Here is a 144,179-nt window from a genome sequence, read left to right as displayed (position 1 = left end):
AGTCCAAAATCTTGGCAGGCCTTGCTAAAACGATCCATGAGCTGCTGGAGATCTTTGGCAGAGTGGGTAGTGACAGCTGCATTGTCGGCAAAGAAGAAGTCACACAGACATTTCAGCTGGACTTTGGACTTTGCTCTCAGTCTGAAGAGGTTGAAAAGCTTTCCGTCTGATCTGGTCCGGAGATAGATGCCTTCTGTTGCAGTTCCAAAGGCATGCTTCAGCAGAACAGCGAAGAAAATCCCAAACAAGGTTGGCGCAAGAACGCAGCCCTGCTTCACTCCGCTTCAGATGTCAAAGGGGTCTGATGTGGAGCCATCGAAGACAACAGTGCCTTTCATGTCCTTGTGGAAAGATCTGATGATGTTGAGGAGCCTGGGTGGACATCCGATCTTGGGGAGAATCTTGAAGAGGCCGTCTCTGCTGACCAGGTCGAAAGCCTTTGTGAGATCTATGAAGGCTATAAAGAGTGGCTGTCGTTGTTCCCTGCATTTCTCCTGCAGTTGTCTAAGGGAGAATACCATATCAGTGGTGGACCTGTTGGCTCGGAATCCACACTGCGATTCTGGATAGACGCTCTCTGCGAGTACCTGGAGCCTATTCAGTGCAACTCAGGCAAACAGCTTTCCTACAACGCTAAGGAGAGAGATGCCGCGGTAGTTGTTGCACTCACCCCTGTCACCTTTGTTCTTGTACAGCGTGATGATGTTTGCATCCCTCATGTCTTGAGGTACTCCACCTTCTCTCCAGCAGAGACAGAGGATTTCATGCAGCTCAGTGGCAATGATCTCTTTGCAGCACTTTAGGACTTCAGCAGGGATGCTGTCTTTTCCAGGTGCCTTGCCAAAGGCAAGGGAGTCTAGGGCCATGTGAAGTTCTTCTAGGGTTGATTCACTGTTAAGCTCTTCCAGCACAGGCAGGCACTCAATGTTGTTCAGTGCTTCTTCGGTGACTACATTTTCTCTGGAATATAGCTCAGAGTAGTGCTGCACCCAGCGTTCCATCTGCTGCGCCCGATCCAGCTGACACGGGCAACATCAAGGGGATGTATGACGGTATCAAGCAGGCCCTAGGTCCAACACAGAAGAAAATTGCCCCTCTGAAGTCTGCCGCAGGCGAGGTCATCCAGGATCGGGCGCAGCAGATGGAACGCTGGGTGCAGCACTACTCTGAGCTAACTTGGTATTAACTTGGTATTTATATACCGCCTTTCTGGTCATCGGATTACTCCTCTGACTTTATTCAAGGCGTTTTACATAGGCAGGTGTTTCTAACTCCCTCAAGGGGATTTTTACAATCATAGAAGTTCTCTTTTTCAAGAACCAACAACATTTCAGAATGGATCTTCCTGGCTTGGTCTCACTTCTGGCCTCCAGTTCTCCCAAGCAGGCTGACAAGCAGCTCCATCTCTCACATGGAGGGCAGCCAAGACGCTTCTTGCTCATACCAAGAGCAGATGGAATCACTCAGCTCGGCTTGTCAAGCTGCTTCAAGGTCTTGCCATTCTCAGCCGTTCAGGGAGCTGCCGGTGTCCTCGAACTGGCGACCTTCTGATGTTATCTTCGGGCTATGGTCTTCTCTATGATCTTTGCCTCTTGTGACATCATTTCCAGCTTCCAGGAGACTCTGGTTCTGTGGCTCGGTTTCTAAGGCAGCTGTCTGGTAGTAACAAATTATTTGTCCCTTTTCTCCCACTGGCTCTACTTTGTTACTGCAGTCGGTTTTGATGCTGCAGACAGTTACCCTAGAAACAGAGCCACAGATCCCAGAAGAGTTTTTCAGTGATTTTCAACCATGGTGCATCAAACTCCTATGCAGACCTTTCATGGCATACCAATGTACCATGGCAGACTGATTGAAAATCACTATCTGAGAGAGAGGCTCTGTGCCATAGGCAGTACTGTGTTAAAATTGAGTGTTGGGAGAGTTAGAACAGACAAGAGAAAATATTTCTTTACTCAGCTTGTGGTTGGTCTGTGGAACTCCTTGCCACAGGATGTGGTGACGGCATCTAGCCTGGACGCCTTTAAAAGGGGATTGGAAAAGTTTCTGGAGGAAAGATCCATTACAGGGTACAAGCCATGATGTGTATGCGCAACCTCCTGATTTTAGAAATGGGTTATGTCAGAATGCCAGATGCAAGGGAGGGCACCAGGATGAGGTCTCTTGTTATCTGGTGTGCTCCTTGGGGCATTTGGTGGGCCGCTGCGAGATACAGGAAGCTGGACTAGATGGGCCTATGGCCTGATCCAGTGGGGCTGTTCTTATGTTCTTATGTTCCTAATACTAGCCCAAATGTCTGAACAAAAAACAAGGAATCCTCTTTCCCAGTATATGGAGCTGAGTGGTATTACTGGCAGTGCTTCCTAAAACACATACAATAGGAAGCTGGACTAGATGGGCCTATGGCCTGATCCAGCAGGGCTTATGTTCTTATACTCAGCGTGTGATTGGTCTGTGGAACTCCTTGCCACAGCATGTGGTGATGGCATCTGGCCTAGATGCCTTTCAAAGGGGATTGGAAAAGTTTCTGGAGGAAAAATTCATTATGGGTATGCCATGATGGGTATGTGCAACCTCCTGATTTTAGAAATGGGCTATGTCAGAATGCCAGATGCAAGGGACGGCACCAGGATGCAGGTCTCTTGTTATCTGGTGTGCTCCCTGGGGCATTTGGTGGGCCGCTGTGAGATACAGGAAGCTGGACTAGATGGGCCTATGGCCTGATCCAGTGGGGCTGTTCTTATGTTCTTATGTTCCTTCAATGCCAGTCCACTGTGGTTTGCTCCACCTATGGGGTCCCTGGATGTGGCTGACTTTCCACCTTTGGACCCACCCCTTCCTCTAGCTCAGGCTCACTGACCCCAGTTCCTCCCAGGATTCCATCTACAGTGAGGCTCAAAAGTCTTCAGGGCCAAGTTGGTGGGGAGGGATTGGTCCTGATTTGGAGGGTGTGCCATGATTTTAACCCTATGGCAGGCTAGGTCTTGTTTCCAAGTCAAAACCTCCTTGCATTTGACCGATGTAACAGGCACAGGTTTCCCAACTCAGTGAGAATGAGACCTACCTTATAGGCCCGTTGTGAAGTTTTCTTCAATAACATTTTTGAAAGGGCTTGAACCCTTGGAATGTATTATGCAGACATGTTAAGCTACATACAGCAGGTTTTCTGCTGATTATTTTTAAGACTTCATGAATCCGAAAGCCCTTCCCACCAATATTCAGCAGTTTGCTTCTGAATTCTGCATTCCATTTGTCCCAGAACTCGCCTCACATTTGCATCTATCTATATAAGTGCAGCTTGGGAAGGAAAACAATGGATCAAGTTTCATTTCCAGAGGTTAGGACGCCAATGCAGAGCTAGGGGGCTGGGACAGCAGCATTGCCGTGATCTGAGCATCTCTTGTTAAGCATAATGCTAAGAGAAGCAGACCCAGCTGTTTGCCACCCACTGTCTGGGGTCACTGGAACGCAGGGACAGCAGCTCCTGCTGCGCTCGCCGAAAAACAAGCATGGAATGCAACTCCTCAGCCCATCTGTCAGGGGTGACCTTTATCGGCCTTCCCTCCAAACTAGTGCTCACCCCCCCCCCAACTGCAAGGATTGGAGGCAATTGCTTTTCCGCAGCTTGAGACACAGCTAATCATGCAGGGCAGGTGATGAAAGTAAAAGAAAGAGCCTGTCATAAATTGAGGCTTGAGGATGTCAGCTGGTCAGGCTGTTTGATAAGGATGTCACCCATCTGCTTGCTGCATTTCCTAGAGTGTTTCCTAGAATTTCATCTCCAGAACTGACTTGCTGAGAGGAGGGGCACCAACTCCCTGCAAGGCCAACCAAGGGAAGGTCTCTTCAGAGGTCAGGTTGATTCACCCAACCATGTACAATCCTGGAGGGCATGTACACAATACAGTGGAGGTTCTGTGATGTTCAGTGCATGTGCAGGGATGTGTGGTGGGTGGGGAGGCAGAGCTGCCCCACCGGAATCCTTCAAAAAGCGTCACCTCTGTGTGAGGTGCGCAAGCACTCACAACCCATAAAAAAAAGCATGTGGATTGTGAGTGCTTGTGTGCCTCACACAGCAGCAGTACTTTTCAAAGGATTCCGGTGGACAGGCTGTGCCTCCCCACCCACCACACATCCCTGGTACCATGGAGGGGACAGCCTCTGCTTTGCATAAAGGGTGCCAGGTTCACTCCCTGGCATCTCAAGTTGAGCAAAGAAAAATTCTTGTCTATATGAGCTGCTGCCAGTCTGTGGGCGCAATCCTAACTCCTTATGCCAGTGCTTTCCAGCACTGACATAAGGGCAATGCAGCTCCAAGGGAAGGGAACAAACATTCCCTTACTTTGAGGAGGCCTCTGTGACTGACACCCAACTGCAGGATGCAGCACACGTCCCATTGGCACTGCTATGCCAGTGCTGGAAAGCACTGACATCAGGGATTAGGATTGCGCCCTGTGTTGGCGATACCAGTGGTGTAGCTAGCGGGGGGCGGAGGCGGTATGCCCCAGGTACCACCCTGGGGGGGTGTAACACTGCAAATGCCCCAACATTGCTAACATCGCGAAGGTTAGGAGTAACCCCATCATGTTATATACATCATGTTGGATGTGGAATTTCCAGCTGAATGCAATGCAATAAGCTGGATTGAAGCATCTCCTTTCCATCAAAAGGTATGGCCAAAAAACCGGAAACCAAAAAATGCATGGAACCCTGTGGAAAATGAAACGGAGCCATATTGCGTGTTTATCTGTGAGTAGGCGAATGTGCCATAGTTCGTGGGAAAGGGCAGGCTGAGAGTAATGCAATGACACCAGAATTGTTCCTATCCAATGAAAGCAGCCCCCCAAAAACACCCAAGAAGGAATTCTCTTCCTCCAAGCAGACAAATGTATTGAGCCCTATGGAAAGCAAAAGTAAGCCACACGGTCACATTTACTCTCAAGTAAGCAAATGTGTCTTGGCTCCTGGTCAAGTCAGGCAAAGAAGAATGCAAGGCTAGCTGCATGATCCCCATCTAATGAAAGTGGAGCTCAACAAATGCTCCAGCAGGCAGCCCCCCCCCCCAAGAATAAATCAGAGGCTTGAGCTGAAAATGTCACTGATTTATCTGGGGGGGGGGGTGTTAGTGCAGGCAGCAACCCCCCCCCCCACACACACACACAAAGAATAAACCAGAGGCTTGAGCTGGTAAGGCGGGCACTGGCGAGGGCTGAAAATCTCACTGCTTTATCTGTGTGTGTGTGTGTGGGGGTTTACTGCAGGCAGGCTACAGGACTGGCATCCCCTTGTTTAATTATTTGTTTTTCTTTGTTTTAATTATTTATTTTATTTTGCTTGATGATAACATTTCCAGCCATGGCATCACTTATGGGGTCCCAGACAGAATGTCATTCTAAAAAGTGGGTCCCAGTGTTAAAAGTTTGAGAACCACTGCATGAACTCAGAACAGGCCAATTAGACATTCTTGGGGGGGGGGGGGTGTGACACTCTAGTGACCAAAATTCTGGAAATCTTGGCTTTTAGGAATAATACCATCATGTTATAAGCCGCTTGATGCAGAATTTCATCCATTGCTTGTGGGGAAACATTCACTGCATTTATTTTTCTGGCCATTCCATGCCATGACTATTACTATCTCTGTCTCACAGGGTTGTTGTGAGGACAAAATAAGGGGAGAAACCATGTACACCACCCTGAGCTGCTTAGAGGAAGGGTGGTATAAAAAGTGAATTTATTAATTAAGAACATAAGAACAGCCCCACTGGATCAGGCCATAGGCTCATCTAGTCCAGCTTCCTGTATCTCACAGCGGCCCACCAAATGCCCCAGGGAGCACACCAGATAACAAGAGACCTCATCCTGGTGCCCTCCCTTGCATCTGGCCTTCTGACATAGCCCACTTCTAAAATCAGGAGGTTGCGCATCCACATCATGGCTTGTACCCCGTAATGGATTTTTCCTCCAGAAACTTGTCCAATCCCCTTTAAAAGGTGTCTAGGCTAGACGCCAGCACCACATCCTGTGGCAAGGAGTTCCACAGACCGACCACACGCTGAGTAAAGAAATATTTTCTTTTGTCTGTCCTAACCCGCCCAACACTCAATTTTAGTGGATGTTCCCTGGTTCTGGTATTATGTGAGAGTGTAAAGAGCATCTCCCTATCCACTCTGTCCATCCCCTACATAATTTTGTATGTCTCAATCATGTCCCCCCTCAGGCGTCTCTTTTCTAGGCTGAAGAGGCCCAAACGCCATAGCCTTTCCTCATAAGGAAGGTGCCCCAGCCCCGTAATCATCTTAGTCGCTCTCTTTTGCACCTTTTCCATTTCCACCATGTCTTTTTTGAGATGTGGCGACCAGAACTGGACACAATACTCCAGGTGTGGCCTTACCATCGATTTGTACAACAGCATTATAATATTAGCCGTTTTGTTCTCAATACCCTTCCTAATGATCCCAAGCATAGAATTGGCCTTCTTCACTGCCGCCGCATATTGGGTCGACACTTTCATCGACCTGTCCACCACCATCCCAAGATCTCTCTCCTGATCTGTCACAGACAGCTCAGAACCCATCAGCCTATATCTAAAGTTTTGATTTTTTGCCCCAATGTGCATGACTTTACACTTACTGACATTGAAGCGCATCTGCCATTTTGCTGCCCATTCTGCCAGTCTGGAGAGATCCTTCTGGAGCTCCTCACAATCACTTCTGGTCTTCACCACTCGGAAAAGTTTGGTGTCGTCTGCAAACTTAGCCACTTCACTGCTCAACCCTGTCTCCAGGTCATTTATGAAGAGGTTGAAAAGCACCGGTCCCAGGACAGATCCTTGGGGCACACCGCTTTTCACTTCTCTCCATTGTGAAAATTGCCCATTGACACCCACTCTCTGCTTCCTGGCCTCCAACCAGTTCTCAATCCATGAGAGGACCTGTCCTCTAATTCCCTGACTGTGGAGTTTTTTCAGTAGCCTTTGGTGAGGGACCGTGTCAAACGCCTTCTGAAAGTCCAGATATATAATGTCCACGGGTTCTCCCGCATCCACATGCCTGTTGACCTTTTCAAAGAATTCTAAAAGATTCGTGAGGCAAGACTTACCCTTACAGAAGCCATTAATTAATTAATTAATTAATTAATTAATTAATTAATTAAGTAAGTAAGTAAGTAAGTAAGTAAGTAAGTAAGTAAGTCATATTGGGTGACAAAAAATTTATGGACCCTGGGTGTCAAATGACCTAGCTACACCTCTGGGCGATACTGACCCCCATGGACCAGTGGTCTGACAGTATAGGGCAGTCTCCTAGGAGGCTATATTTTTTAAGGGATCCAGGCCCCAGGTTTTGTTTGAAACTGAAAACAGGTATATTTACCGATACAATATACAGCATTGTGCAAATAGCCCTGAAGGGCTGGTTTATGAATTCATGTTCCAAGCACATGACTTGAAATCTGAATGGGCCATCACAGATACTATACCACAAGGAAAACTTCTATTTTGCCTTGTATCATCTTTGTGCCTTCTAATGGAGTCTGTTCACATGTTTGGCTGCCGGCCATGAAGTACACAGAAATCCAATCAGACAAATGTGCAAGTCAACTCCATAAGAAGCCACTGGGCAATTTCTGCAACCATGATCAACTACATCCCCCAAATTCTCTTCTGCTGTATTAAAGGCAGGGAAGCCCTGACCTCTTAGTTCTTTGCTTATTGTACTTTGAGGACATTACAAATCAGACCGTTTTCCCTGTATTCAGTCTGGTCTCTTTTTTCCTAAGAAGAGAGTGGTGCTTTCACACATTAATCAAGTAGACATTTCTAACTGCTACGAACAACGCCAGCCATCTGGCAGTTGGTAGGAACTATGGCACAGGTCCTGCTCCTAAAGACTTCAGCCACATAAGCAATGTCCTATCTTTTCCCTTTTCCCTATTGTCTAGATCAGTAGTTCTCCAACTTTTAGCACCAGGACACACTTTTAAGAATGAGAATCTGTCAGGACCCACCGAAAGTGATGTCATGACCAGAAGTGACATCATCAAGCAGGAAAATTTTTAACAATCCTAGGCTGCAATCCTACCTACACTTTCCCAGGAATGAGTTCCATTTACTGTCATTGTTAAAAATATATACATAATAGCCTGTTAAAAGTATAGATCTGTAACATTTCCCCAAATTTAGTCACATACCATGATAGAATCACCGTGTTGGCAACCCTTCAGTCCCGAAAGACTCTGGTATCGCACTCTGAATGGTGGTTCTGGCACAGCATCTAGTGTGGCTGAAAAGGCTGATTCGGGAGTGACAATCCCTTCCACACTGGGAGCAAGTGCAGTCTGTCCCTGGTCTGACTCCCTGGCTATGGGCCTTCCTTCTTTGCCTCTTTGCCATCAAGTAGCAAAGTCTACTTTGCATCAAGTCTACAATATTAAAAACAAAATACTGAAATGAATGGGGACCCACCTGAAATTGGCTCATGACCCACCTAATGGGTCCTGATCCACAGTTTAAAAAACATTGGTCTAGCTATCTAATCTCAAAGGAAATAGCAGCGCCCCAAAATTTGCTTCCCTGATTTTGATGAATATTTAGTCTCAAAAGTAGAATTTCAGGTCTTTATTAGAGTTTGAAGATTTTCTTTGTGTCAGCACTTATTCAGTCTTAAATAAAAATATAGGCAAAAATTTGCATGAAGTGGGGTTTCATTAATGTTAGGTTAATAATTAATTCACAACAGTTTCACCGCAGTATGTAACAGAACTCTGAGGATAGGATCTACAATAGTCCAGGCCAGAAAGTCAATCACTTATCAAATGTTCTAATCAATGTGAGCATGCTGAGATCATCGGCAAGGTCACAACTATTGCAGTTTTCATTTGTCCTCAGCTACTCCCTCAGTGTACACTCGAAATACATTAATTAACATCAGCCATTCTTTCTTGCAAATTCAACACTTATCTATATGGGCTGACAAAATGAGGGGAGGGAATGAATGACCTCATATCTGGTTTATACCGAATGCAGAGGCCGTTTCTAAAATCTTTGGATTTCCTTTTCTTCCTGGAAAAGGAAACTGATTCATGTTTTTACTGCTGTTTCAGATACGTCCAGTTATTTTTATTATGCAAAAACAAATGTCTTTAATCTAAAAAGAGATTGAATCATTGCCATACCCTCACGGTTCCTTCCATAAGAATGGGGCAGTTTCACGTTTGCTCCCCACAATCTCCTTTCTCAAATAAAACCTGCAAGGTAATTAATTCCCATCTGGAATTCACTGCCAGAAGATGTGGTGATAGTCACTGGGTTAGGGACATTGTAAGAAGAGTTAAACACTCACAGGGCATAAGCTTATCAATTGCTTAGCTGATAGAACCTTCATGTTTCGGGACTTTGTGCATCTGAAAACCATAGGTAGGGTGGGGACACATGGGTGGTTAGGCCGTCATCTCCATGTCCTGCCTGTTACCTTCCCAGAGGAATCTGCCTGGTCCCTACTGAAAATAAAATACTAGGCTAGATGACTCTTTGGTCAGATCCAATAAAAAGCTATTCTTGTTTTGTTGTGTTCATATGTTATCATGGAGCATATATCTGTGTTACTTTCAGGCTTGGGCAGGTGCAAGTTACTGTCATGTCTGCAAAACCCCAAAAGACAGATATGCAGCTTGGTCCTCCGTGGAATTAACACAAATCGGCAACTTTATGACAAACTCTGCAAGCAAACTCAGGCTCATCCATGGCTTTCGCCTCAGTTATGCCTTGCACAGACGAGTGGCTGCCCTTCCAGATCACACAGATCACTCCCTGAAGCCTCCTAAGTCACACAGATCTATCCCAAATGCCTCCAAGTCCATTTTGTAGTCCTCTTGCCTCAGGTTTATTGTTGAAAATATTTATAACAGACATAAAGAATCTTGACACAGTAGTGATCAGGGGAGGAGGTAAGTGATGAATGACACAGAAGTGATCAGGGGAGGCAAGGAATCCTTCACGATCTTGCATGAATAATTTTTATGCTCCATAAAAGGGTTCTCCTCCAAACACAAGGAGAAAGAATGGAGCACGACAGAGAAAAAGAGGGATTTGCTCCAGACTGCAGAATAAATTGGCCCGTAATCAACACAAAGGGAAAATGCAGTTTTCTGCAAATATTTTCCAGCAGTTTCCAAAAATGCCTTCTGTCTTCTGAGATCTATTTATTTGCAATGCTCTGTTGTTTAAATGCACTTAGTGATGTCATCATGTGGTCAAATCTGTTTGCCTATGTCGCATTTTGACATCATCAAAGCTTTTCCAGAAGACAGGAAAATCCCACCCTTTTTCCAAGGAGCTCATATACCGCAAGGAATCATGATCTGAGACAAGCCTTAACTCTTTTGAAACCATTTGTCTGTCTCCAGCTACTGCAGATTCTACTCCAGTCTCCCACAGCCACACTGGTTTTCCATGAGTTATCACATGAGATAGCGAATAAGTCTATGATGTGCCCAAGCCATTCATTCATCCAGGATCCCACAGAGTCACCAACAGGCAAGCCAACTGGCATTCATTCAAGCTTACCAAGCATTCCTGGATATGTCCCTTTGTTATTTTAATGGCTAATCTTTTATCTTCCTCTTTCCTTCTTTGTACCAGTGACACATTCCATCATGCTTTCCTGTCTTTGCATAAACAGAAACAAAAGCAGACCTTGAGGAGCTTCTTCTTGCCTTCATCAGCATCTTTCTTTCTTGAGCTGCAACGTAAGCATAGCCCTTGCTTCCATGCTAAATCCCCTTCTTGCTGTTTCTAACACCTGTCGCTTGCGGCTCTCCCCTGAGCAGAGATCATCATGATGTGTGTGATACAAAGTGTCAGAAAATGCAATTTTTTAACATTTTCAAATATTGTTCCCAAAGACAGCGTTTCTTAAATTCTGCTACAACAACCACTGAAAAATAATATATACGTTTACGCAACAATCCTGTCATGCTGACTCACAGTAGACTGGCCAAAGTAAACCCATTTTCCCCGCCTCACTTGCTTCCATTCCTGGGAAGGTGCATTACTCCTAGTGTGGTCTACGTGGTGTAGGAGGGGAAGAGGGGAAGGGATGGGCAAGCAGGCACAGCCAGCAGGTGGACAGGCAATTCACTCACAGAACAGTATTTTATTTTTAGTTCTTCAGAGCTTCCTAACCCCCTTCCAAGCTGCCCTCAACCCCTCTGGGGGTCATAACCCACACTTGGAGAACTCCTACTCTAATACATTAATGCATTTTATCACAACAGCAACCCTATTAAATGCTTCCTCTAACGAGAGATGCCTCTTTTGGCCATTAGCACGAAGATCACATATGTGCAAGGAAGAGGACTCGTCCCCGTCCACTTGCCCGTTTCCATGCTTTTGATTTATTGTGCTAATGGTTTAAGAGATGTTGGTCTCCTCTCCAGACAGAACGAATACTGACAGCTTCATTTATTACACAGGTGATTCTGATTCGGAGGGCACAATGCTTTAAGCCTGCTATTAAGCAAAGATCTGGCTGGTTTAACCACTGTAACAGATGACTAATAAACATTTCTTCTACTTCATTGCCTTTTAGCCCTTTTCCCCCTGTGATAAGAACAAGAAGCAAAGTAAAAAATACTCTTATTCATAGAACTGGGCTTAGGTTTATTTAAACATCCTCTTGCCTACGTAGGCATGATGGAAATGGAATCCGTTCTTCGTGACTGGCATCAACACCACATGGATACAGTAGCACTCAACAACCAAAGTAGGGAAGCTTGAGAGCCCAGCTAGGTCCCTTATTGGAATGGTCATTGTGTAGTTGACTGTATAAAGGGACCTTAGTTTAATGCATATAGCGTGTTACTGCCCTGCTAACTGGGCAAAGGCATTCCCCACCCCAGTGGTGGTCCTCTCATATTGAGCATGGGGAGAGTAATTGTCCCTCTTCACTCCAGCACAATGTCTAGCAGTGGTTGCTGGTGTTAGAATCCCATAGCGTTGTAAGGAACCCACAAGGTCATCTAGTCCAATCTCCTGCCTGTAGCAGGAAGTCCTCCTAGAGTATCTCCAGCCTCTGAACCTTTGAGTCTCTGCTCAAAGATCTCCAGTGAGAGAGAATCCACCTCTCTCAGCAATCTGTTCTACTGTCAAACCACCCTTATGGTCAATAATTTTTTTGTAAACCACTTGAACAATTCTGTTAAAAAGTGGTATATAATTATGGAAGATAACAGTCAGTACATTGGATTATAAGATCCAGTGCTCCTTTAAGATAGCATCATTGTAGTTCCAATGACTGTAAGAAAAAACTTTAGTAAGGTTAAATTAGATCTTGTTGACAGTCTAGAGCAGTGATTTTCAGCCAGTGTGCCATGGCCCATTAGTATGCCACAAGTGGTCTGCAGGTGTGCCTCAAGAGAATGGGGGCGGGTCATTTATTAGTAGGGCCATTGGGGTGGTTTGCAACCTTCAGTTTCGAAAGACTATGGTATAAGCCTACAGCACCTGGTATTCCCAGGCGGTCTCCCATCCAAGTACTAACCAGGCCTAACCCTGCTTAGCTTCCAAGATCAGACAAGATTGGGCATGTGCAGGGTAACTGTTGCTGGCCATTGGGGTATGTGAGTGCCCTACCAGTAGTGCAGTGTGACTTGGCAATTGTCAACAAACTGATGGTGTGCCTAGAAAAATCTAGCACCTTGTCAGCGTGCCATGACAAGAAAAGGGTTGAAAATTGCCAGTGTAGAGATTAGACCAGATCAAGAGGAAGCTCCTCTAAACAGTTGGTCTTATTCATTTTTCATCTCTTCTCCTTCTTCTGCAAGCCTCCAGTCCCAACTTCTCTGCTCTCAATAATGGTACTGGAGGCACCATTGCCAGATCGCATCTTTCAAAATTATAAAGAGCTTTTCTTTGTTTTGCAATGGTGTAAAACCATGAGTTTTAAACTATAAAAGCAACTGAATTCATTAACACAAACCTTTTGCACCACACACACACAAATTTGCTGAATAGTCCCCACACTATAGTCTTGGATTGAAATTCCAGCAAGGTATAGATCCTCCCCCCACCCTCTCCAGACCGCTAGTCAAAGATGGTGCCTTTTGAACTTTCCCAACTCAGGCCTCAAAATGCTTTGTGGATAGATTTTGGGCCACTGACATTCCACCACGGAGCATTTGCAGAAGTCTTTGAATGTTGAGGGACAGTTAGATAGTTGAGACTACCCTGTGTGGGGTTTGCAGGGGAGGGCTGGAAACAGAGCAACACTGTGTTTTATAGCAAGCTTGAAACATCTTGTGCAAGTGAACCATGCTCCTTCTCCAGGTGCTTATGTTGTAACGTGTAGAGGAGAAACATGAGCATCTTTTCCAGAACAAAGCTGCCCCTTGTGAGCAGTCCGTGCATCTTCCCATGGGGCTGATATGCAGGTTGTCTTCACATTTCTTGAGGAGCTCAAAAAGAGTCCACTCACTAGCACTCAAAGCTGCCCTGAGAATGACAGAAGGGTGCAGCCACAGCTCAGGAGCAGAGTACACACAGGCTTAGTCCCTAGCATCTTCATGATGGCAAAGTCCGGTATCCTGCTTTCCACAGTTGCCCACCAGATGCCTCTGGGAAGCTCAGAAGTAGAAGGCACCCCTCTGTTCCATTGTTGCTCCCCCACCAGATGACATTCTTCAAGCCTTCTATTCCCCAGAAGTACCAAAGCCAGAGCAGGTCAAATTGTTTTAATAAAGTTTAATTTATATGTTCCCAGATACAAGTATATTCACACAAGACTATAACCCTCCTCCTTTTTCCTCTAGGTGCTTTCCCAGTTGAAATTTTACACTAGAGGCAACCAGGTCATTAAGCCTGAGGTATTCAATCTGTGCGTCCTGGCTCCCTAGTGAGGTGTGGCTAGCCTCCAGGGGCGTTGCCAGGCAAGGGGGGGGAAGACAGGCTGGGCTGCTCTGCTCTCCTCAGCTGCACCTGCTGCCTGCTGACTTGCTGCTTTTCTGCAGCTGTGAATGAGGTGGGTGAGGCTGGGAGAGCATGTGAAACATGGTGGGGGGAGGTGGGAGAGACAGCTGGCTGGGCAGGCAGAGGTGCCACATCTCAGCATGGAGCTCTCTCCATGTGCAACCTTGCCCCAAGGACTACATTTCCCAGTGTGCCCCTCACCATTCTGGGCTTGGTCAAGGCTGGAGGAGAGGAGAAGAGGCTTCAAACTGGGAGGGTAGAGTTTGTAGCTCAGTGAAGGAGGGAGCCAGCCTGCTCTTAGGGTGGGGAGGGGGTGTCCAAATGCCCCAGCGTGCACCCCTCCGTCTTGCCTGGGGGGAACAGGGGTGGCATCTGCATGCTGGGTGTATGCATGTGAGCAGCCCCGTCTGCTTTGGGGTGAGTTGTAATCTTGCTGTATGTAGCTGCAATCCTTTCCCCACTTTCCTGGGAGTAAGCCTCATTGACTCAAATGGGGCTTACTTCTGAGTAGACCTACATAGGTGTGGGGTCTGTCAGCTTAACCCAGGATCTTCACCTTTCTCTTTTTCCTCCCCTTTAAAAAAAAAAAAAAGCCTCTTGATGGCTTTGTCTCCAAAAATTGATTAAAAATAAAAATCCCCATTTCTTTTCAGCCATCCCTTTTCCTCCTGCCTCCTTATGGGGGGGGGGGGGCTACTCTGTTGGTTGCTATTGTAAGACAAGAGGCACAATCCTAGCTAGGTCTACTCAGAAGTAAGTCCTACTTACTTGAGTCCCTTCGGGGAGAAAGGCAGGGTAAAAATAAAATTATTATTATTATTATTATTATTATTATTATTACTCCCAGGAAAGTGGGGTTAGGATTCCAGCCAAACAGTCTCTAGGTCTCAGTTTGCAATTAGCAGTACACACAAAACAAAGTCTTCCCCTCCCCCAGCAAATTCATCTCTTCTTCCCCCCTCCCTTTCCAAAACCCTTCAGGTGTGCTGCTAACAAACTTAGGGCACAATCATAACCAGGTCTACTCAGAAGTAAGTCCTATTTTTTCAATGGGGCTTACTCTCAGGTAAGTGTGGTTAGGATTGCAGCCTCAGAGTGCTGGCAGTTGTTTGTTTCTAGTGTATAATTGTAACACCTTCATCCCCATTTTGGGGGTAACTGAGGTTAGGTGCTGTAATGGGGAGCTGTGGCCAATGGCTACAAGGATCAGGGGAGGTGCGAGCTGGAAAAGTTTGAGAACCACTGCATTAAGGGATAAAAGCACCTGATGAAGGGAGTTTGGTGGATAGTAGGAGGAGGAAAGAAGGAGACTGAAGGATTAATGGACTGAGGAACTAAGGGCTGATGGACTACTGGATCTGTTGACTGACAAATGGACTAACAGACGAATGGGGATTGCTGGAGACACTGCAGATTGGTGTGTGGCTGCCATGCCCAAGATCTACTGAGGACCAAATTGTTGCTATAATGACTGGAGGGGGGAGGCAGGAGGATCTCTGCAGGTTGAACAGGTGAGCTACCCTGGTGGTGGGGTCCAGCAGTGAAGAACTAGGGTCATTGTTGGGGAACAAAGGGGAGTTAAAGTGGGCATAAGTTCTCCAAGTGAATCTTGGACTGGAAATTTGACAAAACAATCAGTGGAAGATGATTGCAAAGGAGATGTTATGTCCCACCTTCGGAATGCTCTCCCCAAGGAAACTCACCTAGGATCCAGTACTACTCCTCTTTTTTTCTTGGCAGAAAAACACATTTTATTTTTTTAGATTGACTTTTCGTTTTATTCTGCAGCTGTGTTTCTAGGCTTGTCCGTTTTCCAGCTCTGCTGTTTTTATTGATGTATTTTATTTTTCTTAGTCCCACCTGGGACTTGTTCACCTACCTGGGAGTAGCAACCCAACCTACCTGGGTTGGGGCATCAGTTCTCCAGGACAATAAAGTCTGCCCCAGCCCCACAATGTTCACCATGGTCACACCTAGTTCAACTCATTCACTTTCCATGCCCTATGTAAAATGGCAACTCTATCCCAGAACACACTTGCATTTACCTTGCTCTTGCTCCCCTCTTAAACAATCTTTCCCCCAAACCCACATTTTTTCCTTGAAGATTTTGACTCAGCCCCACAATTTCCATTCTCAGCTGGAGCAAAGCCCAAGTATGGATTCCCTTACATCTGTACAGCAGGTGCAGAACTGTATATGCACAAATGCCAGTGAACACAGCACGCCTATGCTTGTACACATGTAGGGATTTTGCAGATATAAGAGGTGGCTGTTTGCATGTTTGCTAGTGGTGTGGTATGAGCCTGGACTTTTGAAAAAGGCTCAACTATCATCCCCCACCCCACCATCACTGTGCTGATTGTAGCAACCCTCCACATATATGCCTGTCCCTTAGTCCTTGTGAACCGAAGGGCACCTCTCCAAGCTGCTGTTTTGTCTGCTTTTCTCACAGGGTCATGGAAATTAAAGCAGTCAAGCATGACCGTATAATAATTTCTCCTCCTGTGTGCCCGTTTGATCTCTTTGGGGTATTATTGAGCATTTTACATAATAATCCTATTAATAGAAGTGATAGGCAGCTTAACACCGTGTGAGGTCACCAGCGCTAGAAGAGCAAGACAGGTATTAGTTAATCACCAGAAGAGAGAAAATGAAGACTTTGATCAAAGGAGGAGATTTACCACATTTTAAAGCTCCTACCTGATCAGGCCAGGAATATTTCATTTGAGGGAAGCCAACAGAAGCCAATTATAATCCATTTAAGAAACTTGAAGTGAGCTGCACTATAATTGATGATAAGACGCTGATTTAGATGGCTTTAAAGTGGGGAAGAAGAGATAATCATGACAGCCATATGGAGCCACCTGGACTAGAGGGAGCATGACACTGAATGCCAGTTGCTGGGAGCAACAAGAGAATTGCTCTGGCCTGCATGCACAGCTGAGGGCTTCCCATATGTGTCTCATTGGCCACTGTGGGAAACAGGATATTCACCTGGACATAGAAACAGATTTGTTCTGATCCAGCAAGGCTAACATTTTTCACACTTCCATATGGAACTTGGTATCATGCAGAACATAGTTTCTTGAGAAGGGGTCCTCAGCCACATGGCATTTAGTCCCAGGGAAGTAGCTGCCATGCGTGAAGGGGCATTCATGATCAACATACACAGAATCTTTAAACCTTTCTGTTCCATGATTTTTGAACATATCCAGTGTTTATCACATTAGAAACAGCTTAGACCGCTAAGGCCCAAATCCTAACCAACTTTCCAACACTGGCATAGTGGTGCCAATGGGGTGTGTGCTGCATCCTGCAGTTGGGTGGCACTCATGGAGGCCTCCTCAAAGTAAGAGAATGTTTTTTCCCTTATCTTGGAGCTGCGTTGCCCTTATGTTGGTGCTGGAAAGTTGGTCAGGATTGCGCCCTAAGTTTATTTCATTTGCTTTGCAACCTTGGAGTTATTTTGGAACTGCGTTGCCCTTATGTCGGTGCTGGAAAGTTGGTTAGGATTGCACCCTAAGTTTATTTCATTTGCTTTGCAACCTTATGCCTAAAGGTAAATTCTGTGCCATTTATATGCCCGCTTGCTTCCAGAATTTTGAACAGTTAGTTCAACAAAGAAAAGTATCATCTCACTTGGTCTCTGGGACTACTAAATGTGGACGAAAGAGGAGGGTGCTTTAACACACAACACAGCACTGTAAGTATTTACTGTACTCAACTCTCAGAAGATGCAGCCAATCTTAAGTGTTATTCAAAAACCATTTGACCAACAGCTTTGAAGGATGAAAAAGAATCAAGGAGGCAAGGGGTAATACTGGAATACCTTTTTAATTTTTTTCTCTCCTGTAAAATGGCTTGTACTTCCAAAACGTACAACAGTTAAATGGTGTTAATATATCCATTCACATTGGTGTATAAAAAGGCCAGCTTCCACAAACATCATTCAGAACATTTAACAGCTGGTAATACTCTGAAGTAAACAATGCCAATTCCCACCCACCCCAGTCCTTCCCCGTGTACTTGATGGAATGAGACACAGTTTTGACATTAAACCCAAATCTTCAAGACCGGTTTTTGATGATGCCTCATATTGTCTGCTCCTTCTAAATTAGTCTTACTAGATAAAAAGATGCCTTATATGCTCAGGTGGATGGAAGAATTCTGAGAACATAGTGGGTTAAAAATATGAATCTTTCTATAGCAAGAGTGTGCCACGGTACATTTATTACCCTGATGCAAACCTCGGAACAGCAAGCTATTCTTATCCCCATATTGCAACTGGGGAGATGCAGCTGAGAGGGAAGGGCTGGACTAGTTAGTAAAGTCAAGACAGAGGCACGATTCAATCTAGAAGTCCTAATTCTCAGCCCTGTCTGTGTTGGAGGTCTTAAACAGAAAATTTTGTCAAGGAAAAAAAATTGTTTTGGGGCCAGAAGTGTGCATATCATCATGTGTGAAAACTGAGCACATCCGATCATGTTCAAAAATGTTAGGAACTCACTGTCAGCTACTGTTTCCCATCAACAAAACAGATTCAAGTGCCACCTTCACATGAAAGTGTATACAGATTTCCTCCCCCTGCAACATTATGGTTGAAGTGGTCCAGAGTTTCCAAACCGTCTTTGGAAATTTTTCCTAGATACATGCCAAGTGTCTGAAGGTGTTTCAGCAGTACCCACATCACAGTGGGAAAGTTACTGGTTTGCAGCTGTATGGTCTCAGATTCAAGTCCTGGCACCTCCATTTGATGAATCTTGGGCCTTGTCAACTAATACAGGCTAAATGAGGGGCTAGAATAGCCTGAAAAATTTATTACCCTGATGCAAACCTTGCAACAGCAAACTATTCTTATCCCCATATTGCAACTGGGGATAACCTGCAGGTAAAGAATTTCAGGATGCAGGTACAGAATAACATATCTGAATGGTTCCCCCCATATGAGCACACTCCTGTAAATAAAGAAATAAGCACACAAGAGGGGTGGGAACTAGCCATATCTCCTCACTGTACTAGTTTTCTGCCTGCATGTAAATTTTGATGGGACCATCAAAAAATGCAGTCCTCCCATCCTCGTTCTATTGCTTGAGATCTTTATCACTTCATCCTGGACCAGATGCTGAATATCAGGGCAAGGAAAGACATCTTGCCTTGAACTCTGAAAAGCCACTGCTGTTTAAGACAGAAAGTATTGAGCAGATACCTGGAAACTTCTGTAAGAAGTCAGTCAACATGAACAGAAGCCTGGAAAAAGTTTGGAACAGTATTAATGTTCATGGAAAGAGGACAAGAGAAAAAAAATCTGCTTTCCTTCTAGAACAAATGTAGGCTGCTCCCTGCCACACTCTGCCTATTGCTCAGGGTGGGTTTCTTGATGATTTTTCATCCTCACACCAACCATGCAAGGTAGGTTTCTTTTTATAGACTGATCTTTCACTATCACACAGATCAAATGTTACACTGCCAAGTTGGGACTTGATCACACACCCTGTCCAATGGTTTCCTTTTTGAAACAGAAAAGGAATATGGATATTCCTGTCAAATGATATTACGTGTACTTTCTGTGCCACTAAGGTAAATCAGTTCTTCAAGAACTAGAACTTGCCCTTTCTCAAATGAGCACTAAAAAATGAGGTTTCAGCGAGGGTAAAAAAACCTTGTTTTTGAATGGAAATCAATTTATTGGTTGTTCAGGAGAAATTACTACCTTAGAGAAGTGTAGAAGAACTACCATTTATTGAGCTAGAATTGTTAAAAGGAACTGTTTGCTTCCCTGCCCAAATTTAGCAGTACTTTGTGTAATGGAAGATGTAAAAATGGGTGTGTTTTAACTATACCAACCTCCAGTTCATTTTGAATGCTTTTGGTAAAGTGCTGGAGCAGAGAGAAAAAGCCAACACAGCATTCTCAACCTAGTGCATCATGTCTGTAAAACCTGGAGGAGGAGATCATCTGCAGTTGAATGAAATAGTCAACATAAACCCCTCTCATGTAGCACAATAGTTAATACACCTTTCCTCCCCCCTCAATATAAATTTCTAGTGTGCTTTTTACCTAAAAAATTGAGAGATTCAAAGAATAAGCAGCAGCAGGACAATAGTTCAGAGCCCAAACACAGGAACTTGTTAACAAAAAATAAATGATGTTGCCTTGCTGGTCTCAGACAATGATGCACACAAAATTGGCACACCAGTACCATTTAATGAGTCAACCAACTTTTGCTGGCAAGACGACTGAAGATTCAAATGCCAGGTCAAAATTCTGACATCTTCCTAAATTAGGCTGCAGATAAGCACTGCCTTGCCAACACTGGGGGTAAACAGACTTTGCGCCCCATATCAATCAATACAATGGAGAACAAACCTCATTTCTGGAAAAAGCACAATTTTTGCAGGATTCCAGGTGGAGGCACAAATCACTCCAACACAAAACATTCTGAAGAACACCAGCAAATTAAATTTGCATTTTGAGCCACCTCTGGATCAGGTGAGATGGGAAAGGCCCAATGAATGGGAGCCAAAGGAGCAGTTGGGACAACTTCCCAGCCTTTCTCCTCCCAAATACTACAATAAGGGAGGGAAGACAGTAGAGTATCCTTTCTTCACCACACAGCTTGGCTGGTTGGGGCTCTAGGCCTAAATACATAAACTAGAGCTCATATTAACTGTTCCTCTATGAGAAAGCAGAGCCAATAAATGGAAGAGATATGTCTCCGATAAGGCAGTGGAGTGAGTCTTGCTCTGTCTCCAGAGCCTACTTGCTCTCCTGCCATTAGCAGAAGGTTGCTCTGTGGTGGCCAATGCAGAGATCCAATAATTTCAGCAGAGGAGGCTGAATGGAAGGAGGTGTTGTCCACCTTTCGTTATTTAATTCTTGTAGCAAAATACACATTTTCTGAAGTTGGCAGTGTGCCTCTGTAGAGTTTGGAAATGGCATTTTGGTGCAATACCACATTATCAGCAGAAACAGGGGAGGGGATTCAATGTGCCCCTCAAAGAAAGCCAACACTTTGGGAGGGCAAAAAGATTCCATTACCTGTCAAATATAGTGGCAGTAAACATGGGTAAAATTGCTGGAGACAGGTTCAACTATAAGATTTTTTGAAGTACTGGCCAGCTATGGTTAGTTCCATCTCTGTGCATTCTTATGTATGCACTTGTACACACAGACTCTGTGAAAGCTCTGAAAATAAGAAAAATATAATGGATTCGGAAGCTTCCTTCGCAAAAGAAATTCAGGAACAAAACAAATCCCTGTGTAAGTTAAGTGCCTTTTCCTCAAAAAGAAATACAACCAGAAAGAAAAAAAAAAGCCAAGACAGATAACGTTAGGAAGCCACAGAAAAGAGTGATGGCACTCAAATGCCTCAGACTAAAAATGACAATATGATTCAAAGCGGATGGCTCTTTTGGCAGCTTGGGGGAAGTTTCCAAAACGTAGTGAGACATATGTTGGAAACAAAATCAAATTTTAAGAAGATACAGAATGTTTTTGCATTATAATGGGCCTGCTACTACAAAACAAGATGGCTTTTTGCCAGTGCCTTACTCCTTTTCTCCAACCAAACCCTCAAAGTTGATTCCTTCAAGCCATTTAGAACAGGCTGTCCTGAGGAGCAGAGGTACATAATTTTATGATCAGTGATGGGGAGAATTAATATACATTAACAAGTTTAGATTTTTTGCTAACTACAGGGTGGCCACAAAGTCCCTGTGCAGGCTTAAATGGCTTCAATCCCAAATCCAGACCATCTTCTGCAGAGGGACTGTGTAGCCACCCTGTATAGCTCAAGGGCAGAACATGGACAGCTAATGAAAACTGTAGTCTTCTTTCTACAAGAAAAATCAAACACAATTTGCTTGGCATGAGGAATATTAAGAGCTGCATAGTACATGAGCCAACAAGCAGAGTTTTAAAAGAGGAGAGAAAACACACACACACACACACACACACACACACACACACACACACACACACACACACACACAGACAGAATTAGAATTTGTACTTCAGTAACCCAGAATTCTGTTTCAATGAAACCAACTCAGTGGCTGCTACTGGAGTTGTTCTTATAGAATACAATTATTGCTGACTGGTTTAGGAGGACAATATTAAAAGAACAAAAGACGATAACACAGATGACCAATTCTAGACCATTTGAAGAAGACACTGTCTCAAAATGTTCTTCCAACACGCAATTATGTCAGAAAGGGTTAAGGATAGATAACTTACACCCTCTGTGGCAGAAGAAGAAATATAGACACAATTCAGTAAATTAAAAACAAAACAAAAAACTATCTTCAGGTTGTTCCAAAATAAGCAAGTCAGGAGATAGCGGGACTTCCCCCAAGCAAGGAGACCCTTGCTACCTGCAGTATTTCTTTTGCTAATCCCTATCTGAAGCCTTGGTGACTCAGCCCAGAGTAACTGACGGAACCTTGCATTTCACGTCATGGGAGAAGAACAAAGTTACTAAACACTATTCAACTATTCAAGGTGAAGACAGGGAAGATCTAGGCTTGACCAGGAAATGCAGAGGACCAAAAAGTGACAACTAGTTCAACTTGAAAAACTCTTGGATACTTAGCTTGGATATAAAAACTCTTGGAAAGGCTTAGATCAGCCTGCCATAGAGGTTACCATTCCCCAGATGCACAGCATCATCTCCAGTGCCACTGAAGGTAGAAAATCCTTCAAATGCTACAGCCTGTTCAGACAAACTACAGTGAGAATACAACATAACCACTTCTGATGTGGGTTAAGTAAGACACTCATGAGACCTTAGTTGGCTTGCATCTTCAAGGAGTCCAACAGCAATATTTGAATTCCCCCGAAACATCCATTGCCCTGAAAGATTTGATCACAAGAAAGCATTCAGAATTGACTTTGGCTGAATCCTTCCCTCAAACACGTTAATCAACACTTCAGAAAAAGAAAGCTCCTGTGTATAGATTCACACAGAGAAGACTACCTCAGTTGTGAGAATATGTTACACCTGAGCAGGACCTGAGTTATCACTACCATGTTTTTTTTCCCCCCTTGGGGTTGACAAGGAAAGCAGTTTCAAAGCCTGCAATTTCACGGCATTTAGCTAGTCAATAGCAGACCTCTTGATAACAGAGTCTGACAAAACAGATGAGATACTGATCAAAGAATGCAGACAAAATCCTGAGGCATCTAAAGTAAGAATGATGGGGATGAGGCCAATAACAAAATAAGGGCTACTGGAACTTGAGCTACACATTGGCTTGTGGCTTTCAGGGCTAGGAGCAATCTCACTGACAAAGGCACAAGGAAGAAGTGTTGCAGAAACTAATAGCCCCACTTCCCAGCCTCCTGAGTGAGGCAGGCAAGCTACACTGCTTAGATTTGTACATGACATTGCAGAACAAGTGAACCTTTTCCAAACAAAAGAAATGGGAGTAAAGGTATTTCAACTTAAAATGCTGAACTTCTCTTTTATACAGCAAAATTGTATTAAACAGCAGCAGATAACAATATGCCCCTTAGCCCAATGGGCAGTGAACATTTTAAAAGGTTTAAAAGATCAACTATAAAACAATATTACATCCAAAATATGAACAAGCCAATTCAGTTATATACACAATATATTAAAATCATATAAATTATATATTTTATACAAAGGGCACAAATATAGCAGGGACTGTGGTGCATTTAACAGAAAGGAGATCTGAACTGCCAGGTTTCCTTCGAGATGTGTGACTATTTCTCCCCAAGAGGACTTTTTTGTTTTAACATGGAAAAACAAATACTTCCTATACCACAAGTAGTGAAAAAGTTTCAAAATGATCCTAACACAATTGAAAATGCTAAAGGTTAGTACAGTACACATGAAATTCCAATCAATACATTTTCAGAGTGAGCAGTAATTTGGCTCCTTCTCTTGCTCCAAGGAGGAGCCTCAAGTCATGTAGGGCCTACAATACTCTTGTGTATTTAACAATGACATTTGGTGTTTCTTTGAAAAGCAAAATTAAAAGCAAAAACACAGGACACTACTCAGATTTCAGAGAAAAAAAAAAGACAGATGGCAAAATCAGAAGTTAACAAACCAGCAGTGTTAAACATATAGAGCAGAGGTTCTCAAACTTGAGGGAGCTTTACTCCCTCAGTAAGTTCTTGTGGGGGAGGGGCGAGGGGGGCGCTTTGCACTCACATTATGTGGGCAGGGCTGCAGCAGGCTGCAGGAGGTGCAAGGAGCCCTGCGCAGCACTCCGCGAGGCTTGGAACATTCGCTAAAAGCAGGCGCAAAGCACCTCCTGCAAAACGGAAGTGCTTTCGACCCGCTTTCAGCGAACGTTCCAAGCCTTGGGGAGCACTGTGCAGGGCTCCCTGCATTCCTGCAGCCTTGCCTTCTTGAAGTAAGTGCAAAACACCCCCCTTCGCCCCCCTTAATGACGCGATCCTGGGGATCGCATCGCTGCCTCCCTCCCCTTCCCCTGCCCTTTAAAATGGACGGGGGAAGCATTAAACGAACTGGTGGGTCACAACCCACCAGTTTGAAAACCACTGATATAGAGGAATGTTTGCACATTAAGGGTAGTGTTGCAGAAGGAAGTTTAACAAAATAGCTTATTTTTTAATTACTGATTTCAAAACAAGTAGAAAGTACTTAAAACATGTGAGTCACTAGGAATCCTTCTGATGCTTGAGAGACAGTCTGGGACACTTGTGAGAATCATATAAAGGCCAGCATAAATTGGTTCTGCAGAAAGGACACCAAAATCGCCATTTGTGGCAGCACAGCCATTTAAACAGCAGGTGTCATAAGGAGTTGCCACAGTTCAGTTTGCCCACTGACTGGAGGCATGCAAGAACAAACTCTACCTAGTGAAAGGCATACCTAGATCGAAAACTATTAAAATGGTATAACTGGATATGTATTTTTAAAAATCAAAATGACACCAGATGCAGATTGCAAAAGGTTGATCTGATACCATGCCTTAACACTGCTGGATTTCTATTAAAGGTACTGTCACACAAAATGCTTGTTCTTATGCTACCACTTTGGCAAAGAAGTCCCTTTTCTGTGACTTCATCCTGTGATTTTTCAGCAACACCTGAAAGGATGGAAGCAGGGCCAGTAGAGTGGAAAGGACCTACACAACTGGCTTTTCCATGTGGCTCTGCAATTCTGATACACCACAATACTGGATGAAACTACAGAAGAAGAGACTCCTTCAACATAGGAAGGGGTTCAAATTAGTGATGAGTTGGCCCAAAGCTGGGCATTACAGGACGATTCAGTGAGGTGTGATGTTATTACACACAGAGCAGAATGGTAGTACAACAGCTGGCAGACAGTTGAGCTATCTTTCAGAAGAGTAAGAAGCTAACTGTCATTTTTGCACAGCAACAGACATGTTCTACACATCTGCTGGACCAAACAACATGTAGCCTCACCTTTCCTGTATTATGCTTCACAAGCATTTTTAAACACAGGAGCAATAAAAACGGGTAACTTCTGTGTCAAAATGACATCAACGGGTAAGTGGCCCTCAGATACGACAATTATCCCCAAATTTCAAGTAATTGTGTCATTTTTGGACAGCTGCATTACACCACACTGCAGAATACCATAATGTTTTTGTGCTATTGTTCATGAAGCCGGCCCTTTGTGTTTGCAGCTTCTTTAACATGCTTCGTATGAACATTCGCCCAGGTTTACCCACACATTCGAAACATCCTCCATGAGAACAAACTATTCAAGTTATTTATATTGCAAATTAAAAAGACAAATTACATTCTGTATGCTCCTTTTAGGTTTGAAAAAATATGTGTCTTAAAGGCTTGTCAAAGTTTAGAAGAAAAACATTTCTGTTAAAAAATTTAAGATTAAAAAATCATTAAGACATTGGTATTTTTTCCTTCAGATCAAGCGTGCTAAGAAAAAAATATTACAAATATACTACAACTCGACCAAGAAGATGTCACCATGAACATGGTGCTGTTGAGCATGCAATGTCACTGATATCTGTGTGGTTTCAGGTATCAGTGTACTTCCACAACTCAAGTACTCCCAGTCGCTACCCTTTCATTCCCCCACCCCCAGAAAGTCCTCATTAACAATCCTATAAAAAAGGTAAAATCTAAAGTTAGTGGCAAATTTTTAATCTTCACAGTAAATTGTTAACAAAGTGAGTTTTATTGTGGTCTTCTGTAAAATGGCATCATCAGTCAATTGGACCCTGAAAAATAAGTTTGATGCAGTTCTGATCTCCAGACAGCTGGATAGCACAGAAAGGACAAGCTGCATGAAAGGCGTGAGTACCATGCGGCAGTGGGATTTGGGACCAGTATTTGGCAGACTTCTCTGAGCACACGTGACCACAAGGAGTAAAAGCGTAAGTTGGAGGGCCAGCGTCAACATAAAAGCCTGCCTCACAACCAAGCCAGAGAGGCACATAGGGACCAACGGTTCTGCACATGGGACACTCACGCTCGTTGGCTTCTGTGTCACTGCGATGCCCCCAGTTGTGATAGCCATGGACATGGCCACAGGTGAGGTAAGCCCATGGCTGTTTCTCTTCTACCACCTCCTTGCGGTTGATGCTGGGAAACGCCAGTGTGTTTAGCCCCACAGGACACTGGGGCCTTGCAGCATTGATCTCTTGCCGTAGAGCCTCAATGTGTTTCTGAGTTGGGGTGTGAAACAAGCCATCTGCTGTTCTCCACAGGAGTGTGGCTCCACACAAATCAATTAGAGAACCATCCTGGAGGACGTTGGTTTCATTTTCTACCTAAAAGGCAAGTAGAGGAATAGGAAGTAATTCATCTTGAAGTGACCCACAAGAAGGTGACTGCAGTGGTGCTTACTGCCAAGAGAGAAGTAAACTGCTTCCCCTTCACTAACTTTTCTCCCTCTGCACCCAGAGCTTCCTGTAATGGTTGCAGAGGCACCCCCTTCACTGGGCATTGGAGGAAGAAGAGGCGGCATTGAAATTAACACCTGACCTCTGCTGCAGCATTCAGTGCCACCGCTGCTGCTTCCTATAATGGTGACAGACAGAATGCTGGGCTCTCTGCATTCCCTCCACTAGCCATCAGAGGAAGAGTGATAGTTAGAGGAAGAGGGCTAGTTCTGGCAGCAGCACTGGACACCAAAGGTTCCTCCTTAGCCTCCTCTCAAATGAATCTTAGATAATTCTATACAAACTAATTCTGAACAGCTACGTATGGCTTGTATACATGATTTTGATCCAATGAAACCAGTCAAGACTTCAGTTTTTAGTCTTATAGTTCCATTTGAAAATCTGCTCATTCATTTCATTTTCTTTGGCAAATTTTAAAAATAGTTACAACCTCAGTTTTCTGCCCTCATAGACACTCGGGAGTTTATGTATCAGAAACACACAATAAAAACCACAATAAACCTAAAAAACCAAGATGTAGAAATGAATTTAAGGGGCTAAGAGTGGCATTTCTTTAAGAAGCATCATGTGCCACTTTCAAGTTCAAACAAAGCTTTTTTTGAAACTTCAGACTCTGTGGCACAAAATTCCTCAGCAACAAATTAGGATTTAAATGAAGCAGAAAGGTCATGCTGTAGACACCATTAGTACCATCAATCGCAGAAGCCAAAGGCTGGAAAGAATGCAAAACAGCATTTTCCTGCCTAGAGTACAGGAAGGACATTCAACTCTTTGGTTGGTGCAAGATGGATTTTCCTCCCATTTTAAGCAGGCATGAAGGGGTGGGTTATCCAGGTACCATCCAGCTAGCCTGTCACATATAGCAAAGAGAAGCCATAAGCCTCAAGCACTACTACAGCACTTCCCATTAGTATAAAAGGACGGCTAATTACCATGAATTTCCCAACTTACTAGCTTGCCTCTTTGCTGAGCAGATCTTGTTTCACGCAGCGTATACACATCACCACAGACTGAAATTTCACGCCAGATGCCAGGTTTAGATTCTTCAGTGAACCCGCCTTTGGGATGCATGACTAGAACGCCATTGGTTGTTAATCCATCCATATGTCCATCGGGATTCTTCCACTTTGCTGCTTTTTCCTAGATGTGAGAGCACAGCAAGAAACATGAACAAAACACACTTAGTAATGTCATTCAAAATTTCAGTGTCACCAGTGAGCTTTCCAAAGACAAGGGGATATAGCTAAAACTAAAAAGATTTAAACATAGCATATCAGATGAAAAGATATGTATATAACTACTTCTGCTAGCTAGCCTGTCTCCCTATCAGATAGGAAGTAGAAGATGTTCTAGCAAGCTCAGACCACAACAGTTGATATGTAATATTCACAGTCACACAGATGCATGCATTTTATGTTAATTGTTTTTTTCTCTCTATGACCAATTGTGGGAAAGCAAAAGCCTTCTAAACACTCCAGTAAAGTCAAAGTGAGAAAGTCAGAAATCATTCAAAAGGTTAGTTCTAATGTTCTATTTTAGATGCACCAAATAATGCTGTGGCACACCTGCAAATCAGTGCAGACAACTTGTCTGGATGGTTACCACACCAGTCCCTCAAAAACTTCTGAACTAAAGAGCTGCTTGTGGAGTGTTGCTATTCTTGGGTCTGTCAGGAAATCTTATGTTCTTAAGGGTGCAATCCTAACCCCTTATGTCAGTGCTTTCCAGCACTGGTAAGGAAAGAAACATTCCCTTACTTTGAGGAGGCCTATGTGAGTGACACCCAACTGCAGGATTGGTACCGCTATGCCAGTGCTGGAAAGCACTGACATAAGGGGTTAGGATTGCGCCCAAAGTCTGCTATAAGTAGAACATCCTGACTCCTTTTTGAAAGAGGAACACACTGCCGCCTTATGCTGCTGGCAGCTTTAAAAAAAAAAAAGACGTGTTACACCTGTGACAGCGCATATTAAAGGTTTACCTTGCTAACTGGCAGAAATATAATCACCAGTTTATTTGTGAACCCTTGGAGCTGATGAACCCCTGAAAATTCACTTAAACAGAAACATGGATTTCTCTTAGGTATATTAAAATACCAGTGATTTAGACAGTGATTTAGCAGACTGCCTGGCAGACCCAAGAATTTGTATCAAATTATGGAATTAGAAAACATGCTGGTATCAGTTATTCATTTAGAAATTTATACCGTGCTTTATCTTCCCAAAGGATATGCAAAGCAGCTTACAAACATAAAATCACATTAAAAACAATATAAATATTAAAATCTCCTAAATAGTAGAACAACTGTAAAAATCCAATTAAAAGCCAGATAACAAGGAAAAAACAGAAAGCCAGCAGCAATCAACAAAAAGGGCAAGCTCAGAGATCTAATCAGCATAAAACCAGTGGCGTAGCTAAGGGGGTAGTAGTTGCACTGGGCATCAAGCTTTAGGGGGGCAACAAGCTGAACTTGACACTAGTGACCAAAATTGTGAAAATCTTGGTATGTAAGAATAATACCATCATGTTATATATCATTGGAAAGGTAATTTAATGCTGAATGCAATGAAGTAAACTGCACTGGAATATCTGCATTCTATCAAAGGTTATGGCCATTTAACCAGAGCAATGGCCTCATTGCTCTCTCCCTTCAGGTGAGCCTACAAAGGGCCTCTAAGACCCAGCTGACTCAGTTTTGCTGAGTCAGCTGCCAGCTGAGGGGTGTGGGGGTGGGGCCGGCACCTTGAAAACACCTGTGCTGGAAAGCAGCAGCAGCTCTGAAGGCCTCACTGCTCTCTCTCTTCAGGTGAGCCTACAAAGGGCCTCTGGCTTGTCAGAGGCGCGAGCCAAAGGGCTCTTTGCCTAGTGGATCGAGACCAAGCAACCGGATTGAAGAACCACGGTGGGCGCAGCTGGCAGTCCATTACCTGTGTCCAAATTTGCCCTGTTCTTGGCCTGGTCCGCACCCTTCGGGAGATGTTATGGGTTGGTGCCCCCTCCTCCCTTGTCTTATATTCAAGTCCTGATGCAGGAGTAAGAGAGGAGTAAGGCTGCCCCTGTGAGAGAGGGGAGCTGGAGGGTGGGTGAGTTTGCACCTCTGAGAGAGGGGTGGGGAATGATTTGGAGTACTGCTATCGGGACTGGATTGGACAAGGGAGGCGGTTTTGGGTTGGGGAGTGGGTTTTGGACCTTGCAGACTAGGGCCTTTCCTCACTCCCCCCTCCAAATCCCTGGCTTTTAACTGTGGGTGTGGACTTTTTTAGTAGCAAATTTTTAATCTGAACAGGTGCATGGTTATAGTGGCTTTTAGGGCGGGCCTCACCGGTAAGTTATGTGCTTATCTTTTGAGGGGAGCTATGGGGAGGGGAATAGTGCCACCATCAACAGAGTGACGGGCCATGGAAGATATGGTCGTGGGGCGAGGGCTTGGCCGTTCCAGGGTAAGGAGGGTCCATCGTAGACAGATCGTCCCTCTTTCCAAACTTCCCTCCAGCTCTCTGACGACTGGGGGCCTTGGCAGTAGTGCCCTGGGTCTGAAACTGCTGCTCTTAAATGCCAGATCAGTCTACAATAAGACCTGTCTCATCCAGGATTTAATCCTGGGTGAGGGTGCTGAACTGGCTTGTATTACGGAGACCTGGTTGGATGAAGCGGGAGGAGTGAACCTTTCCCAGCTTTGTCCTCCAGGTTTCCGGGTAGTGCAGCAGCCACAACTGCAGGGACAGGAGGGGGGGGGTCACGATAGTCTATCGGGAGTCCATCTTCCTTGCCAAGAGCCCTGTCCAGCAATTCACTGGGTTTGAGTGTCTATGTGTCTCGTTGGAAGGGCAGATTGGGTCTATATGTCTATATGTCTCATTGGAAGGACAGGATTGGGATTCTGTTGGTGTACCGTCCGCCTTGCTGCCCAACAGTCTCCCTGCCTGAGCTGACTGGGCTGATCTCGGACGTTGCATTGGAGGCCCCCCACCTATTGGTGTTGGGGGACTTCAATGTGCAAGCCGAGGCCCCAGAGGTAGGTGCAGCTCAGGATTTCATGGCCACCATGAGCCTGTCACAAAAGATCTCTACCCCAACCCATGAGGCTGGACACATGCTAGACCTGGTGTTTTTGTCTGGGCAAAGGGATGGTGATTTGGATGTGGAGATCAACATCACTCCGTTGTCATGGACAGATCACTTCCTGGTAAGGTTTAGACTTGTTGCGGCCTCCTGTCTCCGCAGAGGCGGAGGACCTTATTGTTTGGTTCGCCCCTGCAGACTGATGGATCTGAATGGTTTCCTGAGGGTTCTGGGGGATTTTCCTGCTGCTAAGGCCAGTGACTCATCTGAGGCTCTGGTTGATCTCTGGAACACAGAGATGGCCAGGGCTCTGGATGAGATGGCGCCTCCCAGACAGCAGAGTCAAAGTGGCTCCTTGGTTTACCGAGGAGCTTCGAATGATGAAGCGGCAGGGTAGGTGTCTTAAGCAACGGTGGAGGAAGACTCGTGACAGATCCGACTGGACACAGGCTAAGGCCCACTACAGAGCCTACTCTGTGGCGATAGTGGCAGCGAAGCGCTCCTTCTTCTCTGCCACTATCATGTCCGCACATAGCCGGCCAGCGGAATTGTTCCGTGTGATGCGGGGTCTCCTCCATCAGACCCCATCAGTGGATCAGGAGGACCACATGGAGGTCCGCTGTAACACCTTTGCCAGGCACTTTGTAGATAAAATCGCTTGGATTCGCCACGCCTTGGACTCCATGTTAACAATGTCTAGTGATGTCCCCGTGGCATCTGTCAATCCTAATTTTGTGGGATTCTTTTCAGCTTGTAGAACCTGAGGATGTGGACAGGATCCTTTGGAGTGTGAGGCCATCTGCCTGCCTGCTGGATCCGTGCCCAGCATGGCTGGTTAGATCTGCCCGGGAGGGACTGGTCGAGTGGACAGGGAGGGTAGCAAACTCATCTTTGAAGGATGGGGTGGTGCCTCTGGCATTAAAGCAAGCAGTGGTTTGCCCCCTCCTGAAAAAGCCCTCTCTGGACCCCTCTATATTGGATAATTTTTTTTTTTCACATTTTTATACTGCCCTTCCTCCAAAGAGCTCAGGGCGGTTTACACAGCTGCTCCTCCCCTCTTTCTTGTCCTCACAACAACCCTGTGAGGTAGGTGAGGCTGAGAGAAAGTGACTGGCCCAAGGTCACCCAGGAAGCTTTGTGGCTGAGGGAGGATTTCAACCTGGATCATCCAGGTCTAAGTCCACCTCCCAAACCACTACACCACCCGGCCAGTCTCGAACCTCCCGTTTCTGGGCAAAGTGATCGAGTGGGTGGTGGTGTCTCAGCTCCAGAGGATCCTGGATGAAGCGGATTATCTGGATCCCTTTCAATCTGGCTTCAGGCCTGGCTTCGGGATGGAGACGGCCTTGGTCGCCTTGGTGGATGACCTACGCTGAGGGCTGGACGGAGGGAGTGCATCCTTGCTAGTCCTTTTGGACCTCTCAGTGGCTTTCGACACCATTGACCATGGTGTCCTTCTGGGACGGTTGGCCGAGGTGGGGATCGGGGGCACTGTTTTGCAGTGGTTCCGGTCCTTCTTGGTCAACAGGTCCCAGATGGTATTATTGGGGGACTCCTGTTTGGCACCCTGGCCCTTGAGGTGTGGGGTGCCACAGGGTTCTATATTGTCCCCCATGTTGTTTAACATCTACATGAAACCGCTGGGAGAGGTCATCTGGGGATTTGGAGTTGGGTGCCATCAGTATGCTGATGACACTCAGCTCTATCTCTCCTTTCCACCTGACTCCAGGGTGGCTGTCTCTGTCCTGGAGCGTTGCCTGGAGGCAGTTGGGATCTGGATGAGGGCGAACAAACTGAGATTAAATCCGGACAAGACAGAGGTCCTCCTGGTGCAGAAATCCACGATGCCGGTGCTGGACTATCGCCCTGCTCTGAATGGGGTTGCACTCCCCCTGAAAGAGCAGGTTCACAGCTTGGGGGTTCTCCTGGACTCGCAGCTCCTCCTGGATGTCCAGGTGTCAGCTGTGGCCAGGGGTGCCTTTGCCCAGCTTCGGCTGGTGCGCCAGCTGCGGCCGTACCTGTCTCGGGCGGATCTGGCCACGGTGGTCCATGCCATAGTGACATCAAGATTAGATTATTGTAACACACTCTACGTGGAGCTGCCCCTGAAGACGGTCCGGAAGCTACAACTAGTGCAGAATGCGGTGGTTCGGGTAGTTGCTGGGGGTCGGCGGTTTGACTCTGTCACGCCGCTACTCTGGCGGCTGCACTAGCTGCCCATTCGTTTCCGGGCTGAATTCAAGGTGCTGGTTATGACCTTTAAAGCCCTAAAAGGCTTAGGACCAGCGTATTTGAGAGACCGCCTTCTTCCGTATAATCCGGTCCATTCTCTAAGGTCATCAGAAGGGGCCCTGTTGGTTGTGCCGTCATTGAGAGTGGTGAAGGGAATGGCGGCCAGAAACAGGGCCTTTTCGGTGGTGGCACCTACACTATGGAATTCCCTCCCCTTTGAATTGAGAGCAGCTTCCTCATTATTAACGTTCCAGCGGGGCCTGAAGACTTTTTTATTCAGGAAAGCCTTCGAGGCACCGTAAGGCTGTTTTTATACATTTATAACTTATGTCTTTTACTGCATGCTTTCAGTCTGCTGCTATGTATCTTATCTTTTTTAAATTGTTTTTAAGAGTTTTGTATTTTAATGTTTATCTGTATTTTTTAACTTGATTGTTAGCAGCCTTGGGTGCCCTTCGGGGAGAAAGGCAGAATACAAAGCCAATAAATAAATAAATAAATAAATAAATAAAATGAAAACACAACAAAAAGTGGATTTTCTTAACTCAAAACAGACCTATGAGACTGATTATTCTGAGATCCAATGACATTGTGTTATTGACATGTTATCATGATACAGCATAAAACCAATAAGGAGTGAATATGAGTCAGCTCTCATTTCCATGTATCATAAGACAGTTATCCCTGCTAACTAGGTAAAAAGGTACTTTTTCAAGTGGTGCCCCTCTTATATTTAGCAGAGGAAGAATAACCATCCATCTTCACTGAGGGGCACACTTTTTATTTATTTCATTTATTAAATTTCATTTAGTTGGGGGGGGCTACAAATGTTCTTTGACCCCAGGTAGCAGATAGTTAGCCTTAGCTATGCCACTGACTGGGGGGAGGCAGCAGAGCAAGTGGGTGGTGAGCTGCTGGGGGGAGGAGGTGGGTTCCTCCCAATTTTCACTTTTTAAAAAGCCCAGTTGTGACATCACTTCCGGGGCAACATTTTGACCTTGGCACCAGGCTACACAATAATTAGCTTCGCTACTGCAGCAAACCCCAAATATCCAAAATTAAAAGCCCAGGACTCAGAAGGCTAATCTAGACAAAAATTATTAGGACTGGTTTACTCGATTGACAAAAAAAACACATGATGATCAGATGCACCAAAGTTAACATATTCTGATAAAGAACCAGAGGCAAATACGAGTATTCAAACAAGTTCACTCTTAAGCATGTAGAAGGAGCATTTTGTGATTTCAACCAACAGAGAGTTAATATAGTCCCACTTCTCCTACCCAAGAGGGCACCCTGGTTAGGGTAACCAGAGGTCATAATGGCAAAAGAGGACAAGACACTCCAAAATGTAGGACGTAACAAAATAAAAGCTAAAACACTCGTATACTGATTTCATGTGGTTAAACACTACATTATTACTTATTAAATTTAAAACTACATAAAATTATTACATACAATTTATTAATTACAAGAAGGCTATGTGCTGCATGCAGGGGCCCACACGCAGTGAACAGGAGGACATTTTAGTTCTTTTCCAGGATATCAGGCTAAAAAAAGAGGACATGTTCTGGAAAAAGAGGGCATCTGGTCACCCTGATCCTTGTGCATTGTAGAAGGAAAAGACAAGAGTACTTAATGGCATTCCTCAGAGGAATCAAGCAGTCCTTGGACACCAACCATATTAATCTGAACAAGAGTCTCTAATGAAGCAAGGAGTACGGAACACTTCATCTACCTCTTATTTCTACCTCAGATTTACTTCTGGCTCACATAAAAAAAAATAAGGATGAAAATAAGCAGCCTTCCTCTTAGGATAAGTCATTCCATACTTATGTAATGATAGAGCAAGACCTCTATCATATACTGAGAGTGTTTCCTAGCTTGCATGGAAACTATGTGTACTTACCCCAAGAAAGATATTTTTTGAAGAGTCAAATCCTGCTGCAAAGATTCTGGCCGTATATGGTGTGTTCCTATCACAGACAATGCGGCATGCAAACCTGGAGATAGTGCTTTGGGTGATCTGAGTTTCATCGCTGTTCTGGCTGCCAGAAATGGTATCTGTTACGACAAAATCTATGGGGCTCTCAGTTGACCTGCCAACCTAAAAATATGGAACTATGCATTAGAGAAATCCCTTGTGAAGCCTTTTCAAGAAAGCATTAACCATTAAAAAGCATTAAGTAAATATACAATATGTAGTAAACTTGCATAGCTAGGTTCATGCAACCATAAGTCAAGTTTACAAAGTACCTAACCTTCACAAACGGTGAGATTATCTATCTATATGGCCCAGTTCAATGCCTGGAAGGTTAATAAAAATAAAAATCACCAATTGTCAAGAGAAGCACCATTTAACAACATTCACTAACATTTCTCTGATTTTGTCTAATTTAACTCTTAGCCCCAGACCTGTCTAATGAAGTGCTTCCAGAAAAGGTGTGGAGGCTTGAATGTTAGGAAGTCTACAGTGACAAACAATATTAATGCATCAAGCTAACAGAGGCAAGGAGAGGACCAAGTTTCATTATCTTGAAACCCCAGTTCTCAAAAAATGTGCTCCACCTGTTGCGTGCCCTAGTCCTTCCTCATTAAATCCCAGCAGGTCTTTCCAAATTATGCAGACTCGCCCATTTGCCACACAGTGTGCAAGGGACATATACTAAGCCCACGGATGCAAGTTCTGTAACCTGTACCGTTTATTTAAGTTTAGGGCCGCACATCCTACTACAAGCACACTTAACTCTACTGAACTCAGTGGCACTTGCTTCTGAGTAAACAAAGAACTGTCCACAAAGGTTCTCTAGCTCATGTTTTTTTTCTTTTACTTGCAACTGCCAGTTTGAAAGCATAAAAGCAACTGAATTTATTCACACATACTACAAAAAACTGCTGCTAGTAATCATCAACTGCCTGACCTGTCCTCCTCCAAGTGCAGACAGCTGATTTGCTACAGGCAGCACAGGGATTCACAGATCACTAAGGAATGTGTTAGGTCCCACTCTTCCCACCCCAGGCTTCTCAAATTCCTCTCCAAACCTGAATTCAACCAACCTGAATACACCATTTCCATTGCAAAAAACAAACAAAAAACAAAACAAAACCAAGGCACAGAGGTTTACAGGAGAGAGACCCTAGCCTTTCAGTACAATACAGAAATACAGTCCAGCATTTCAATACAATATTTCTTCATCTTTAATCATGCTGAGGATAGTGATGGCCCATGAAAGGAGAATTTTAATAAATTTTAAGTGACAAGCTATGGGACAATATGGTGGTGGGGGTCAGACAGGTGATTTCAGAGAAAGGAAGTGCCACCAAATACAAACTGACCCTCTCTCTGATCCTTCCCTCCAACCCTCTGATGACTGGTAGCCTTAGCAGCGACTCCTTGAGTCTGAAGCCGCTGCTCCCAAATGCCAGGTCAGTAAATAATAAAAATCTGCATTATTGGGAATTTAGTCTTACATGAGGGTGCTGACCTGATGAGCATTATAGAAACCTGACTGGATGAGGCCAGAGGAGCAAATCTCTCTCTGCTTTGACAACTAGAATTCCAAGGGCTACAGCAGTCATGATTACAGTGGCAGGAGGGAGAGTTGTGATGGTCTCTTAGAAGTCCATCTCATAAGAACATAAGAACAGCCCCACTGGATCAGGCCATAGGCCCATCTAGTACAGCTTTCTGTATCTCACAGCGGCCCCACCAAATGCCCCAGGGAGCACACCTGACAACAAGAGACCTGCATTCTGGTGCCCTCCCTCGTATCTTAGTCCATTTCTAAGATCAGGAGGTTGCACATACACATCATGGCTTGTAACCCGTAATGGATCTTTCCTACAGAAACTTGTCCAATCCCCTTTTAAAGGCATCCAGGTCAGATGCCATCACCACGTCCTGTGGCAAGGAGTTCCACAGACCAACCACAGGCTGAGTAAAGAAATATTTTCTTTTGTCTGTCCTAACCCTCCCAACACTCAATTTTAGTGGATGTCCCCTGGTTCTGGTGTTATGTGAGAGTGTAAAGAGCATCTCTCTATCCACTTTATCCTTCCCCTGCATAATTTTGTATGTCTCAATCATGTCCCCCCTCAGGCGTCTCTTTTCTAAGCTGAAGAGGCCCAAACGCCGTAGCCTTTCCTCATAAGGAAGGTGCCCCAGTCCAGCAATCATCTTAGTTGCTCTCTTTTGCACCTTCTCCCCTGCCACATACCCTGCTCAGCAGTCCACTAGGTTCAAGTTTTTGCCTATCATGCTGGGGAGGGGGAGAGAGAAAGGACTGGCAATCTGTTGGCATACCATCTGCCTCGCTGCCCAACAGTCTCCCTGCCTGAGTTGACCAAGTTGGTTTCAGGTATGGCACTGGAGTCCCTTGTTCCTTAGTGCTGGAAGACTTTAATATCCATGACTAATGTTCATGCTCAGTATTTCATAGCTGCCATGACAATCATGGACCTGTCCCAGAGGATTTTGGCCTCTACACACAAGGCAGGAAATGTGGGAGACTTGCTCAGTTTGCAAAGCTTGAGGTGCTAAACCTTACTGTGTGATGCTAGAACTTCTGAAATGTTTTCATAATCAACTTTAACACTTTGATGCTTGCTATTCATTAATGTTTAATAATGTTATTTATTATTCCATTTTACTATGTCATGCAACTTTGTATCATGTAAATTTTTCCTTGTGCATTTAGCACGATTTTGGGGTGAACTTGAAATGGCTTTTGGAACAGTTTAGAATTTTTCCAATTAATGTAATAATTGTACTACTACTACTACTACTACTACTACTACTAATAATAATAATCTCAGTATTTATATACTGCCTTTCTGGTCATCGGATTACTCCTCTGACTTTATTCAAGGCGGTTTACATAGGCAGGTATTTCTAACTCCCTCAAGGGGATTTTTACAATCATAGAGGTTCTCTTTTTCAAGAACCAACAACATTTCAGAATGGATCTTCCTGGTTTGGTCTCACTTCTGGCCTCCAGTTCTCCCAGGCAGACTGACAAGCAGCTCCATCTCTCACATGGAGGGCAGCCAAGATGCTTCTTGCTCACACCAAGAGCAGGTGGAATCACTCAGCTCAGCTTGTCAGCTGCTTCAAGATCTCGCCATTCTCAGCCGTTCAGGGAGCTGCCGGTGTCCTCGAACTGGTGACCTTCTGATGTTATCTTCGGGCTAACGGAGGCTCTACCCTCTAGACCAGACCTCCTGCCCAGATTTTCAGTATATGGTGGTTGTTTCCCCCCCCTCCAGGAATGGATTAGATATGTAAGAAGAAGGAAACGTGTATTATAACCTTCCTAGAGAAAAGCAAGACAGTCAACAGGCTTGAGGTTTTAGTTCTCTGCAGGTTTGTATCTATATTGCTAAACAATTTTAGTTTCCAAACTATTCCTATAGGATTTGTGTTCTAATCATTATTTCCAAGCAATGTGCACTACAGAAGACAAACTAAACAGGATAAGCCGTCCTCTCCTGACGTGCTATCTAACTGCATACCTCTACATACATTTGAAAAAGATTAAACATCCATACCTAATGATAAGAAGTCTAAGGCCCCAATCCTATCTCCCACTGACAACGAAAAAGGAGCATGTTGCATCCAAAGGTGGTGGCGGGGGGGGGGGCAACCTGAGTGCAGACTGGAAGCAAGTAAAAATTATTTTACTTACCTCTGGGCAAACCCAGGGCTGCCTGTGGGTCTCCTCAAACATATGCCACCAATTTTGATGGGGTACATGAGAGGAGAGAGGGGGGTTTAAAAACAGAGGGGATAAGATCCGGCATGTGCCATTGCTGCCAGATTCACCCCCTTGCGCCTCCTCCCCACTCCTGCCCTTCCCTCCCCACACAGTCAACTCTCCAGTAATTCCTCTCTCTTCCCCATCCCAGCCCTTCCGCTGACTTACTGGCACCAGGGGCTTCAGGCAGGCTGCCTCACAACTATTTCTAGCAACTATACAGTGTTGCGCAATATATACATCATATTTTGCCATATACTTCCAGCAGTCCTAGATCTGGCAGCACAGCCCGATCACAGGATTGGGCTGTAAGTAACATACAAGACTCGATTATGTCTCTGAACAGGGTGAATACCAGCTCACTGTCTAAACAGATGGTTACACAATCTGACATTGCAGCCTAAGGACTGTCAGCTGCTGTAATGCCAGTGCTCCTCTCCTTCTAAGATTTGCCCCAGGTGATGGTGAAAATCAGTAGACACTGCTGCCATGAAGACAATGTCAAGAGCCAGGTGTTTTGACCTATGTACGTTCCAACTTCCAGACATACCTCCAGAACAGACTAAGTAGGTATCTTGGGGAATTGGTATACTTCTCCTGTGGACTGTGAATAGCTTAGGAGCACCAAACTCTCCAACACTAGTTAAGCAAATGAAGCATGGACCTGGCTAATATCAGAATGAGAGACAACTGGGAGCCCATATAAGCAGTTCTGAGCTTTCAAAAAAACAGAGGAGGGAAAAAATTAGCAGTTGTCTGCAGGCCTCCATAAATGCTTGCCCTCTAGCAAGGATTGGGGACAGTGCTTTGACTGTGCTCTGTGGGGATGCCCCAGATGCCTCCAGTGAGCACTGCCAAAATTCACACTTTCTTCTGCTGCTCCAAGTTGTTGTGGCTGCATTCAGTTGAGGCACCCCTGAATGCTTTGGCCAAGCATGGTGCCCACATTTTCCTCTGCTGTTCCCCCTCCTTTCACTCTCACTTCCTACTCCTATCCTGAACCAAGAGGGGAAAGCACAGGGAGGGACCCTACTACAACGTGACAGCCCAACCCTGCACTGTCCTCTCCTGCTGCAGAGCGTGACAGGAAGGGGAAGTAAAGGGGCTGCCTTGGAGGCTACAATTGTTGGCTGGCTTTGCTCACCAACCCACAATTATGGCCTGCTGGTCACCTGTACCTAAGATGCATGAGAGCACTCATGCCCCTATGAAAGATATGGAAAACATTTACTGCAGTGGTTCTCAAATCTTTTAGCAGCGGGACCCACCTAAAAAAAGTTTCATTTTACCAGCCCTTCAAACCTCTGTGACCATAATGGTGATTGGGCAGCAGTGCTCCCCCCAAGTAGAAGGTTGTTTAACCCTTGATGCACATAGCCTAATCTACCCTGTCATTTTCACAAACTGCCAAAAACTGGGTCATGACCCACTTGTGGGCCCCAGACTCACAATTTGAGAACCACTGATCTACTGAATCTAGTGGATGAGAACAAAGAACTAAATATGAATGGAATTCACCTGCATGAATGGAAATCTAAATACATTTAACTGCTTGATTTTGTACTTCTGCAAAAAACTACAACCTTAAACTCGATCTACTTCTGTAACTCAATATATTTATGGCTGAATGAACACACATATTATCAGAAAGATCTAGACAGCATGCTAAATGAAAGTATAAATAATGCAGTCATCATTCATTCCCAATGGGAGTGCTTTCAAAAGAGCAAGAATGGGACATAGACAGAAGGCTATTAGAAGGCCCATGGAATGCTCCTGCATTTTGCTAACAATAAGATCTAGTAGTGATTTTCAAGAGGATGACACACTAAACAAAGGGTGTAATAGGTTATGAGGAAGGCTAGTGTTGGAAAGAGACACATTCATTATTGAGAATGCTCTTAACACAGAAACTGCTTCAAAATGGCACTATACATGTAGTCACATGATGACAGCACAAGCACCTACTTTGTGGCATGTACATGAGCTAGGAAGACATGCAGTTGATTACAGCTTTTTAACGTTTGTGTGTGCTTATGCAGCTAATAGGTCCATGAGGCAATTTGGATATAACTCACTTGCTTTTTCCTATATAAAAATTACAAACTTCAGCAAATTATCTGCTATTTCTCTGCAGCATATAGCAGAACTTTAATTATGTGAGCCTGCATTAAACTCACTTGGAAGAAATACAAATATATGGTGGGGGTGTGTGGAAGGGAATTATTTGGAGCCTCCTGGGCCTAGAAGGCTTGGGAATCCAGTACACAGCTTATTTCGTGCTAAACTAAACACTGCACCCAGGACACCATTCTTGTGTACTCAAATTCAATGTCGAAGAGTGGAGTAACAATCATGCCAATACTTTACCTGGCACAATGTCTTGAAAAAAAGCTGGACATTTTCACTTTAGCACATCCACACATAGCATGGAAAAACCTAGAAAATATATGTTCCAACAGCCCACAAGCAGCTGCATTCAGGTAATTTAAGTACACTTACCTGAAACATATCTGTATCTTTGTCATGTGTATATTCCACTACAACAGTCTGGTTTCTGGACAATGTGTAGGAGATACTGTGTTGCCCTTTACAGCTGATGGCCTGGAGAATAAAATAAACTGTTTATTTCAGCAACACCTTTGTCAGGAATAGCTCATTACCACCATTTATTTTGTAAGTGCTATTAAAAACATTACCAAGTTTTCCCAATAGATGCTTTAGTTTGATTATGCCCTTTCAGTGATTATCTAGAAGGAATGTAGTTACCATTCCAGCCGTGATTCTCCTGGGTTCTCCAGAACAAGCAGTTCTGTGGTCATAGGATAAGACCACTAAAAAATGAATAACCACCTCCTCCTATTTTTAATTATTAAGAATGTATTTTGTACTAAACTAATCTCTGCCAACAGGTAGGACAGAATCACTCATGAGTACAGTTTTTGCTTATTAGAATGGGAAGACATTGATGGAGAAGCACTAATACCTGTATTTTATTTTTAAAATATATGCAACAGGGACCAAATGTGTACCCCCCTATAGACTGGGCAGAAATGGGTAAAGCAGGGGCAGTCCATCCATTAGATGAGGTGATACAGGTTGCATCAGAAGCAGATTAAGGGGGACAGGAGGGTGGCCTGCCATCACCTCCCTCCAGGAAGCCACAGATGCAACCCACACTGATCCACTCTCCAACCACTAAAAGCAAGTGGATCATCCACCTCGATACCTTGCTCCAAGCACTGTTCCTTTAAACACAGAAGTTCAGGACTGGTTCAATTTACATGAACTGTGCAAACAAAGAAGCTCCTTCATTTGTGCAGTCCCTTTAAATCAAACCAGCAGTCTTGCATTTCTGCAAGAGGAGTGCAGTAAGTGGCTGCTTTTTTTGTACAGGTCCAGCCTCTTTATACGTGGATTTTTTATACACGGATTTGACTCAACACGAATGGCCACTGCAAATGAGAAGGAATGTGCTGATCCCTGGAGAACGGGAAAAATGCATTCCTTTAAAATCAGTTTAAAAAACTGAACAGTCCTTTAATAATAGCCTCCTTAATGAGAGAGAGAGAGAGGGCAGCTGGCTGACAATCCATCAATCCTTCTCTCTCCAGGCAACCCCTCCCTTCCCCCTGAGCAGTGAAAGAAAGGTGATCGCTTTGCACTGGTGAAGGGACGGGCTGAGTGAAGCCCCTTTCTAAGCCCTTGGAGGAGGACTGATTGATGGATTGTCTTCTTAATGACTCTTATCTCACATCACAAAGGTCAGCAAGGCTGTTTTTCAATCACAGGAGCAACGAAACTTTGTTTTTTAAATTGAATTGCTACAGTGCGTTTTTTTGCATTTTGAGTGCTTGGAACGGAACCCATGCGAATAATGAGGCTCAACCTGTAATTATGCAAGAGGCAGCAGACATGAAGTGGCATCAGGAAGAATTCCAGGTTGTGTTGCCACTGTTAAGTTTTATTTTCCAGCCTAGTTTCTAAATACAAAGATAAGAGAAACTGTCCCATTTCAATCTCCAGTTCACAATCAAATTTTTGCCTCTCATGCTGCAAATCTTTCTAAAAACCATTCACTCATCATTCACAAACATTCATCAACTTCCTCCTCAAAACCTATTCCTATAAACCCTTTCTTCAACTCTTCCTCTATCCAATGACTGCAGTAGAGCCAATTATTGTGTGCTCATCTAATTACTGGCCATCTGGATGAGTAGCCTTGGCTGCAATCCTATGTACACTTTCCTGGAAGTATGCCCCACTGAGCACAATAGGACTTGTTTATGAGCAGACATGCATAGGATTGCACTTTGTCACTTCCCTGCTACCCACTCTGTAAGATCCATCTCTTTTCATTCTGTTAAACAGTGAAGAAAGTTGATTGAATGATAAGAAAAAGGCAGAAAAGGATGGATCTGGAACAAAAAAGGACAAAAGAAAGAAAAGTGCAACACTACTCAATATGAAGTCCATTTAGCCCAGGATTATTGCCTCCGACTAGCAGAGGTCTTTTCCTTCTAAGTTAGCCAAATAACTGCAGATACCAAGTACAAAACAGCACGTTCCACTTAAAGAATATGAGCTCCAATATGGAGTTATGATCACTCCCTCAACAAAGGAACACACACGCTCATTTTTATCGCAGGTGAAGCGCCTTTTCTGCACATGTGCAAACTTTAGATTATGTAATAAATGCTTTTAAAAAGAGATGTTCTCATTAGAAAGTTAGGATTGGCTATGGAGTACAGCATATATTCTGTGGCAAACCCAGGTTTATTGCCAAATAAAGTGCAAAGTGGCCTTAACAGGTCATGCAAACTACAGGATTGTGGTTTTCAGTATTGCTCTGAAAACCCACACATGCTTGTATTCAGTGAATGTAGTCACTTAAACATCGCAATAAAAAGAGGAGCTACTGAAATGATTCTTAATTGTTACCTAAATAAATCTTAATGAGGCTACTGTCAGATCCTTGTGTGAACCCCACAATGAAGATATAAACATATGTGAAAGAATAACAGAAGCTGCAACATCAGTGTGCATCTCAAGCTACAAACTTTAATCTAAAGATGGTTATTTTCCTGAAGATTGTGCCCCTAATCTCTGCTGGAATAAGTTGTGATCAATGGAAGTTTGCTATCCAAGCAGGATCATACAAAGAGTGTTCTTTGGTGAGGGATTAAGAGATAGAGGGCCAAGGAGGAGTAGGGATTTGGGGAGGGAAAAGTTCATACATATGGACTACATATTTGGAGTAAGGAAGGGCAGATATAATTAGGGGTGCCTTGCAAAATAGTCTGGCAGAACAAATTGCCACTGCAAGCAATCTTCTTTTCATGATGAGGTCCAGTAGCTTTGCCTGACATAGGAAAAGGTTTATTTTGGACCCTATTCCTGAAGTCACTTTAGAACAAGGGAGATACTGAAAAATGACCATACAATGGCACAAGTAACTGTAAAACACAGAAAGCATGAAACAAGTACCTTTTGTTTATTAATTTATTTATTTTTACAATCAGACTTAACGGAAAATTTTGAGTTATTAATGTGAATGGCTATTGCTCAAGTACATTTGATTCCCCCCCTCCCAGAACTAGGATATTCCCAATGAGTTATTTTTAGTTTTGCTGCTTAAGGCAGAACCAATCCCTGTCCTTATTAGCTTAAGACAGTGGTACTCAAACTTTCCCAGCCAGTGGCTCCCTTGACCTCCATGGCTGTTGGCCATGACTCCCCAACATGTTCCTGAGGGCTGGAAATGACATCATTAAACAGGAAGTGGCCAGAAATATTAACTATATTAATATTAATCATATCATTAATTAAATGCAGATCTTAAAAATATATTATTAATACACAGCAATGAAACAACTTAGTAAAAGATTTTAGTTTATTAAGTACATAAGGTTACATAAGGCAGCAAATGCTAGAGGCATAAACATCTAGGAAACATATCAGCAATAAAATAATAAAGCTAGCTGGCTATCTCTATTAATCCCTATCTCTCACCTGGGTCAGTTACTCTTTTAGATCTTTTAGCCCCAAGGCTACCTATGAGGCCAGGTGCCCATGGTAGACAACGGAGCTCGCAGCGTGCAGGATATTGCACCCAAAAACTGTGTTCAAGAAAGATCACGCACACCCCTTGGTGCACTAATTATTATACTTCTTATGCTAATAGTGCTGAGGTGACTTCATACTTATTTAGACTGTCCAAACAGAAACTTTTGAGGACAGAACCTTCTTAAAGTTGGCCTGGTTGCTAGCCCCTCATAATTCTTTACTCCTCCCAACTGAAGATCCATAGCTGCATTCCATTCTGCTTGATCAGGCGCCTCTCAGTCTACTGAGGTGTTAAACATTCCAATGGATTGTAATTCTTGTTGTCTGTTCTTTCTGGCCAGCAAAGGAGAGACAACAATCTGTTTATTTACTCACATTTTTGCAGCTAGGAACTGCTAGCCACTTCTCCGTTACTGACTTAGTAAGGCCTATGCATGTCTACTCAGAAGCAAGTCCCATTAGAGTCAATGGGGCTTACTCCCAGGAAAGTATGGATAGGATTGGGCTGGCAATCACTTCATCAATGGCTGATAAGTATTCCCTTCAAATAACAAGATTCATCACTTTAAAAATACAGCCTTTCCTCTTCAGTCAAACAACAAGATTAATAAATTGCTTTTAAAACAGTACCCTTTTTCTGGTCCTGGCCAAATGAAGTGCGTGCTTGTCTCTCCCCTCCCCCTTTGCCAACTGCATGGAAACAACTTTAAGGGGAGGGGGAGGAAAGCAGGAAGGTTTGGAGATTGAAAGGGAGGAGGTTGAAAAGAGAGATTTCACTTTGATGAGAAGCGATCCCAGGCTGGGAACTAGGAACCAACCAGACAAGGATCAAGGAGAGCTTTGCAAACAACATGCAGTGAACACAGAAGGCGGCAGCCTCGGAGTGGAGGGAGAAGAGGGCGGGGCGGCGGCAGCCACTCTAGCAGCTGAGCAACTGTTTCTTCTGCTTTAAAAAAAAGCGCAGAGACGGGCAGAAGACGGGCTCATATTCTACCCAGGGGCATGACTGTATCGCTGCGAGAGGACATCCCGCATCTCCCCTTTGAGTTCCTGGCGCCTCCCTAATGAGCCGCGCCTCACAGTTTGAATAACACTGGCTAAAGAGGAGTCCATGACAACCTTTAACACAAGTCCACCTGACGTTCAAGTTAATATTCTATGGTCTGGCGCCCCATGACTTGTAGAAAGTGAAAATAGCGATTGCAACCCACTTCTGGTTTTGTGACTGCAACCGAGAAGTGGGACGCGATAGCTATTTTCACTTTCTACAAGCAGCGGGGATCCCTGAAGAGGACTCCACAGGGCTCCCCGCACCCCCTGGACTCCAGCAGCAGGTAAGGTAGGTTAAAGAAAAAGTCCTTCTGCCCCCGCAGTGGCAGGATCCTGGGGATTGCGTTGCTGCTTTTGCCCTTACCCTGCCCTTTAAAGGGGCAGAGGCTGCGATCCTCAGGTTAGTGTGTTGTGATGCCCCAGATTGAGAACCACTGCCCTGAACTGTTGGAGATTATAGACTTGGGACAAGCTTAGAATTACATTCAGCCACTCTGAATATCTTACTGGTGTTGAGCTACGACCAGCATCCCTTCCCTGCCCCTTCTCGACTATGCTTTCTATAGCTGTCACTTATGTTGTTAAGATCCAAGTTCTTTGGTTCCTTTAGTGGCATGAACATTCTAACAATTGCTTTTGTACCACTGGCATAAAGAAAGAAGCCCCAGATCACATGGAATGAACCCACACTCCCACCCCCACACCAGCATCAAACATGGGATGCACGATGGATTCCTGCCACATGGGTCTCCCTGATTCTCATATATTCTAGTGCAGTGGTTCTCACACATTTAGCACTGAGACCAACTTTTTAGAATGAGAATCTGTCAGGATCCACCAGAAGTGGTTATGACTGGAAGTGACATCAAGCAGGAAAATTCTTAACCATCCTAGGCTACAATCCTATTCACACTTACCCAGGAGTAAGTCCCATTGGCTGTCATTGTTAAAAGACTATACATTGCAGCTTGTTAAAAGTCCAGGTATGTAACATTTCCCCAGATGCAGTCACATACCAGGGTAGCATCAAGTCAAATATATTAAAAACAAAATATTGAAATGAATGGGGACCCACATGAAATGGGCTCGTGACCTACCTAGTGGGTCCTGACTTACAGCTGGAGAAACACTGCTCGGCACAGGAAGCAATGATGCTGTTACAGATACTACTATGCCATGGTAATTAAGCAAGAACCCAGCCTAAGTGGTCACTGACCCAATGCAGGCATACTCAAAGCACAGACTAAGAATAAACAGATATATTACTCTGACAAGTCCAGCTCACTTGTTCAATAAGGAAGTCGGAAATAAATAGCAATCACCGCAGATGCTCACTTATAAGTCGATCTCACAGATAAGCTGAGGGCAGGTTCTGAGTAAAAAAAAAAATAAATACCATGGAATTTTATATGACCCTCAGATAAGTCAGGGGTTAAACTTCGGGGGTGCCTGACTATAATTTTGTCTGATTTTACCCAAGGCCAGTTCCTGAAAAATAATATGCCAGTAATTGTTACCTAAGAACTGTACAGTCTCTAATTTATTAAAAATTTTGTCAAAGATTCTAAGATACATTTTATTCCTTAACTTTTTTAATGCTGATCTTCACAACCTTTTTGTAAACGCTATCAGAGTAAGTGTACTTACTGGTAAACAACATACCAGTAGCACCATTAATCAAATCCTTCTTTAAGATGCCTGTTGTGTTGAGCCAGAGGCTCTAAATATAACATGCAACAAAAAACACATAACTGGGGGTGTGCAATTCAATTCACAGTGGAGAGACAAACAACAAAGAATGACTGTGGACAAGTACAGCTGCACATAGTTGCAACCCTATTTACTCAGAAGTAGACCCACTGCTTTCAATGGCTGCCATTCTTAAGTCATGGTGCACTGAATTGTAGCCTGGGACTTGTTTCAGATGGAAATGAGGATTGCATCCTGGTGTTTAAAAAAAAAAAAAAAAAAAGGCCCTTAACCTGAAAATGACTTGCCAGGAACGTTCTGAAGCATCAGCAAGAAGAAAAACAAGGAGGCATTTTACCTTCTTCAAACTGGAAGGGAGTTGAAGGTGCTTGTGGGACCGCCACAGGCTTTGTGAGGAGTACAATGCTGCACTTCATAACTCTCATAATAGACTACAGTTCCCATAAGTGCCTTTACTTCCCTTCCTGTTTGCGGAAGAGGCTGTAATGGCTGCATCTGAATACCGTAATTACTAGTAAAAGTTCTCCTTTTTCCTCCAGGGCGTCCTTAGCCCATTTCCAACCCCCCTCCCCACCTTCACCAGACAACTGCTAAGCTTCCCATAACCTTCCCAGAGGCTGCTGCTTCATTTACTGTATTGATCTGGGTATAAGTCAACCCAGGTTTTCAGGCTCAATTTTTAGGCATAAATTTTTTACTTATATGAGAGTATATATGGTGTGAATGGTAGACTGTTCTAGATTGTAGTCTGTACACAAATGATGGCTATTCCGTTTAAACATACACAAGCCTAATATTAATTCATCAGAATTTTATGTTATAAGACTTTAGTAAGTCTGGGAAGTGAAATTGATCTGTACTGCTGATATAGCCATTAAACCTAATTTTCTTATAACCTTTAGCAAAAAGAACATCACCATGGAAACCTCATGGGCTTTGCAAGTATCAAGGAGAAAATCCATCTGAGTATTAGAAATAATGAGTGTCTTTTAAAGGTTTCCCATCTGCCTTTCGTTTTCAGCCAGATACCTGGCCAGTTGTTTTTTTCCTTGCCAATGGAAGTACTGTTGTGAGTGAGTGACATGATTTTTCAAAAATTCCCTCTGCAATATGCATGCTTTCTTGGCATCGGAGCCATTGGTCAACCCATAGCTAATTTAAAGAAGAAGAACAAGAAGAATGAAATATTATTTCAAAGGTTAGATTAGCTATTCACTTTCTGTGAACAATTTTGGCAGTGCCAAAGAATGCCCTGTTTAAACAGTTTTTCAGCACTATTTATGAACACATTCAGTTATTCACTTAAAATGCCTTCAGTGATACTATCATGCAGCTGAATCTGATTGTTACATGTTGTCATCTCATTCATTTTGCAAGCACTGATGGAAATTGGTCACTAATTCAGAAAAGTCAAAGCGGCAGGCAGGATATAAGTATTTTAAATAAGAAATCATTAGTTATACTCATGCTTATGGCTAAACATAAATATAAACATGTTATGTATGTTATGACTGGAGTATAGGAATCTCTGGTTTTGATAAAAGCCCACTTAAGATATACCAAGACACACAGGGGTCCCCTGTCTCTCCCTTCTATCATTTCTCCTTTCCTTGGGTTATACATTGATCACATGTGGGAAGCTCACTCAAAAGCATCTCCACCCCTCCTTCCTCACAGCAGCTTTTCTCCTTCCTGAGCAGTGGTTTCCAAGGATGAATCACTCTTTGAAATGGGGTGACATACAGGGAGCTGCAGGAGAAGGAGAGAATTCTTCAGAACCAGGTACAAGCACCTTTCATGAGCTTTAGAAATCCAGTACATCATCAGATGTTAGACCAGAACTAAGCTAGTGTCTCACATACTTTCTATAGGTGGATAATTTTTTTTAAATATATATATATATACAAGGGGGAGCTTTAAGAAAAGCATTCTTGTGCCTATCTGAACTGCACATCTTCCAAGAGAAAAATATCATGCAATTATTCTGAATCAACAAGCCAGCTGCCTCCTTGGGAGTAAGTACCTAGTACTAGGTTGAAACTTAGGCAAGATAAAAATTAACTGAGAGTTTAAATTCTGCAATACAACATCCATGTCAATCACATGAGACAGCAGTTCTCAATACAAGAAACACCAAGTTCCAGTGAAGGAATAGTACACATCAGCTCTGCGCATGGTATACTGTTGAGCTGAAACCTATCAGATAACTGTACAGTTTCCAGACACTATAAATTTAATCTGACACAAATCTATTTTGTATTGATGGCCAAAGACTCTCTAGTCTAGATGGCTACCCTGAGAGAGCTTTAAACAGCAGCCCAACCCCCTCCCTGTAAAAAAAAACAACTTCTGTTTAGAAATGAACACTGGCAGGAACTTAGCTGTTCTTGCCAAAAAAATGATGGCTTTGAGAACTGGCAACACTCCCCACTTTTAAACTACAAAACAAGTTTGTAAAACAAAACCAGCTCTTTGGAGCAGCTGGAGTGCTCCAGAGACGTGGAACGGTGGAGGGGGTAAGAAAATGGTGGGTCCCTGGATGCTGCGCCTTACCCTCACACTCAGCTTGTTGAGTTGCTGGTCATTCTTGTCAACCTTAGGGGCCTCTCTGCGCTCCTGAAAAAGCAAGAGACTTCCTGTACTACTGCTCCTTTTAAAATGCTGCAGCAGCTTCTTTTTTGAAAAAAAAAAAAATGTAACTCAGAATTGCTTTCTTGAGCAAGTTCATGACCCTGTTACCTGACCAAGAGGCAAGATCAGTCTGGGGATGGGGGAGCTCCTCCCCCTCAGGAAGACACTGATAATATGACCCTACTTGCCTAGGAGGGAGGAACTTCCCAGATGCCAAGACTGAGCCACCCAGGAACCACTGGAGAAAGTTGGGTGATGGGCTGCTTTTCTATGCAAGGAACTGTGATGAATGCCCTTTTCTTCCTCCCCTATTTTTGGATACATCTAACCACCCAGAACATTTCTGCTGATTCAGCAACGTAAAAGCTGCTGGGGCACGTTCCTGCAGCAGTCTTTGAAAATGACATTCCCAGACAGCTGGATGTAGATTTGAATCCTTCTTCAGGGCTGGAGCAGCAAAGCTTCCTTCTGAGATTGGCGTACACTTACTGATTGGGCAGCCAAAGGTAGGATGAAGTCTCCAGGTGAGTTCTATTCCTCCAATCACATAACTATGATATAAAACCTAAGTTACTCATGTTCAAGCACAGGGATGCTTTTGTGCATTTCTACCAGAACTGCCATGAATTCTAGAGCTTGGTTTGCAGAAAGTGCAGTCAGCAATAGAGATGGTATGTATGTATGTATTTAAAAGATTTCTAACCCGCCTTACCTCTGCTGAAAGCAGATGCCCAAGGCAACTTACAATTTACAGATAAAAATAAATACAATACACAATAGAATAAAAAATAGAAAATACTACAATAGAAAATAAATTGGAAATACAATGGGGGGACACAAATTGGAGGAGGGCAAAAATACTCAAGGAACTGCACAAGAGACAGACATCCCAAATGCAAAACGAAAGATGTTTTAAGTCCTCACCCAAATGCCATGAAGGAGGGGGTAGATCTTAATTCCCCAGGAGTTCCATAACTATGGAACCACTACTGAAAAGGCTTGCTCCTGTGTTGCCATTCCCCAAACTTGGGAGAAAGGTGGCTGTCACCTAGGCTCAGCCCAGGCGGCCAGGAATTCCCCAGGAGCAGGGGTCTCCTCAGGGTAGGGGCCTCCTCAGGAGTAAAACCTAAGCACTGTCAGGACTGGGGTCCCAGGCAAGACACCTCCCTGGGAGTAGGACCTAGTGCCTCCTGGGAGCAGCCAGCAGCCACATGGGCAGAAGGGGTGGGGCTGGCCCAGCCCAAGGCTGGCTTCATAAGGAGGCTGGACAGCCTAGAGAGAGGTCACTCCTCTCCAGTTTGGAGCAGGGTTGAAGGGAAGGCCAGAGGGGGTAGCCACCCCAGCCTTATTGGGACAACCCAGGCCCCAAAGGGAACTTTGCTTACCTCGGCCCTAGAGAGAGGGGCCGGGGGCTGGGAACTCCCCGATCCTAGGCCCGCCCGGGCCCCAGGGGTGAGAGTCGGAGAGGCGAGGTTGCAGAAACAAGGACCCGGTACCAACTACCTCCATTGGAGGCCAGCTGATCAAGGGGCAAGCCCGGAGGTACAGGGGGCCCTCCTAAGGACAGCTAAGCTGACCCCAAACAACAGCACTGCAGCCCTCGGGAACCCATACCCCTGGCCGACAGGCACCAGCCAGAGAGCTCTGCCTGAAACCTCAAGCGGGGAACGAGCCTACCGTGCGCCGACACCACGAGTCTGTGTAAGGTGACGGGGCCTGTGACATAACAGGCCCATGAATCTCAAGAGTTTGACGTGAGTAAACAGTCTGTGCAAAACAGTTGTGTCTGCTTCCCGTCCTTCTTTCCGCTGCTGACCAACTCTCATTGACAGCGTAAGCCCCCCACGCTCGGTCGCACACAAAGGGGCGGGGTCTCCGCCCGCCATATACATCACAGTGGCACTCGTGGAAAAGTCACCTCAGATAACCTAAGAGGGTGGGCCGGAATATATGGGAGAAGGTGGTCCTTCAGATAACCTAGCCCCAAACTATAAAGGGCTTTACAGATCAAAACCAGCACTTTGAATTGGGCCTGGAAATGAATGAGCAGCCAATGCAGTTCCTGAAACAGCAGTCTGACAGAATCAAACCCCCTAGCTCCAGTAACCACCCTGGCTGTCGCATTCTGCACTAGTTACAGCTTCCAATTGACACCTGTACCTGTTGCCACACCCTTTCAAGCTGGCATTCAGAGACAAAAATTGGTTTTCAGAGGTACCCTACAATCATCGTGGCTTGTAACCTATACTGGACTTCCATAAATCTGTCCAAGCTCCTTTTAAAGGCACATACGCTAGATCTGAACACAAACTTTCTGTGGCAAGGAGTTCCGCAGACTACTCACTGGGGAAGAAATTTCCATTTGTTTGGCCTGATTCTTCCACCAGTCAATTTTAGTGGATGTCTCCTGATTCTGGTGTTGTATGAGAGGTAAAAAGAACATACCTCTATCACTTTATCCATCTCATGCATAATTTTATACATCTCAATCAAATCCCCCCCTCAGGCACCTTCACCTCCAAATGCTGTAGTTTCTCTCATAAGGAAGGAGTGTCAGCCCAGTAATTTTTTTTGCTCTTTTCTGCACTTTTCCAGTTCCACCATTTCCTTTTTGCTATCTGGAGACCAGAACTGAACCCAATACTCAAGATGTGGTTTTATTATCAGTTTGTACAATGGCATACTAATATTGACCATCTTATTTTCAATCCCTTTTCTTTTAATCCACGGGGCTGACACTTTGATTAAGTTGTCTACCATCACTCCAAGACAACTTTCTTGAACGATCATAGACAGCTCAGAACACAGACAGCTGTGTTCCCCATAAAATATGCAAGAGACATTATTCATTTGGGCTTCTCCCCACTTCAGTCAGTCTGAGCAGTCAAGGGATTGAAGATTTGCATAGAACATGCTGACATGTCATATTAACATGATATAAATTGCACAGGTTTCCAAGATGTAAGTAAGGGACACACAATCAGCAAGCAGGTGAGTCTAAACAAGGAGGTTTAATTAACACTGTTTCAGCACTCTAGGCAAGTACATGACTGAGAGTGCACAGTCAGATACAACAGGTAAGTAATTTGCCCAGTGTTCATAAAAGAACCAGATAAAAGTGTTCATAAAAGAACCATCTGGACCAGATCAGATGGAAAGCTCTTCAACCTCTCCAGACTGAGAGCAAAGTCCAAAGTCCAGCTGAAATGTCTGCGTGACTTCCTCTTTGCCGACGAAGCAGCTATCACTACCCACTCTGCTAAAGATCTCCAGCAGCTCATGGATGGTTTTAGCAAGGCCTGCCAAGATTTTGGACTGACAATCAGCCTGAAAAAAACACAGGTCATGGTTCAGGATGTGGACTCACCTCCCTGCATTACAATCTTTGAGCATGAACTGGAGGTTGTCCATGACTTTGTGTACCTTGGCTCAACGATCTCCGACACTCTTTCTCTCGATACCGAGCTAAACAAACGTATCGGTAAAGCAGCTACCACGTTTTCCAGACTCACAAAGAGAGTCTGGTCCAACAAGAAGCTGACGGAACATAGAGCTTGTGTCTATGTCTACAGAGCTTGCGTCCTGAGTACACTTCTGTACTGCAGCGAGTCATGGACTCTTCACTCACAACAGGAGAGGAAACTGAATGCTTTCCACATGTGCTGCCTCCGACGTATTCTCGGCATCACTTGGCAGGACAAAGTTCCAAACAACACAGTCCTGGAACATGCTGGAATCCCTAGCATGTATGCTCTACTGAAACAGACGCCTGTGTTGGCTCGGTCATGTCGTGAGAATGGATGATGGCCGGATCCCAAAGGATCTCCTCTATGGAGAACTCGTGCAAGGAAAGCACCCTACAGGTAGACCACAGCTGAGATACAAGAACATCTGCAAGAAGGATCTGAAGGCCTTAGGAGTGGACCTCAACAGGTGGGAAACCCTGGGCTCTGAGCGGCCCGCTTGGAGGCAGGCTGTGCAGCATGGCCTTTCCCAGTTTGAAGAGACACTTGGACAACAGTCTGAGGCAAAGAGGCAAAGAAGGAAGGCCCATAGCCAGGGAGACAGACCAGGGACAGACTGCACTTGCTCCCAGTGTGGAAGGGATTGTCACTCCCGAATTGGCCTTTTCAGCCACACTAGACGCTGTTCCAGAACCACCTTTTAGAGCGCGATACCATAGTCTTTCGAGACTGAAGGTTGCCAACTATATATCATAAAAGAACCAGTAGCAGAGTTGTCTAGATTTTAGGATTGTTCCCCCCCCCCAAAAAAAAATACAGCATTCTAAACTTTTTTGTAAGAATTTGATCACTGTAAATTTCATATTTCTAAATGAAAAGGCTTTGGCTTGCATAACTGCTGCAGTGCTTACTGCTTGCTCATATTGATGTGCTATTTATGTCCTTGGTACAGGACATAACAGTCTTGAGAAGTCTTATGAATATCATTTGAAGTAACACTTACTTAGGCTTGCTTAGTACCTTTGAGTAACTCGTAATAAATATTTATATTGCAGATACACCTTTGTGAAACCAGGTGGAGTTGAAAACCATTTAACCATGTCCAACCCAAGAAAGTGAGATTAAGGATACATTTTAAAGTATGTAGAAACAGAGAGGTTCTAAAAAATATCAAATCTTGCTTCTTGAACTTGTATCTTCAACATTCCCACTAAGTGAATTGCTACAAAAGTTCTTCCACACAGATACTGGCTATCTTTACTTCATAATTACAGATAATGGGTACCCTGTGCTTCAAAATAACTGTTTAATTAGAACATTGTATATTGTACAAATTGTATTTCATCTTGCCCCATTGAAAATGTTTGTATAGCCCCAAAATTTTATCCAAGCAGTTTGTGCATTTAGCTCACTTTTCACAACCCCTCGTGCATACTCAACAAAATATTCATGCTAGAATAATGGGCAAAAGTTTATCCTAGACCTCTCTCTAGGGCAGCCATTTTTCAACCACTGTGCTATGGCACACTGGTGTGCAGGTGTGCCACAGGAGTTTGGGGGCGGGTCATTTATTAGTTGGGGCATTAGGGGTGTGAGCCCCCACCAACAGCATGATGTGCCTTGCAAATTGTCAAAAGACTGATGGTGTGCCTTGACAATTTTAGTACCTTCTCAGTGTGCCATGGATTAGGACCAATTTATATACGCTAGTGACAATCAATGGTTACTCCTGAGAGGTGTTTCCCCAAGCCGCCAATTCAAAAAGCATGAAGTACAGTTCTAAGCACTTACAAGGCATAGTCTACTCCAAATGACAAGTACCTTTTCTGCTTCTTAATCTGCAAGTTTGGAAGGGTCAACACAAGTTCTAAATGTTGGAAACTCATGGGGTTGTCCTATGCCAGCAGGTTTTCAGTCCTCAGAGGTGCTGCATCCTAGACTGCCTCTCAGGGGGAGCCCTTCTTTACCAGAGCTCATGCTCTCCTTGTTTTCTCAGGGCTTTAAACTCCCACCACTTTTATTAGGTAAGTGCTGCTGAGGTACATGCAGAGCGAAGATGACTGCCGAAAGATAGCCAACAGGATCTGAAATAGGATTATTTGTCATATATAAACCCCTGGATTGGTGAGAAAGTATGGTGGCAAATCCCACCTAGGTTGACACACATGGATGTCATTTTGCACAAATGTACTTACTGATTGGGACTGAAACTCAGTTAATGTGAGCCATCATCTGTTCAAAACAATGGTACATCAGGAACACCAGAATAGCTTCTTTGGCAGTAGGTGAGTTTATAACAAATATGAACTTGTCAAAAGCAATATCCTTCCCTTCAGAAGATATCAAGACTACTGTGAACAAGGAAGACAAAGCTGGATTGCTATCTTCCTTTACATAGATTAGAACAGCGTAAACAGCGGGTAATATACTCAAGGAAACCCAAGTATTTGTGTACTGAACAAGAGTGTCCTCCAGATGAAAAAAAATATGAGACACGTAGTTGCAAACAGATTTAGTAGCAGTATAATCACACTGCTGTCACATTATAAGAAGATCTGCTTTAATGCTGTGGGGAGATGGATTAAGGCTTGTAAATTTGAAGTCTTTCAGAAATAAGCCTCTCTGAAAGATTATATCCTGGCTTTTATGAAATGAGCAAGGGTTGAGCCATGTGCAAGGCTCTCAGCAGCAGTCAGTAAGAGATGATGGAGAGAACCAGAGGGGGCAGCTCACAAATGAATGTGCTTCATTATCCATTCATTGTAAGCAACATACTGACCTCCAAACAGCATATTCAACACAATAGTTACTTCACCTGCAGCAGATTTATCCTGAGAGTTTTGAGAAGACTAATCTTACATCACAAAATTCAAGACAGTTTTTCAAAAAGGGTTTCAGTTTGACTAACTCTGCTTGTTTTCCACCCTAGTTTTGCAGCAAACATTAACTAGTCAGCTAGTAGGGCTAAAGCAGGGATTTAAAGCTATGCCAGCTGCTAAGACCAATGTTTGTGACTGCAGTCAAACCACAAATCTACACACACACTTTTCCAAACCTTTCTTGCACAGCAGTTGTTCTGATCACAAAGGTCATGACAAGTTCTTGCATTTTTTTTGTATCCTGTTTCCAAGATCATAAGAACATAAGAACAGCCCCACTGGATCAGGCCATCTAGTCCAGCTTCCTGTATCTCACAGCAGCCCCACCAAATACCCCAGGCAGTACACAAGACACCTGCATCCTGGTGTCCTCCCTTGCATCTGACACAGTCCATTTCTAAAATCAGGAGGTTGCACATACACATCATGGCTTGTAACCCATAATGGATTTTTCCTCCAGAAACTTGTCCAATCCCCTTTTAAAGGCATCCAGGTCAGATGCCATCACCACATCCTGTGGCAAGGAGTTCCACAGACTGACCACATGCTGAGTAAAGAAATATTTTCTTTTGTCTGTCCTAACTCTCCCAACACTCAATTTTAGTGGATGCCACCTGCTTCTGGTGTTATGTGAGAGTGTAAAGAGCATCTCTCTATTCACTTTATCCTTCCCCTGCATAATTTTGTATGTCTCAATCATGTCCCCCCTCAGGCGTCTCTTTTCTAGGCTGAAGGGGCCCAAACGCCGTAGCCTTTCCTCATAAGGAAGGTGCCCCAGCCCAGCACTCATCTTAGTTGACCTCTTTTGCACCTTTTCCATTTCCACTATATCCTTTTTGAGATGCGGCGACCAGAACTGGACACAATACTCCAGGTGTGGCCTTACCATCAATTTGTACAACGTCATTATAATATTAGCCGTTTTGTTCTCAATACCTTTTCTAATGATCCCACACATAGAATTGGTCTACTTTACTGCCGCAGCACATTGGGTCGACACTTTCATTGACTTGTCCATCACCACCCCAAGATCTCTCTCCTGATCTGTCACAGACGGCTCAGAACCCATTAGCCTATATGTGAAGTTTTGAGTTTTTGCCCCAATGTGCACGACTTTACACTTACTCACATTGAAACGCATCTGCCATTTTGCTGCCCATTCCGCCAGACTAGAGAGATCCTTCTGGAGCTCCTCACAATCACTTCTGGTCTTCAACACTCGGAAAAGTTTGGTGTTGTCTGCAAACTTAGCCACCTCACTGCTCAACCCTGTCTCCAGGTCATTTATAGAGAGGTTAAGAGCACTGGTCCCAGGACAGATCTTTGGGGCACACCGCTTTCCACCTCTCTCCACTGTGAAAATTGCCCATTGATACCCACTCTCTGTTCGCTCGTCTTCAACCAGTTCTCAATCCATGAGAGGACCTGCCCTCTAATTCCCTGACTGTGGAGTTTTTTCAGTAGGCTTTGGTGAGGGACCATATCTAACGCCTTCTGAAAGTTCAGATATATGCCTGTTGACCTCTTCAAAGAATTCTAGAAGGTTCGTGAGAAAAGACTTACCCTTACAGAAGCTATGCTGATTCTCCCTTGTGAAAGCAAAGCAATAAGCACAACTTATGAAACAGGATCTCATATTTGTACAGAATTATTAAATATCTGCTTTTAAAAAGAAACAAGTCTGCAATCACGACAGTGACCTAAACATTTTCTACTCAAGAAATAGAAGTTATAAATATACCTAGCAAAGTCAACAGCTGCTAGGCTAGGCTAGAGTCTTACAGATTTGGCTGTAAGCCTCCCAGGCCCTATGCCTAACAAAAGACAAGTTCAGCCAGAATAGTACAACACAGCTGTGAAGAATCTGAGATTTGCAGTCTAGAAACTTCCAATTCCAGCATTCAGAGCTTGCCATTTCTCTAATTGTTTACTAGTTTAGACAGGCTTCTAGGGTTTACCATGAAAAAAGTAGGAGATGAAAGATAAAACACAGTTCAGCAAAAGACAGCTACAGTCTAGGTTATTTTATAGCACCAGTGAAACAGCAATGTAAATAATGGGCTGAAGTTGTTGTTTTTCTCTCCCCCCCCCCCCTTCCAAGAACAGATTTGGTTTATTTGTAGCACTGTGAATCAGTGCGGGGAAACATTCTGCCATTTATCAAACAGATGACTTATCTGCCTGGAAGCTAGTATTAGAAGGGGAAAAAAAATGACAGAGGAAATGATGGTTTGGAGCAATAGCAGCTATAAGACAGAGCATGCATCCTATACTTTTCTCTTTAAGTGAAGCAACATCAAAAATATAAACACTCTGAGCACAGACAGGTAATAGGAAAAATGTTCAAAAGTAATCTCCAACTTTTTATTTCAAAAAATACTCACCTTCAGCTTGATCCCAGGCACAGTCTCTCAGATAGCATTTACATGGATATTATGTTCCATAGTTGTATTTGCATATTTTAAATGTTGAAAGTGCCCTTGCCTTCTCAGAGGCAGAATGTTACAAAAAAACTCTTTACATGAATAAAAATAAAATGTGTGGATAAATGGAAGATTATTCATAATCTAATGCAAACAACATAAAGGAACACTAAAGCAGTTCTGAATCCCTCCACTAACCTGCAACATGGAAATGGAAAAGGTGCAAAAGAGAGGCTGGGGCACCTTCCTTACGAGGAAAGGCTACTGCGTTTGGGCCCCTTCAGCCTAGAAAAGAGACGCCTGAGGGGGGACATGGTTGAGACATACAAAATTATGCAGGGGATGGACAGAGTGGATAGGGAGATGCTCTTTACACTCTCACATAACACCAGAACCAGGGGACAGCCACTCAAATTGAGTGTTGGGAGAGTTAGGACAGACAAAAGAAAATATTTCTTTACTCAGCGTGTGGTTGGTCTGTGGAACTCCTTGCCACAGGATGTGGTGACGGCATCTGACCTGGATGCCTTTAAAAGGGGATTGGACAAGTTTCTGGAGGAAAGATCCATTACGGGTTACAAGCCATGATGTGTATGTGCAACCTCTTGATTTTAGAAATGGGTTATGTCAGAATGCCAGATGCAAGGGAGGGCACCAGGATGAGATACAGGAAGCTGGACTAGATTGGCCTATAGCCTGATCCAGTGGGGCTGTTCTTATGACATTAGCCATAGGATGAAAAATCAAGTGTTGAACTTGCTTGTTTCTAAACAGAAGCAAAAGAATGAATGAATGAACGATCAAAAACTTCCCAGAATGCTTCTAAGGGTACCAAGGGCATGAAGTGTATACAGAGCAGAGACTATAAAAATGTCACAGCAGAGACTATAAAATGTCAAATATTTACCAGACAGGCACCACTCAGATCTTCCAGCATATGATCCACATATATGATGCAATGGAAGAAACCAAGTACAGGGTGACCCTCGTTATCTGCAGGGGTTCTGTTCTGAAATCCCCAAATATCAAAATGCATGGATGTTTGGATCTGGGGATTTGGGTCACCTGGACACTCTGAACATGACCAGGTCACGTCTGGGAGGTCGTCAGTGGATCCATCCGCAGGTTCCAAATCTGCGGATATGGATGGCCCACTGCATAAGGCAGGGGTCGGCAACCTGCGGCTCTAGAGCCACATGTGGCTCTTTCAGCTGTCTGCTGCGGCTCCTCCCAGGGAAAGTGGCAAAGGGGGTAACAGGAAGCACCTGTGTTGGGAGGGCAAGCTGCTTCCCTCCGCCCCTGAGCTCACTGCCCTCCTCTCCCTTCACCCCCACCTGCCCCGCATTGGTTTCCCTTTTCAATTTTGCCCGCTCTGCAGGCTTAAGGTCCCTGTTTTTCCCTTCCCCAACTCTCCAGCAGGTTCAGCCAATCAGCATCCAGCAAACTCCTGGCTTTTTCTGTTGGAATGGCTCAGGGCCCTTCACTGGCTGACCACCAGCCAATCCTCAGCCGCCCTCTCCTCAGCCATTGCAAGCCCTTGCAGCCCGCCTATCCTTGAGCAGGTCCCCACTCAGCACTAGGAGAGGCTTTTCCTCCACAGCAGAGGAGACATCCTGTGTGTCTACTCAGTAGTAAGCCCCATTACAGCAGATGAAGCTTACTCCCAGGAAAGGGTGCCTGGGATGGTAGCCTTGGAGCCTGCTCAAGGCCAAGCGCAAGTACTGGTGAGTGGGAGCCTGTGCAGGTCTGTTCAAGAGTAAGCCCCAATGTAGTCCCTGGGCTACTCCCAGGAAGGTGTGGAGGGCTGTAGCCTCAGCCTCCTCCTGTACAGGTCTACTCACAAGTAAGCCCTGCTGTAGTCAGTGGGGCTTCCTCCCAGGAAGGTGTGGAGAGGACTGCAACCTGAGAGCTCCAACCAACTTGTCTGCTCAGAAGTCCCATTGTAGTCAATGGGGCTTACTCCCAGGATAGTGTGGAGAGGGTTGCAGCCTGAGTGAGGGAGGGCAGGCAGGCAGGCAGGCAGGGCAGAAGCTGGCCTGTGGCTGCCCCCCCACCTTCCCCCCCAGCTCTGGCTTCTTCCCCACCTCTGGAGTCTGTGTCCTTTTTTCCTTCCAGCAGGGTGCCTCTGGAAGGTGGGGGGAGTTCTTTAGTATCCATGTAAGATAAGCAGATGTCATAAGCACCATATGTATTGGAATCCTGGAAGATCTGGTGAGGAGGTAGATGTGGTGTCAGCAGTGGCCCCTTTAAGGGTAAGGCCTGGGCATCCAGCAGAGTGTGCTGCACAGCTGCAGCCACTTGAAGGCAATAGGGCCCTCAGGGATATAAGGAGCACCTGAGGAAGTGGGTGTGGGTTGTAGAAGGAGTGCAGGTAGGAGAGGAGACTGACTTGACTTTGACTTGGCTACTCTGACTGATTTACTTCGGAATCTGATCTTGGACTGTGACTTGGCTTATTGACTTTGGACTCTGCCCTGGATACTCTGACTGACTTTGTGACTAACTGCTAGAGACACTGGAGTTTGAAGTGTGGCTGCTGTGCCCAAGGCCTGCTGAGGGCCAAGGGGCTGCTGTAGTGGTGGGAGGCTGCTGGCAGGAGAGAGGACCTCTGCAGGTTGAACAGGCGAGCTACCCTGGAGGTGGGGTCCAGCAGGACTACAGGGCAGAACCAGGGTCATTTGTTGGGGGAAAGAAGGGGAGCTAATTTGCTTAAAGTGGGCATAATTCTCCAGGCAGAGACTGGCCTTGGAATCAGGCAAAACACCATAGAGGACCAGGCGTCTGAAAACACAGGACAAGAATGTATGACAAAACTAACTAAAAGCTACAAGAGGGGGCTACATTATAAAAATGGGACCTATAAGAGCATAAAGGTAAAAAAAAAAACTATATATGCAGTATTATCTTCATTTTAGATGTCAAAGGGGTTTTGTGGCTCCTGAGATTTTTTTCCTCTGGAAAATGGGTCCAAATGGCTCTTTGAGTGTTTAAGGGTGCCGACCCCTGGCATAAGGGAATGTGTATACACACATAAACAGTAGAAAACTGACTAGGGCAGAGGTTCCAAACTGGGGCATCACAACATCCCAACCAGGGAAGCCTTAAAGGGTGAGGCAGTGGCGAAAACTCCATGATTGCGCTGCTTCTGCAAAAGAGTACAAGCAAGAACTACAACCAAACAACAGACCTTAAGGCAAGAACCTGAAGTTGCTCTTCCTCTATACAGTATTTGCTGCATTTCTATTACTAAGGGAATCAGTGGTGTTCTTTTGGTTGGAAACCTGCTAAATTAATGTTCTTCACCATGTGGGTTGGGAAGCCTCATTTGGGCAGTCATGGCAGCCTTTCAAAGTCTGTGCAAGAGGGTTTGCATCCAATCCAATAATGATACTACTACTTGATATAATTCTGCACAGCCTCTTCTTGCTGTCTTGCCCCATAGCTCCTAAGGCCCTGCTTAGGCTGCAACTTTACAGGGTTGCTGAGAAGATGCAAGTGGTAGGGAGAAACAGGACCGGGGGGGAATCAGTGAATGGTCCTCAATCTTTTACTTTATTTTTTGGGATCAAGGCACAAAAAGGATTGAAGACCACTGTGATAAATAGTATGGTATCTCTTTAAAAGGTTACAAGAATAGAAGGTTTCTTTGATAACAACATGGGGTAGGAAATGTATAAGTCAACTTGAAACTGCGACACCAATTATAAAGTGGTGTTCTATATCCAGATAAAATGAGATGAGAACACAGCTAGACAAACTTAAGACTCTGTATACAATATGCCAGACATCTGTCCAGAACCAAAGTTCTCATTGATACCAAGAGAGTTTCTCATACTTCAAGAGCGCCACAAATCTGACCCTGTATTTGGCTGCTCCAAGATTACTCCTGTTTCATGGTTTTGCTGTTGCATAATTGAGTGATCAGCTCCCTTTCCAGGATACTTACAAAATCGAACCTGCAATTCTTTAGAACTCAGTGCTACGAATCTTCTACAGCGTGATAGATACATCACATTCAAACCAGTTAAGGAATTAAGTTCATGCCCACAAGAATATGCTAATCCTGTGATCTGCTGTGTAGAGAGAAAGCAGATAGGATTTCTTGTCAGGGTCACTGCTGCACAGCAGCAGTTTAACAGCAGTACTGAACTAGTGCCACAGAACATTATTATTATTATTATTATTATTATTATTAATAAATACTATTAATAATAATAATAACATCTAGGATACGGCATCAATGCAGGAAATTTATGATAGTGCAAGTACATGGGGAGTAACTGTACTATACACGGCTCTGCACAAGACAGACATCTGCAGAACAAGACAAGACAAGAAGTTATATTTGCTGCAATACTATTTGTGCCACTATGATCAAGTTCCCACCTTAGATCACTGTAGTGTTTCAGCCATAATACACAAATATTTTGATATAAGTTATCAAGAGATATGGACACATAAAAAATATTGCATAAATCCTCACTCCACCTTTGCCAATCAAAAAAACTGAGCAATGGGCATGAAGCCCAACCAAGAAGCCCATACAACAAAACCTCTCCCTCCTTTACCACTACAGATTGGTTTATAACCATCTGCTTCCTAGAGGCTGCCAACTGGTTTCATACTGCCCAGTGAACAACAGAGATCCCACAGGACTTACAGCTATTAGGAACCATTCTGTGTTTGCAGAATCATTCACTGTGGCAGATGAAATGGGTAATGCTGAAACACATTTAATAGTAAAACACTCTTGAAACAAAGGCATTTTAACATTATACGCAAACAGTATTACACCTAAAGTTCCTTAACACCATGCTTGCTTATCAGCCAAACTTCAGGGAGTCAGCAACTGTCAACACAGCATACATCAGGCCATCTTCCGGGTTGCTAAGTGCCTCACAAAAACAGAAGCACTGGGAATTAATCTGGATAGGTCTGAGGACCTGATTACACAGGCCAACACACATTTTGCTTCCTTAAACATTACACCAATTCTTGGGTATATTTGGGGTGCCGATTCCAAAAATGGCATCCGTTTTGCCCTACCATGTCTAGTTTTGGAGATATAGTATAGCCTCATTAGTGAATGGTTCAAGCAGCTTCTTCATGAGGAAGCCTACACCATGGCTTCCTCACAAGGAATATCTTTGAGGAAGTATATCTGAGTAAATATTTCTTTACTCAGCGTGTGGTTGGTCTGTAGAACTCCTTGCCACAGGATGTGGTGATGGCATCGGGCCTAGATGCCTTTAAAAGAGGACTGGACAAATTTCTGGAGATAAACTCCATCATGGGTTACAAGCCATGCTGTGTATGGACAACCTCCTGATTTTAAAAATGGGCTATGTCAGAATGCCAAGTGCAAGGGAGGGCACCAGAATGCAGGTATCATGTTGTCTTGTGTGCTGCCTGGGGCATTTGGTGGGCCACTGTGAGATACAGGAAGCTGGACTAGGTGGGCCTATGGCCTGATCCAGTGGGGCTGTTCTTATGTTCTTTTAATGAGTTTTTTTAACTGATATCCAAGATCTCCTGCTGGTCTTTACCACTATTAAAGTAACACCCCTTTCCTCTCCCCATCTCTCCTAATTTCACATTTTTTATCCAGGAGGTTTGGTCTAGAGGGTAGAGCCTCCGTTAGCCCGAAGATAACATCAGGAGGTTGCCAGTTCGAAGACACCGGCAGCTCCCTGAATGGCAAGACCCTGAAGCAGCTGACAAGCCCACCTGAGTGATTCCACCTGCTCTTGGTGTGAGCAAGAAGTGTCTTGGCTGCCCTCCATGTGAGAGATGGAGCTGCTTGTCAGCCTGCATGGGAAACCTGGAGGCCAGACGTGAGACCAAACCGGGACGAGCCATTCTGCAAATTTGTTGGTTCATGAAAGAGAGAACCTCAATGATTGTCAAAATCCCCTTGAGGGATTTAGAAATGCCCGTTGTCGTCTTGTCGTCGTTGCCGCCATTGATTATCATCATCCCAGAAGTGTTCAAATATGAAACTTATTTTTGTCTGTGCAATGAATAGCTAAGAATGTGAGCCAATAAAACTCCAGTTAAAATCTTAACCTGGCCTCAGGCAAGCTCTCTCAGCTTTCCACCCATCTTCTCACATGGCATGGGGTATTACTACTGACCTTTTTCAAAGACTTGAACAAAGTCAATTCTGAATCAAGCTAAGAAATGCTCTCTCATCACTAGTTACATGAATTTAAACTGGTTTCAATTTGGAATTAGCATTATGGGGTTAATCCAAAAATGGGGGGAACGGTGTTTGTCCGCCTGCACTATCTGCACTAGGCAATCTGCTACTTTAGAAATTGTAATTACAATAAGAAATTGGTTTTTGGTTACAAGCAATTTATCTAGCTGACAATATGTTGGCTCAAGCTAAATGTCAAGGCATGCACAACCTGTGATGGGCTTGCTGATTTGAAAGTAGCAACTTCTCAGATACTGTTCCAGTAAGCAGTAACAAATAAGGCCTTTAGTAAGTGCATAAATTGGCTTTGCATCCTTTCGGCTGCTGGACTTTCTAGGAAGGTGGACAGAAAAGTTCTGAAAAGCCTAATTTCAGGGTTCTTTCAGGTTGTCAGGTGGACTATTGACACCCATTCATCTGCCACCCTGGAAAAATCTGCCTCCTCTTTTGTGCGCAGAACTGTAAATGAAGATGGAGGCACAAGGTATTTTGCAAAAGTATCATGAACTGGGGAGAGGGAAGGACACAGTTGTGCAAGCAAGTTGCTGGTCTCCAAATAACTAATGTGTCTACATAAAAATTGAAAATTATAAAGCATGCAGAGGAAAAGTACCTATTATAGTTCTCCAAAAGCACCAGACATTTGGGTAAAGGCAATTTGACTAACAATGTATACAGCATTGTCAAAAAAGCTTTTGACAATGTCCTCCAGTAAAGGCATGTGTATTACTAGCAGTCATAGATAAGGAGACAAGTAAGATGTAAGGCCCCCCTCCCCGGATCTGTATAAGGGAAGCGCTTTTCAACTTGCTCCAAAACGTTCACAGCATCAACAGAGAGGTGGCCATATTTGCAGAAGACACCAAACAAAGGTGTGCTAATAAGACTACTGACTGCTAACCCAGTCACCCTGGGGAGGCCTTCTTGAGAACTTCCTCCCCTTCCGTGAAGGACCCAGGACCTAAACAACAACCGAGTAGGGAGAGAGCTGTGAAGAGATCAATCAAAACGCATTGAGCAGGGAGCTCAAAGACTGGCAACTGTTCTCTTTGCAAGGTAGGGCTGGTCTAGGAAGCAGGATCACCCTTGCATCAGGAGACCACATGACTTTGACGGGCCGTACCTCCTACAGCCACAAGGACAATCCCAACCAGTGAAGAATACCCCCTTCCTCTGACAGAAAATACACAAGTACATTGGATACTTAAAAGAAAGGACTGAAGTCTTATTGAATGTGAGGGAGCCCCTCCTTGCTCCCCTAAAAGCTTCCTCCCCTCAGCATACCCAGTTGTAGTGTCCTTGCCGCCATGGCAACTGGGACATGTTGGGCTCCCAAAAGTTGTGCAAGGAGAAGCCTTTGCTGGGTGCACCTACCAACTCTTTGCAGTTGGGCTCTGGGGCTAGGTGGTTTCTCCTCATAGGGTGAGCCCATGCCATGACACCAATCAATTTGAAGGCTAGCAATGTTACATAAGAACATAAGAACAGCCCCACTGGATCAGGCCATAGGCCCATCTAGTCCAGCTTCCTGTATCTCACATCGGCCCACCAAATGCCCCAGGAAGTACACCAGATAACAAGAGACCTCATCCTGGTGCCCTCCCTTGCATCTGGCATTCTGACATAACCCATTTCTAAAATCAGGAGGTTGCGCATACACATCATGGCTTGTACCCCATAATGGATTTTTCCTCCAGAAACTTGTCCAATCCCCTTTTAAAGGCATCTAGGCTAGACACCAGCACCACATCCTGTGGCAAGGAGTTCCACAGACCAACCACACGCTGAGTAAAGAAATATTTTCTTTTGTCTGTCCTAACCCGCCCAACACTCAATTTTAGTGGATGTCCCCTGGTTCTGGTATTATGTGAGAGTGTAAAGAGCATCTCCCTATCCACTCTGTCCATCCCCTGCATAATTTTGTATGTCTCAATCATGTCCCCCCTCAGGCGTCTCTTTTCTAGGCTGAAGAGGCCCAAACGCCGTAGCCATTCCTCGTAAGGAAGGTGCCCCGGCCCCGTAATCATCTTAGTCGCTCTCTTTTGCACCTTTTCCATTTCCACCATGTCTTTTTTGAGATGCGGCGACCAGAACTGGACACAATACTCCAGGTGTGGCCTTATCATAGATTTGTACAACAGCATTATAATACTAGCCGTTTTGTTCTCAATACCCTTCCTAATTATCCCAAGCATAGAATTGGCCTTCTTCACTGCCGCCGCACATTGGGTGGACACTTTCATCGACCTGTCCACCACCACCCCAAGATCTCTCTCCTGATCAGTCACAGACAGCTCAGAACCCATCAGCCTATATCTAAAGTTTTGATTTTTTGCCCCAATGTGCATGACTTTACACTTACTGACATTGAAGCGCATCTGCCATTTCTGCCAGTCTGGAGAGATCCTTCTGGAGCTCCTCACAATCACTTCTGGTCTTCAACACTCGGAAAAGTTTGGTGTCGTCTGCAAACTTAGCCACTTCACTGCTCAACCCTGTCTCCAGGTCATTTATGAAGAGGTTGAAAAGCACCGGTCCCAGGACAGATCCTTGGGGCACACCGCTTTTCACCTCTCTCCATTGTGAAAATTGCCCATTGACACCCACTCTCTGCTTCCTGGCCTCCAACCAGTTCTCAATCCATGAGAGGACCTGTCCTCTAATTCCCTGACTGTGGAGTTTTTTCAGTAGCCTTTGGTGAGGGACCATGTCAAACGCCTTCTGAAAGTCCAGATATATAATGTCCACGGGTTCTCCCGCATCCACATGCCTGTTGACCTTTTCAAAGAATTCTATAAGGTTGGTGAGGCAAGACTTACCCTTACAGAAGCCATGCTGACTCTCCCTCAGCAAGGCCTGTTCGTCTATGTGTTTTGAGATCCTATCTTTGATGAGGCATTCCACCATCTTACCCGGTATAGATGTTAGGCTGACCGGCCTATAGTTTCCTGGGTCCCCCCTCTTTCCCTTTTTAAAAATAGGCGTGACATTTGCTATCCTCCTATTTTCTGGCACCATGGCCGTTTTGAGGGACAAGTTGCATACCTTAGTCAAGAGATCTGCAACTTCATTCTTCAATTCCTTAATTACTCTTGGGTGGATGACATCAGGGCCCGGTGACTTATTGATCTTTAATTTATCAATGAGGTCTGAAACATCTTCTCTTTTAACCTCTATCTGACTTAACTCCTCGGTCAGGTGGGGCTGTTCGGGCAGCGGTATCTGCCCGAGGTCTTCTGCAGTGAAGACAGATGCAAAGAACTCATTTAATTTCTCTGCCATCTCTAAGTCTCCTTTTATCTCTCCTTTCCCTCCTTCACCATCCAGAGGGCCAACCGCTTCTCTGGCGGGTTTCCTGCTTCTAACATATTTGAAGAAGCTTTTATTATTCCCCTTAATGTTGCTGGCCATGTGTTCCTCATAGTCTTGCTTGGCCTCCAGTATCACCTTCTTACATTTCTTTTGCCACAGTTTATGTTCCTTTTTATTCTCCTCATTAGGGCAAGACTTCCATTTACGGAAGGAAGCTTCCTTGTCCTTCATAGCCTCTCTAACTTGGCTGGTTAGCCATGCGGGCACCCTCCTGGATTTAGTGGAACCCTTCTTTCTTTGCGGTATACACCTCTGCTGGGCCTCTATTACTGTTGTTTTAAGCAGCCTCCATGCACTCTGGAGAGATTGGACTCTTTTTACCCTCCCTTTCAACCTCCTTCTAACCAGCCTCCTCATTTGAGGGAAGTCCGCCCGTCGGAAGTCAAGGGTTTTTGTTAGAGATTTGCCTGGTATTCTTCCCCCAACGTGCACGTCAAAACGGATCGCAGCATGATCACTGTTCCCCAATGGCTCAGTAACGTTTACATCTCTAACCAGGTCCTGCGTACCACACAATATTAAATCCAGAGTCACCTGCCCTCTGGTGGGCTCCGTGACTAGCTGCTCTAAGCCACAGTCATTTAGCACGTCAAGAAATCCGGTTTCCTTATCATGACCAGAACACAAATTGACCCAGTCAATATGAGGATAATTGAAGTCCCCCATGATTACAACCCTGTCCCTCCTTGTCACCTCCCTGATCTGTTTCCTCATTTCAAGGTCCCCATCCAATTTCTGGTCTGGAGGACAATAGCACGCCCCCAGTATTACATCGCTGCACAAGCCTGGTAATTTAACCCACAGAGATTCTACGGTGGAGTCGGACCCACCTTCAATCTCTACTTTGCTGGATTCTATCCCTTCCTTAACATAAACGGCCACCTCACCTCCAACACGCCCCTGCCTGTCCCTCCTGTAGAGTTTATAGCCCGGGATTGCGGTATCCCACTGATTCTCCGCATTCCACCAGGTTTCTGTTATGTCCACTATGTCAATGTTTTCCCTTGTCACCAGACATTCCAGTTCTCCCACCTTTGCTCGTAGACTTCGGGTATTCGCATAAAAGCATTTGTACACATAATGCCCCAGGATGCGCTGCTTATTCGCTCCTTTGTCCCCGCATCCTCTCATTGTGCCAAACCGTCTATCACATCCCATCACACTACCTTTCCCAATTTCTTCTCCTACTCTGCCTTTGTCTTGTTGTTCTCTAACCTCCCCATCCTCATCCCATAGGGATGAGGAGTCCCGAACCGGATGCCCCTCGGCTCCTGTCGGCCTTCCCCCAGAGATCAGTTTAAAAGCTGCTCTGCCACCTTTTTAATGTTATGTGCCAGCAGTCTGGTTCCATTCTGGTTCAAGTGGAGCCCGTCCCTCTTGTACAGGTCCCGCTTGTCCCAAAAAGTTCCCCAGTGCCTAACGAATCTAAACCCCTCCTCCCTACACCACCGTCTCATCCACGCAATGAGACCCCTGATCTCCGCCTGCCTAGCTGGCCCTGCGCGTGGAACAGGTAGCACTTCAGAGAACGCTACCTTTGAGGTCCTGGCTTTCAGCTTCCTGAGGTCCTGGCTTTCAGCTTCCTGCCTAAAAGCCTAAATTTGGCCTCCAGGACCTCCCAGCTACACTTGCCCACGTCGTTGGTGCCGACATGCACCACAGCCGCTACCTCTCCCCCAGCACTGTCTACTAGCCTGTCTAGACAAGAAGTGATGTCCGCAACCTTTGCACCAGGCAGGCAAGTCACCATGTGGTCCTCACATCCGTCGCAAACCCCCCTCTCTATGTTTCTAATAATTGAATCCCCCACTACAAGAAGCCCCCGACCCCCCTCCCGCCGAGGAGTATCCCGAGTGCGTTCGGATACGGGCCCATCCCCTGGAGAAGGGGTCCCCCCTAGGGGATTGTTTCCCTCCTCTCCAGGATGACGTCCTCCAGTCCCAAGACTTCCCACCCGGGCAACCGAGGAGCTGCATGCCTGAGGTTGGGACGAAGCCTGATCGTCCCCAGAAGTCTCCCCACGGTCCTCCTCTGCCTGCCTGCGCTTCTCCAGGTCGGCCACCAAGGCTTCAAGGGAGCGGATGCGTTCCCTGAGACCCTGGAGCTCCTTGCACCGAAGACACACCCATGACTTATGGCCCAGAGGCATATAATCATACATGTGGCACTCAGTGCAGAACACTGGATAGCCCCCACCCTGCTGCTGGCTGTCTGACTGCATAGCTTTTGTTGTTGTTGTTTTATTTAGGGATCCTTTTAAAAACCCTACACTGTATAGCAGCCCTCTTCTCAAGGGAAGAGGAAGGGCAGTGTATGGAGCCCTGGCCTCCTCGCCCTGCTGCTGAACTCGCCCAGATGCTAAACTCTCGTGCCTTACCTGGCACTTAGTTCCCGAGGCACTGGGTTCCCAGAGGCCACACGCGTCTGGAGAGAGCCTCACGCGATGGCCAGCCTAGCTTTATACTCCTGGCTGGCTCCTCCTCCCTCCTTCCTTCCTGATTGAAAGGGGGCTGGCCTTCCTAGGTGAGTTTACAAAAGCTCAGGAAGGCAAACTCAGGAAGCTTAAACTCAGGTGAGTTTACAAAAGCTCAGGAAGGCTGCTGATGGGCGTAACCTACTCTGCAGGCTCCTGAATGGACTGCTTGGATTAGCCTAATGGGGCTCTTAATGGATTGGGAATTGCCCCTTACTAGGTTCTTTCCCTCCTAGTTCTGTTCTCTTAGGCTGGACTGTTTTTGTAACCTCAAACTAGTTTTTATTTGGGTTTGTTTATTTATTGCTCTCTAGATCCTGTGTCCTGTGTCCCAATTTACTGAACTGTTTAGGTTATGTTCTAACTTAGATTAGGTTTAACCTGGGTTAAGTATAGGTTTAATTTAAACAAGTAGAAAAACCTGCTTTCCACTTTATCCTCCTCCCTTCCTTCGATTAGGTGCTACCTTAGCCTTAATGTTGATTAAAATTTCCCTCCCCTACTGAAATACTAACTTTAATTTCAAATCCAGGGAAAATTGGTATCCCATTCTCCACCTCCAATAGCCTCCAACACTGAACAAAAGGCCACACATGCCTGCATTTTGACTGACCATGCAGAGACCAGAGATCATATACCGATATGACTACTTTGCATTGCCAAGTATTTGGCACTAAATTGGATAAGGATAGCAGAAGCCTCCTCAGTTAACATTATCAGGAGCTGTTCCAATGGCATACTAAGAAGAGAAAGAGCAGAGACCATTCAGGTAACTGGAAAGGATGAAGTTTTTCTTTCCTTTCAAAGGGGGAAACAGTGTAGCCAACGTTTCTCTCTACAATAGCTATAGAAACAAACTTGGAGCATCATAAAAGCATCATCATTCAATGCTTTGGAATGTGGAAGCTGCTTCTCTGTGAATGCATCATCTTTTTCCAGACTGAAGAGCCCCAAATGTTGTAACCTTGGAGCATCATAAAAGCCAAATCTAACCAAATGTTTGCCCTACAGCAGGCATCTGCATTCCAAGACCCTTATTAGGAAGAAAAAAAAAAATATTTGTTTCTGTTTCATCAGGGAGTAAAAGTCATTAAAGGCTCCTCAACGACACATATTTGCTCAAAGCTTTCATGTAACCTGTTATTAAAAAATGCCATCACTTATTCTAATCCTCCCTCAATATATTTTTTATAAGTATACTGGGATGATTTTTCATTTCAAATGCAGCAACAAGCAATGCACACCAAAAGCAACGAGACTTCTACACTAGGAAAACTGAAAGCGGGATACGAAAAGCTACCCATGATCAAGTGACCCCATCCAAATCCTATTTGAACGCTCCCCTATTCTTACACAAAATACAGCTACGTAGCAGGTAACTATCTCATAAATAAGTAATCACCTGGACATTTAGTTATTTAGAGCCATTTAGTTATTTGATTTTTCTCTGTAAACCGCTTTGTGAACTTTTAGTTGAAAAGTGGTGGTATAATAATAATAATAATAATAATAATAATAATAATAATAATAATAATAGTTCAAATTATTATTATTATTATTATTATTAAGATCCTTTACAGGCTCTCTTCCTTTTGGAAGCCATGAGCCTTCCTGGTCATGTGTCAGTCATTTATGGTATTAGATGGGGGCCCAAAGTCCATGGATCCTGTATCCACAGGTTCATTTGTCTGCAGATCAGGTCCAGCTCCTTCCCCAGCGCTCACACCCCCACTGGAGGTTTCACAGAGAAACTAGAAGTCAAATTTTTTTAGCTGCATGGCTCAGTCTGAGCTTGGCAGAGGCCAGGGACAGACATCTTCAGCCTCTGTTGAGCTCTGAAACCCCCTCTGGAACCATGGGGATGGGTGTACCCCCATATCCACAGTTTCAGCTATCCACAGGGGGTTCCAGAATGAAACCCCTGTGAATAAGGGGGCACACCTGTAATTACAGCCTGTGGAAAAACTACCACTGTTTCACATACTGCAGACATACCTTATGTCGGGGTGTCAAACGTAAGGCCTGGGGGCTGGATGTGGCCTGCGGAAGCTTTTTATCCGGCCCTCAGGCTCTCAGCTGCTGAGCCATGCTGAGGTGTTACTGCTGCAAGCGCAGCCCACTTGAAAATCCAAGCCTAAGAACATTTGCACTCCTTGTCAGGTTAGAATACATTTCACACAGCAAAAAATGTGATAGATAAAAAATGTGATAATTTATCAATCCACCACTGCTCCAACTTATCAGGCGGCCTGGAAAGGCCTTGTCATCTCCACTTAAGCCATTTCTACCCAACACTGCATATACGCAACTTTTTTGTTGTTGTTGGCAACCTTCAGTCTCGAAAGACTATGCTTTCGCGCTCTGAATGGTGGTTCTGGAACAGCGTCTAGTGTGGCTGAAAAGGCCGATTCGGGAGTGACAATCCCTTCCACAACGGGAGCAAGTGCAGTCTGTCCCTGGTCTGTCTTCCTGGCTATGGGCCTTCCTTCTTTGCCTCAGACTGTTGGCCAAGTGTCTCTTCAAACTGGGAAAGGCCATGCTGCACAGCCTGCCTCCAAGCGGGCCACTCAGAGGCCAGGGTTTTCCACTTGTTGAGGTCCACTCCTAAGGCCTTCAGATCCCTCTTGCAGATGTCCTTGTATCGCAGCTGTGGTCTACCTGTAGGGCACTTTCCTTGCATGAGTTCTCCATAGAGGAGATCCTTGGGGCTCCGGCCATCATCCATTCTCACAACATGACCGAGCCAATGCAGGTGTCTCTGTTTCAGCAGTGAATACATGCTAGGGATTCCAGCACGTTCCAGGACTGTGTTGTTTGGAACTTTGTCCTGCCAGGTGATGCCGAGGATGCGTCAGAGGCAGCGCATGTGGAAAGCGCTCAGTTTCCTCTCCTGTTGTGAGCAAAGAGTCCATGACTAGCTGCAGTACAGAAGTGTACTCAGGACGCAAGCTCTGTAGACCTGAATCTTGGTATGTTCCGTCAGCTTCTTGTTGGGCCAGACTCTCTTTGTGAGTCTGGAAAACGTAGTAGCTGCTTTACGCAACAGGGATCAAATATTTCTTTACTCAGCATGTAGTTAATCTGTGGAACTCCTTGCCACAGGATGTGTTGATGGCATCTGGCCTAGAAGCCTTTAAAAGGAGATTGAACAAATTTCTGGAGGAAAAGTCCATCACAGGTTACAAGTAAGGATGCATGTGCAGCCTCCTAATTTTAGAAGTGGGTTACCTCAGAATACCAGATGAAAGGACTCTTGTTGCCTTGTGCACTCCCTGAGGCATTTAGTGGGCCACTGTGAGATACAGTAAGCTGGACTAGATGGGCCTATGGCCTGATCCAGCAGTGCTGTTCTTATGTTCCTTTGTATTTGCTAATTCATATAATTCTGCAGGAGAAAACTTCAGATTTGGCAAACAACATAGATTCATCTTTGTTTCAAAGGTTTTGAGTTTTTTAAAAATAGCTTTGCTAAAAGTTGTGCTTCCGGACAAAATCAGTACACAATACAGGTACAGACATCTTGTTTCCCCAAAGAAAAAACCTGGACTTTCAGCAACATCAAGCCAATATTGTTCTAGAAGCAGATCTCAAATTACAAACAGATTGTGCATTACCAAAAGGTAACAATCTCCAGGAGAACAAGCATGGGGGCAGGGGCGTGGGAGCAGGAGGGAAATCTGTTCCTTGAACAGATGTATAGTTAATACAACTTTTTGTGTACCCAAAGCAGCAGGCATATAAACTGTACATTAAAACCAACCACTAAGTCCAGCCCATAGCCAGGGAGACAGACAGACCAGGGACAGACTGCACTTGCTCCCAGTGTGGAAGGGATTGTCACTCCCGGATTGGCCTTTTCAGCCACACTAGACGCTGTGCCAGAACCTTTCAGAGCGCGATACCATAGTCTTTCGAGACTGAAAGTTGCCAATACAAGTCCAGGTAGGTTAATATTCTATGCAGTTAAACATAAGAACAGCCCAACTCTAATGGATGATAAAGCTTAACACTGAAAGAGCTGAAACAGAACCCAGTGATTATTAACGTCAACTTGAAAGTTATTTCCACAAAGTAGTTTCTGGCTCCTTTGCATTTGAGTTTCAAAATAAAGTTACTATGAAACATGCAAAAATAATTCCTAACCCACTTGATTTCATTTCAGACTCCCAAACTCCCAGAAAAGTAACCCAAAGAGGGTTGGTTTTTTTTCTTTTAAACACACACATACACAACCACCCAATCTTCAAATCTGCTTTTGAGCTTTAGAAGGAACACTAGCTGTAACCCATGTCATCACTGTTCCCTGGGCAGGCATCCAGAAGTTCTGCCTTACACAGCAATTTAAAAAGCACAAAAGCTCTTTTATAACAGTTCAAAGAAAGTGCAAGAGGATTACACTGAACCTGGTATCTCTTTCCACTTCCAAATTCTGAAATGCAAAACAGTAAAGGATTTTAATTACCATCTCACACAGAACTGTTATTTTTGTAACAAAAGCCATTATACTAGATACTGAAACTCAAGGTGCACAAGAGGCAAGGAGGATGGTGCCATTTTTTTAAACTAACAAGATACCTCAGGCACCCTCAATAGGCTTTTGACAGGTTAAGTACTGTGAAATCCAAATGCTAGAAAAGAAGGAACTGGATGCATTTTCCCCCATCTCCATTTTTCTCTTCAGTCACCAAAGTCGACACAAGCAAGGGTCATGCACAGGAATGTTCATTTCAGCCCTGATTTCTAAGGTCTGATTTGTCATGTTAGAAATATCCAGGAGTTAAAATGCAGTAAATAATACCAGGTCAAGACACTGACCTTAAGTATCACTCATACATACACAAATAGCAGAATATTAAAAGTTTCACCCATATTTGATGACTCTTCAAATATCTCTTGGTATGCTATACACACACAAGTTTTGTCTTAACTGTTAGCAGAATTTGATCAAAACTCATCATTAACATGAGCCTGAATTTGTTTCAGGGTTCTCTGAATAACGCAATCTTATCTATTCAAATGGCCCAAGTGATCAAAAACCAGATCCTGTTCAATTGTTAGAAAACACAAACACTAATAAAAACTTCAAATTTAACTGAAAGCCAATATCATAATTTCACCACAAGTAGCATTTATTCGGGGGATTGTTTAACAAATCTAATACATTCATTTGGCAAAGTACAAAACATTCTTCCACCTGTAAAACCCCTGCTAACAGGACTAAACACACCTATTAAGTTCTGGTTCTCTTATATTCAGCAGGGGACTATCCCTCCTCACACCAGCTCAGCATCATTTCTAATGGCCATTTGTTGGTGTCTTTTAGATTGTGAATCCTCTGTAACAGAAACTACTCATTCTAAAATTTCTTTTACTATGTCAACCACTTTTAACTTTTTGTTTAAATCCAGTATATATAGATGATATATGAGAAGATGAAAGGAGACAATCACAAAATATCAAGACCTGCAAGTAGAACTTTGACATCTCTGCAAGACGAAGATCTATATTGTACCAATTGTCACTGGAGCCCTTGAACCAGGGCTTAGTCTGAAGAAACACCTCAGCATTCTTGGCCTTTACAGCAAATTACGCCAGCTTAATGCCAGAAAACAATGTTGCTTGAAATAGCAAGAATCCTACCAAGGTACCATTGTGATTCACAGAATCTTGGTTAGGTCCCAACCAGTCCAGCATAAGCCGCGATGAACAGTATAATACATGTAGTTTAAGGCTCTGCTAAAAAGGTTACTGCCTCTGGTAAAGAGTCAAAATGTAACTAGTTTATTAAAAATCCAAAAGAAAACAAATTTAACAAAATAGGTGGAGTTTAAAAAATAAAGAATATAGAAAGGCTAATGGAAATGCAAACTCAGCGGGATGGATACAGAGAAAAGGCTTGACCAAACAAAATGCACTAACTAATAATATCCAGCAAATGGTGCTGCCATACTACTTCAGAGTAAAGCATACAGCCCCAACACATGACACAAGCTAGTGACACTGCAGCTGGTTTGGAATGAAAGCAAACTACAATAAAGCAAAACAAATTCCCTGAATGTGTATAGCTACAAAATACAGTCCCTATCTATTTACATTGCTTCAGGAATTCTTGGTCCCTGCACTTACTGGAGAGTAAGTGCTTGTGCCTTCTGTGTACCAGCATTAGATTTGCATGGAAAACTGGGCAGAAAACACTCAGAACACCCATATGCTTAAGACTTAAGTAACTTGGGTTTGATAAGAACATAAGAACAGCCCCACTGGATCAGACCATAGGCCCATCTAGTCCAGCTTCCTGTATCTCACAGCGGCACACCAAATGCCCCAGGGAGCACACCAGATAACAAGAGACCTCATCCTGGTGCTCTCCCCTGCATCTGGCATTCTGACATAACCCATTTCTAAAATCAGAAGGCTGCGCATACACATCATGGCTTGTACCCCATAATGGATTTTTCCTCCAGAAACTTGTCCAATCCCCTTTTAAAGGCGACTAGGCTAGACGCCAGCACCACATCCTGTGACAAGGAGTTCCACAGACCAACCACACGCTGAGTAAAGAAATATTTTCTTTTGTCTGTCCTAACCCACCCAACACTCAATTTTAGTAGATATCCCCTGGTTCTGGTATTATGTGAGAGTGTAAAGAGCACCTCCCTATCCACTCTGTCCATTCCCTGCATAATTTTGTATGTCTCAATCATGTCCCCCCTCAAGCGTCTCTTTTCTAGGCTGAAGAGGCCCAAACGCCGTAGCCTTTCCTCATAAGGAAGGTGCCCCAGCCCCGTAATCATCTTAGTCGCTTTCTTTTGCACCTTTTCCATTTCCACCATGTCTTTTTTGAGATGCGGCGACCAGAACTGGACACAATACTCCAGGTGTGGCCTTATCATAGATTTGTACAACAGCATTATAATACTTGCCGTTTTGTTCTCAATACCCTTCCTAATGATCCCAAGCATAGAATTGGCCTTCGTCACTGCCGCCACACATTGGGTTGACACTTTCATCGACCTGTCCACCACCACCCCAAGATCTCTCCTGATCTGTCACAGACAGCTCAGAACCCATCAGCCTATATCTAAAGTTTTGATTTTTTGCCCCAATGTGCATGACTTTACACTTACTGACATTGAAGCGCATCTGCCATTTTGCTGCCCATTCTGCCAGTCTGGAGAGATCCTTCTGGAGCTCCTCACAATCACTTCTGGTCTTTACCACTCGGAAAAGTTTGGTGTCGTCTGCAAACTTAGCCACTTCACTGCTCAACCCTGTCTCCAGGTCATTTATGAAGAGGTTGAAAAGCACCGGTCCCAGGACAGATCCTTGGGGCACACCGCTTTTCACCTCTCTCCATTGTGAAAATTGCCCATTGACACCCACTCTCTGCTTCCTGGCCTCCAACCAGTTCTCAATCCATGAGAGGACCTGTCCTCTAATTCCCTGACTGTGGAGTTTTTTCAGTAGCCTTTGGTGAGGGACCGTGTCAAACGCCTTCTGAAAGTCCAGATATATAATGTCCACGGGTTCTCCCGCATCCACATGCCTGTTGACCTTTTCAAAGAATTCTATAAGGTTGGTGAGGCAAGACTTACCCTTACAGAAGCCATGCTGACTCTCCCTCAGCAAGGCCTGTTCGTCTATGTGTTTTGAGATCCTATCTTTGATGAGGCATTCCACCATCTTACCCAGTATGGATGTTAGGCTGACCGGCCTATAGTTTCCCGGGTCCCCCCTCTTTCCCTTTTGATGATGTCATCTAGTTACCCAACTGGTGCTCACCTGACCTCTCCTTCCACAGGTTTGGCTGCCCAATCAACAATCACATGCCAATTCTGTAGGAAGGGTAGCTAATTCAGTTAGGGAGCACTTACACCACGAACGCACATGGCTGGTGGATAATGAAATTTCAAACATAGGACCAAAACAGTTTGTAGAAGGATGCTCCAGCAGCTTTTTAGACTGCTGGACTTGCACAAGAGCTTCTAGAGAATTTTAAGGTGTATGAAAATAAGGAAAAACCAGGGGTGGGGGACAGACGGACAGGGCACTGACAGTACACCGCTGCTTCGAACACTAATCCCCAGCAGGAATTTGGTTCTTTTGCTTGTCTGACTCTCACCTGACTATAGTCAGACTCTCACCTGACTGTAGTCAGACTCTCAGGAGCAGGTAGTACCCATGAGTTAGATACTACTTTTCTGGCCAGCCCTGCCTTACACAATTACTATAGCTCAATTCCAAGAGGAAAATTGGGCATCATGCAATCCATTGAGCAAGGAGGAAAGGAGAACAAGCAGAAGAGGATTCAATTCCAAGTCAGACGGCAAAGTCAATCAGAATGTTGTATTCCAGTAGGAAAGAAGCCAAACGCTCTCTCCCCAGCCCAGTCCAATTCAGTCCTGTCTTCTAGTGGAAAAGCACTATCAAAGGTTTCAAGATACCAGTCCAGAGACATATTTACATAGCAGCAATTTTTTTCTTTTTTTGAGGGGGGTTCTCAGGTAATCTTCTACTCTTCCCCACAGATGCATTAGACAGACCTCAAATACGCCTCACATTTCCTCCTACCTCAGAAGAGTTCACTCTTTTCCTGCCTACTTTCCTGCCAACTAAACAAAAAAAAATGCAGATTTCTAGCATGTTTAGATCAAATATTGGAATTTCATTAACTTGAGAAAAACCATTCATGAGATACAGCTGGCCATTGTTTAGACTCCTAACAATCCAATAGCTATTCTTAAATTGCCATCACAATAAAGAAGTTTAATTTTAATCTGTTTCACATCCACATTGCTTCTCCATTCCATGACAGCTTGCAGCTGGAGCAAACATCCCTTACTTCCATGTATTTAAAATTATTGTCTAGACTCTGGGATTGAGAATACTCCAGATTCCTGGACACTAGGATCAAGATATGTGTGCCTGGGCAGCAAGATACACTATCCACCATCCAGACACAAATAGATATAATCAGCATTCTGGGCCCCAGTCTATTGGGATTTTGCCCCAGGTATAAATAAAGACTGCAATGCACATGACTTTTGAATGTATGTGGCCAACAAGTACACTAAAATAACCTGGCTTCTTGCAAAAGAACAAAGCTATTCCTTATGGGCATGTTACAAGATTTGTTAAAGACAAACACATCTACATTTATAAGAGAGTTCTATTCCTTGCCAAACCCTACAAAAAAGCCTATGCACAGAATTATTGCTACAGTGATGGGGAGTTCTGCTTTTTGTGACTAACAATGAGTACAGAACTCTGAACATACTGAACTGAAAAGTCAGGACACCTTCTCAACAAGCAAATATCATCCCAACTAGAAAGACAAGCAAATGTGGTAAGAAAATTTGCCACCAGTTACCACCCAACAAGATCAGCACTGAAACTTTAGGCATGGAAGTAGCCACATACCTTGGATGCTTGAGGTGTTGAAATCACATGAACTGTGCTGGGTTTGACACCATTTGCTTTGGGTCGCTTATAGAGAGCAAACCTGCTTTTCCTACGTCCTCTATCACCATTTGGAAGGGAACCATTGTACCTGGGAAGAAAGAAAAAAGTATTTCAGGTTGTTTGGCATACAGTGGAAGAAAGCTCCAAGCATGTTAGGCACTGAACATGAAATTTGTATAAGTTCCACATTCTGCAGCAATAAAAGCTCTTAATAGGTATTGCTGCGTCTGCAAAACACTTGAAGAACTGCTCAGATTAACAATCTTGTGTATAGTTTTTTTTTACCAAACACTGTTGATATTGTACCACAAGGTTTTAGTTAACTGAAAAATTGTGCCTAGTATCTGAAGATGGGCTTACATGCAACAATTGGAGGCAACCGGTTCTACACAATCCCAGGTTTAGGACCAGCCTGACAGGAAATAGGCAGTAGGGCAGCCCTCAACAGAACAAAGACACAATGACTCCCTGCAGGGAAACAGCCACGCAACAAACTGGATGGCAGGCTGAGTGGCAGTGTACTTAATGGGTTAGTGGATAGGCTAATGGGTTCTGAGCTGTCTTGTGACAGATCAGGAGAGAGATCTTGGGGTGCTGATGGACTGCTCAATGAAAGTGTCGACCCAATGGGCAGCGGCAGTGAAGAAGGTCGATTCTATGCTTGGGATCATCAGAAAAGGTATTGAGAACAAAACAGCTAATATTATAATGCCGTTGTACAAATCGATGGTAAGGCCACACCTGGAGTATTGTGTCCAGTTCTGGTCACCGCATCTCAAAAAGGACATAGTAGAAATGGAAAAGGTGCAAAAGAGAGCAACTAAGATTATTCCTGGGCTGGGGCAATGTTGGCCTGCTAAGGGCTCAGATGTCTCATTGGGATTGGGTCAGTATTCAGAGCCATGTGCTTAGATCCATCTAGATCCAAAGGAAGACAGGAATGACTGGCAGCTGATGGCCTTGCCTGAGGACATAGCTGAGGAGAGAAAAAGATCTAGGCAATGCAGAATACTCCTTTCCCCTCTACATCCAAGAAAAAAGACACAGGGAATCTCATACCTAGTTAAGTAGCAAGTGTGTACTGACCCTTAGCATTGAAGTATCCCTAGGTTGCTCAATCATATACACCCAAATGGTGTGTCATTTAAAAGATAATGACCCCACTGACTTATTGGAGGTGGTTTGTCTTATAACAGATTCCTCATGGCCTTCGGTACATAGATAGTAGTGTTTCCAGAGGCCCCCTTACGATCCCATCTGTTTGACTCCACGATAGCAAGCATCTCAGTGACATCAGAACAGCTATGCCAATGACAGTCAAAAGGATCCTCTTCCCAACACATCACAGCAATATCAGGGGAGACAGGATAAACAGATCAGAAGTTTCAAGGGAAGTAGGGTCAACACTAACAGTCCTTCAAACTAACAGGCTCTTCCCTAGAGTTTCTGCAAATTAGCAAAAAGATAGCCTATTTCTATAGGTTGAGACAGCACAAAATTCCTATCTACTTTTCCTCACCAAGCACTGCAAGAAGGATGACAACATTTTGATAAGATGCAAGGCTTTAAAGATATTTTAAGCTGAACGTTTCAGTAATGATGTATTAAGCATATCAGCAGTGTATCCATCTTCACCTTAACTACACATTTTGTTTTCACCACAGTAGCTACATCTGTTGACCTTGTGTTACATTCTGAAGCAAAACCAACCACTGCTAGGAATTCAGTGTGGTTACTATCCTAGTAAACTGTGCCAGATGTGCCTTGGGAGCAGACTGCACCATCCCCTTTAAAAATAAACTTGAATTGTTTGCATTGATGCTTTAAAAAATCAGATACTTCCTCAGCCACTGCAGGATCTACTGTACTTGTTAGGATTTTAACATCAGAGTTTAGTAACCAAAAATACTGCTTAGTAAGCGCACTTGCATTAAAATATTTGTAATAGTTCCAGAACCATGACATCCCAATATAAAGTTCTGAAACTCTTTGTTATGAAGGTATATTCCTTTTGCAGACTTGAACCAAACTGCCCACATCCCACTCATAGTGCAAAAAAAACTGCTCAGAGACGAAGAAAAGTTTCTGGAACACACTGTTGACTGGCCTGCACAATAGTCTAAAACTGACTGATAGCTCACCCCTGGGCATACTGTACTAACATAGTCATATCATTCTACACCACGGGAAGGATTTCAGTCAGTCACCTAGCTGCTGTCTCAACATTTATGGACATATGATGTTCCTTATACTGAGCCAGATCACTGGTCTACCAAGCTCAGTATTATCCATGCTGGCTGGCAACAGTTCAGGGTTGCAGGCATAGAAGAGTCCTTTTGCAAGTCTAGCTGGAGATGCCAGGGTCTGAAACTAGGACAATAAGCATGCAATGCATGGACTCTACCACTGAGCTACAATCTTTCCACATGCCTGATCTTATTTGCAACTGTCAAAACACTACCACATGCAAACATCTTATATGGATTAACTCAGAATACAGTATACTACAGCCCTTGATTTTATTTGGGAATCCAAAGTGACTGCTATTCTCCCACCCTTCTTCTGCTTCACTTAATAGTATCTATACACACATCCATGCTCAATTTTTCTCCTTTTCTTCTCTTCACGCTGTAGCAGTTTAAGGAAGAAGAGCTATAAGCAGGAGCCACAACAAGACCGTCAGTGTAATCCTATAAACATTTACTTGGAAGCAAGTCCTAGTACATTTCTAGGAGAGCATGCAGAGAATTGTAGCCTGTCTCTATTAAGTCATACAATGATGCCAAAACAGGTAACCTACATTTCGTGATAGTTTTGCATCAATTCACAATAACAGTTTTGAAACCGGGGGGGGGGGGCAAAAACATAAAAAACTATTTTAAAATTTCAAAAATGCACAATTGTGAATACCGGATACAATGTAAAGAAACAGCAGAGTCAATCAGAGATTAGAGCATTCCCCATCTACGCCAAGCAGAGGTGGTCAGAGATAGGAAAGAAACCCTCCATTCATTTATTTGTGTACTATCCTACAGCGACCATTTGTGAGTTTTACTTAAGCACTGTTTCTCAAACTGCGTTCCTTCAGGGGCTCCACAAGCACAGCCCTGCCCAGTTTGCTTTTCCATCTCTCCTGCCTCCCCCCCCCCCCCATTCTCCTCCTGTTCCAGTTGTTTACTGGTACAGGCTGAGACTAATTATCCACGTGGGTTCCATTCCAAGCACTCATGGATGTGTGCAGGATAATTTTTTGCAGGATGGCAAAAAAAAATGCCACTATAGCAAATCAATTTAAAAAACAAAGTTTCTTTGCTCCAGTGATTTAAAAACAGCCTTGCTGACCTTTTGACTCTAAGATAAACGTTATTAAGAAGACAATCCATCAATCAGTCCTTCTCCAACCACTTCATTCAGCCCCTCCCTTCACCAATGCAAATGTGCTGGGGGGAAGGGAGGGGCTGCTGGAGAGAGAAGGATTGATGGATTGTCAGCCAGCTGCCCTCTCTCTCTCTCTCTCTCTCTCATTAAGGAGGCTGTTGTTAAAGGCCTGTTCAGTTTTTTAAACTGATTTTAAAGGGATGCATTTTTCCCCTTCTCCAGGGATCAGCACATTCCTTCTCATTTGCAGGGGCCATTCGTGTTGAGTCAAATTCGTGTATAAAAAATCCATGTATAAATAGGCTGGACCTGTATATGCCAGGGAAAATCCAGAGGGCCTCAGAATCCCAGCCCTCAAAACGATATTTTGAGGCCTCAGAAGGCCTTAAAAGGTCACTTCCAAGTTTTTGGCAAACCCAAAAGAGGTGATCTTTTAAGGCCTTCTGAAGTCTCGAAATGTTGCTGCGCATGGCATCCCCAGCCCTCAGAATGTCCTCTTGGAGGCGGCTGGGAGAAGACAGCTTGGGGGTGACCAGGGGGCTTGGCTGGTGGGAGGGCAGGAGGTTGCTGTTGCTGATGGGAGATGGGAGAGCAGTGAGAGCAAGTGGGCAGAGGCTGCATTTGCCACCTCTGCTTGTAAAAAGTTTGTTGTTGTTTTTTTAAATAGAAAAAAGCCCCCAAACTTTCTGCAAGCAGTGGTGGCAAACGTAGCCTCTGCCTGCTCCTTTTGCTTGCTCCAGGGGTTGAGCAGGAGGGGGGGATGTTACTGGTGGGAGGCAGGGGAAGCAGCGGGAGTGAGTAAGCAGAGGCTGCATTCGCCACTCTGCTTGCAAAAAGTTTGGGGTTCCCCCCCAGGAGAAAAAAAGTGGGGTGGTGAATGGAGCCTCTGTCAGCTCGTTTCCCCTGCTCCAGGGACTGGGGGGGCTATTGGGTCTTGGCAGGGGTGGACAGGAGGGGGGGCTGGGAGGCAACAGAGCGAGGGGGACAGTGAGCAGCTGGAGGGGAATCAGGCTTTTCCATTTTTTAGAACACCAAAAGTGATGTCACTCGGTGTTCACATCACTTCTGGGGGACACATTTGGAGTTCAACCTTCAACAGGTGCCATAACTCCGATGTCGCCCCTGGGATGAAATGAGTTTGACATCCCTGGTATATGGCATTGAGTTTTTTTTGTTTTTGTTTTAAATAAACCTAGAACATAGAGGAGGATGTGCCAAAAGCCCCTGCTGAAGCACATTCAATGCTTTGGAATGTGGAAGCTGCTTCTCTGTGAATTCATCACACCAGTGGAGCATGCATGCACATTATTAGAGAGGAAGCAGGGACACACAAGGATTAGAGCCTCATAGTTTATTTCCATCAAATGTATTGCTCAGCTGGGAAGAAATTACTGCTGTGATCACTGAGATATGCAAGATACCAGAACAACAGGAGAAGCAGTAGCTCCTGCCCCACCTCCCCCCCCCGCCCAAAATTACAGGTAAGGAGACTAACAGTGCAATTCTCAGAAGCAAGTCCCATCTGTTCAATGGCACTTATTCCCAGATAAATGTGAAAAGGATAACTGTAAAAATCTCCTCTTTAGCCTGCTATTCCATACATTCTCTGCTGTCTTCTGACCTTAGATTCACTCCCTGAACCAACAGAACTCAGAATGACACATTACATCACTGAGAAAATGGAAAAATGTGGAACTACTATCTCTAAAGGTATCAAGTTTCAGCAGCTCAAGGATGTCAGTGAAGCACTATTTGACACCATTTGAAGAATTTCCCCATTAAAATAGTTAACAACAAGGCTACAAAACACAATAACTTCTAAGAAATATGCAGGCATGTGTCCGCTTGCCAAAAATCAATCTACTTTTCAGTTCCAACTTACTGGAAAACTCAGATTCAGGTTCAAAGTCTTGTAAGGGCTGATCTAAGATTAAATACATTTGCTATATTTTGCTACAGTCATCTACACCACCTGAAACTTTGTATTGGCAACCTTCAGTCTCGAAAGACTATGGTATCGCGCTCTGAAAGGTGGTTCTGGCACAGCGTCTAGTGTGGCTGAAAAGGCCAATCCGGGAGTGACAATCCCTTCCACACCGGGAGCAAGTGCAGTCTGTCCCTGGTCTGTCTCCCTGGCTATGGGCCTTCCTTCTTTGCCTCTTAGCCTCAGACTGTTGGCAAAGTGTCTCTTCAAACTGGGAAAGGCCATGCTGCACAGCCTGCCTCCAAGCGGGCCGCTCAGAGGCCAGGGTTTCCCACTTGTTGAGGTCCATCCCTAAGGCCTTCAGATCCCTCTTGCAGATGTCCTTGTATCGCAGCTGTGGTCTACCTGTAGGGCGCTTTCCTTGCACAAGTTCTCCATAGAGGAGATCCTTTGGGATCCGGCCATCATCCATTCTCACGACATGACCAAGCCAACGCAGGCGTCTCTGTTTCAGCAGTGAATACATGCTAGGGATTCCAGCACGTTCCAGGACTGTGTTGTTTGGAACTTTGTCCTGCCAGGTGATGCCGAGGATGCGTCGGAGGCAGCGCATGTGGAAAGCGCTCAGTTTCCTCTCCTGTTGTGAGCGAAGAGTCCATGACTCGCTGCAGTACAGAAGTGTACTCAGGACGCAAGCTCTGTAGACCTGGATCTTGGTATGTTCCGTCAGCTTCTTGTTGGACCAGACTCTCTTTGTGAGTCTGGAAAACGTGGTAGCTGCTTTACCGATGCGCTTGTTTAGCTCGGTATCGAGAGAATGAGTGTCGGAGATCGTTGAGCCAAGGTACACAAAGTCATGGACAACCTCCAGTTCATGCTCAGAGATTGTAATGCAGGGAGGTGAGTCCACATCCTGAACCATGACCTGTGTTTTCTTCAGGCTGATTGTCAGTCCAAAATCTTGGCAGGCCTTGCTAAAACGATCCATGAGCTGCTGGAGATCTTTGGCAGAGTGGGTAGTGACAGCTGCATCGTCGGCAAAGAGGAAGTCACGCAGACATTTCAGCTGGACTTTGGATTTTGCTCTCAGTCTGGAGAGGTTGAAGAGCTTTCCGTCTGATCTGGTCCGGAGATAGATGCCTTCTGTTGCAGTTCCAAAGGCCTGCTTCAGCAGGACAGCGAAGAAAATCCCAAACAAGGTTGGTGCAAGAACACAGCCCTGCTTCACTCCGCTTCGGATGTCAAAAGGGTCTGATGTGGAGCCATCGAAGACAACAGTGCCCTTCATGTCCTTGTGGAAAGATCTGATGACGCTGAGGAGCCTGGGTGGACATCCAATCTTGGGGAGAATCTGGAAGAGGCCGTCTCTGCTGACCAGGTCGAAAGCCTTTGTGAGATCTATGAAGGCTATAAAGAGTGGCTGTCGTTGTTCCCTGCATTTCTCCTGCAGTTGTCTAAGGGAGAATACCATATCAGTGGTGGACCTGTTGGCTCGGAATCCACACTGCGATTCTGAGGAGTTGACACCAGTCATTGAGGAAAAGAGGAGAGCTCAAGCAGCATACAAGGCCTGTCCCAGTGAGCGCAACCTGCAGGTCCTCCGAACTGCTCGCAGCAAAGTCCAACAGACTGCCAGGAGATGTGCTAACGACTACTGGCTCCAGCTCTGTTCCGAGATACAGATAGCAGCTGACACGGGCAACATCAAGGGGATGTATGATGGTATCAAGCAGGCCCTAGGTCCAACACAGAAGAAAATTGCCCCTCTGAAGTCTGCCACAGGCGAGGTCATCCAGGATCGGGCGCAGCAGATGGAACGCTGGGTGCAGCACTACTCTGAGCTATATTCCAGAGAAAATGTAGTCACCGAAGAAGCACTGAACAACATTGAGTGCCTGGCTGTGCTGGAAGAGCTTGACAGTGAACCAACCCTAGAAGAACTTCACGTGGCCCTGGACTCCCTTGCCTTTGGCAAGGCACCTGGAAAAGACAGCATCCCTGCTGAAGTCCTAAAATGCTGCAAAGAGATCATCGTCACTGAGCTGCATGAAATCCTCTGTCTCTGCTGGAGAGAAGGTGGAGTACCTCAAGACATGAGGGATGCAAACATCATCACGCTGTACAAGAACAAAGGTGACAGGGGTGACTGCAACAACTACCGCGGCATCTCTCTCCTTAGCGTTGTAGGAAAGCTGTTTGCCCGAGTTGTACTAAAGAGGCTCCAGGTACTTGCAGAGAGCGTCTATCCACCTGAAACACTCTGAAGCTTTAAACATGGTACTCTCTCTCTCTCTCTCTGTGTGTGTGTGTGTGTGTGTGTGTGTGTGTGTGTGTGTGTGTGTGTGTGTACACGTACATACCCTTTAGCACCCAAATATCTCTCGGATATCAGAAATATGCTGGGTATGAAATACCCAATATGAAACTCCTTCCAGTTGCTCACAGACTTGCCTATATAAACCTATCCTGGTGCAAAGGTCAACTGCTCAGACTCCCTGCTCTGGCCCACCACTTATACTGTTTCAACTGACAGTGTCTTTTCAGTGGTGGCACCGCACTTGCAGAATACCCAAAAAGATCCATCAACTCCCTACACAGATTACTTCAAAAATTCCCTCAACACATCTGCTTTTAAGCCATTGCATCAGCTTAATGTTGACTTTTAGTTGGTTTTAGCACAGTGTTTCTCAAACTGTGGGTTGGGACAGGGTTACCCTTCTGGATAAAGGGTTCAGATATGGATTTTACTTAGAAGGTGGGAATCCCATCTCTGTATGATATTAACATGAAGGAGATATTACATCATTCCACCAAGGTCCACTTGTTCTACATAGTAGGGTAGTAATTCAAAACCTTTGTGAACTCAGATCCAGGCTGAGCACATATACAGGAGGGGCCTCCATATTCATGGATTCTGTATCTGTGTATCAGGCTCAACGCAGGTCCCCTGGACCTGCAGTGAGCCAGACTTGGCCCAACCTGAGCACTCCAGAGGCGATCAGAGCACAGCTCTAGTCACCCCCGGAAGACATATAGGGGCCAAAACTACAGATTTCATTATCTGTGGTTTTCTGTATCCTCGAGGGGTCTGAGAACAGATCACCCACAGATACTAAGTCCCTACCTGTAATGCAGTGGTTCTGGAAAAAAGAGAAATGCATGAAAAGACTACATAAAGTCTAATGATACCTTATTGCTACAAAGTAAATGCTGTAGTACTATTTTAAAGCAGTAAATCAGAACACAAACTATGGTTCTCTGCAATCTTTTTTCAATGCAAATCTCACTCTCTGTTGTGCCCCAAATTCCAAATATTCTAGGGTCTAATTGAAGTTTTAATATTTGTTGCTTATATTTGTTCTTTTGAGACTAGATCATCCTACTACTGACTTTTATTTGTTATTAATACTTGGATGACCTTGTAATACCTTGTAATTCAAGGACTATTAAAAGTATTTCAGTTTAATTATGCAAGACTTTTAAAATTCTCAGTCATTTGAGGCAACACCCCACTATTTATCTTCATAGCAAGTCATGTTCCATTCACTGTTTAAGATTAAACACTAACAGGTTACATAGCAAATAAAAAAATGAGAACCATAACATTCTTTTTTGAATCCATCAGTTGCTCCCACATATAAAATCTGACAAAGACAGATTCTTGCAGATGAATCAAATGTTCTAAGTTAAAATATAGATCAATGCAGCTAACCTTAAAGCACTGTTATGCTGTTACTAAGCTAGCACCTGAGGCATGAACTGGTAATTCAGTAAAGGCCAAGAGTGAATTCTATTCTTATGGGTAGATAATAAGATAGTTAAATCTATCAGTTGCTTTGCTGCAGCTTGTGTAGGTAAAACCTATGTTTCAAATATTTTGCTTTGTATTTCAAATATTGTTTCAAATATTTTGCTTTTGATTTATGATAAAACATGCCTGCCTCATATTTCCCTTGCTAAAGCAAATGCCCAAGACAGCTTACAAAATTATAATACAACCAACCATAAAACTATTAACTCATAAAGGTGGGCCCTGATTCCACAGATCCACAGATCAGCAGTTTCAATTATCTGAAGATGCAGGCTCCCACCCATGCGCCCATTGTTATTTAAATGTTTAGCAGACCAAAACTCTTCTTGCTTTAAAGTTTGCTATAAGCATAGAATGCTCAGGCCGCCAACCTGAATGCTTGGATAAAAAAAAATAGATTGAGGTTATCAGGAAGCAGTTCACTTTCACTTCCTGTTAATCTCAATCTAGTCTAGTCTACCAGCAGAATGTATTATTAACAGTATTTATATACCACTTTTCAACAGAAAGTTCACAAAGCGGTTTACAGAGAAAAATCAAACAAACAATGGTTCCCTGTCCCCAAAGGGCTTACAATCTAAAAGGATGCAAAAGAACACCAGCAGACAGCCACAAGAAAAGACAGTGCTGGGGTGAGGAAGGCCAGTTTCTCTCCCCCCCCCCTAAATAAAAGAGCACCCACTTAAAAAATGCCTCTTACCCAGTTAGCAGGGGTAATGACCATGAAACTGATCAAAGCATTAGGGAGACCACTATTTAGGCATCTCATCCAGAACCAAATACACAAAGCAGAATGCTTTTCAGTTAGTGGTTTCCATCAATTACAATATCAAATGTAGACAGGAAGTGAAGGCAGCATGGAGGATTGAAGTCTTATTACCAGAAAAAGAAGATCAGGGAAGGGAGGATAGGTGGGGAATAGTTTTTCTAAGTATGTCACTTATCAGTTAGCAATGCATTCTTTGAACAAGCCAACCAATGATTGGTCTAAGAATTATAAGTAAATGCTATGCACGATAATAAGGAAGTAGTATCTCCATTATTCATATCACACTGAATGCCGTTTTGGATTTAATAACAATAACAATAACAGGTATTTATATACTGCCTTCCTTGGCCGTCAAATTTCTCCTCAGACTTTAATTCAAGGCTGTTTACATAGGCAGGCTGTTCTAAATCCCCATAGGGATTTTCACAATTGAAGAAAGGTTCTATCTTTCAAGAACCACACAACATTTCAGATGGATCTTTTTAAACAGCCAGCAGGATCAGATTTAAACAGCCAACAATCCACCAACTGATGCACACCCTCCAATTATACTAGCGAGGCTTGGATGAGAATAGAGTCTGAACCACAGCAGCAGCTAATGCCATCAAATACATAGAGAATGAGCAAGCTGTGGGGTGTAATAGGAAAGTTCAGGTACACTAAACACCTCATTTTTGCCCTTTCACAAACTTTAAGGCAAAGAGGGTAGGGAAGTGCACTCAGTGATGCTTTACTCACCATCTCCTTTTGTTACTTATATATTCAAAAGGAGACCTGTCAATTTTAGAACAAAACCAACCTCCCACTCTCCTTTCCATATCTCTCTAGAAATAAAAATGCATAGTATCAAGCAAGTACAATGCAAAATGCTGCCTTTGCATATCCTTGCTGCCTTCAATTTCAAGTTCAGTTAGATGGTTCAATTAGAAATCAAGCACACAGAGCCATGACACACAAAATGGCACATTCAGGGAGGATCACACAGTCACTGCACACAGCTTCACCCTGCAAGGCTGTAGTGCAGTGGACCAGCTGGATTCATGCATAAGCCCCTTCAGAACAGCTTACATAACAAAAGCATGATTATCTTTCCCTAAATGGATCACAGTTCAAAAAGGAAACTGGAGATACCTACAGCCACTGGGAAGGATGCCATTATGGGTTGAACAGGACCTCTGCTATCTTCAAAGCTACATATATACAAAGCTACATCTAATGCTGCAAAAGTTGCCTCAACCCAGTGTGACGTACCTACATAAGGCTGGGAACCCATAGTTAAACAAGTCCCTGATCCTTCCATTTCTAGCTAATAATCTCTCAGTTTTATAATATCCTGGAGAGCCATACTGCCAGAATAGACAATATGGAGCTGGATGAACTAATCGCCAGAACTGATATGTCAGATCTTGAAAGCCATGTTCTAACAGACATTCTTAAGTGATGCATTCAAACTGACACAGAACCCTTCTCTGAAGTCAGCTGGAGTCCAGGGGAAGAAAATTGCCATGTCTTCTGCACAGATCAGCTGTGACTATTAAGTTGAAAGTCAGATTCTATTTGGGGAGGGTGTGGAGGTGATGGGGTTGCTCCTTGCATATTCTGTGCATTTCTTAGACCAGTGGAAATGGCAAAGACTTGAAACTCCAAGAGAAAGTGATGTCAGTACAGTGACTCTGTAACATCTGTAAGATCTTCAACAGCTCATGAATCATTTTAGCAAGGCCTGCCAAGACTTTGGACTGACAATCAGCCTGAAGAAAACACAGGTAGACTCACCTCCCTGCATTACAATCTCTGCGCATGAACTGGAGGTTGTCCATGACTTTGTGTACCTTGGCTCAATGATCTCTTCTTTCTCTCGATACTGAGCTAAACAAACGCATCGGTAAAGCAGCTACCACATTTTCCAGACTCACAAAGAGAGTCTGATCCAACAAGAAGCTGACGGAATATACCAAGATCCAGGTCTACAGAGCTTGCGTCTTGAGTACACTTCTGTACTGCAGCGAGTCATGGACTCTTCACTCACAACAGGAGAGGAAACTGAACACTTTCCACATGCGCTGCCTCTGATGCATCCTCGGCATCACCTGGCAGGACAAAGTTCCAAACGCAGTCTTGGAACGAGCTGGAATCCCTAGCATGTATGCACTGCTGAAACAGAAACGCCTGCGTTGGCTTGGTCATGTCCTGAGAATGGGTGATGGTCGGATCCCCAAGGATCTCCTCTATGGAGAACTCGTGCAGGGAAAGCGTCCTACAGGTAGACCACAGCTGTGATACAAGGATATCTGCAAGAGGGATCTGAAGGCCTTAGGAATGGACCTCAACAGGTGGGAAACCTTGGCCTCTGAGCGCCTTGCTCGGAGGCAGCCTGTGCAGCATGGCCTCTCCCAGTTTGAAGAGACACTTGTCCAACAGACTGAGGCAAAGAGGCAAAGAAGGAAGGCCCGCAGCCAGGGAGACAGTCCAGGGACAGACTACATTTGCTTCCAGTATGAAAGGGATTGTCACTCCCGAATTGGCCTCTTCAGCTACAGTAGATGCTGGTCCAGAACCACCCTTCAGAGCGCAATACCATAGTCTTTCGAGTCTGAAGGTTGCCAATGCCAACATCTGGACACTGAAACATCTGGAAGAGGAATAGCAGGCATTGTGTCAGCATAAAGCTTGTGAGTGGGACTGAAAGCAGGATAGTGAGTGGATGGTTATGGAGGTGTGGTGAAAGTTTTGTTTGTGATAGTGGAGTGTTTATTCTTGGTCTTATTTAGGAGGAGAAGGTGGTGACCTCCATCTCAATGAGAGGGGGACAGGAGAAAAATGGTGGCCCCTGCCTCTGTGAGAGGAGGACAGGTGGTGCAGTAACTCAGGTTTCAGCAAGAGGGGAATAAGGGTTGATGCCCAAGGTAGACTGATTGTAGAAAGAGTTTTTGAGGAAGAGCCAATAGCAAAATGAGAGGGACTGAGTGCTGAGTAGAGTGTGTGTGGTTTGTGGGTCGACTCTGCCAACGGTAATGTGTGTAACATCTCCAGGGGGTCGAGGGGAGTGCAGCCACCATTAGTAGAGTGATGGGTTATGCAAGATACGGCAGTGGGAGTGGGGCAGGCTGTTTCAGGAGAACGAGGGTCAGTCATAGACAGACTGTCCCTCTTTCTGGCCTTTCTCCCATTCCTTTGACCCTTGGCATTCTAGGCAATGATCCCAAGACTGAAATTGCTTCGCTTGAATGCCAGGTCAGTGAATAACAAGATCTGCCTAGTCCAGGATCTAATCCAGGACAAGGGTGCTGACCTAGCATGTATCATGAGACCTGGCTGGATGAGTCAGGAGGTGTAAGCCTCTCCCAGATTTGCCCACCAGGTTTCTGGGTACTGCAGCAACCACAACTACAGGGGCGGGGAGGTGGGGTTGCAATGGTCTATTGCAAAGGTGCACAAACCCCAGCCCAGGGGCCACTTGCGGCCCTGAGGGATTCCCAATCTGGCCCTCAGGGAGTCCCCAGTCTTCAATGAGCCTCTGGCCCTCTGGAGACTTGCTGGAGCCTGCGCTGGACAGATGCAACTGTTCTCAGTATGAGGGTGACTGTTTAGCCTCTCATATGAGCTGTGGGACAAGGGCTGCTTGCTGTTTGACATCTGTGATGCAGCAGTGGCAGCAAAGGAAACACCAGGCTTACTTTATGCAAGACTTTTATAGGCCCTGAGCTATTGCAAGACCTTCATTCATTCTTAAGTTCCATCTCCAATATATTCATTTATGTAAATTTATTCAAATTTTATTTCTCCTCCCCCCCCCCGACACAGTGTCAGAGAGATGTGGCCCTCCTGCCATAAAGTTTGGACACCCCGGTCTATTGTAATACCATCCATCTTACCAGATACCCTGTCCGGCAGTCCACAGGATTTGAGTGCCTTCATGTCAGGTTAGAGGGGTGAGATAGAACAGAAATTCTGTTGGTGTACTGTCTACCATGCCGCCCAACAGTCTCCCTGCCTGAGCTGACAAGGGTGATCTCGAGCGTGGTGTTGGAGTAACCTCGACTAATAGTGCTAGGGGACTAGTCCATGCAGAGGTCCCAGGGATGGGTGTGGCTCAGGATTTTACAGCCACCATGACAACCATGGGTTTGACTCATAAGAACAGTCCCACTGGATCAGGCCATAGGCCCATCTAGTCCAGCTTCCTGTATCTCACAGCGGCCCACCAAATGCCCCAGGGAGCACACCAGATAACAAGAGACCTACATCCTGGTGCCCTCCCTTGCATTGACATTGGAGAACACCTGCCCCAACACATGATGCAGGACACACAATGGACCTGGCTTTTACTGCTGGGCATTTGATGGTAATCTGGGTGTGGAGAAGATTAAGATCACTCCTTTGTCATGGACAGATCATTGCCTGGGGGGATTTAGGCTTATCAAAGCCTCTTGCCTCCACAGCAGCCAGGAACTTCATTGTATGGTCCACCTCCAGAGGCTGATGGATCTGGAAGGATTCCTGAGGACTCTGGGGGATTTTCCTATTAACAGAGTTGGCAACTCACCCAGCACCCTGGTTGATCTCTGGTTTGGGGAGACGACATGGGCTCTGGATGAGATCACTCCTGAGCAGCCTCTGCCCAACCGCAGAATAAGAGCAGCTCCTTGGTTTTCTGGGGTGCTGTGGATGATGAAGCAGCAGGACAGATACCTAGAGCAACAGTGGCAGAAGACTTGTATCAAGTCTGACCACACACAAGCTAGATCAGTGGTGGCAGCCAAGAGGGCATACTTCTCTGCCACCAATGTGTCCCTAAAGAATTGTCCTGCTGAGCACTTTCATGTGGTCCCTGGCATGGCCATCAGCCTGCTCCATCTGGTCGCCCTACTGGTGGAGAGGTGTACACGGAGACTTGCTGTGATGGGTTTGATGAATGATACGAGTTTGCAAAGCACTTTGCAGATAAAATCAATCAGATTGGGCACAGCGCCACATTAGGAGTATCGAGTGGTGTCCTGGTCATCTGTCTATCCTACCTCCTGGGATACTTATCAGCTTGTAGAACATGAGAATGTGAAAAGGATTCTCTGGAGCAGGGGTGTCCAAACATTTTGGCAGGAAGGCCACACCATGTCTCTGACACAGTGTCGGGGGGGGGGGCCCAGAAAAAAATGAATTAATTTACATTTCAAACTTGAATAAATTTACATAAATGAATTTATTAAAGATGGAATTTATATGACTGAATGAAGGTCTTGCAGTAGTTCAAGGCCTATAAAAGGCCTTGAACAAAGCAAGGCTAGCCTTTCCTTCGCTGCCACTGCTGCATCACAGATGTGAAAAAGCAAGTGGTGGAGGGAGCCCTCATCCCACAGCTCAGGTGCGAGGTCAAACAGTCATCCTCACGCTGGAAGCAGTTGTATTGGGCCAGCACGGGCTTCAGCAAGTCTCCAGAGGGCCAGAGGCTCATTGGAGACTGGGAGCTCCCCGAGGGCCGCAAGAGGCCCCCGGGCTGGGGTTTGGGGACCCCTGCTCTGGAGTGTGAGGCCACATCTTCCCTGATAGACCCTTGTATGGGATGGCTAATTAGATCTGTCCAGGGAAGGCTGGACAAGTGGACAGAGGGTGGTTAATTCATGTCTGGGGGAGGGGGTATCGCTGCTGACCTTGAAGTAGGTGGTGGTTCACCCCTTCCTGAAGAAATCCTCCCTAGATCCCACTAAAGGGTTTTAAAAGTCAAAACTAGCACTCTCAGCACAGGAATAAACTGGCCGCCAGTGTAGTCATCACTCTCAAACATTCTATTTTTGGGCAAGATGATTGGGTGAGTGATGGCATCCCAGCTTCAGAGGGTCCTGGAGGAAGCTGATTATTTGGATACATTCCAGTCTGGCTTCAGGTCAGGGACAGAGATGGCCTTGGTGGATAACCTGTGCCATGGAATGGATGGGGAAGTGCATCAGTCCTACTGGACCTGTCAGTGGCCTTCGACATTAATGACCGTAATCCTTCTGGGTTGGTTGGCTTGGGGGCACCATTTTGCGGTAATTCCACTCATTCCTGGCTGCCAGATCCAAGAAGGCGGTGCTGTGACCATACCTGGGATGCTCAGACCTGACCACAGTGACCAATGCCCTAGCCACATCCAGATTAGATTACTGTGACACAGTCTATGTGGGCTGCCTCTGGAGATGGTCTGGAAACTGCAATTAGTGCAGAACACAGTCACCTGTGCGGTTACTGGGGCTGGTTGGTTCAACTCAGTTGGGCTGCTACTACAGTGACTACCCTGACCACCAGTTCATTTCTGGGCTCGAAGTGCTAGTTTTGACTTTTAAAGCCCTGTACAGCTCAGGACCAGGGTATTTAAGAGACAGCCTCCTTATATACGACTATACTGATTGACAGAGAAGAGAAGGACAAGACTGCGCACCCTCGTTTTTTCCTGCAGGCTCAATTTTTGGTGGTTAACAAAACTGACAGGGCAGATTAGGGTATAGGCATCAAGAGTTACACAAGCTGCTATGGGGGAGCCCTGCTACCCAATCATTATAGCCACACCCCTCAGCATATATAAATCAGGCAGCAGCCTCTAACAGAGTTTCTCAAACTGTGAGTTGTGACCTACTTGGTGGGTTGCAACCTGACTGATGGTGGGTTGCAAAGCTGAAACTGACAAGCAGACAGCTAAGAAGGAAAATACATGAAGCCCTATGGAGAGTGAAACTGAGCCACATTGCATGTTTACTCACAGGTGGGCAAGTACATTGCAAAGGGCAGGGCAAGAGGAATGCAACACCACCAAAAACAGTCTCCAAAAAACACTTGAGAAGGAAGTTCCTCCATCCAAGTTGATAAATGTATTGAGACCTATAGAAAGTGAAACTAAGCTACACAGTTGCATTTAGTGATAAGTAAACATGCCTTGGCTCCTGTTGAAGGTCAGGCAAAGGTAAATGCAAGGCCACCAGAGTAGTCCTAATCTGATGAAAGTGGGGCTCAGAAATGCTCCAGAAGGCAGTCCCCAGCTCCCCCCCCCCAAAGGATAAAAACAGAGGCTTGAGCTGGTAAGGTAAATTACTTTTTCTTTTTTAGATTTGTAAAACTAGGTGGATCCTAATAGTGATATGGTTTAAATATAAGAATTTAAATTGAACTGAGTAAGGCTGAAAATCTTACTGATTATTTTTTTTGGGGGGGGGGTACAGTGATTGCAGGTAGGTTACAGAGACAATTCACCTGGTGGACCAGGCTGGCTTTCCCATCTCATCTTCCCTAATTTATTCTACTTTATATTTTAATTTGCTCGATGATGTCACTTCTGGCAATACCATCACTCCTGGTGGGCCCCAGGCAGATTGCCATTCTAAAAAGTGGGTCCCAGTGCTAAAAAGTTTAAGAACCACTGTTCTATTAAAAACAGTATTATTAAATACAGCTTTCAGATCTGCTTAAGCAACAGTTATGTTTGACCCTTCATGATAGGTGTCGATATTCTTGTACAACCTTATTTTTGGTGGATTGACAAAGGGAGATGGAAAGATCAGATAACTAATTACCTCTAGGCTATTCAAAAATCAGATACTGTAGCTGATAATTACTTGCAAAGAGGTCAGCTTGCAAGCATGTGTAAATATAGGGAGATAAATATTTGAGGGTCTTTTACTATACATAAATAAATATTATTTCTTTCTAGATCTCCTTTTTTAAGAAGTCTGGTAACCTAGGTGGGTCCTGATAGAGTGTCATTTTAAAAAATGGGTCCCCAAGTGCTAAAAAGTTTGGGAACCACTGCCTTACGGTATCGAAAGAAACAAACTCTCATGAAGAAAAGCAAAGTCTTAAAAGCTGCTTGCAATTAGAACATGGTTTATCTAGACCAGAGGTTCTTAACCTTTTTGGACCACAGATCCATTTGAGCATCTGATTAAAACTATGGACCACCTCCCCCAGAAAATGCACATAAATATACAGTACACACAAAATTTTGTTGGCATTCTGTTCACACACTCCCTGAAGACCATTGACAGAGCCCAGGTTAAGAATCCCTGATCTAGATCTATTTCATCTAGTTTTTGGGACCAAGATGCTGTCATACACCTTGGTGGATTATCTACTTTGGGAACTGGACAGGAGGAATGCATACTGTTAGTTCTGCTGGATCTCTCAGGACTGCAGCTGTGGGGACAAGAAACAGGGCCACCTCTCAGCAGCAGTCCTCAGAATGTGCACTCTTTTTGGATAGTCTGCTCTTTTTTACTCTTAGGAAACTATTTGACCTGCCTTTTGTTTAATCATTTGTCTCCCTCTTAATATTTTAGTGTCTCTGTTACTGTTCAGTGTGGATTTTAAATTGGTTTATGTTTTACTGTATCCTTTTTTTTAAAAAAACGTATGCTATCTTGACTATTTGTGTAATGGAAAGGCTAGGTAAAAATCTCAGAACCAAACAATACTTTTTGTTTCAAGACAATCTTTTTGACTCTCATACAAATTCAACTAACCTCATATAACTCATCCATCCACCAGTTTCTTTAATCAGACAACAGCCCTGCACACAACTATATTCATACACTTTGAGCAAACAGTGTTAAACATAATACATTCTCATTTGGAAGTTCAGTTTTAACAAGCAACAGAACATTTTAACATCGCCAAAATGCTTGCTAAAAAAAAGAAGCTATTCTATTATTTAATCTTACTGTAACTGCCTTTTCTGCAGAGAGGCTGCTAGGCCAACTGCAAATTCCAATGAAGCATGAGCCTCCAGCCTCCATATCATCTAAATCCAGCCTCAGGGCTACAAAAGATGTATAAAATTGCTCTAGTCCAGTGTGTGTATGCAAACAATACCGCATTTTTCTGCCCAAAGGCAAAGATGTAAATTTAAATCCCTTACTTCTATCTTAGGTCTTTTCCAAACTCTAAGTCACAGTTTAAGAGAACTAGCAATTTAAAAGCCTCCATTTCATTTAATATTTATGTTCCCTAGTGTAGGGAGATACGGATAAAAGACTGGCTCTTTTACTTCAAAGAAAGAGGAAGCAAAGGTGAACAAGAGATTGAGGCCTAGACCAAATGTACAGAAACCCACACAGAAATCAGCATTTATCATGGAATAATTACATGCACCTTTGGATGCAAAACCCATATGAATGTCTTTATCCATGAGTTTTTCCTACAGAATAAGCCAGGTATCTTTTTGCTTTCTAATGTGAGAGTTCAAAATCTTCTACGTGAGTTTTGAACAGGGGTCTCCAAACCCCGACTTGCAGGCCACATCTAGCCCTCTGGATGATTTAATCCAGACTGCGTGATTCCCTAGCTCTCGGGGCAAAAAAATAGCTCCGAAATTGCACTTCTGGGTGTACAGAGATGGCCACTAGAGATGCTGAATGTAATGGAAAGCAATTATTCCATTGCATTAGCACCTGTAGTGGTTGAATGAGATATATACCAATACTAAGAAACCTAGAATATAATTATAAAGTTGAAGTCTATGTTATACAGAGCAGAAACTGAGACAAAAAAGTTTGTGATTGGCATTGTAGGTTGCTTGATGCTTTTTCAAAACCCATTCCCCCCATCCTGTGAAAATCTGTTTTGCCCTCTGCTCCCATCAATACTTTTATCAAAATCCATTCCTTCCTCTTGTGCAAATCAATTTTGCCATCTGCTCCCCTCCTCCTTCCACCCTCACCAACACTGTATTCAATAAAACTCTCAGCACATTGGTTCTCCATGAATTTACTATTTATTTATTGCCCCTCAACACCGTGTCAGATATATGATGCAGCCTTTGTGTTCAAAAGTTTGGAGACCCCTGGTTTTGAACATATAATTGCAAAGCTCACATGGTTGTTGATAACCGTGAGTTCTGAGTACTCAGACATGGCAAGATGGTTTCCTGGACTAGCTTCTGGTGGAGGCCTCCTTCATAAGAATATAAGAAGAGCCCTGCTGGATCAGACCAAAGGCCCATCTAATCCAGCTTCCTGTATCTCACAGTGGCCCATCAAATGCTTTAGGGAACACAAGACAACAGACACAACCTGTATCCTGGTGCCCTCCCCTGCATCTGGCAATTAGAGACAGCCTACTTCTACCTTGCACATACCTACCATGACCTGTTACCCATGATGAACTTTTCTTCATCACATCCTTACTTTCAGCTTTAAAGGTAGCCATCTCTAACCCATTTAAGGCACATAGGCAAAAAGAAGCTGAAGTGGACCTAGGTCAAATTTTTGCTGAATCTCAGAATCTTTGGATTACCTAATGATGCAGGAAGCTGTTATTCCAACTGTTTCCACTACTCCTAACAGCGGTGAGGGGCTTCCTCACCATCGGAGGAATCCTTCATGGAGAGATGAGGAACTGAGAGCTTTCATACACTTGACAGAAAAGAGCTGTCTCAGCAGCTCTTACCAAAAATTACTGAAAGGTGGAACAATTCCACTAAATTTTGCAGACACTCAAGGACATGGGGTACCCAAAGGATCTAACTTTGTGTGCAAAAACCAAGTTAATAAGCACAATCTGGCCATTCTGATCACTCTACTTTAGATTTCCGTTGTCCTGAAATTTGGAGCAATTTCTTTCTTTAATGGAACACATTGATATCAACAAATCTGAAGACTCAGAAAAGGGCCATGGCTTAGTAGTAGAGCTTCGTAGCAGAAGATCCTAGGTTCAATCCATAGCATTGCTAGGGAGGACAGAATAAAATCCCTGCCTGAAACTTTGGAGAGCTGCTGCCAGCCTGTGTTGATAATACTGACCTAGATGGACTATTGCACAGCCTAGGGTGCTTTCTTGAGAAGATGAGAATGTGATACAGCACCACATGCAAGGAGCAAAATTTAAACTTACTGCAGACACTTGGGTATAAGTTCATCTCACAGATAAGTTGAGAGCATGGTTTGAGCCAAAAATAATGGAATTTTCTATGACCTTCAGATAAGTTGGGGACGGAACGTAGGGGGGTGTCTGACTATAATTTTGTCTGATTTAACCCAAGGCCAGATTCTGAAAAATAACCTACCAGTAATTGTAACCTAAGAACTGTACAGTCTCTAATTTATTAAAAATATAGTAAAAGACAAGAAACATTTTTATTCATTAACTTTTAAAATTCTGATCTTCACAACCTTTTTGTAAACACAATCGGCATAAGTGTACTGTAAACAACCTACCAGTAGAACCATTAAGCCATTTCTGCCCAAAGTTGCATATACCCAACAGGGACCAAATGTGTACACCTGTGGGCTGGACAGAAATGAGTTAATCAAATTCTTCTTTAAGGTGCCAGGCATGTTAAGCCAGAGGCTCAACATATACAACAACAACAACAACAACAACAACAACAGTATATATATACCGCTTTTCAACAAAAAGTTCACAAAGCGGTTTACAGAGAAAATCAAATATCTAATGGCTCCCTGTCCCAAACACATAACCGAGTGTGTGCAATTCAATTCACAGCGGAGAGACAAGCAACAAGGAAGGAGTGTGAGCAAGTGCAGCTACACATAGTTACACCCGATTTACTCAGAAGTAGACCCACTGCTTTCCATGGGTGTTCTTAAGTAATGGTGCACTGAGTTGTACCCTCAGACTTTGTTTCAGATTGAAATGGGGATTACTTCCTGGTGTTTTTAAAACCAGGCCTCTGTCAAACATTTGCAAAATGAAACACGGGTGCAGATGGGTCTGGTGTGATTCTGCCAAAGAGAAGGAGATTTGCTTGATTTAAATGGAACTGCTGAGCCCTGGTTAACTTCTTCCTCAGCAGGAGCAAAACTTTGTGGCTTGCAGTATCGTTGCCCTGGAGACAAATTGCCCTTCAATTATCTCTGCATTGTCCTCTTGCTTTGCTCTGAGCTTTTTAGGGCTGCCACATGTGCCTGAACAACCCTGACCCTTGAGTGATCTGCAGATAAGGCAAGGAGATAACTTACACTTGATTTATTGGCAGAAATTTCTTGCCTTATAGGCAAGTATCTACAGCAAACCTAAACCACCAGTCTGAATAGGGCCAGCCATAGGAGCTGTGGGTCACAAATAGAAACATTTTTGTGGGGCTCTAGGTTCACGGACAAGGTCTGCAGAATCTTAGAGATATAAATTTATAGATGTTATAACACTATGGTAGAATGGAAAGCAATCAAAGCATGCACTTGAAAAGTGCATGCAAGTTAATGAACCATATTTACAGGAACCACAGAATCCTAAAAAACATGTTGCACATAAATTTACATGCCACATATACTCGCCTATAGGTCAAAAAATTATGCCTAAAAATGGAGCCTGAGATCCTGGGTCGACTTATACCTGGGTCAATGCAGTGAGTGAGGCAGGATCCTCTGGGAGCTACTGGGAAGATTATGGATCTGAAACAAGGTCCCAGGCTGCAATGCACCGTTACTTAAGAATAACACCTGTGGAAAGCAGTGGGTCTGCTTCTAAGTTAAGAGGGTTGCAACTATACGCAGCTCATTCCTTGTTGCTTGTCTCCCTGCTGTGAAAAGAACTACACACTCCAAACTGCATGTTTGCATGTATTTATAATTATACGTTATATGTAGAGCCTATGGCTTCACACACCAGGCACCTGAAAGAAGGATTTGACTCATGGTTCTACTGGTATGTTATTTACAGGCACTTACTCTGACACTGTTTACACAAATGTTGTGAAGACCAGAATTTTAAAAGTTAATGAACAAAAATGCATCTTAAGATCTGTTATTGTATTTTTAATAAATTAGAAACTGTACAGTTTTTAGGTAACAATTACTGGATGGTTATTTTTCAGGATCTGGCCTTGGGTAAAATCAGACAAAATTATAGTCAGACACCCCCCCCCCCCCCAGTTTAACCCCTGACTTATCCAAGGATCATAGAAAATTCCATGATTTGGGGCTCAAAACCTGCCCTCAACTTATCTGTGAAATTGACTTGTGGGCAGGTGCCTGTGGTGCTTGCCTAGCTTTTCCAGATAAATTTATACTGTTCTATAATTCACATTTTATGTAATTCAAGTACATTAAAAAATTCAAAATATACATGGTATATACACTACTGACCTTTAAGACTTCAGAGGGGAATTAAAATAGTTGCTGTTCTCTAAAAAAAACCTGTAATGTGGTGTTAGGTGTCAATTGCAATGTGCTGTTTGACAAGGCCTACCTTAGCACAGGGTCCAAGTGGAAGCAATTGGTTTAAAGCTAGCCCTACCAATAGAGAATTCACCCATGTACAGAAGCACAGCAGGTGCTTCCTGCTTAGACCTTGCGGTGTTGTCTCAGTTACAATTGCTGCCACCTTCTCCCAACACCAGTGTCAACAATACAGATGACCATTAGTATTTGTTTGTATTGGAAATACCAACTACAAATAGGAGAAAGATGCCATCAACTCAGATCTCCCATATATGCTAGAAAAATTGTCTGGGTGTGATGTTACACTCTATGTAATTGCTATGGCCAATGGGAGTTATCACAGTTCTAGCACAGATAATTTTCAACACTGTGATAGTTTTTTACTGGTGTGGTGCTCCTGGTCAAGCATAGAGTAATGAATAAGTTGCATTAGAGAAAGTAGAAGCACAGCGGTTATGTCAGCTGAACTACAAAATCTGCTTGCCAAATTTTAAATCCTTTTGAAGTACACAGGCTCTGCATCAAAGTATTAGGCCCAAGGAACAAAGTCAATCCAAAGGATAAGCTTCTCAAGTGCCCCTTCTGCAAAAATTGATTCTTTGAAGAGGATGGAATTCTGGTAATGGCTGTTGAGTGCTAAAGAGTGTTTTGTCACCTAAATATTTAAGCAGTCCCAAAGGAGGAGAACAATTTCAGGTCAAAAAGGCCTCTGTTGGCATTTTAGTTTTTAAAAAGCACCAAGAGCCATACCATATTTCCTAGTATAAATACTATTGAGGCAAGCTTTTGGCTACTGCTTACACTGTCCAGTGACTAACAGCACAATTCTAGGCATGTTTACTCAAAAGTAAGTCCCACTATATTCAGTGGGGCTTACTTCCAGGTAAGTATCTAAGAAGAGCCCTGCTGGATTGCAATCTCTGAGAGTATTTCCTGTATGAAGATGAAAGTTAAAGATGTTCAGTCTTATGTTGTGCTGAATAAGATTTTATTTATTTATATCCTGCCTTTCTGTCCCTGTAAAGGGCATTCAAGGCGGCTAACAAAAGAAATCATATAAAAACATAAAATATATAAATATGTATAAAAATAAAACATTTAAAAGCAATAAAACATAATAAAAGAACCAAAAATTAATTTTTTTGAAAAGCCATGCCCCTTGTGTCAGCATTAAAAGGCTTCTTTAAATAAAAAGGTCTTAAGCCCCCACCGAAAGGACTCTAAAGAGGAAGCTGTTCTCAGTTCCAGGGGGAGGGAGTTCCACAGTCAGCAAGCCACCACCAAGAAGGCCCTCTTTCTTGCCGCCATCCCACTCACCTCCATTGGTGGCAACACAATCAGACGGGCCCCCTCCGATGACCTGAGAGGACGGGTTGGATTGTATGGAAGGAGGCGGTCCCTCAAATACCCTGAATGCCAAACAGGCACCCCCCAGCACCACCTTCTGGGATCTGTCAGCCACAAAAGAGTGGAACCATTGCAGGACAGTGCCTACAAGCCCCAACTCAGCCAACCAGGACACCATGGTCGATGGTGTCGAAGGCCGCAGAGAGGTTCAGCAGGACTAACAGGAATGAACTGTCCATTCCCCGGCGCAGGTCATGCACCAAGGCAGTCTCTGTCCCAAACCCCGGCCTGAAGCCAGACTGAAAAGGATCCAGATAATCAGCTTCATCCAAGATCCTCTGGAGCTGGGACGCCACCACCCGCTCAATCACCTTGCCCAGAAATGGAATATTAGGGACTGGCTGGAAGTTGTTCAAGTTAGTAGGATCCAGGGAGGGTTTCTTCAGGAGGGGGTGAACCACCACCTGCTTCAAGGTTGGTGGCAGTACTCCCTCAGAGAAGAGTTCACCACCCTCCCTGTCCACTCGGCCAGTCCCCCACCAGGGCGGATCTAATTAGCCATGCCGGACAAGGGTCGAGCGGACAAAAAGATGGTCTTACACTCCAAAGAATCCTGTCCACATCCTCAGGTTCTACAAGCCGGAAAGAATCCCCTAGACAAATGCCCCAGGGACATCACTAGGTACTGCTAATGTGATGTCCAAGGTGTGCCAAATCTGATCGACTTTGCCCATGAAGTGCTTAGCAAACTCGTCACAGCAAGCCTCCATGTGCTCCTCCCCATCAGCAGGGGGGTGAGATGGAGTAGACCATGAACCACACGGAAGAGCTCAGCTGGACAGTTCTCCACGGACGTGGTGGTGGCAGAAAAGTATGATCTTTTAGCTGCTGCCACCGCCCTAGAATAGGGCATTATGAAAATTACAGTTAATAAAATGTCTTGGCTGCACTCATTTTGATTCTTGCATCCTATGGGTAGCATCCCAATTATTGCTTTTGCTGTCAGAAGATCCCTGTATGAGCAGAAGGCTGCTTTCATTCATGGGGAGGAAGAGGGGCACTTCTGTCCATAGCAGGAGCTTCTGGAGGCGCAAGAGCCAGCTGGGATGCCAACCAATACCTGTATCAACCATTTGCAACCACGGTGCCATGGCACACTGGTGTGCCGCAGATGGTCTGCAGGTGCACCACGGGAATTTGGGGGAGGATCTTTTGTTAGTAGGGCCACTGGGGGATGTGAGCCCTGCTGTCAGTGTGGTGTGCCTTGTCAATTGTCAAAAAACTGATGGTGTGCCTTGACAATTTTAGTGTGCTATGAGATGAAAAAGGTTGAAAATCACTGACCTATATAGTATCCACACACACACACACACACACACAACTGTATATAAGTATAGGATTATGTTTTCATCAATGCTATGGGATAGAAAGTTCTCTGTAAAGAATTTTATATAATGAAAATATTTTTCACTGCATTTTTTAGCAGTAAATTGGTAAAGAAACATTCCATAAAATTAGTAACCACTGACACTGAAATTCTAGTACCCTAAATTTTAATTAGCTTTCTAGAAAGATCATGAATTTAGTTTCTGACCTGCTGCCTTCATAATTGGTTAGTCTTTATCTTTTGTGGTTATTTTTTGTTTTGTGTTTTATTGCATTTTCATATTTACATTGTTAGCCACCTTGTACCTATTATGTTAAAATACATAATTCTTGATCAGTACTAGAATTAGTGTGTTAACTGCTTCTTCGGTGCTTTCATTTTTTCTTCAAATTTAAACCATGAATGCATGTAAGAGTTGCCATGCCCTAAAATATTTACAAATATTCCTGTAAAAATAGTTTCCAAGTAAAAGTTGAAAACTTGTTTTAATACAATATCTAAACTACATACAAGAATTTGATTTTTTTTTTCCTAATCAACTATTCACTCATTACAGGTTACAAGTTCATTACGGGTTACAAGTCATAGAAGGTATATGCAAGCTCTTGGTTTTAGAGACAGGCTGCCTCTGATTGCCAGATGCAGGGGAAGGCACCAGGCCACAGGTTGCGTCTGTTGTCTTGTGAGCTCCCTCAGGCATTTGGTGGGCCACTGTGAGATACAGGAAGCTGGACTAGATGGGCCCTTGGCCTGATCCAGCGGGGCTATTCTTATTGAGTTTTGGCTATTAGAAAAATTTGAAAAATGTATACTGAGCAAAATTAAGATACTGTACTGTAGTTCTTTTTAAACATGGCTTACCAAGTATGTAAAATCAGATCCCAGTTGATTTCAGGCACTGGAAAATTTGAGAAAATTTTCCAATTCAAGCTTTTCACAAAACTCAATAATTTGCATTTGAGCTGAAGCATAATCGTTCAAAAGAATCCAACAAAGAAATATTTGTCAAGTTAAATAGTGCTACTATGAAACAAGGCTCATTGTATTATCCTGTTAATATATGAAATATTTTGACACAGTAACAGGCAGAGTATCTTGCCTCAGAAATTAAATCAAGGAAGTGGATGAGCGAGTCTGTCTTTGATATGAAGGAAGTCTGAGAATTTGGGGAACAGGCAAGTCTGCAGGATGCTCTTCCCAATCAAGACATTATCTTTCTCATTTAGTAATTCTGATCTGTCTGGCTTAATTGATAGAAACATGCATTTTATTCATCACAATTATCAGGCGCTTAAACCTATATAAGAAAAGTCTTGTCTCCAAATATGAACTGGCACATCACTTACATTCACAAAGAATTCATGTTGGGCTACTGAGGAAAAAGTCATTAAAATTACATTTGCATCAGCAACAGAATTACAGTGCTTTACATACTGCTGCATGAGCCGATTAACATGCAAAACAAGATGATTTTCCATGGCAATAGTTTGTCCAGCACAAATGCAGTTTTCCCCATCTTCACTTTCATATATGGAACTACCCACACATGGGCACGTCAGAATGTTAAATGTGAAAAATCTAATGGAGTGCAGAGACAATTCAACAACACAAATGGTTGAACCTTGATTTCCTTTACATCAGTTCACTTATGTCTTATAAGCTTCCATACTGTTAAAAGTTACTTCCTGCACACCCAATATTTGCTACTTAAAGAAAATTGTCTAGAAAAAGAAAACAGGTCATTTTACTGTACCCATAATTCAGCAACTGTCACAACGAAGTACACTGTTATGATATATTAACACCTCCAAAGGAAAGACTATTCAAGTAATTTCTAATCCTCCAAGGATGTAATTATCTAATTCAAAATTTTGTTACCTGCAGTTCCTCTTTTTCAGGCACTTGTAATAGCATAGAATGACACAAAGATTACTTTTTTATAATGCTGAATAGAAGCTCAAGCTGTTCTGTGACAACTGCCTGCTAATGATCCAATTCTGGAAATAAAATAGCATCACACTATTTGTGGTCCTGTAAAATAATTAAGCATCTCAAGAAAGGATCTACAGTGTCCCCAGAAATAGACTACTGTACATTGATTTTTGCTCCATCCTAAATTCTCATCCTTGGTCCGCTCAACAGAATTTATGTCATCAAATGCCAACTCTAATGCTCCCCTGTGTTTTAAAACATAGTTTGCAACAATCTAGACAAGACAAAAGTATTCCATTAAACTCATGGTAAGTTTTATGACTATTGATGACTGACAGTTAATAGCACAATTAAAAATATTTACCAATTTCAAGGATAAAGTACAAAAAATGCTAAATGCTTCTTTGAAATGTTATTCATTGGGTATAGCACAGACAGAATCAGAGGTTATAACACATTTAGAGCAAAACAAGACACCAATCACTGGGGAAACTGTTTATTATTTCACTATGCAATATGAGTTCTCTCCACAGGACTAAATAAGGATACATCTGTTCAAAGAAGACAACCATTAAGAACAACCCACAGCAAATATTTTGAAACCAAACAAAAGTTAAAGTTCTATACTTACATGCTTTCAACTACTACTAAAAATGACAAACAACATAGGAAGCAGCCAGCACTTAGCTGTATGAATACAAGTAGATGCAGCACAAAATGAATCTCTAAAAGTGACATTAAATAGGGTTTTCTACAAACACAACCCAAACATCACAGCTGATACTCCCCTAAGTTTTTACCATTCAACAGATCTAAGTAAACCAGTCTCTGCTGATCACAACTTAACATGGATTTTTAGCACCTGATACTGGAGAATTCAGCTTGGCTAAAAGGCAAGCCTTTCAAGCATCTGAAACATATTACATTTTCACTGCAATAGCATAAATATTCCATTCCCTTGCATCCTGATTTTGACAGATTCCTGTTGTGGCCAAACACAGTGTCATTAAAAAAAAAAAAAGCGACACCACAGGATAGAAGGTTCAAGTCAGCAGTCTTCTACCAGTTTTGTTTTGGGTCCACTGATCCTGCTTCCTTTCTGTTATTTCCAAAAATGGCTAATGCTTACTGCAATGTACGTGATAGCACAATTTCACAGAGGGCTTGAATTTTCACAATGCAACAGACTTCACTTGTTTATTTGACTGAACAAGTTCACTTGCCTGCTGTACATTTTATGCACATTCAGCTACCAAAATTAAACGCATTTGCAGGACTCACTGTGGCTCAGCAAACAAGGGCTTAGATGCCTTAACGTTCATCATCAGTTTCTATGGCACACAGCAAAGAGGCTCCAAGCCAGAACAGCAGGGCAGGAGCATAACACCAAGCCGATTATACAGTTGACCCTCTTCTCATCAACTAGCATGGCAGCAGACATATTTTCCATCTTTCATATCCCACCCACATCCAAGCCATCCAGTGTGCATCCCCACTGCTCCCTCCAGCAGCTGAGGAAATGGAGATATGATTCACCTATCACAGTGAATAATACGCTTCCAGAGAAGTCAGGAAGTGGATTGCATGAAGCCTTTAATTAGAAAAGCACCATGCAGCAGCCCTCTACAGTCTGGGATCTGGGCAGAGAAGGGCAACCTATTTGTTTCCTCCTCTGTTAAAGTTAAAAAGAGATTGTAGCAGAGACTTACATAAACTACCATTCTGCATATTTGAGGATGCTGCAGGGGTAAGCTATCCCAATTAGAAGCATCTCCTTTTATCAGATGCCAATGAACTGCTCCCTTCACTGTTCCCCCCCCCCCCCGCACTGCAAAACAGTACAGTGCAGGCATAATAGGGCCCAGTGCACAAACTCCCTAGAGCATTTTCATCTAACCATCACCATGCCCAGCAATCCTACAGCATAAGCAAAGCCAGAGATGAAAATCCAGTTTTCAGACAAGTAATAGGCTGAGGCAAGACATAAGCTGCCTAAACCATGGAGCAAGGATTAACCCAAGCGCATGTCCTCCCATAGAAGCTGTGCCCAGCTTCCGGAGAAAGTAACACAAATAAACCACACACCCCAGCAAGAATAGGGTCACACATGCACAACAGCAGCAGAACTGTCATCTTCAGTACTCAAGAAAGATCTCCCAAGTTTCCTCTGGCTCCCCCCCATGGGATATGCCCTTCTCCGAACAGCCCTGCATTCCCCCCAGAGTTGTATTATTCATAAGGCTCAATAGGCTGAAGACTAGGGGCCAGTCTTGTTTCCTGAGGCACTGTTAGCTGTGCCCTAGGGCTCCAGTGATTAAAGACGCTTTACAATACGTGTACATATACTGTATATGCATCCAAATGCATTATACATATATACTGCCAACTGTAGTGGGATGAAACACTGAAGTGCCGAGGGACAGGTCCCCAAAGACCTGAAAGCCATGGGGTCCTGCTATCCCTCAGGGAGAAGAATGACAGCAAGCAGGCAGGCGGGTGGGGGGGAGTGCACTGGTAGCAGATGGGTATCCCTCCCTAGAAGGAACAAAGATGTGAGGGGGTGGATTAACTCCAGGAGCCTCCCCCCCCCATTAACTTTCAGCACAAGGGCTGCATGCATGCCCAGGCACCTGCCTGCCGCCCCCTTGCCTGCCTGCCCTCCATGCCCTCCAGCACTCCCGGGTCACCCTGGCCAGGCCACCAGCTTCTCCTTCCCCAGCTGACCCTGGAGACTCCCTGCCCCAAATGCACATAGGAACACCTGCTGCCAGTTGCCTCTTGCTGCCTCACAGCCGCATCCTATGCCTGTCTACTCAGATGCAAGTCCCATTATAGGCAATGGGGCTTCCTCCCAGGAAAGTGTGAATAGGATTGTACTTTAGAGCCCAATATTTCTTTACCCAGCCTGTAATTAGTCTGGAACTCCTTGCCACAGGAAGAGGTGATGGTATCTCACCCAGATATCTTTAAGAAGGGATTGGACAAATTTCAGGAGGAAAAGTCCATCATAGATTACACACCATGACAGGTATGTGCAAGTCCTGATTTTAGAAGCAGACTACCTCAGAATGCCAGGTGCAGGGGAGAGCACCAGGACACAGGTTATGCCAAGCTGTCTTGTGTGCTCCCTGGGGCATTTGGTGGGCCACTGTGAGACACAGGAAGCTGGACTAGATGGGCCTTTGGCCCGATTCAGCGGGGCTCTTATGTTATCCTAGGCTAGTCGACACAGAAGTAAGTCCCATTCTAGTCAATGGCGCTTACTCCCAGGAAAGTGTGGATAGTGCAGTCTCAAACAGGCCCCCCACCACCTCCAGAGTGCGCCCCAGGACACCCCCACACGCTGCCCGAAGCAGAGCCCCTTCTCCCCGCCTTCCCCTCCTGACCACCAAGGAGAGTGCAAAGCCACGCCCCCCGCGGCACTCCCCTCCGCCACCAGCCCCGCTCCTCCCCGCGCGCGCCCGTCCGACTCGTGCTTCCCTCAGAGGCGTGGCCAGGAGTCAGAGCCACGCCCCTCCGGAGCTGGAGCCACGCCCCTCAGAGGGAGGGCGGGCGCGGGGCTCCCCTCAGCGGTCCCGGGAGCGCCCGTTCCTCCCTCAGGCACACGCGCCCGCTCGCTCCCGGGACCGCTGACGGGAGCCCTGCGTGGCCGCGCGCCTCCCTCAGCCCCTCACTCACCCCAGAACGACGAGCTCCCCGTACTTGACGGGCTCCTTGTTGGGCGCGCAGTGCTCCTCCTGGCTGGGAGAAAACATGGGGCCGCCGCCACGATAGTCCCATACGCGGGGCGCAAGCCGCGGCCGCGCGTCCTTCGGGCGCACTCGGGACAGCGAGCGAGCGACGGTTGCCTCCTGCGCGCGCGCCGCCTCAGACGCGTCTGCTCCTCAGCAGCCGCCACCAACCGCCTCTAAGCGGGCGCAACCAAAGCCGGAGGGGGAGGAGCGGGCGGAGCCCCGCCCCCTCCAGTCCCTCGCCTCCCCCCCTCCCGCAGTGGTTTCGTCCGGTCTCGTTATGTAAACATAGAGTAAGGCCAAGAGAAGTGGAGAGTCTTAAAGGGGCCACCGCGTCTTTTTTTGGACGGTGACGTCATCTCTGGGAAGGGAGTGAGAGAGTGGCTGAAGGAATGGTTTAACCCATTTCTGCCCGGCCCACAGGGGTGTGCACACATTGGGTCGCTGTGGCAGGAATGGGTTAAGACAAGGTGTAAAGAGCCTGTGGAACTCCTTGTCACAGGGTGTGGTGACAGCACCTGGCCTGGATGCCTTTCAAGGGGGATTGGACAGGTTTCTGGGGGGAAAGTCCATCACAGGTGTCAAGCCGTGATAGGCATGTGCATGTAGTTAGTTTGTGGAACTCCTTGCCACAGGATATGGTGAGGGCATCTGGATCAGATGCACTTCCTGTCTTATGTGCTCCCTGGTGGGCCACCGTGAGATACAGGAGGCTCTACTAGACGGGCCTTTGGCCTGACCCAGCAGGGCTGTTCTTATGTTGTTGTGTAATAAATCTGTGGAACTCCTTGCCAGAGGATGTGGTGATGGTGTCTGGCCTGGATGCCTTGAAAAGGGGATTGCACAGATTGATGGAGGAAAAGTCCATCATGGGTTACAAGCTGTGATGGATATGTGCATGTAATTAGTCTGTGGAACTCTTTGCCACAGAATGTGGTGATGGCATCTGGCCTGGATGGCTTTAAAAGGGGGATTGGACGAATTTCTAGGAGGAAAAGTTCATCACAGGTGACAAGCTGTGATGGGTACGTGCAACCTCCTGATTTTAGAAGTGGGCTACCTCAGAATACCAGATGTAATGGAGGACACTCGGATGCAGGTATCCTGTTGTCCTGGGTGCTCCCTGAGGCATCTGGTGGGGCACTGGGAGATACAGGAAGTTGAACTAGATAGGCCTTTGGCCTGATCCAGTCAGGTTCTTCTTATGTTCTTAGACCACAACCCACCAGTGGGTTCTGAATCACAGTTTGGAAACCACTGGTTTAAGAAAAAGGGCTATAGTTGTGATTATTCCTGTAAGTCCGTCCCGCCCCCCCCCCCATCATTAAAATGGAGAGGGGATGAGAGAAGTTTTTTCCTCCCTTTGTCACACTGCAAGCCTTGGGTGCCTACTCAGGCCAATTACATTCATGGAATTTACTCCCAGGAAAGTTTGTATAAGATTGAAGCCCCAAGATTCAGGACAGAGAAAAGAAAAGGGCTTCTTCATATGTTTCATAATCCATTGAAGTGCAATTCAAGGAACAGCTTGAGACCAGGGCACCTGAAGGATCGCTTGCCCCTACATGAGTCTACCCATGTCCTGAGGTCTTCCAGAGATGCCTCTTGCATAGGATTAGCAGATACAAAGGGTGACAGAGTGCCTCTACCTTTAATCATTGTGTAGAAGAGGGAATTTTAGCAGGTGCAGCTTTTTAAACCCTTCCATGCTGAGCTGCACCTGCCAGAATTCACTCTTCTGAACAGTGGTTAAAGATATAGGCACTCTGGCCCCCTTTGTACGTGCTAAATAGGAGAGCCTTCTCAGTGGCACCCCGTCTCCAGGTTCTATGCCCTTTCCCTTTCTTGTAAGGCTTCCCACCTTACATTTAGTTTAAATGGTTTTTGTTCACTCTCTCTGGCTGTTTAGTATTTGTATTATTTTAATTTGTTGTGTGGTTTTAAGGTTATTATATTGTAAATTCTGTTGTAAGCTGCCTCCAGTCCCTTTGACAATAAAGCAGAATATAAGTACCTGTATTTTTAAATGAATAAATAACCCAGACAGTTCAGAGGTGCTCTTGGCTGAAAATTCTATCAATGTGGATCGAGGTTTATAGGCTAGATTGGATTGCACTCCCCCTGAAGACACAGGTGTGCAGTCTGGCAGCTCTCCTGGATCTAGCATTGACCCTCAATTCCCAAGTGGTGGCAGCAGCCAGAAGTTGCCTTTTAGCAGATCTATGGCTGATTTACCAGCTGAGACCCTGCCTGGAGAAATTGGATCTAGCCACTATTATCCATGTTTGGTTACATCCCAGCTTAATTACTCTAATGTGTGCTCTGTGGAGCTTCTTGAAGACAGTCTAGAAATTTCAGTTGAAGAAACTGCTACTGCAGTAGGCTACTGACAGGCATAAGGCATAGTGAGAGCATCATACTAGTATTGTATCATCTGCATTTCTGGGCCCAGTCCAAATTGCTGGTCATTAAAGGCCTAAGGGCCCAATCCTATCCAACTTTCCAGCACCAGTGCAACCACAATGCAGCCCTGAGGTAAGGGAATAAATGTTCCCTTACCTTGAGAAGGCCTCTGTGACTGCATCTCCAGGAAGCAGTGCATATCCCATAGGCACAGCAGCACCGGCACTGGAAAACTGGATAGGATTGGGCCCTAAATCAGTGCTTCTCGAACAGTGGTACTTGAGGTGGTATCTGGTGGTATTCATGGGACCCTCCAGAACTCTACCACCTGACAGTGAGACCAATAATGCAACGCAATGAGCAGCAGTAGGAGGCTCAACTCAGCAGGCAGAGCTTCAATATTCACTTTTAAGAGTGCTCATGAAAGCCCTCCCATCTGCCCTGAGCCTCTTACTCGGGTTTGTTGCATTGCATCTGGCCCCCCAGTCCAGATGTAGCTGGCTATGATGTCATTGCCAGTTACTTCCTGTGGTACTTCCAAGAGGTGGACCATGCAAAGTGGTACAATGGGGAACAAACATTGAGAAACACTGGCCTAAATAGCTACCAAGGGACCAACTTACCTGAAGCACGTGCCCTGTATGTTCCTGCCAGGTTTGGTTGCCAAGGACCAGGGACAGACAGGCAGTGCCATGGATGTGGAATGCATTGCTGGAGGAGATCTATCAAGTCCCCATGCTGAGCAGCCTCAAGTGTGTTCTAAAGACCTTCCTCTTCTGTTCAGCTTTCGATAGGCTGTAGTAGTATTTTATATCTGTTCCTTTATGATTTGACTGATGCTGCCAGTGCTTTATCTGCTGTTTGTTAGCATGTTACCTTTTTTTTTTGTAATTCTTGTTTTATGTTTTAATCTGAGCATCTTTGTTTTAAAGAAGCAGTCTCTAAATCTATTTAATAGTAATAGTAGTAGTAGTAGCAGTAAAATATATCAACCTCACTGTCAAGATATGGTGGTGACCACAGACTTTGACAACTTCAAAAGGGAGAGGAGATGAATTCATGAAGGAAGATTAGCCATAGTGGTTAAATGGGTACTCCATAATCAGAAACATATATTGTACCTTCTGGACTCTAGCTGCTACGGAGCAACTGTTGGGGACAGGGTGCCATTGCCTTCACACCCTGTTTGTGAACTTCTCAGAATCATGTGGCTGGCTATTGTAGGAAACAGGATGCTGGGTCTATCTAGACCTTTCATCTCATGCTGGAGGGCTTTTCTTAAGAACCATGGGGGATGTGGATTCCTTCCAAGTAAATGTTCATAAGAATGGGCTGCCATTCTGTACACACTTGCCTGAATGTTACGCTCCACTACTGCACGACATACTTCCCAGGAAAAGTGCAAGGATTGGGCTGCAAGAGGCAATCAGAAGCACAAAGTGCAAATGCAAACTTGTTTACTCAGAAGTAAGTACCACTGACTGCAAGGGAACTTGCTCCTACATAAGTGCCCAAAGGATTGTAACATCCTTGGATTCAGTTCCAGTGAACTCAATGGAGTTTTAATTCCAAGTAAGCTTGGATTGGGCTGCAGAGTGCACAAAATGAATGGGTGACAGAGTTCACTTTGTCATGTGTACATTGGAATAAAGGCACACCTCTACTTAGATGTCTGTTTGATGTTTGCATCTTCCTGGTGATCTTCCTTTTTTGCAGCCTTTTTGTTGGGTTGTTGTAAACTGCAGCAGGCTAGTGTGGATGATACTTCTCCTGCAGACTGAAAGCTTGCTTAAGATCACACTGAACAGGTTTTAGAACTTCTTTATCTGTTGGTTGGGGTTTCTCCTCCCATTTACTCCATATTGGAGCCCAAAAACCTGTATACAAAATGATTTCTAAACAGGTAAAATAATGTTACATAAAACAGGTAAGATAATGTGAAGGTTGTGAGTTGGCAACCTTCAGTCTCAAAAGACTCTGGTATCGTGCTCTGAAGGGTGGTTCAGGAACAGAGTCTAGTGTGGCTGAAGAGGCCAATTCGGGAGTGACAATCCCTTCCACACTGGGAGCAAATGTAGTCTGTCCCTGGTCTGTCTCCTGGCTATGGGCCTTCCTTCTTTGCCTCTTTGCCTCAGTCTGTTGGGCAAGTGTCTCTTCAAACTGGGAGAGGCCATGCTGCACAGAGGCCAAGGTTTCCCACCTGTTGAGGACCATTCCTAAGGCCTTCAGATCCCTCTTGCAGATATCCTTGTATCACAGCTGTGGTCTACTTGTAGGGTGCTTTCCCTGCACGAGTTCTCCATAGAGGAGATCCTTGGGGATCCAGCCATCACCCATTCTCACGACATGACCAACCCAACGCAGGCGTCTCTGTTTCAGCAGTGCATACATGCTAGGGATTCCAGCTCGTTCCAGGATTGAGTTGTTTGGAACTCACCAAATGCCCCAGGGAGCACACAAGACAAGGGACCTGCATCCTGGTGCTCTCCCTTGCATCTCAGTCTTTAAGGTCTTTTAGAAAAGGTTTCAAAGGCAGCACCTGAGTACTCTGTTGGTGAATCACTGCTGCTGCTGTAGAAGGAGTTCTGGAACTCTACTCCTCAACTACTCCTTCATGTAACTTGCAGGTTTGCATCAAGCAAGGCAGGGCATCAGGGATGAGGGTGGAGCTGTCCATGTCCATTTGAAGTCAGCATAGCTTGTTGCAGGGTTCAAACTGTTTGGTGTGCAGATGAGGTCAAGGATATTTTTCCCTGGTCTTTAATCTATCAGCAATGGAAAGCAACAGTCACTTCTGCTTCATTTCATCAGCTAAGACTAAACAAAACTGCTTCAATTGCTGGTTTTTTTGTTCTTTGAGTTCGATTTTTTTAAAAGAAAGAGTCTTTTTATGTATGAATTTATGAACAATTTAAAGTGAAAATCTTTAAAAGTTCATGTTTCCACTTTGGAGACATTTATATGCTGTTTTATCTTTTGCAGCCTTAACAAGTAACCTGAGCTTTTCATTTTTTTCTTTAGAGAGTTGTGGTCTTTTTAGCATTCTTTTTGAGCACTCTCTCTCTCTCTTTAAAGGAGCACTTTTTCTTCATCTTTCCCTTTTTAGGCAACTGGGTAACAGCAACTGATCAAATTGTCAATGTATAGTAGGCTACAAGACAGGAGAGAGGTTATTTCAAGTCTAGTTTATTCTGCCTTTCAGAACAGAGCTTCAGAGGGCCAAGCTACATGTTACAAAATTAGACTTGACATTAAAAGCATCATTGTCAAATTGGTGGGGAATCAGTAACTCTGTGTGGGCCCAATCCAGGTTGTGATCATGACAAGGAGGTGGGTGGCAAGTGGGGCATCAAGGGTTGGCCAGGTTGGACACTGGCCACTGTCCATACTCATCAGAGAGACCACTCTACTGACCAGAATGTCCCAGTACTAGTGGTAGTGCTGGCATGAGTTCACTGCGGGCCAAGTCCTATCCAATTTTCCAGCCCTGGTTCAGCAATGCCAATGGGGCACGCACTGCATCCAGTGGTGGTGGTGGGGAGTCATGGAGGCCTCCTCAAAATAAGGTAAAAACAATATTCCAGTGCTGAAACATTGGATAGGATTGGGCCCTGAGACAGCAATCCTTTGTGTTTATCTGTGAGTAAATCTCTGAATTCAATGAGGCTGACTTCTAAGCAGACATGCATAGAATTGAGCTATGCAAGACTCATGCCACCACTGATTTCAGCACCTCATCTACAAATAGGAACAGCTCCTAAGGCTCATCCCAGCTCTTCTAGGGGATGCTCCCATTAGCTGTTGGGGGGGAGCTTTGGAACTCCCCTCTCCTGGAGGCCTGTTTGGTTCCATCACTGGTAACTTTTCCCTACTCTGCATTTGATCTCAGTGCAGGTGATGATTTAGTTTCATGAAACCAGTTTTAGTTATTGCTTTGGATTTTTTTAACGATTGTTCATTGGGATATTTTTGATGATTTTATTATTATATTTTTAAGGGCACAATCCTAACCAGGTCTACTCAGAAGTAAGTCCTATTTTGTTCAGTGGGGCTTACTCTCAGGAAAGTGTGGTTACGATTGCAGCCTAAGTGATATAAGCTGCCTTAGGGACCTCTTTGGGGGGACAAGAAGGTGGGGATATAACTAATCAGATAGACCTATTGATAAAAGCTACTGTGTTTTATTTTCACCAGCTCCATCTGAAAGACTCGGGCAGGTTATATGATAAAACATGCATACACATATAAGAGAAAAATTACTAGTGTCAAAGGGGTCAGATTTCAGGCAATTTGCAGAGGTATGATGCCAGCACTGGTCATTTAACCAACATTCCTTAGCTGTAGTTACTTGATACAGGTACATGTTGTGTGTACAAGCTGCTGGAATATATTCAGTTTGCATTTGGAACAGTACTGGGACATAGCATCCAAACATATGGATTACACATTGCTAAGGACTTTATTCTATCTGTTGTATTGGTTTATTCAGCAGTAACCTATCAGATTTATTAAAAACCAAACACTGTCCTTTGGATTAGCAATACTGTATAGTATTTAAAAAATGGTCGTACCATGAGCTATCAGTAATTCAAAATATACCTGCTCCAAGTGAACATGCAAGCCTCCCTTGTTCCAAATCAGAGCATTGACCTCGCTAGTTCAGCACTGTATAGGTGGAGGTGCCAGGTCTTGGTTCCACAACCAGATGCGTACAAAGTATGGGTTTGAACTACCTATGCACCATTCCCATGTTGCTCTAGGCTGGTGATGGGGAACCTTTTGGGCTCAGCATGTCAAAAAGTCAGAAAATGCCTAACTCGACTGCTGGTGTGTCACACCCCCCCCCAAAACAAAAGAGTTACAATTCTTCATATATTCATTTAAGAAAAAAATACAATCCAGTCATGTGTGGTGCTATGTACTACGAGTATGGTGTACTACGAGTATGGTACTACGAGTGTGGTGCTATGTATACGCTCGTATATAAAGAAATGTCAAATATTTACAGAAACAAAATATGAGTAAAACAAACTTGGTTGTTGTCAGCTGTTGGTGAAAGCTAGCATGTCACCCAAAACGTTGTGTGTCACCCAAAATATGACATGTGTGTGTCATTGGTTTGCCATCATTGCACTAGGCTCTGGGTTGCTTACCTCCAGTGGGCATCAGCTCTTCCCAACCTCCTCATTCATGAATGGGAAAGAGAATCCTTGGAGAGCAGGAGGAAGCCCAGCTGTCCCCACACCATACCGAAATTTGCCAGTGGGGATGGAGGATGGGAAGAAGAGGAGCTGCCAGTGCTGCCTAGTCTCTTGATCTTGGCAGCTCCTCCTTCTCCCACCCTCACCACTGGCCACTCGGAGCATTTCCAGAAGGCCCCCAAAGAGCCACTGGGGGATATTCTTCTTTGTTAATTGGACTGAAGTTCAATAGCAGTGCAGGGTCACCACTGCCACTAGTATGGAGTGAAGGGGGCAGGGTCAGGGGTTGACTTATTACATGAGCCCTCTGATTAGAAGTGGGCCTTGGCCATTGTCTGACCTGGTCAGCCCCTAACAGGACCCTTCCTCCCTGTGAGAAATGGCAAGCCGTGCAGCATGCGTTGCCTTACTGGTTATGTGCAGGTATTTACTTACATGTGCAGAAACACAGACGTAGCCATTCACCACTCAGAGATTCAAATTCTAGAAGCAAAACAAAAATAGGAGCAGTTAAATACTAGGGACAGATATGGAAAAACAGGGAGTGTTCCTAGTAAGCAGGGCAGTTGGTGCATATGGGGACTTCTGTAGGCCTACTGTGCCCCACTGACACGCATTTTTTCTTTGGTTCAGAATGAGACAAAAGCAGAGGAAGCAGGAAGACCTACAAAACAGAAGGATATTTGTGCAGCAAACACCAGCCTATCCACTGCAGAATGCAAGGTGCCAGTCCCGTCTGGGTTGTTCAGAATGGTCCACATGCCACACACACCCAAAGGCTGGCCTGCTTGACTGACGGCTTTGGCTGAAGCCATATCTCCCATTAATTTCCCTTGTGCAGATATGCTCCTGTCATTTCCACTGTTAAAAGAAAAATGGTGGTGGGGGGGGGGGAAGCTGCTAATCATAAAACACTGAGGTTTTTCCTGTCTGCTTCCAGAGAGAAAGAAGGATGAGATTTTATTAAAAACCAGGAGCTGAATTATTACAGATTTATCTTCCTTATTAGACTGAGGCAGCCTCGAAGAAAGCTGTGCCGTAAGTCACTGTCAAAGTAAACAAACACATTTTGGGAAACCTTGTGAGAAATAAAAATAAACCAGCCAGCCATCTTTCATAGAGCTTCCCCATATTTTCCACATTTTATTCCACATGAAGATACCTTGGGGCTTCTCATCCATTTCTTCCTGTTCTAAATCAAACTAACTTCATTCCCCATACACACAGTGATGAATATTATTAGACACATCCGAAAACTGTTTGTCCTAGAGCCAGTGGCATAGCTAGAGGAGGTGCAAAGCACTAAGTTTTGCAGGGAGCCTCACCACAGCATGCAAGCGGCCCCTCCCCTTTGGAGCTATTCTGGGTAGTGGGAGCAGAAGTGGGAGGTATACACTTCCATTTTGCTCCCATCACCCAGAATGGCTCCAAAGGGAAGGGGGAGGGGCTGCTTGTACACTGTGGTGAGGTTCCCTGCAAAACTTAGTGCTTTGCAACCCCTTTAAGCTACGCCACTGCCTGCACCATCTTCCTTTCACTTCCTCACATGCCTGGGGGAGAGCACCAAAGGGCACCCAGGGGCTCCCTTCCACCCATTTCCTCCTTCCCTCCGTGCATTGAAATTGACCAATATGGTATTATTTGCCACTGCAAGATTTATTCAGCCAAAGTGTGGAACAAATTTTCCTTATCATCATGCAGCACTTAAAAAAAAATCAATCTCAAATCTGCTGCCACCATCTTCGGTTTCGGTTCTCAGCTGGAGATCCTCAGAATGGTTCTGGTCTTCTTACTTTCTGCCCAGGCACCTCTTCCAAGCCCCAGATGGCTCACCTCAGACCCATCTATGGTGTTTTGCAAAAAACAAACAAACAAACAAACAAACAAACAAACAAACAAACAAACAGTTTCCCAGCTTATCATCTCAGTTTATCTTCCAAGGCTGTCAGTCAAACAGTTAAGGGTGGCACGCTTGCACATTTACTAGGTATTATATGATAATATGTGGAGATTCATCTCATTCCCAAACACTTCTTGGCAATTGTCCTTGGAGCATGTCTTCTGACCTAATGCTTGGGCGAAGGATCAGACAAGTTTCTGGAGGAAAAATCCATTATGGGGTACAAGCCATGATGTGTATGCACAACCTCCTGATTTTAGAAATGGGTTATGTCAGAATGCCAGATGCAAGGGAGGGCACCAGGATGAGGTCTCTTGTTATCTGGTGTGCTCCCTGGGGCATTTGGTGGGCCGCTGTGAGATACAGGAAGCTGGACTAGATGGGCCTATGGCCTGATCCAGTGGGGCTGTTCTTATGTTATGTTCTTATGATCTTCAGGTCAGCCCAAAATCATCCCTGATTATGTAGTGGGTAGATTCAGTATTCTTGTATCCCACCAGAACTGTAGTTCTTTCTTTCACAGGAGCAAAAAGACAGGATCAAAAAGGTTCCTGCTCTTCTTTCTGTTTTCTTGTACACCAGTTGGATGAAGGGATTGTATCATACCTGCTTTCTCCTCCTCTCCTTCAGGACAGCTTCCAGGGCCTCTGCTTCCCTAAAGAGCTCTCTGAATTGCATTCTCTCCTCCCTGGCATGGATAGAGCCCTTTGAATCTCTCCCAGCTAGCAGTGTGTACATGCCTATCTCTACATCTCCTCAGTACCCATATCTGGTGTCTCTGTTGCCTTGGAAAACAGGAGACCCACATCTGGCATCTCGTGAGAGGGAGGTGGAAATTTTCCAAGCTGCCATTCATCCCAGCCGACCCCACTCACAGTGCTCCATACCCCATACAGGGAGAATTCCAGCCAGGATGCAGCAAGGGAGGTGAAACCTTCAAAAGCAGTGGCCCCAGTGTCTGCGGTGGAGGGCAGCAGCAATAACCATGGCATCGGGCTCCCAATGGCAGTGGTGGGGGTAAAAACCACAGATGTTTTTTTATTTTAAGTCATACAAACATACATAGGCATTTATATACCGACTTTCTCTGTTTTTTAGTCAGTTTGGCTGTACTAAGAGGCTGTACTAAGAGGTGACTAAACAGCCACTGGGTAGATGGGACTCGTTAGCCTGGGAAGGCAGCTCATCTGAGAGAAGGAAAACTCTGATCCCAAACCTCCACTGCCTCGTGGCTACATCCAGTTATGGAAAAGGCTTCAGGAGTCAACCTTGAGGCAAAATCCAGAGCCGGAGTCCCTGAGGCAGTTCATGGCTGAACACAGTCACGTTCTGGCAACTCCTGTGACGCCGCTGGGACCAACCGTATTGGCTTCTGCCTTTCCATTGGACCATTCCAGCGACGTGGAGAGGGGGGATTTGCTGCATGGGTAACAGCCTATCCTCCATACCTACTTTACCCAGGCTTCGCGCACTGGAGAAGACACTCTGTTCCAGAACCACCATTCAGAGCGTGACACCATGGTCTTTCGAGACTGAAGGATGCCAACTATGATTCAGGGCAGTTGACATGGGTAGGCTAGTGTAAACCACCATTTTTCAATGGGTTTTTTTTACAATATGTTCCAGAAAAAAGGTTTATAGGCTCCTCAGAAGTTGCCCTTCACAGCATGGCTGTCTTTTCTGGCTGTGCGCATTTGAGTTTCAGCAGGGCTCGTAAATCATAAGTGCTCAAGGTTCTGTTCTTGCCCGCTGATGTTTCCACACTACCCCTCACTTTCACTGCAATAATCAGCTCTTAGCGACTCTGTCCTGTCACAAGGTATAGCAGCTTGTCACAGCCTAGCATTCTGTCTCCCATCCATAAACACAACCACGAATTCTCCTGCATAGTTTTTCAGGCAGCACCAACAACTCAACCATCAGACCACACCTCCTGCCCACCTTGGCACCACTGCATGGTGGAAAAGTGGAATATCTGTATCTTAAATAAATATTGGGTACTCCATGACTCCAACAGGAAGCATTAGAACTTGAGGCTGAGATGGCACTAGTCACCTGTTGTACACCATGTGCATGGGCTTAGAGCACACTTCACATGGAGAAGGATGTGCGGCAAGAATAATAACCTCTTTATCTTGCACTTACTTTTTCTCTGTTTCAGACCAGAAAGGCAAAGCAAGGAGAGAAGACAAAGATGCAGCAAGCATCTTCCCATCTACACCAATGTGAATAACTGATAGATCTTATAGAACATTGCGACCTGAATGATGCTATTACTAAATATTGGAACAGCAATGCATAAGTACTGTACAAAGATTAACACCAAAACAAAAAGTTCTGCCTGCCAGTTTCTAATCTAGGGCAGTAATTTCCAGACTGCATGATGAAGAACGTTTTTTGATTTGAGTGGTCTTAATTGTGAATTGTTTTAATTTGTTTTTATTGTAAATTGTCTTGGGAGCCATTATGACTATAGAAATAAGTCAAATAAACAACTAGCATGCCATAAGAGGACTTGTTAGCAGGCCATGAGAAATACATTAATTATAAAAATTAACTGTACAGTCCTGTGCTTGCTGACTCAGAAGTCAGTCTCACTGTGTGAAGGGGGAGATCCACAGAAGTCAGTCTCACTGGGGAGGGGGAGCTCATTCACTAGTAAGTCCCTTTAGAACTGCAGGCTGAAGGTCAAACTAGATGCTACTTTAAGCACAAGATTGGGTCTGGTGTGTTTGTGGAGGGGTTTTACTCTACCCCCCAGGATAAATAGCTTCTATGGGGAAGGATTTAGACTGAGACCAAGCAAAGACAGAGGGTTAAGCTCCTTCATGTTGTAGCCACAATCTGTCCCAGGGGGCGGGGGGGGGGGGGATTGGGGCTCGGATCTGGCTGTTATTTACTGAATTAAAATCCAAGTTGCTATTCTTAATTGTGTGCTAAAAGTACAGTATGTTAAAATTCCACCAACATGTAATAGTATGGGGGAGGGGCCCAGATTTATTTGTTTGTACTTCATTTTTCATTCAAAAGGATCCCCAAGGACAGGGTGACCAGAAGTCATAACTGCAAAAGAGGACAAGGCATCCCAAAATGTAGGACGCCCAAGAAAATTGTAGAACACGATGAAATAAAAGCTAAAAACACTTGTATTTTAATTTCATGTGGATAATTTAAACACTATATTACTTATTGTTAAATTTAAAACTATATTATGTATAATTTATTACATATAATTTATTAATTACTAGAAGGCTATGCGCTGCCTGCAGAGGCCGGCTCTCAGGGAACAGGAGGTCATTTAAGTTCTTTTCCAAGACTAAAAAAAGAGAACATGTCCTGGAAAAAGAGGACATCTGGTCACCCTGCTTAAGGAGGACTATACCAACACTTCAAAACAACCCAGGAGCCCCTTCTTCCTCTTGGCCAGTGGCAGAGCTGAGAGCATGCTTTCACTCACCTCTTCCACCTTCAGGTAACTGGCAGCTGGTGCAGAGTTATTTCAGGCAGGAAGAGGGAAGATTTCCCTGCAGCTTCTCCATCCTCTGGCCAGTGGTGGGGGCCAGGCTGATCTCCCCCTGGTCATAGTGTTCATCCTGGGAGGCAGGGGATGCAACCTCCTGCCGCTCCTGCAACTCTTTCTATCTGACATCGGCCAGGGGACTGCCATTGTTCCTGGATCCAGGAGGGATTTCCACTGGTGGATTCCTGCTCAATACTGTAGCCAAGGGGTGCTCAATAGGTGGATCGCGATCTACCGGTAGATCGCGAGGCAAAATGAGTAGATCGCGGAGTGCCGACCCCCCCTTCATGTGCCTCTGGGAGGAAACGCCGGGAGTAAGGCCCATTGTACTCAATGGGGCTTACTCCCAGGTAAGTGTGGCTAGGATTGCAGCCTCACAGCCTAATCCTAGGCATGTTTACTCAGGAGTAAGTCCTGTTATACTCAGTGGGGCTCAAGGTACACCAACATACATTGTACACATAAATGTTATATGTTATGATGGCGCGAACATTGTAAAAAAAAACTCTGGTCGATCTCCGGGCCCTGCTGGGTTTCAAAGTAGCTCTCGAGCCAAAAAAGTGTGAGCACCCCTGCTGTAGCCTTTTCACTTGCTGTGTCCTGCAAGTTTCTATTCCCACACACTGCATGAAACCATTGAGGGGGTTTTCCAGAGGTATAATGTTAGTTGCCAGCAGCATACTGATGAAGGCCAGACATGTGCATGTGTGTCCTTGGCTTTGCCTTCCCCAGCTGAGAAAGCTGTGGAAGTTCTAAACTGGTGCCTGGAGTCAGTGAAAGGCTGGATGGGGAAAAACAAACTGAAATCAAAACTGGACAAACTAGAGATTCTCCTATTCAGGAAGTCTACTGACTTAGCAAAGGTGCGTGAGTCTGTTTTGGATGGGTTTGCACTCACCTTGAAGGAGCAGATCCGCAATATATTTTTTTCTTGTGTGTGTGTGTGTGGGGGGGGAACTCCCAAACTTGGTTTTGCTCCTGGATGTCCAGGTGACACCAGTGCCCACAGCGCATTTGGCCAGCTCTGACTGGTGTGCCAAAGTGCCCATTTCTGCCTCAAGAGGACCCATCTATGGTGACCCATGCCTTGGTCACTTCATTACTGCAAGAGTCTCTACAAGAGGCTGTCATTGAAGATCCTTCAAAATCTTCAGCTGCTACAGAGAGCAGCTGTCTGAGTACAGAACAGTGTGAGGCAATTTGATCACTTCTCATTCCTGTTTCAGCTGCATTGGTTGCCAGTTCCTTTCTGGAAATGATTCCAGGTGCTTTACCTTTAAACCCCTCAATGACTTTGGACCATGATGCCCAAAGGACCACCTTCCTCAAAGCAATCATCCATCCATTACGATCTAGATGGGAAGTTCTCTTATATATGCCACCACCTTCAGAAGGCAGCTCATTATGACAAGCTACAGGGCCTTCTCAGTGGCAGCCCTCACAATGTGGAATTCCTTGTTCTATACAGTGCAGCAGCTATCTGCTTCATGGGAGACTGAAGACCTGGCTCTTTAATAATAATAATAATAATAATAATAATAATAAACTTTATTTATACCCCACCCTTCTCCCTAAAAGGGACTCCCTAAAAGGGACCTTTAAGCAAGTGTTCCCTGAATTCATGTGTTTCATTTTCCCTCCTCTTGATTCTGGAAGATACCCGAGGTAATTGACATTTTTTCCTGCATATGAGTAGTCCTGCCCCAAAGGTCTTACCAATCCATGCAAGGACTGGTTCTCTTATTCCATGAATGCTAAATTAACTCAAGAGCATGTGGTGAGGGACATGTGTCAAAAGGTTTTTGAAAGGCCAAGTAGGTCAGCAGGATCACTGCCAGCTTATTCGGGTCAGACATTAAGCTGACCAGCCTGTAATGTCCCAGATCCCTTCTGGATCTTTTCTTAATTATGATCCCCAAGGAGGCTCTCTTTCCATCACTGGCATAGCTGATCGGTTTGCCACCCCAGGACACATCCTGCCACCCCCTCTGACCGACTGGGAAGTAATTGCGGTGATGTGATAACATCACTGCAGTTACTTCTAGCAGGTCAGAGTGAAGCCTCTCCGCATTTGTCCTGGTCCTCCTGTTCCTCGCGCCTTCTTGTGCATGCATACCTCCTCCTCGTCATGCCTGGAGCCCTGAGGTTCTCCATTCAGAGGAGATGCATGGGGCTGCTGAGCCACATGCAATAGGATAAGGCTGAGGTATTCCATCTGCGTGTCCCGCCTCCCTAGTGAGGCATGGCTAGCCTCCAGGGGTGTTGCCAGGCATCTGGCCAGAGGTGGCTATGGCTGCTGTGCTCTGCTGCACATGCTGCCTCCTGACTCGCTGCTTTGCGGAGGCTGAGGTGGGCAGGGCATGGGAAACAAGGTGTGGGGAGGTGGGAGAGAAGGCTGTCTGGGCAGCAGCAGAGGTGCTGCATCTCATCAACACAGGTTGAGCTCCTGGCAGGCTTCAAACTGGGAGGAAAGCCTGACCTAGAGAGAGCAGTGAAGGGCTTTCCTCCACTTGGGAAGGAGGGAGCCCAGCCTGCTCTTGGGGGGGGGTGTATTGGAATCAAGGAAGATCTGGTAGATGTGGTGTCAGCAGTGGCCCCTTTAAGGGTAAGGCCTGGGCATCCAGCAGAGTGTGCTGCACAGCTGCAGCCGCTTGAAGTCAATAGGGCCCTCAGGCTTGGGGGTCTGTGTCAGCTTAACAAGGATCCTCACCTTTCTCTTTTTCCTCCCCCTTCAAAAAAGAAAAAAGTCACTCTTGATGGCTTTGTCTCCAAAAATTGATTAAAAAATAGAAACACCCATTCCTTTTCAGCCACCCCTCTTTTTCCTCTTGCCTCCCTTTTTTTTTTGGGGGGGGGGGTTTATTTCTCATGTTAGCTGCTATTATAAGACAAAAGGCACAATCCTAACCAGGTCTACTCAGAAGTAAGTCCTATTTTGTTCAATAGGGCTTACTCTCAGGTAAGTGTGATTAGGATTGCAGCCTCAGAGTGCTCAGACTCAGCTGTTTTTTTTTTGTTTCTAGTGTATAGTTATAACACCAAAGTTCAAGAACCATTGGGATAAGGGCTTCCACTCAAGTGGTGGGCAGGCAGCACAGTATCTCTTCCTCTGCTGGGCTCTGCCCCAGAGGCACCCACTGCCCACAGCTCCTGGGTGACTGGGAGAGCCAAGAGCTGCCCTGGAGGCACTGCCACTGCTCAGGAAGCCAAGAGATGGGCCTTTGAAGAGATAGCAGGGGTGGGAGTGAACTGGAGCCAGCCCCTGTCTTCTTAGAAAGTGTCACTGGCCAGCCACTCCCAGCAGCCGTAGCACGCTTGCCTGAAGAGCTGTTCCCCTCCTGCAGCACCCTGGGAAATGGAATCTGTAAAAAAACTGGCAAGTTGGCGCAGCATGGCTGATTGCTGCAGGGCAGTGATGCCACCCCTGAAGGTGTGCCACCCGGTGCCACAGGATACCCCTGGCCCCAATAGTAGTTATGCTACTGCTTTCCGTCTTCTGGCATGGAAGTTGATTTCAAAGACAACTTAAATATTTTTATCCCCTTTAAGAACTCTTGGGTGGATGCCACCTGGACCCAGGGATTTGTTAATTTTAATTTGTCTGTATGCTTTAATTTGTCTATCTTATCCCATGACATAATTATTATTATAATTATTATTTTATTGATTTATATCCCGCCTTTTTGCCCCATGGGCACACGAGGCGGCCTACAACAATTAAAAATACACAATTCACAATTAAAAACAATAATTAAAAACAGTTGTCAAATAATTAAAAATCTAAAACAAACAAGGTGGATTCTAATATAAAAGAAGGAAAGCCAGCCAGCCTGTCAACAGTTAAAGGCTTTTTGAAATAAAAAGGTCTTCAGTCCATGCCGAAATATTAGCAACGAGGGAGCAGTTCTCAATTCTAAGGGGAGGGTATTCCAAAGTTCGGGGGCCACCACTGAGAAGGCCCTCTTCCTGGCCGCCGCTCTTCTCATATCTCTTGGTGGCGGCACAGTCAAAAGGGCCCCCCCAGATGATCTAAGAGAACGGGCAGGATTGTAGGGAAGGAGGCGGTCCCTCAAATACCCCAGACCCGAGCCGTAAAGGGCTTTAAAAATCAAAACTAGCACCTTGAATTGGGCCCGGAACAGAACTGGCAGCCAGTGTAGCCGCCGAAGCAATGGTCCGACAGAGTCAAACCGACGTGCCCCAGCAACCACACGAGCAGCCGCGTTCTGTACTAGTTGTAATTTCCCGACCGTCTTCAAAGGCAGCTCCACGTAGAGCGCATTGCAATAATCTAATCTAGATGTCACTAGGGCATGGGTTACTGTGGCCAAGTCCATGCAGCTCAGGTACGGTCACAGCTGGTGAATCAGCCGAAGCTGAGCAAAGGCTCCCCTGGCCACCACCGCCACCTGGGCCTCCAGGTGCAGCTGTGGATCCAGGGGAACCCCCAAGCTGCAACCTGCTCCTTCAGAGGGAGTGCAACCCCATTCAGAGCAGGACGATAGTCCTGTACCCGAGCTGTGGATTTCCGAACCAAAAGCACCTCTGTCTTATCCGGATTTAATTTCAGCTTGTTCGCCCACATCCAGCCCCTAACCGCCTCCAGACAGCAATCCAGGACTCCAACCGCCTCCTCAGAATCAGGGGGAAAGGAGAGATAAAGCTGGGTGTCATCAGCATACTGATGGCAACCCACTCCAAACCCCCGGATGACCTCTCCCAGCGGCTTCATGTAGATGTTAAAGAGCATGGGGGATAAGATGGAACCCTGCGGCACCCCAAACCTAAGAGGTCGGGGTGCTGAACAGGCATCCCCCAGCACCACCTTCTGGGATCTGTCAGCCAGGAAGGAGCGGAACCACTTCAAAACAGTGCTTCCAAGCCCCAACCTGGTCAGCCGACACAGAAGGACACCATGGTCGATGGTGTCAAAAGCCGCAGAGAGGTCCAGCAGGACTAACAGGGTTGCACTCCCCCTGTCCATTCCCCGGCGAAGGTCATCCACCAAGGTGACCAAGGCAGTCTCCGTCCCGAACCCCGGCCTGAAGCCAGATTGGAATGGGTCCAGATAATCCGTTTCCTCCAGTACCCTCTGAAGCTGGGACGCCACCACCCGCTCAATCACCTTGCCCAGGAATGGGATATTCGAGACTGGCCGAAAATTGTTTAAATTAGTGGGATCCAGGGAGGGCTTCTTCAGGAGGGGGCAAACTATTGCCTGCTTCAAGGCAGGCGGGAGCACCCCCTCCCTCAGAGATGAGTTCACCACCCTCCCCGTCCACTCAGCCAGCCCTTCCCGGGCAGCCCTAATTAGCCATGCTGGGCAAGGGTCGAGCGGGCAAGCAGCAGGTCTCACACTCCAGAGAATCCTGTCCACATCCTCAGGCTCTACAAGCTGAAAAGAATTCCAAATAGTAGGATAGGTTCCCCCGGGGACATCACTAGATATGCCCACAGCGGCGTCTAAGTCATGCCGAATCTAATCGACCTTCTCTGCAAAGTGTTTTGTGAACTTGACACAGCGAGCCTCCGAGTGCTCCTCCTCACCAGTGGGGTGGTCACCATAATCCCATGATCATGAGGAAAGGCTACAGCGTTTGGGCCTCTTCAGCCTAGAAAAGAGACGCCTGAGGGGGGACATGATTGAGACATACAAAATTATGCAGGGGATGGACAGAGTGGATAGGGAGATGCTCTTTACACTCTCACATAACACCAGAACCAGGGGACATCCACTAAAATTGAGTGTTGGGCGGGTTAGGACAGACAAAAGAAAATATTTCTTTACTCAGTGTGTGGTTGGTCTGTGGAACTCCTTGCCACAGGATGTGGTGACGGCATCTGACCTGGATGCCTTTAAAAGGCGATTGGACAAGTTTCTGGAGGAAAAATCCATTACGGGTTAGAAGCCATGTTGTGTATGTGCAACCTCCTGATTTTAGAAATGGGCTATGTCAGAATGCCAGATGCAAGGGAGGGCACCAGGATGAGGTCTCTTGTTATCTGGTGTGCTCCTTGGGGCATTTGGTGGGCTGCTGTGAGATACAGGAAGCTGGACTAGATGGGCCTATGGCCTGATCCAGTGGGGCTGTTCTTATGTTCTTATGACACTTCTATTTGATTCAGCCTCATTCATTTTAGCAAGGCCTGCCAAGATTTTGGACTGACGATCAGCCTGAAGAAAACACAGGTCATGGTTCAGGATGTGAACTCACCTCCTTGCATTACAATCTCTGCGCATGAACTGGAGGTTGTCCATGACTTTGTGTACCTTGGCTCAACTATCTCCAACGCTCTTTCTCTGGATACCGAGCTAAACGCATTGGTAAAGCAGCTACCACGTTTTCCAGACTCACAAAGAGAGTCTGGTCCAACAAGAAGCTGATGGAACATACCAAGATCCAGGTCTATAGAGCTTGCGTCCTGAGTACACTTCTGTACTGTAGCGAGTCATGGACTCTTCGCTCACAACAGGAGAGGAAACCGAACGCTTTCCACATGCGTTGCCTCCGACGCATTCTCGGCATCACCTGGCAGGACAAAGTTCCAAACAACACAGTTCTGTAACGTGCTAGAATCCCTAGCATGTATGCACTGCTGAAACAGAGATGCCTGTGTTGGCTCGGTCATGTCGTGAGAATGGATGATGGCCGGATCCCAAAGGATCTCCTCTATGGAGAACTCGTGCAGGAAAAGCACCCTACAGGTAGACCACAGCTGCGATACAAGGACATCTGCAAGAGGGATCTGAAGGCCTTAGGAGTGGACCTCAACAAATGGGAAACCCTGGCCTCTGAGCGGCCCGCTTGGAGGCAGGCTGTGCAGCATGGCCTTTCCCAGTTTGAAGAGACACTTGGCCAACAGTCTGAGGCAAAGAGGCAAAGAAGGAAGGCCCATAGCCAGGGAGACAGACCAGGGACAGACTGCACTTGCTCCCGGTGTGGAAGGGATTGTCACTCCCGAATTGGCCTTTTCAGCCACACTAGACGCTGTTCCAGAACCACCCTTCAGAGCACGATACCAGAGTCTTTCGAGACTGAAGGTTGCCAACAGATTTGATTCAGCTCTTCAGACACTGCCCTTTTTGAGAAGATCTGTTCAGGCACAAGCATTTGCTCTCCGACTTGTAGAGCAGGGGTGTCCAAAGTTTTTGGCAGGAGGGCTGCATCTTCTCTCTGATGTCGGGGGCCAGGGGGGGAAAAAGAATTAATTTACATTTAAAATTTGAATAAATTTACATAAGTTTACTTAAATGAATATATTAAAGATAAACTTTTATGAATGAATGAGGGACTTGCAATAGCTCAAGGCCTATAAAAGGCCTTGCACAAAGCAAGGTTGGCCTTTCCTTTGCTGCCGCTACTGCATCACAGACGTGAAACAGCAAGCAGTGGAGGGAGCATTTATCCCACAGCTCACGCGAGAGGTCAAACAGTCGCCCTCACGCTGAGAGCAGGCCAGTGTGGGCTCCAACAAATCTCCAGAGGGCCAGAGGCTCATTGGAGACTGGGGGCTCCCTGAGGGCCACATTGGGAGTCCTCGAGGGCTGTAAGTGGCCCCAGGGCCGGGGTTTGGGCACCCCTGTTGTAGAGTGAGGACAGATGCAAAGAATTCATTCAGCTTCTCTGCAATTTCCATCTTCTCTGAAAGCTTCTCTTTTAGGCACCCACCTTCCTGGCAGGTTTCCTCCTTTTGATGTATTTAAATAAGTTTTTTTTCAGGGATGTTTTTAGCCAGGAGCTCCTCTTTCATTCTTTCTCTCCCACCCCCACCCCCGCAACATATCTTACTGTCAGGTTACATTCTTATACTGGAGTTTGTGTTCCTTTTTGTTCTCTGCATTTGGACAAGACTTCTACTTTCTGAAGGAAGGCTTCTTGCCTTTTATAGCTTCCTTTCTGAAGTCCTGCCAGGCCACCCCGCGTGTCAGATCCGCTTTGTATGAAAACCCTCTTATTTCTGTGCCTGGTGGGTCAGGTTGGGAATAGAAAGCCTCAGTCTTTCGGTGTCTTTATATATTCCAGGTCAATCCACCCTCCCCACCACGGCCTCCTGCAGTGAGGCACAGTCACCATTATTTCCAGCAGTTGCAGAAATTCCTTCTTGTAACTGAAGCAACAAATACTTTCTCGGCAGCTCCGAAGCGGCAGTCCGTTAGGAGCGCTCTCACAGCTGCAGTCAATTATGGGCAAGAACTTTAAATATCTCGTGGTTTGTGCTCTGGGATTACTCATGCTGGCTTCCTAAAGTGGTGAAGGAGGCCTTTTGTAGAAGATTTTTCCTCCTTGACGACATGTACAAATAGCTTTGGCAAAGTTCCTCTTTCTTGCCCTCAGCATCGTTGCTCTGACAACATCAAAAGTTGGCTTCTTGTTCTGGAGCGAGTGAGATCTATAGTTCGGGTGACCCTCTCTCCTGGAAGAAAGAAATCCGGCCCATATTCATGTTCATTTGTTAATCTATATTATAATGCTGTAAAAGATGCTATAAAGACAAGAGGATAAGAGCCAGAGCACTTGAGAAGGCAGCAGGCCAAGTGAAAGGGTGCGTGTGTTAAAAATGTGAATAGGAATTGATGCCTGTTGAATATTGATGGTGCAGCCAGGCTCCTCACAGGTGGTAGTAATTAGTAGGTTTAATAAATGGGATAAATATGCAACTCTCTGGCAGAGCTCTTAACGTAAGCATGGGGTTTTTCCTGGGCCAAGGGAAGAGAGAGCCTGCTGTACTTGAGGGGACAGACAGGGCTCACTTAAATTTGAATATAACACAGGGACTCCAGAGAAGGGTTGGTCCAAAATAGGAGAGAGAGAGAAAAGGGGGAGAGTCACGGGGGAGAGGAGCTTGTTGCCAACAGGTAAAGACTCACCCAGTGATTTGAAATAACAAACTGCATCTTTGGGCTCTTCATATGCACATTTAATGCATACTTCAAATAGTATTGGCAACCTTCAGTCTCGAAAGACTATGGTATCGCGCTCTGAAAGGTGGTTCTGGCACAGCGTCTAGTGTGGCTGAAAAGGCCAATCCGGGAGTGACAATCCCTTCCACACCGGGAGCAAGTGCAGTCTGTCCCTGGTCTGTCTCCCTGGCTATGGGCCTTCCTTCTTTGCCTCTTTGCCTCAGACTGTTGGCAAAGTGTCTCTTCAAACTGGGAAAGGCCATGCTGCACAGCCTGCCTCCAAGCGGGCCGCTCAGAGGCCAGGGTTTCCCACTTGTTGAGGTCCATCCCTAAGGCCTTCAGATCCCTCTTGCAGATGTCCTTGTATCGCAGCTGTGGTCTACCTGTAGGGCGCTTTCCTTGCACGAGTTCTCCATAGAGGAGATCCTTTGGGATCCGGCCATCATCCATTCTCACAACATGACCGAGCCAACGCAGGCGTCTCTGTTTCAGCAGTGAATACATGCTAGGGATTCCAGCACGTTCCAGGACTGTGTTGTTTGGAACTTTGTCCTGCCAGGTGATGCCGAGGATGCGTCGGAGGCAGCGCATGTGGAAAGCGCTCAGTTTCCTCTCCTGTTGTGAGCGAAGAGTCCATTGGACTGACAATCAGCCTGAAGAAAACACAGGTCATGGTTCAGGATGTGGACTCACCTCCCTGCATTACAATCTCTGAGCATGAACTGGAGGTTGTCCATGACTTTGTGTACCTTGGCTCAACTATCTCCGACACTCATTCTCTCGATACTGAGCTAAACAAGCGCATCGGTAAAGCAGCTACCACGTTTTCCAGACTCACAAAGAGAGTCTGGTCCAACAAGAAGCTGACGGAACATACTTCAAATACCTCATTAATTAGTACTATGGTTGGGTTCATATGAGCCAGGTCAAGCAACTTTAGGTATTCCTAGAGGTTATTTAGCATGATGAACTAATGTTACTTCTTAATGATGAGTCAATGTTACTTCTGAGACCCCTCATACAGGGTGTATATGTATTCCTGCCCTCTACATACACACCCCGCAAGGGAGATCATGTTCAGTGAGTTCATGTGAAGGTCTTTTCAGTGTTCTCTTTCATGTGACTCTCCCTATGCTGCTTCTAGTCCAGCCACATTCTCAGGGCTCTGCCGCCCTCTGTGTCCAGATTCATTTTGTCCCACTTGCTACTCACACCTTGGTCTTGCGGCCAGGTCACTCATTCAGGAAAACACCTCCTAGCCGCTAGCTCTTGGTCAGGAAATATCACTCACCCATTCATTCCTGTCTGTTAGAAAGCAATCTACTTAATCAAAGACGATCTCCCAGAAGCCACCACTATACTAAATACCCAAGTCTTATCAGAATCCAAAAGAGAAAAGGAACAAGCTTCAAACATGCATGTGATTCTCAATACCATTGGGAGAGAGGGGGCAGTTAAGAAGATAAATGCCATCTCTGGTGAAAATGATGGATGACCTGTTCCCCCCCTCCCCCATTTTTGAACATATCTAACCCCTAGAAAATTGCTTCTGGCTCAGCAGCTTAAAACACTTGCAATATTTTCCTGCAGCAGCTTTTGTCCTGCTTAAAACAACAGTAATAGAGGCCCAGCAGAGGTGTATACCGCAAAGAAAGAAGGGCTCCACTAAATCCAGGAGGGTGCCCGCATGGCTAACCAGCCAAGTTAGAGAGGCTGTGAAGGGCAAGGAAGCTTCCTTCCGTAAATGGAAGGCTTGCCCTAATGAGGAGAATAAAAAGGAACATAAACTGTGGCAAAAGAAATGTAAGAAGGTGATAGGGGAGGCCAAGCGAGACTATGAGGAACACATGACCAGCAACATTAAGGGAAATAATAAAAGCTTCTTCAAATATGTTAGAAGCAGGAAACCCGCCAGAGAAGCGGTTGGCCCTCTGGATGGTGAGGGAGGGAAATAAAAGGAGACTTAGAGATGGCAGAGAAATTAAATGAGTTCTTTGCATCTGTCTTCATGGCAGAAGACCTCGGGCAGATACCGCTGCCCGAACGGCCCCTCCTGACCAAGGAGTTAAGTCAGATAGAGGTTAAAAGAGAAGATGTTTCAGACCTCATTGATATATTAAAGATCAATAAGTCACCGGGCCCTGATGGCATCCAACCAAGAGTTATTAAGGAATTGAAGAATGAAGTTGCAGATCTCTTGACTAAGATATGCAACTTGTCCCTCAAAACGGCCACAGTGCCAGAAGATTGGAGGATAGCAAAAGTCACGCCTATCTTTAAAAAGGGAAAGAGGGGGGACCCAGGAAACTATAGGCCAGTCAGCCTAACATCTATACCAGGTAAGATGGTGGAATGCCTCATCAAAGATAGGATCTCAAAACACATAGATGAACAGGCCTTGCTGAGGGAGAATCAGCCTGGCTTCTGTAAGGGTAAGTCTTGCCTCACAAACCTTATAGAATTCTCTGAAAAGGTCAACAGGCATGTGGATGCGGGAGAACCCGTGGACATTATATATCTGGACTTTCAGAAGGCGTTTGACACGGTCCCTCACCAAAGGCTACTGAAAAAACTCCACAGTCAGGGAATTAGAGGACAGGTCCTCTCATGGATTGAGAACTGGTTGGAGGCCAGGAAGCAGAGAGTGGGTGTCAATGGGCAATTTTCACAATGGAGAGAGGTGAAATGCGGTGTGCCCCAAGGATCTGTCCTGGGACCGGTGCTTTTCAACCTCTTCATAAATGACCTGGAGACAGGGATGAGCAGTGAGGTTGCAAAGTTTGCAGACGACACCAAACTTTTCCGAGTGTTGAAGACCAGAAGTGATTGTGAGGAGCTCCAGAAGAATCTCTCTAGACTGGCAGAACGGGCAACAAAATGGCAGATGCACTTCAATGTCAGTAAGTGTAAGGTCATGCACATTGGGGCAAAAAAATCAAGACTTTAGATATAAGCAGATGGGTTCTGAGCTGTCTGTGACAGATCAGGAGAGAGATCTTGGGGTGGTGGTGGACAGGTCGGTGAAAGTGTCGACCCAATGTGCGGCAGCAGTTAAGAAGGACAATTCTATGCTTGGGATAATTAGGAAAGGTATTGAGAACAAAACGGCTAATATTATAATGCCGTTGTACAAATCTATGGTAACGCCACACCTTGAGTATTGCGTCCAGTTCTGGTCGTCACATCTCAAAAAAGACATAGTGGAAATGGAAAAGGTGCAAAAGAGAGCAACTAAGATGATTGCTGGGTTGGGGCACTTTCCTTATGAGGAAAGGCTACGGTGTTTGGGCCTCTTCAGGCTAGAAAAGAGATGCCTGAGGCGGGACATGATTGAGAAGTACAAAATTATGCATGGGAAGGACAAAGTGGATAGAGAGATGCTCTTTACACTCTCACATAACACCAGAACCAGGGGACATCCACTAAAATTGAATATTGGGAGGGTTAGGACAGACAAAAGAAAATATTTCTTTACTCAGCGTGTGGTTGGTCTGTGGAACTCCTTGACACAGGATGTGGTGACGGCATCTGGCCTGGATGCCTTTAAAAGGGGATTGGACAAGTTTCTGGAGGAAAAATCCATTAGGGGTTACAACCCATGATGTGTATGTGCAACCTCCTGATTTTAGAAATGGGCTATGTCAGAAGGCCAGATGCAAGGGAGGGCACCAGGATGCAGGTCTCTTGTTATCTGGTGTGCTCCCTGGGGCATTTGGTGGGCCGCTGTGAGATACAGGAAGCTGGACTAGATGGGCTTATGGCCTGATCCAGTGGGGCTGTTCTTATGTTCTTATGTTTGATATGCCATTACTTCACAGCCGTGTTCTCATGTGGATTCAGAGTCCTTCTTTATGTCTGGAGTAGCTAACCCTCCTACTGAGACTGGCATGAGCCTACTGGTTGGGTAGCCAAATCTGTCTGTCTAGGATAGGAACCCTCTAACTGTGCCAACTACTGGACACTGCCTCTGCCTTCACCAGGGAGGGGACCATGCATATGCACCCCCCGCCAAAGCTCCTTACCACCTTGCCACACACCATCCTTGTGCAGGATTTAAAATGCGAAGGGAACATTTCCCTTTACACTGTAACACTGTGCAAATATGGGGGGAAGTGAGGAGTAGCTAAGTGCCCCTTCCTCAGTTGAGGTTTAAAGGAACACGTGCAAGGACGGAGCATGGCAAGGAAAGTGGATGATCTGATTTTTGTTCACTTTTAGTGAGCCAGGAGCAGGCCAATGCAGCTGACATCTGAAGTGGGCTGGAGGGAGATGGGGGCAGCCTCATTCCAAATGCCTTCTCATTCCACCTGAACATAAGAACATAAGAACAGCCCCACTGGATCAGGCCATAGGCCCATCTAGTCCAGCTTCTTGTATCTCACAGTGGCCCACCAAATGCCCCAGGGAGCGCACCAGATAACAAGAGACCTGCAAGGCTTCCTGGGAATTGTAGTTAAGAACATAAGAACAGCCCCACTGGATCAGGCCACAGGCCCATCTAGTCCAGCTTCCTGTATCTCACAGCGGCCCACCAAATGCCCCAGGGAGCACACCAGATAACAAGAGACCTGCAAGGCTTCCTGGGAATTGTAGTTAAGAACATAAGAACAGCCCCACTGGATCAGCCCATAGGCCCATCTAGTCCAGATTCCTGTATCTCACAGCCGCCCACCAAATGGCCCAGGGAGCAGACCAGAGAACAAGAGACCTGCATCCTGGTGCCCTCCCTTGCATCTGACATTCTGACATAACCCATTTCTAAAATCAGGAGGTTGCGCATACACATCATGGCTTGTACCCCGTAATGGATTTTTCCTCCAGAAACTTGTCCAATCCCCTTTTAAAGGCATCCAGGCCAGATGCCGTCACCACATCCTGTGGCAAGGAGTTCCACAGACCAACCACACCCTGAGTAAAGAAATATTTTCTCTTGTCTGTTCTAACTCTCCCAACACTCAATTTTAGTGGATGTCCCCTGGTTCTGGTGTTGTGTGAGAGTGTAAACTACATCAAACTGCTTCATGGCTGGGTCAGTCATGGTCTAAGTAAAGGGGGTGGGATGGAGTCGTCAGGTGGGCTCCACTTCAATCTTAAGTAAACAGGGATGCTCGTGTGTGTTTCTGTCAGGTGTGCCATGAAATCTAGAGTTGTTTCACAGAAAGCACACTCACTACTCTCCAGTAAGTCCAGGGACCACAGTTCCTGGGTCAATGTCAGCAGCTAGCAAAAGGGACTGTAATCCTACCTAGATGCATGTAAGGAATTACTTTTGGTTTTTGCACTTTTTACTCCAAGCCAGCCTGCAAAGTCCACCAGTTTCTTTTCTTTTTGGCTAGGCTTTAGGGGTTTGCGTGCTTTGCTTAGAGAGCTTCCTAGTTCTCTCTGCTGGGCATTCCTAGTTATTGTATCTATTTGATCAAGTTTTTTTCTTGGTGTCCATCCAGCTGAGTTTCGGCATCTCCGTCTACAAGCTTTGATCACCACTACAAGACTGCTGGCTGCCTGGAGCCCTGAACAGAAGTATTCGTGGTAGAGGCTGAGGATAAACTGCAGCATTTTGTTGCAGTCACCATGTGTTATTTATTACTACTAAAGTGTCCTAATATCTGCTTTTTTGATGTCAGGAGGGAAGGAAATAAGTCCTGGGTGCAGACTGAAGCAACAGGATTTAACTTGCATATTGAGGAAGGGTTTCTCAAGCGTTGTTGGGCAAAGAAAAAAGTGACCTAGAGAATGCGATGGAACTTCCTTCCATGGAAGGTTTATAAGAGAACAATACAAGTATCTGTCACACAGGGCTTCATGGGGAGTGTCTGTGTCTGTGTGTGGGTGCATGCAGAATGCTCCAAGATTGTTCTGAGTCAAGAGAGAGTCAGCTGTGAATTTGCTGAAGGCACATTGTGGGTGCAGATCTCTCTTTCTGAGAATCTGATGTGTAATAGTGGATCTTCTGCCATTAGGGAAGTAGAGTTACATCCAAGGGCTCAGAGTGGTCTATAGCAGGGGTGCCCAAACCCCAGCCCTGGGGCCACTTGTGGCCCTCAAGGACTTCCAATGTGGCCCTCAGGGAGCCCCCAGTCTCCAATGAGCCTCTGGCCCTCTAGAGATTTGCTGGAGCCCACACTGGCCCGACGCAACTGTTCTCAGAGTGAGGGCGACTGTTTGACCTCTTGCGTGAGCTGTGGGATTAGGGCTCCCTCCATTGCTTGTTGTTTCATGTCTGTGACGCAGTAGCAGCAGCAAAGGAAAGGCCAGCCTAGCTTTGTGCAAGGCCTTTTATAGGCCTTGAGCTATTGCAAGATCTTCATTCATTCATACAAATTCATCTTTAATATATTCATCTATGTAAACTTATGTAAATTTATTCAAATTTTAAATGTGAATTAATTCTTCCCCCCCCCCCCCCGGCCCTGACACAGTGTCAGAGAGACGATGTGGCCCTCCTGCCAAAAACTTTGGACACCCCTGGTCTATAGGATTGATGTCACTAGTTCTGTCCCCAAGGGGCTCAGCAAAAAAGAAAAAAAAAAGAGTAATAATTTGGGAGAATACAAGAAGCCAAAAGAACTCCAGGTGACATGGGAAACAAAAAATAAACCTGAAAAGAAAAGGAAAAAAAATTCAGTCATAGGGGAGATGGAGTCTCCATCAAGGAGGCAAGCAGGTCCTGGGAGGCTCCTTCTCCTGCTCTAGCAGCAGCTTGGAAAAATGGCATATGTTGGGTGGGGGGCAGAACTCGCAGCCCAGCCCTACCCCCCTCCTCCCCTCTGGTGCAACCATGCCTAAAAGAGGTGTTCTGTACCCAGCTGAGAGGACAGATCCTGAGGTTTCAGAGCAAAAGTGGATATCCTTGTACACCTGAGTAAACCTCCCATTCCGAAATGGGTCTCCTCGGACCTGTGGCAGCCAGAACAGGGACAGACAATTCGTTACTACAGGCAGTTGCCCTAGACACAGAGCCACAGAACTCAGAAGAGTTGTTCAGAGATTTCAACTGCTGGTGCTCCTGTGGCACACCTGAGTACCTTTTGTGGCACACAGTGGTGGACCTCTCCAGCCCTGCACCTGGGGCAAAGGTCTGTGATGGCACCCTCTACAAGATGCTACCACCCCCATGCACAAATCCGCCCCCCTCCCACTTACCTGGAGCACACAGAGCCTCGTTCAACTCCAGGACACACCAGGGAAGCCTACTGAAGCTTCCCCAGGCTCTTAAACCGGCCTTTCCAACTGTGCCGGGAGCCTCAGTGAGGCTTCCGCATGATCCTAGAGGCATGTGAGACTCCGCGCCTGGATCATTTACCCCTTTCATGGAATGGCAGGTCCGCCACTGCACCAATGTGCCATGGCACGTCAGCCCCAGCCACTTGCAGTTTTCCCTTTCCAGGGCCTCTAGCCAACACACACTGCTGACCACTCTGGAAATTGTAAAAATGTGCAGCATTCAATCATTTGGGGACTTTGTGTCTGTAAAGTCTACGAGCCACCACCACAAAGGCGCCACCCAACACTTTCATCGCTCCGAACAAGTCTCCCATTATGCAAAGGTCACAACCTACACATGGAGCTGGACTTGATTGTTTTTGCCAAGGGAGGGGGCTGGCCTTCCTCCATGTTCTCCTACCCAAAATAACAGTACATAATGCAGTTTTCTCTCTCCACGCAGCCACTTTCCTAAACATTCAGAATGATACATCAGGAACCTCAGCAACCGGTTATCCAGGGAAATTGTATCCATGTGCCTCATCCAGAATTTGCATGGCCAAAACAGTGTTTTGTGCAAGCATTTCTCAATTCTAAGTACATTGGGAAGGACTGGGATCTCCACCCCAAGCCATTGTATCCCCTCCCCTAGCCTGCTGCTGCAAAGCTAACCCTTCTTTCAGAAAAACTGGACTAGCATTTGCTAGGGACGAGAGGAATTTCCCCATTCAGTTCCTTCTTGTTCTGCTGGTTCCCTCTGTCCAGCATTCCATTCCTCCTGATTTTCATTTAACTAGAAGAATTTCTAAAATTAATTCCAGAATTGGAGCGTGGACTGCTTGCAACAGCATTCATTTTTTCAGCTTCTTTGCAAACTTCTTTGCATGCTTCCCCCCTTTTGTTTCACCAATATAAACTTGCACATTGCTAAAAAGTTATAAAAAAGGCAAACGTGATGAGATCTGACATATGCTGCATCAAGATTCTTTCAAGGTTTTACAAGTGTGTGTGTACACTCTTCCGTAGTGTTCACACACACACAGTCATGACACAGTTATAAATACAATCATCTCCAGTTTAAATTTTTGCTGTGTTTTATCAATTCATACATGCGTCGGTGAATGTAATGGTAATAGGGTCAGAATCATTGAAAATTCCTAACTTGTCAGTTTCACTATGGAATAAACAGAACACCAAAATCTGGGGGAAAATTCACAGGGGGAGAATTTTAGAAGCTTCCTTACATTCACTAGCATAAATACTATTTCTGACTGTGAATTCCATATGTTAAACTGAGGCACGACACTACAGTATTTTATTTGCTGTTTGTTTACAGCTATATATACATATAAAAGCCATTTCTAAATAAAATATTTTCCAAAAATACAATTGAGCTATGTCATTATTTGGAAGGATTTCCTGCTTCTGGTTTTGGCAGTTGGGTATACAGTTAAGCTGGTGCATCATATCTGAGCATGGCAGAGAGAAAAAAAAATAATTGTTTTGAGTGAAGAATACTATCAGCTCCACTACGAAACCTCATGAGCTTTTCAAATGTGTTTGTGTCACACTCCTAAGTGTGCTTATAGCTACACCCTATAGCAGTGATTTCCAACCAGTGGACCATGGCACTGTGATGTGTTGCAGAAGGTCCGCAGATGTGCCATGGGAGTTTGGAGCACAGCAGTTGAAAATTGCTAAAAAAGTTGGGCAGCAACTAAGGGCACAATCCTAACCCCTTATGTCAGTGCTTTCCAGCACTGGCATAGCGGTGCCGATGGGACGTGTGCTGCATCCTGCAGTTGGGTGTCATTCACAGAGGCCTCCTCAAAGTTAGGGAATGTTTGAGCTGCATTGCCCTTATGTCAGTGCTGGAAAGCACTGACATAAGAGGTTAGGATTGTGCCCTAAGTGGGAGTCAGGGATGGGCAGTCAAGCCAGGAGTCAGCTCAAGAGGTAAAAGTTAGTTATTTGAACCATAAAACAACCCAGGAGCCAGTAAGATGATCGGTGCCCATGCAAAGTCCTGACATCATTGGTGTTCCTAGGGAGGGTCAGGGGGGTAAATGCCTTGGAAAGTGACATTTAAGCCCCTAAGAAGACCTTTTGAGGGGCTCCCCAGCCCTTAGAAGGCTCTCTATAGCCCTTAAATGTCACTTCTGGTTTTTGGTGAAAACCGGAAGTGACATTTAAGGCCTTCCGGAAGCCACAAAAGGCCTTTGGAGGGTGAGAGGAAATTGTGCATGGTCTTGTTCGGTTCTCAGAAGGCCCCTGGACATGGGGGGCAGCATTCTTCTTGGGAGGGCATTCGCAGCATTCTACAGTCCTGGCTCTGTGCAGCACAGGGGCCAGCATCTCCAGTGCCTTATGTGAAGAGAAAGACTTGTTAACCATTTCTAGAGAGCCAGTGGCCAGCACCCAAAGGAGTAGAGTCATTTCAGTGGCAAGGATCCCATTATCATCTTGCAAGACATCTAACACAGCCATTTTCAATATTTTTCTTCTATGGTCTTCTCTGTGGTCTTTGCCTCTTGTGATGTTACTTCTGGCTTCTGGGAGACTCTTCTGGGTTCTGCGGCTCTGTTTTTAGGGCAACTGTAGCAACAGATTGTCTGCTCCTCTTCCTCCACTGGTTGAGGAAGTTGCCTAAGAAACAGCTGCAGAATCCGGAAGGGTCTCCCAGAAGCTGTAAGTGATATCACAAGAGGCAAAGACTATAGAGAAGACCATAGATGTTAGTGTGCCTTGAGAAGAAGAACATTTAAAATCACTGCCCGATAAGAAACTGGAGCGGCTGCCAAAAAGCACAGTGTGCTGTGCAACTTACTTCACCTCTCGATAGCATTCTGCAGAGCATTTTTTTGCCCCCTGCTTGGAGCAGCCATGTTGAGAACTAACACCCACATCATAAGGATGCCTACACCCAAGTCATAGTTGCTTCCTTTCATTTTGTTTGCAACGCAAACTGCTTTGTGAATGTTGTTTGGTGAAAAGCAG

General features: G+C 45.0%; 1 protein-coding gene and 1 pseudogene across 1 annotated transcript; both read right to left on the bottom strand.

Moving 5' to 3' along the window:
- Nucleotides 1-12,487: 12,487 nt before the first annotated feature.
- Nucleotides 12,488-12,604, bottom strand: LOC136638000 (5S ribosomal RNA; annotated as a pseudogene).
- Nucleotides 12,605-24,414: 11,810 nt separating this feature from the next.
- On the bottom strand, nt 24,415-112,181 carry PELI2 (pellino E3 ubiquitin protein ligase family member 2). The gene is made up of 6 exons (XM_066629824.1): nt 112,001-112,181; nt 80,591-80,720; nt 41,406-41,507; nt 35,060-35,257; nt 27,808-27,996; nt 24,415-26,724 (listed from the first exon to the last, which is right to left on the bottom strand). Exons 1-6 carry the CDS (start codon nt 112,075-112,077, stop codon nt 26,158-26,160), a joined length of 1,263 nt encoding a protein of 420 aa, XP_066485921.1. The 5' UTR covers nt 112,078-112,181; the 3' UTR covers nt 24,415-26,157.
- Between the last annotated feature and the right edge of the window lie 31,998 nt (nt 112,182-144,179).

Source organism: Tiliqua scincoides, chromosome 1, assembly GCF_035046505.1.
Source record: "Tiliqua scincoides isolate rTilSci1 chromosome 1, rTilSci1.hap2, whole genome shotgun sequence".
Classification (NCBI taxonomy): domain Eukaryota; kingdom Metazoa; phylum Chordata; class Lepidosauria; order Squamata; family Scincidae; genus Tiliqua; species Tiliqua scincoides.
The sequence above is the reverse complement of the archived record's forward strand: the minus strand, read 5'-3'. Positions and strand labels throughout refer to the sequence as shown.

Bases quoted from the DNA above. Each gene is read 5' to 3' on its own strand.
- PELI2 (XM_066629824.1), bottom strand. From the start codon at position 112,077: ATGTTTTCTCCCAGCCAGGAGGAGCACTGCGCGCCCAACAAGGAGCCC. The intron at 80,721-112,000 runs GTGAGTGAGGGG...CTTTCTTCCCAG, and splicing joins GGGGAGCTCGTCGTTCTGGG to GTACAATGGTTCCCTTCCAA. The intron at 35,258-41,405 runs GTAAGTGTACTT...CCATATTTTTAG, and splicing joins AAGATACAGATATGTTTCAG to GTTGGCAGGTCAACTGAGAG.